Raw genomic sequence first — 129,654 nt, 5'->3', positions numbered from 1 at the left:
GTCCTAGTTGGTCCCTAGATGGGAGACCAGATGCTGTTGGAAGTGGTGTTGGAGGGTCAGTTGGAGTAATTTTTTTACACAGGGACATTGCCATGTGTAAGGTGCTGTCTTTCCGATGGGATGAAAAATGGGTGTCCTGACTCTCTGTGGTCACTAAAGATCCCATGGCACTTATTGTAAGAGTAGGGGTGTTAACCCTGGTGTCCTGGCTAAATACCCAATCTGGCCTTCATACCATCATGTCCCAAATTGTCGCTAGTTTCCAATTGGCTCATTCATCCCCCTTCACTCCCCTATAACTATTCCCAAGGTCGTTGCTGTAAATGAGAATGTGTTCTCAGTCAACTTACCTGGTAAAACAAGGGTAAAAAAATACCCTCACCTCCTGGGGCCGGTCTGTCAAGAAGTCCAGAATCCAGTTGCAGAGGGAGGGGTTCAGTCCCAGGGTCCCTAACTTGGTGATGAGCTTGGAGGGGACTATGGTGTTGAAAGCTGAGCTGTAGTCTATGAACAGCTATCACAGTTATCACAGACTGCCCCTAAAAAGCAACTTCTCGTTTTGAAAACAGCGTCTGTGGCCTCGATTTGATCATCGATTGTCTACACGGCTTTCATCCCCACGCTGGGGTCATCAACACGGCTGATTAGCCATCCTCAGAAGACCACTCTTCCAGAACGAGTACAAGGAAACAGACAACTAAGAGGAAGAACATTGTAACATCAGAGACTTACACCCGAGAATGAAGGAGATGGCCATCTGAAGACCAAGGCCTCACTAAGCGGAACTCTGCCCACAAAGGCTTGGGTCCAACAGAGATACCCAACGAAGACCTAAAACACGTAAATACATGCATTACACTTCTTACCCATAAGAGCGGCAGTTCGGGAAAAGGTATTTGGGCTAAACTAAGAGTAGTTTACAAATGTATCCAAGTATTGTTTTTCTCTCTTGCTCTCGCTCTCTCTATCTCTTTAATTCTTAGGGATAGGCGTCCCGTCAACGGGACAGTTGTAAATCATGCAGCGCCGTGTGTCACGATCGCAGATTTTAGAGAAACAACAAATGTCTTATATTGTCTGAAAGCTTAAATTCTTGTTAATATAACTGCACTGTACAATTTACAGTAGCTATTACTGCGAAAAAATGCCATGCTATTGTTTGAGGAGAGCTCCTAACAACAAAACACTTTTTTAACCGCGATAGGTTTGATAAATTCACCTCTGAAGATGAAATGTGTACTTACATTCTGAAATCTTGCTCTGGTTTATCATCCGAAGGGTCCCAGAGATAACATGAAGTGTCGTTTTGTTAGATAAAATCATTTTTCATATCCTAAAAAGGTCCATATAGCATGCACGATCGATTTTGTATTTCCACTCGTTCAATTTGCAAAGAAAGGAATCTGTGAAAATATAACCCTAAATGTTGTTTCAACCAGTCAAATCACGTTCGTATTTATTCTTCAGAGATCTTAGAACGTAACCCAACCTTACTATTTCATTAGGAGTGTAGTATATCCTATAGGACACCAAATTTGGTCAGAGAGCGACACCTTCATGGCACGCCAATGACACGGGCGGTCTTCACTTGATTGACTGTAACTTTGTCAAATAAGCACCAATCGGGGTCAAACAAAGCTAGCTAGATAGCCAATGGGCTGGGCTTTACGGGAGTAAATGTTGCTGCTAACCTTGTGCAACAGCAAGCCTCTTCCTTTTGGACAAAAATTATAAGAATATGGAGAGTTATGAAGTTATGAAAACTGGGTGTTTTGCAAATGTTGAACATATAATATGGCTACTAATACTTGAAAAGCTAAATCAAAGTCCAAGTATACAGATTTGACAATATTCTTTCAGAAAAATGTAATGTGAATGTAAATGTCTCCTTCACGATTTGCCCTAATGCTCATACTTCAAGTTATCCATCTGAATCTTTGCACATACACTGCTGCCATCTTGTGGACACCATTACAACCAGAATGATTGTAATGATTGTAAACAGAATTACAACCAGAGTGATGGCTGGATTTGGGACCTGTCTGTTGCATTTCAAAGATGGTGGTAGGGGAAAAAACGGTTGTTTTTTTCTTTGTATTTTCTTCTACCAGATCTATTGTGTTACATTCTCATACATTCAATTCACATTTCCACAAACTTCAAAGTGTTTCCTTTCAAATGGTACCAAGAATATGCATATCCTTGCTTCACGGCCTGTGCTACAGGCACTTAGATTTGGTATGTCATTTTAGGCAAAAATTGAAAAAAAGGGGGCTATATTTAAGGACCAGAAAATTGACAGCCGTGCCATATAGATTTCAAAGTAGTTGGGGAGAGATTTTTGATGTACCGGTTCCATGGCACATGGTTTATGAACGGATACTCAAAGCGACGCCAGATTCTAAACGTAGAATTTTTCCATTTTAAATTATACCAAATTCTTGCAACCAATAGAATTGTATTTATATGGGGGATACAACCTTCCCAAATCCGTAGATTTTGCTGCGAAGAGACCGAATCATTAGATCATTTGTTTTGGTACTGTCCATATGTAGCTTGTTTTTTGTCACAGGTCCAGGAATGGCTGTAGAATTGCAATATTTACCTGGAGCTAACCCTGCCAATAGCACTACTGGGTGATCTGAAAAGTCATAGTCAGTTGATCAATAATATAATAATACTTTTAGCAAAAACAAATATTTTCAATTTAGCCTCTGTAGAAACAATGAAAAAAGAAAGGTTCAGAACTTTTGTGAAACATCACAACACAATTGAAAAATATATGGGAATGTAATGATGTGCGCTGAGAGTCGGGAAGCAAGTTCAGGGAGTGAGTGTTTTAATAAATAAACGGAACATAATCCAAACAAGAAACTTGAACAGCACACAGACAAGAAACAGAAACAATGACACCTGTGGAAGGAAACAAAGGGAGTGACATATATAAGGAAGGTAATCAGGGATGTGATGGAGTCCAGGTGAGTCTGATGACGCGCAGGTGCGGGTAACGATGGTGACAGGTGTGCGCTATAACGAGCAGCTTGGTAACCCAGATGCCGGAGAGGTAGCACACGTGACAGGGAAATAGAAATCCAATATGGATTGTGTTAAGAGATAGATGGGAGGGGTTGAATGGAGCTGAAGTTTGGGACTAATAACAAGATAACTAATGTAAAAAATACTTTGTCGTAAAAATGTATATGGGTTTAAGAACTTTTTTGAAAGAGCACAGTTTGAAAGATATGTCAAATAGAAATCAAACCAGATATACATCAGAAATAGATGGGAGAGGTTGAGGGTAGAGGAAGGACAGGAGTAAAAACAAACAAAACAAGGGTGTTTTCTTTTTAATGTATTTTCTACATTGTAGAATAATAGTGAAGACATCAAAACTATGAACACATATGGAATCATGTAGTAACCAAAAAAGTGTTAAACAAATGAAAATATATTGTATATTTGAGATTCTTCAAATAGCCACACTTTGCCCTTTGCTTTGCACACTCTTGGCATTCTATCAACCAACTTCACCTGGAATGTTTTTCAAAAAGTCTTGAAGGAGTTCCCACATATGCTGAGCACTTTTTGGCTGCTTTTGCTTCACTCTGCGGTCCACCTCATCCCAAACCATCTCAATTTGGTTGAGGTCGGGGGATTGTGGAGGCCAGGTCATCTGACGCAGCACTCCATCACTCTACTTCTTGGTGAAATAGGCCTTACACAGCCTGGAGGTGTGTTGGGTCATTGTCCTGTTGAAAAACAAATGATAGTCCCACTAAACCCAAACCAGATGGGATGGCCTATCGCTGCAGAATGCTGTGGTAGCCAAGCTGGTTAAGCGTGAATTGAATTCTAAATAAACCACAGACAGTGTCACCAGCAAAGCACCCCCATACCATAACACCTCCTCCTCCATGCTTTACGGTGGGAAATTCACATGCGGATATCATCCGTTCACCCACACCACGTCTCACAAAGACACAGCAGTTGGAATCAAAAATCTCCAATTTAAACTCCAGACCAAAGGACAAGTTTCCACCGGGTCTAATGTCCATTGCTCGTGGTTTCTTGGTTCAAGCAAGTCTCTTCCTCTTTCTCTTTTTTTCTTTTATATTTTCATTTTTTTAAATTGTTTTATTTTTTTATTATATATATATATATATATATATATATATATATATATAATATATATTATATATAATATATAATATATATATTTTTATTTATTTATTTTATAATATGTTTATTATTTTCCAATACAAAATAGTAAAAAAGCCAGCAATACAAACAATGACATTCATTGTACTGTTGAATGGGATGGCCAATTTGAGGACAAAACAAAAGTTAACTCACACATACACAAAATAAAACAAAATCCTATTAGGTGGTACATGTATAAGAAGACAGCATAGTCTTACAAGCAGTGTAGTTAAGCCAAAATAAATATTGAGTGTAGTACAGCACAGAGTAGCAGCAGATCGTCAGCCCAGTTATGAAGCGGGACTAGACCATTTATCCAGTATCGGCTGCCTATTTTGTAAAACAATGGACTTCTATTGGAGGTGTGTTATCGAATCTTTTCCATATGTATTACATTCCCTAAATCCGTAACCACATTTCAAAGGTAGGTACAGTCTCCAATTTCCAAAATTGCATATGAGCCTTTTGGCTAATAGAGTACAAAGAGAGACAGCTTTCCCTTCCTGGTTATTCCCATCAACTGTACCAAACAGAGCGATCAATGGGGGGGCTAGAACTCTATCAAAGGCCTTAGATAAGTAATCAAAAATGAGAGCCCAGTAAGCATGTAATTTAGGGCATGAGCAGAATAAGTGGGTCAACGTCCCCTCCTGCTTGCACCTCTCACACAGTGGTGAGGTGTCCGGGAATATTTTATGCAGTTTTACTTTTGAGTAGTGTAACCTGTGTATCACCTTAAACTGTACAGGTTGTGTCTGGCATTCACTGAACTGTGGTTTATATTCCTGAGAGCTTCTATCCAGTCCTCATTTGAGATTTCTGAACCAAGTTCTTGTTCCCAAGCCCTTTTAATGGTGTCTGTGGATACCTCTATGGGCCTGTAGCACATCATACAGTCTAGAGACCGACCCTTTTGAATGGGGTTTGACAAGGATCAGCTATCTAATGTAGGACTATTTGGCTTCATGCCATACTGTGGGATATGTGTCCTTAGAAAATTCCTGATTTGGAGGTATCTGAAAAAATGTGTTGTTGGCATGTTGAACTTTGCCTGTAATTGTTGAAATGAAGCTAACTGACCATCTATGTATAGATTACCAATTGTTGTGAGCCCCTTCTCCCTCCACTGTGAAAACACCACATCATCCAATGCAGGGTGGAAAGCATGATTCAGGCTAATCGGGCTGTCTATGTAAACAGTGGGTATGTTAAGAAAATCCCTAATCTGTTTCCAGATCCTAAGCGTATGACAAATGACTGGATTGGAGTCATAAGTGGCTTTTTTCACATATGATGGGCTATTCAAAGTGCAGGGAGTGAGGAACGTTGACAGGAGGCCCGCTCGATCAAAGCCATGAAGGCATTCCTTCTGTCTCATCGCAGGTAAACTTTCCCTTCAGAAAGACACAATGTTCAGATTAGCAGCCAATAATACAGTTTGAAGTGAGGAAGGCCAAAGCCCCCCTCTATCTTGTACTTGCATAAATGCTTCTTTGAAATTCTGGCTGCCTTGTTATCCCATAAAAATGGAGTTACTATTGAATCCAGTTTCTTAAAATAGCTTTGTGGTATGAAATTGGATAGACATTGGAAGAGGTAAAGAAACCTGGGTAGGACAACCATTTTAATAGCATTTATACGACCAACCAAGGAAATAGGCAGAGTTTTCCAAAAATCTAGATTTTGTTTAAGCTGATATATTTTCATGTCCCAATTCGCTTTCAATAGCTGATCAAGGTCTCTTGTCACTACAATGCCAAGGCTTGTGAACTTGTCCCTCACTGTTCTAAACGGGGTAGATTGCAGAAATTGCATATCCACAGGCCGTGATATTGCATCAACTCACTTTTTTGCCAGTTTATCTTGTAGCCAGAGAAGGAGCCGAATGTGTTTATCAAGTTAAGTAAGGGTGGAATAGAAGTTTTAGGCTTGGACAAAACAAAAGAACATCGTCTGCATATAGGGAAATTTTGTGCTGTGTGTCTTTTTTTTAACAGAAGCTATATCGGCACATGCACGAATGCGAGTAGCAAGGGGTTCCATGGCTATAGCGAAGAGAGCAGGCGAAATAGGGCACCTGTCGGCACCCCTTGAACAGGCGGAATGACTGCGACATTTCCTGATTGGTCACCACGGACGCCATTGGGTGTGCATAAATAATTCTAATCCAATTAATAAATTCCTTTCCAAACCCGAAATGCTCCAGAACCGACATCATATACTTCCACTCAATCTGATCAAACGCCTTCTCTGCATCAAGAGCTATTACCACTGCCTCAATTTTATGATCATGATACATTACATTGAAAAGGGTCTCAAATTGTAGTATATATGTCGGCCCGGGATAAAACCTGTCTGGTCAGGGTGTATGATGTCGGAAATATATTTTTTCAATCGGTTTGCCAATATCTTTGTCAACACCTTGTTTTCTATGGGGAGTAACGACACGGGGCGATACGACGACATCTCCATGGAATCTCTATATTTTTTAAGATCAGGGCTATTGTAGCCTCATACGTGTTTGCGGGAGTTTGGCATTTTCTTTGGATTGTTGAAACATTCGCAACATAAGTGGAGATAGACTAGCGTAGTACTTCTTATAGAATTCTATTACATATCCATCGGGCCCAGGGCCTTTCTGTTTGGAAATTGTGCTATCCGCGTGTGTAATTTCATCTAAGGTTATCCCTGCATCGAGTGCGGCAGCGCTGCCCCCTGTCTAGTTTAGGAAGTTCACATTCAGCGAGAAAGCGTTCCATAGTTTGTGGATCAGTGGCATCGCATTTTGATTGGTATAGCTCTGAGTAAAACTGCGCAAAGCATTTATTAATGTCCTGCGGATCTGTTACTATTTTACCCTTCTTGTCTTTTATTTTGTGAATAGCTCTAGATGCCTGTACATGCCTTAGCTGTCTTGCTAATAATTATTATGTGGTTTGTCCCCCAGTTCAAAATAACTTTGTTGCGTTCTAGCAAGTAAAGAGCCCACCCGTTTCGAAAGGATGGTATTGTATTCATACTTTAACTTTGTGATCTTCTCAAGGACTGTATACGAGGATTTGTCCTAAAAACGTTCTCCTGTTCCCCTAACTCTCTTTCAATTTCTCTCAGCCTAGTATTGGCACGTTTCTTCCTCTCTGATGTATAAGAAATAATGTAACCTCTAATCACAGCCTTTAGAGATTCCCAAAGGGTGGAGTCGTCAACATCCCCGTGTCGTTAGTTCTGAGGAAGAAGGCAATCTGCTCCTTCAAATACTGACAAAAAGCCTCATCTTTCAATAGGTATGCGTCTAAGCGCCACGGTCGCCGACCTGTCGACATATTGTCGAGTTTCAGCACCATGGACAGAGGAGAGTGGTCCGTAATTAGAATGGGGTGATAGGTAACCGACTCAGCTGCTGAAATTAGTTTGGAGTCCAACAAAAAATAGTCAATTCTGGAATATGTTTATGAACTGATGAAAAGAAAGAATAATCCCTGTCTGTTGGGTGCGTCAGTCTCCAAATATCGACAATGTTAAGGTTTGTCATCAATGTATTTAGACAGACACTGGCATTTGATTGTTGAAGTGACCTTGATAGCTGTTTATTCTAAAAGAGGATCTAACGTACAGTTAAAGTCACCTCCAACAATAACACTTGTATCCGAGATATTTGGTATGGCCTTAAAAACCCTTTGAAAAAATAATGGATCATCGAAATTGGGTCCATATAAATTGACCAAGGTTATTGGTTTTGAATTCAGTGTACCAGCCACAATAATATACCGACCATTAGGATCTGAAATCGAGGTTGAGTAAACAAAAGGAATGTTTTTCCTTATCAGGATTGCTACCCTCTCGCTTTTGCATCAAAGTTAGACTGGTATATCTGACCGATCCAGCCGACTCGTAGCTTGGCCTGCGCGGAGCGTTTAATATGAGTTTCTTGAAGAAGCACTATGTCAGCACCCAGTGATTTAAGATGAGAAAAACCTTAGCTCGTTTCACGACATGCCCTAATCCATTACAGTTCCAGCTGACTTCTTTATTCCACCTGGTCTACTCTGTGCTCGGTCACTATGTGGCATTTCTTATTTTAAAGCAAATTGCTGCTGTCATACAAAACCCAGAAGAAAAACGTCCCGCCGTGCGGGAGCTTATCATGCCACCTGTATTAATAAACGTGAACATAAAACACAGACCCCATCCCCCCTCCCGTCCCTTTACTGAGTGACTTCCCCAAACGAAGCACTCCTTGGCTAACACACAAACCTTAGGGTGTCTAGACATACAGCTTGAACTAACTCGTCGTCTATAGATGCTCCGCATATAAAACTAATATTAAATAACACTTAACTTAACTCTCACGTTAGGGGGTGAGTGGCGCTAAAACATGACATGCCAAACAATGCTATATTAGCCACAACATCTCACCTATCATATAAGTCCCAATTTCTGATCTTCTGATCGAAAAGACATAGGCCGGAAATTCAATTCAAACACATTCCTGGCCTGTATTTGGCCATTTAGCCGGCTGGCACAGCCGTTCTGTATCCTCAGCCGGGGAGCTTGCTTGTCAAGAACAGATCGGCCTCTTTTGCGTTGTCAAACGTACGTGTTGATCCCTCGACTGTCACCTTAAACCGGGCTGGGAAGAGGAATCCATATCGGATGTTGGCCGCCCTGCATTTGTTGCGTACCTCATCATACTCTTTCCGTTGGTTCCTCACCTCGAAGGTAAGATCTGGGTAGAAAGACACCCTGGCTCCGTTGTAGTTAAGGGGGACTTTTGACTAGCCAGCTTGAGGATGAGATCCCTGGTGTGGGGATAGTGCCGCTTACAATGAATGGCCTTGGTGGCCCGCCCTTGGCCGGCTTCGTTGCCTGTGATCTGTGTGCGCGGTCGATCAGGATGGCCGTTTTGAAGTGTTCACTCCCCAGCAATGCCGGTATCAGCTCCGAGACAAATTCAGTGGGTTTCCCTTTCTCAGTGTCCTCCTGGATCCCACACATTCGGATGTTCTGGCGTCTTGAATGCGACTCGAGCATTTCCAGTCGGGCCTTCAGGGTTTTGTTGTCATTTTTGAACGTTGTGCACTGTTTCTCTATGTCCTGTAGTCTGGCCTCGTGATCGACTGCCGTCTGCTCAACCTCGTGCACCCTTCCCTTAGTTGCCTTCACAGTTTCGGCCAAAGTCCCAATACTCTTTGAGATATCAGCCAACCTTGTGTCCACCTTCTTGCTTAGTGCGTTTATGGCAGCCAGTATGTCACTTTGAGTAGGATCTGTGGGGAACTCTTGGAAGCTAGCCTCTTCAGCTAGCTCCTCGTGGGTCGGCGACGTTGAAATTGGTTCGTTGTCTATCTCTTCCAATTATCTTGTTTAGCGCCCCTTTTTTGGTGCCTTTTCCCTTTGTCATATTTGTTTGAAGTTATAGGTTGTGAGAGGTTAAGATAAATACTAATTTGTTTCAAAATTGAGCGGAGCTCTAGCAAAGCACGTCTACTCCATAGCACGCTCTCTAGCGCCCCCAAGTCTCTTCTTCTATTGGTGTCCTTAGTCGTGGTTTCTTTGCAGCAATTCGACCACAAAGGCCTGATTCACACAGTCTTCACTGAACAGTGGATGTTGAGATGTTTCTGTTACTTGAACTCTGTGAAGCATTTATTTGGGCTGCAATTTCTGAGGCTGGTAACTCTAATGAACTTATACTCTGCAGCAGAGGTAACTCTGGGTCTTCCATTTCTGTGGCGGTCCTCATGAGAGCTAGTTTCATCATAGCGCTTGATTGGTTTTGCGACGCACTTGAAGAAACTTTCAAAGTTCTTGAAATTTTCCGTATTGACTTACCTTCATGTCTTAAAGTAATGATGGACTGTTGTTTCCCTTTACTTATTTGAGCTGTTCTTGCCATAACATGGAATTGGTATTTTACCAAATAGGGTTATCTCTTGTATATAGCCCCCCTACCTTGTCACAACATAACTGCTTGGCTAAAACACATTAAGAAGGAAAGAAACTCCAAAAAAGTCCTTTTAACACAGCACACCTGTTAATTGAAATGCATTATAGGTGACTACCTCATGAAGCTTGTTAACTTCTACTTGGTCACCATCCCGGATCCGAGAGCATCCTCATCAGTAAAAAAGCTGACTAGCATAGCCTAGCATAGCGCCACAAGTAAATACTAGCATATAAATATCATGAAATCACAAGTCCAAGACACCAAATGAAAGATACACATATTGTGAATCCAGCCATCATTTCCGATTTTTTAATGTTTTACAGCGAAAACACAATATGTATTTCTATTAGCTAACCACAATAGCAAAAGACTCAACCGCATATTTTCACCATTTTTTTACCGCATAGGTAGCTATCACAAAACCGACCAAATAGAGATATAATTAGTCACTAACCAAGAAACAACTTCATCAGATGACAGTCTTATAACATGTTATACAATAAATCTATGTTTTGTTCGAAAATGTGCATATTTGAGGTATAAATCATAGTTTTACATTGCAGCTACCATAAAAAATATCACCAAAGCAGCCGGAATAATTACAGAGAGCAACGTGAAATACTAAATACTCATCATAAAAATTTATGAAAAATACATGGTGTACAGCAAATGAAAGATAAACATCTTGTGAATCCAGCCAATATTTCAGATTTTTTAAGTGTTTTACAGCGAAAACACAATATAGCATTATATTAGCTTACCACAATAGCCAACCACACAACCGCATTCATTCACCGCAAAGGTAGCGATCGCAAAAAAACAGCAAAAGATATTAAATATTCACTAACCTTGACAAACTTCATCAGATGACAGTCCTATAACATCATGTTACACAATACATATATGTTTTGTTCGAAAATGTGCATTTTAGCGGTACAAATCGTGGTTTTACAATGTGGCCAAACTGCACAAAATTATCCGGAGTAATTTTGGACAGTCACCTAATCTAATCAAAGAACTCATCATAAACTTTACTAAAAAATACATGTTTACAGCAAATGAAAGATACACTAGTTCTTAATGCAATCGCCGTGTTAGATTTTTAAAAATAACTTTAGTACGACATACAGCTTACGTTATAGCGAGACAGCGCCTGCATGAGGGCGGAAAATAGAACTAAACATTTTCCACAGAAATACGTAATAACATCATAAATGGTTCCTACTTTTGCTGATTCCATCAGAATCTTGTACAAGGAGTCCTTTGACCAGAATAATTCGTTGTTTGGTTTTAGAATGTCCTCTTCGCCTGTCGAATTAGCAACCATAGCTAGCCATGTGGCGCAAACGTGCCCAACTTCACCTCACGCAAAGAAAAGAAAATTCCAAAACTCGCAATTAACGGTCAATAAACTGATACACTCGGTTGAAAAAAAACTACTTTATGATGTTTTTACACATCTATCAAATAAAATCAGAGCCGGAGATATCTAACGTGAATACCGAAAGCTTTTCAGAAGGCAATCTGGGGTTCCTTCTCGCGCCTTCGAAGACAATGACATTTCCAGACACGTCATTCCAAAAGCTCTTGTTCGGCCCAGATCAAGCTAGACACCCCATTCCACCTCTCACTGCCTGTTGACATCTAGTGGAAGGCGTATGAAGTGCATGTATATCCATAGATTTCAGGCAAATTAATAGGAAGGCCCTGGAACAGAGCCTCGATTTCAGATTTTTCACTTCCTTTCAGGAAGTTTTGTTGCAAAATGAGTTCTGTTTTACTCCACAGATATAATTCAAACGGTTTTAAACTTGAGTGTTTTCTATCCAATAGTAATAATAATATGCATATTGTACGAGCAAGAATAGAGTACGAGGCAGTTTAATTTGGGCACGATTTTTTACAAAGTGAAAATAGCGCCCCCATTGACAAAGGTTTAAGAGAATGCCAAGAGTGTGCAAAGCTGTCATCAAGGCAAAGGGTGGCTATTTGAAGTAATAAATATAAAATATATTTGGATTTGTTTAACACTTTTTTGGTTACTACATGATTCTGTATGTGTTATTTCTTAGTTTTGATGTCTTCACTATTATTCACAATATAGAAAATAATAAAAATAAAGAAAACCCTTGAATGGGTAGGTGTTCTAAAACTTTGGACCGGTAGTGTGTATATATATGTGTGTGTGTGGTGTGTACTTGCAAAAAATATATGGGGTATTGGAAGTGATGTAGACAATTACATTGATGGAAACTACAATCTATCTGCATATTAAAGCTGATCTACCCCCCCCCCCCCAAAAAAACAGTAAAAAAGTAATAAACTCAGAGCTGGGTGATATGGACAGAAATCCCTATCGAGATAAATTAACTTTTTTTGCATTAACGATAAATTAGCGATAAATTACGATAAATAGTTGTTTGGGGAGGTGCCAGAGCTGGGCGATATGGACAAAAAGTAATTGTGATAAATGTAACTATTTTGCTCGATAACAATAAATTCAATCATTTATTTTTATGGGCAGTTACTTTAGGCTACATTAGCGGCAGACCCCCAAAAATGTATTGCCAAGTAAATAAAAAACCTGAGATGGTAGCCTGATTCAAAAAGTAAGCTATTTTATCTGACATGTCCCCCCCTAAGGTGTTGTGACATGACTATCATTAATGTGATGACATGCTATTTATCGAATAATTACCTAACATTTAATTATTACCCGATTTGAAATGAATCATGTAACAATTAACTCATTAGGAATCTGGGGCACCACGGAAAAGTTTATTTAATGAGTTACAATTTCCCGAACTAACTTAAGAATATAGATATCATACCAGCCGTCAATTAATCATTTCCTTATATCAGTCTCATTCTGAATGTCGCATAATCCGTAAATCTGCACAAACCCGAATCTCACTGATCATTCTGTACCACACAAATTGATTTGATTATTTATTTACTAACAAGCTAAATGATAACATAAGATACACATACACGTATTGGTTATTGATTAGAATTTTAATACGATGACAACAGGTCCCTAGCGGACCAACACAATATGACACGTGTTACACAAGATGGAGATTTAGATGAAACTGGTATACTTTTTTTATCACAATTTTCTTTAACCAATTACGGTCTTTAATGCAGGGCTGACTGACAAGTTCCTTACTTTTTCCCCCTTCCACTTTTCTCTTCCATTTTTGCGGTAATGATGCAATTAGTTGGTTGTAATTTTGGGTAGAGCAGACATTTCCATATGTTTTTGTTAGCTGCATGTGTGACATAACTCCACCAGCCCTTTAAATGATATAATTTACGAAGATTATACCTTTTTTAAATATTCTTTAAAAATAATGGTATATTATCAATTCGAATATTTGAGTTTAACAACAATATGTTATATTATTTGTTCTGTCTTTTCTGGTGGATTAAATTGAAATTGCAACCAACTTTCTATGGGTTGTTTAAAAATTGAGATATTTGGGAGACGTCTTCCTTTTCAAATAACTGAAAGGGAGCGGATGTAATCTGAACAAAAGGAAAAGGCCATTCTTGAACATGGGATAAGACATTCTTACAAATTTGCTAGAGAACCAGTTCGAATTTAAGTATAACTTTTGCATGACTGAAGCCGTTAGTGAGAGGTCTAATGCTTTAGTATTTCATAATTTCTGCCCTACGAATTCATATTCATTATATATACTTTCTATAAAAATTTATTGGAGTAAGATCATTTATTACTTTCAGCTCAGGTGTTTGTGTGACCGACTGATATAATTCTGTGCAGTGTGCTAAATTAACTCTTGAATCCACGACAGTGAGGATACCATTAAAAAAAAACTGGGGTTAAGGAATACCAAAGATTGTCTATTGTATTGACAAGATCATTAAGTGACCACTCTAACAAAACACATCTCCTCAAAGATGGAAGGCAGGCAGGAGGAGGCGTGATCAGGTGGGACCATTATGGCCAATGAGGGCAGATACGCGTGTAAACAACAGGCCATAGAGATAGAGGACTCATCTTTGTATCTGTGCCTGTTATGCTGGTGAATGAGGACCCAAAAGCGACGTAATAGAAACAGAGTCTTTATTCCAGTATTAAACAAATAATGATTCTCCTGGATATTATCAATGGTAAATCCAAAACAGGAAACTGAAATCCTCTCGTCAATAGAGAGGAACGACTGGAGACGCGACCACAGACTGCAGGTCGCTTRAGGAAGGCACAGGCCGTAGCTGACATAGACACCTGCTCACACGCAGCATCTGAAGAAGGCAAAAAACACGACAGGGCGGAACAAGGACACAGAACAGCAAACATCAAACAAGAATCCGACAAGGACAGAAGCGGAAACAGAGGGAGAAATAGGGACTCTAACAGAGGGCAAAATAGGGGCAGGTGTGAAAGAGTAAATGAGGTCGTTAGGAGAATGAGAAACAGCTGGGAGCAGGAACGGAACGATAGAGAGAGAGAGCGAGAGAGGGAAAGAGGAAGGGGGAGAGAGAGGGATAGAAAGAGGGAAAGAACCTAATAAGACCAGCAGAGGGAAGCACAGGGACAAGACATGATGATCAAAGACAAAACATGACAGTACCCCCCCACTCACCGAGCGCCTCCTGGCGCACTCGGGAGGAACCCTGGCGGCAACGAAGGAAATCATCAATCAACGAACGGTCCAGCACGTCCCGAGATGGAACCCAACTCCTCTCCTCAGGACCGTAACCCTCCCAATCCACTAAGTACTGGTGACCACGTCCCCGAGAACGCATGTCCATGATCTTCCGTACCTTGTAAATAGGTGCGCCCTCGACAAGGACGGGGGAGGGGAGGGAAGACGAACGGGGGCGCGAAGAAAGGCTTGACACAGGAGACATGGAAGACAGGGTGGACGCGACGAAGATGTCGCGGAAGAAGCAGTCGCACAGCGACAGGATTGACGACCTGAGAGACACGGAACGGACCAATGCACGCGGGTCAACTTGCGAGAAGCTGTCGTAAGGGGAGGTTACGAGTGGAAAGCCACACTCTCTGACCGCGACAATACCTAGGACTCTTAATCCTACGTTTATTGGCGGCTCTCACAGTCTGCGCCCTGTAACGGCAAAGTGCAGACCTGACCCTCCTCCAGGTGCGCTCACAACGTTGGACAAAAGCCTGAGCGGAGGGAACCCTGGACTCGGCGAGCTGGGACGAGAAAGAGAGGCTGGTACCCAAGACTACTCTGAAACGGAGATAGCCCGGTAGCAGACGAAGGAAGCGAGTTGTGAGCGTACTCAGCCCAGGGGAGCTGTTCTGCCCAAGACGCAGGGTTTCGAAACGAAAGGCTGCGTAATATGCGACCAATCGACTGATTGGCCCTTTCTGCTTGACCGTTAGACTGGGGATGAAACCCGGAAGAGAGACTGACGGAAGCACCAATCAACCGACAGAACTCCTCCAAAACTGTGACGTGAATTGCGGACCTCTGTCTGAAACGGCGTCTAACGGGAGGCCATGAATTCTGACACATTCTCAATGATGATTGTGCCGTTCCTCTTAGCGGAAGGAAGCTTAGCGAGGGATGAAATGTGCCGCCTTAGAGACCTATCGATAACCGTAAGAATCACAGTCTTCCCCGCAGAGAAGGCAGACCGGTAATAAAGTCTAAGGCGATGTGAGACCATGGTCGAGAAGGAATGGGAAGCGGTCTGAGACGACCGGCAGGAGGAGAGTTACCTGACTTAGTCTGCGCGCAGTCCGAACAAGCAGCCACGAAACGGCGCGTGTCCCGCTCCTGAGTAGGCCACCAAAACCGCTGGCGAATAGAAGCAAGCGTACCCCGAACGCCGGGTGGCCAGCTAACTTGGCAGAGTGAGCCCACTGAAGAACAGCCAGACGAGTAGAGACAGGAACGAACAGAAGGTTACTAGGACAAGCGCGCGCGGACGCAGTGTGAGTGAGTGCTTGCTTTACCTGTCTCTCAATTCCCCAGACAGTCAACCCGACAACACGCCCTTCAGGGAGAATCCCCTCGGGGTCGGTAGAACCACAGAAGAACTAAAGAGACGGGATAAGGCATCAGGCTTGGTGTTCTTATTTCCCGGGCGATAGGAAATCACGAACTCGAAACGAGCGAAAAACAACGCCCAACGAGCTTGACGTGCATTAAGTCGTTTGGCAGAACGGATGTACTCAAGGTTCTTATGGTCAGTCCAAACGACAAAAGGACGGTCGCCCCTCCAACCACTGTCGCCATTGCCTATGGCTAAGCGGATGGCGAGCAGTTCGCGGTTACCACATCATAGTTGCGCTCCGATGGCGACAGGCGATGAGAAAAGTAAGCGCAAGGATGGACCTTATCGTCAGAATGGAAGCGCTGAGACAGAATGGCTCCCACGCCCACCTCTGAAGCGTCAACCTCGACAATGAATTGTTTAGTGACGTCAGGAGTAACAAGGATAGGGGCGGATGTAAAACGCTTCTTGAGGAGATCAAAAGCTCCCTGGGCGGAACCGGACCACTTAAAGCAAGTCTTGACAGAAGTCAGAGCTGTGAGAGGGCAGCCACTTGACCGAAATTACGAATGAAACGCCGATAGAAATTAGCGAAACCGAGAAAGCGCTGCAACTCTGACACGTGACTTAGGAACGGGCCAATCGCTGACAGCCTGGACCTTAGCGGGATCCATCTGAATGCCTTCAGCGGAAATAACAGAACCGAGAAATGTGACAGAGGAGACATGAAAGGCGACCTTCTCAGCCTTCACGTAGAGACAATTCTCTAAAGGGCGCTGGAGTACACGTCGAACGTGCTGAACATGAATCTCGAGTGACGCGTGAAAAAAATCAGGATATCGTCAAGGTAAACGAAAACAAAAATGTCAGCATGTCTCTCAGTACATCATTAAAACTAATGCCTGAAAGACAGCTGGAGCATTAGCGAGACCGAACGGCAGAACCCGGTATTCAAAATGCCCTAACGGAGTGTTAAACGCCGTTTTCCACTCGTCCCCCTCTCTGATGCGTACGAGATGGTAAGCGTTACGAAGGTCCAACTTAGTAAAGAACCTGGCTCCTGCAGAATCTCGAAGGCTGACGACATAAGGGGAAGCGGATAACGATTCTTAACCGTTATTCATTCAGCCTCTCGATAATCCACGCAGGGGCGCAGTAGTGCCGTCCTTCTTCTTAACAAAGAAAAACCCCGCTCGGCGGGAGAGGAAGAAGGCACCACGGTACCGGCGTCGAGAGAAACAGACAGATAATCCTCGAGAGCCCTTACGTTCGGGAGCCGACAGAGAGTATAGTCTACCCCGAGGGGGAGTGGTCCCCGGAAGGAGATCAATACAACAATCATACGACCGGTGAGGAGGAAGGGACTGGCTCTGGACCGACTGAAACCGTGCGCAGATCATGATATTCCTCCGCACTCCTGTCAAATCACCAGGTTCCTCCTGAGTAGAGGGGACAAGAAGAAACAGGAGGGATAGCAGACATTAAACACTTCACATGACAAGAAACGTTCCAGGATAGGATAGAATTACTAGACCAATTAATAGAAGGATTATGACATACTAGCCAGGATGACCCAAAACAACAGGTGTAAAAAGGTGAACGAAAAATCAAAAAGGAAATGGTCTCACTTGTGTTACCACGATACTGTGAGGGTTAAAGGTAGTGTCTCACATCTGATACTGGGGAAGACTACCATTCTAAGGCGAACATGGGCGTGGGCTTCCCTAACTGTCTGAGAGGAATGTCATTTGTTCCGAGCCATGCTTCGTCCATAAAACAACCCTCAGCCCCAGAGTCTATCAAGGCACTGCAGGAAGCAGCCGAACCGGCCAGCGTAGATGGACCGACAAGTAGTTACAGGATCTTGATGGAGAGACCTGAGTAGTAGCGCTCACCAGTAGCCCTCCGCTTACTGATGAGCTCTGGCTTTTACTGGACATGACATGACAAAATGTCCAGCAGAACCGCAATAGAGGCAAAGGCGGTTGGTGATTCTCCGTTCCCTCTCTTAGTCGAGATGCGAATACCTCCCAGCTGCATGGGCTCAGTCTCTGAGCCGGTGGGAGGAGATGGTCGAGATGCGGAGAGGGGATACACCGTTAAACGCGAGCTCTCTTCCACGAGCTCGGTGACGAAGATCTACCCGTCGTTCTATGCGGATGGCGAGTGCAATCAAAGAGTCCACGCTGGAAGGAACCTCCCGGGAGAGAATCTCATCCTTACCTCAGCATGGAGTCCTCCAGAAAACGAGCGAGCAACGCCGGCTCGTTCCAGTCACTGGATGCAGCAAGAGTGCGAAACTCTATAGAGTAATCCGTTATGGATCGATCACCTTGACATAGGGAGCCAGGGCCCTGGAAGCCTCCTTCCCAAAAACTGAACGATCAAAACCCGTATCATCTCCTCTTTAAAGTTCTGATAAACGTTAGAACACTCAGCCCTTGCCTCCCAGATAGCTGTGCCCCACTCCCGAGCCCGACCAGTAAGGAGTGATATGACGTAAGCGATCCGAGCTCTCTCTCTTGAGTATGTGTTGGGCTGGAGAGAGAACACAATATCACACTGGGTGAGAAAGGGAGCGACACTCAGTGGGCTGCCCTGAGTAACATGGTGGGTTATTAACCCTAGGTTCCGGAGACTCGGAAGACCAGGAAGTAGCTGGTGGCACGAGACGAAGACTCTGAAACTGTCCTGAGAGATCGGAGACCGAGCGGACAGGGTCTCAACGGCATGACGAGCAGCAGACAATTCCTGCTCGTGTCTGCCGAGCATTGCTCCCTGGATCTCGACGGCAGTGTTGCGAGAATCCGTAGGTCGCTGGGTCCATTCTTGGTCGGATTCTTCTGTTATGCTGGTGAATGAGGACCCAAAAGCGACGTAATAGAAACAGAGTCTTTATTCCAGTATTAAACAAATAATGATTCTCCTGGATATTATCAATGGTAAATCCAAAAACAGGAAACTGAAATCCTCTCGTCAATAGAGAGGAACGACTGGAGACGCGACCACAGACTGCAGGTCGCTTTAGGAAGGCACAGGCCGTAGCTGACATAGCACCTGCTCACACGCAGCATCTGAAGAAGGCAAAAAACACGACAGGGCGGAACAAGGACACAGAACAGCAAACATCAAAACAAGAATCCGACAAGGACAGAAGCGGAAAAACAGGGGAGAAATAGGGACTCTAATCAGAGGGCAAAATAGGGGACAGGTGTGAAAGAGTAAATGAGGTCGTTAGGAGAATAGAAGTGGAGCAGGAACGGACGAGAGAGAGAGAGAGCGGAGAGGGAAAGAGGAAGGGGGGAGAGAGGGATAGAAAGAGGGAAAGAACCTAATAAGACCAGCAGAGGGACACAGGGACAAGACATGATGATCAAAGACAAAACATGACAGTGCCATTATAGCATTGAGCCAGTCCATTTTTAAAGTAGTCACTTTTCTTCTTTCATTGCGAGATGCTCCCAGCTCATAGGAATCCCCACCCAGTTGACTAGTTTTAAAATGGTGGAAGCACCTTAATGCAATGCCCATGCTAAAATGAGTTTTATCCATGATGTCCCTATCTATCTCTATGACATTAGGCACAACTTCGCTATATATTTTTTTTAGTTGCCAAAATGCCACGTGCATCCACTTATATCAGAGCACCATAACCTAAACATTCCGAAATGTCTATTCTACTAAATAAGCATCACGTAGAAAATTAACAATTACAATATTTTTTGACCAAAATTGACCCTCTCTCATTAACCTCCATTTGAAAATTCCTCACTTCGTTGACAGATTTTCGGCAGAGCAAAACCTCACGCTTCGCCTCTTGCTCTCTGGTAATACCCTGCTAATCCCACAACTCACTCATGTAACAGCCCGCATTTTAGGCAACTTCCTCAGAAGAAGAAATGACCCACCTTTTGCTGATGAGGAATGTTTAAAGCACTATTACAGTTGAAGTCCAAAGTTTACATACACCTTAGCCAAATACATTTAAACTCAGTTTTTCAATTTAATCCAAGTAAAAATTCCCTGTTTTAGGTCAGTTAGGATCACCACTGTTTTATAATGTGAAATGTCAGAATAATAAGTTGAGAGAAATTATTTATTTCAGCTTTTATTTCTTTCATCACATTCCCAGTGGGTCAGAAGTTTACATACCCTCAATTAGTATTTGGTAGCATTGCCCTTAAATTGTTTAACTTGGGTCAAACATTTCAGGTAGCCTTCCACGAGCTTCCCACAATATGTTGGGTGAATTTTGGCCCATTCCTCCTGACAGAGCTGGTGTAACTGAGTCAGGTTTGTAGGCCTCTTGCTCGCATGCACTTTTTCAGTTCTGCCCACAAATGTTCTATAGGTTTGAGGTCAGGGCTTTGTGATGGCCTCTCCAATACCTTCACTTTGATGTCCTTAAGCCATTTTGCCACAACTTTGGAAGTATGCTTGGGGTCCATGTACATTTGGAAGACCCATTTGTGACCAAGCTTTAACTTCCTGACTGATGTCTTGAGATGTTGCTTCAATATATCCACATAATTTTCCTGCCTCATGATGCCATCTATTTTGTGAAGTGCACCAGTCCCTCCTGCAGCAAAGCACCCCCACAACATGATACTGCCACTCCCGTGCTTCACAGTTGGGATGGTGTTCTTCGGCTTGCCAGCCTCACACTTTTTCCTCCAAACATAACAATGGTCATTATGGCCAAACAGTTCTATTTTTGTTTCATCAGACCAGAGGACATTTCTCCAAAAAGTACGATCTTTGTCCCCATGTGCAGTTGCAAACCGTAGTCTGGTTCTTTTATGGCGGTTTTGGAGCAGTGGCTCCAAAATATGTTAATATATGTTAATATAGGACTCGTTTTACTGTGGATATAGATATCTTTGTACCTGTTTCCTCCAGCATCTTCTCAAGGTCGTTTGCTGTTGTTCTGGGATTGATTTTCCCTTTTTGCACCAAAGTACTTTCATCTCTAGGAGACAGAACGTGTCTCCTTCCTGAGCGGTATGACGGCTGCCTGGTCCCATGGTGTTTATACTAGCGTACTATTGTTTGTACAGATGAACGTGGTACTTTCAGGGGTCTGGAAATTGCTCCCAATGATGAACCAGACTTGTGGAGGTTTACAAATGTTTTTCTGAGGTCTTGGTTGATTTCTTTTGATTTTCCCATGATGTCAAGCAAAGAGGCACTGAGTTTGAAGATAGGCCTTGAAATACATCCACAGGTACACCTCCAATTGACTCAAATGATGTCAATTAGCCTATCAGAAACTTCTAAAGCCATGACATAATTTTCTGGAATTTTCCAAGAATTTTCCAAGCTGTTTAAACAGCTGTTTTAAAGCTGTTTAAACTTAGTGTATGTAAACTTGGGACCCACTGGAATTGTGATACAGTGAATTATAAGTGAAATAATCTGTCTGTAAACAATTGTTGGGAAATGACTTGTGTCATGCACAAAGTAGATGTCCTAACCGACTTGCCAAAACTATAGTTTGTTAACAAGAAATGTGTGGAGTGGTTGAAAAACAAGTTTTAATGACTCCAACCTAAGTGTATGTAAACTTCCGACTTCAACTGTATATGATCTGATCAAATATATATTCATGAGCTGACTCATTTACTTATACGAATCTGATAATCTAGTGTTGTACAGTATATGATTTTGATCTGGAAATTTAAGACAAGTTATAAATAGTTCTCTAGGTATGCAAAGACTGACATGACAAGAGGAAAACTGATGATGCACTACCCAATTTCGAAATTGCACAATGTGCATTCTATTACAACTTTGAAGAGTATGTTGAAAGCCGGACTGAGTTCCACAGTTTGGGAACCACTGCTCGAGATAGAAAGGACTGGAAGAACATCTTCACCTCAGTGCAGTTAGGTTATTATGCTCTTGAACTTGCAGACGTGTTGCTGTGCGTTTTGTTGCCAACCTTACTTTGCTAGCTGACAACTTTACGGTTTTTACTTTTTAATTACCGTTTATATTTTTTGTTTTTCCCTCACAACTTTTTTCCCTCATTCAACTTTTTCACTCTGGACTCTTTATCTGGACATGGTTCGTCAGCACCTTCAACAGCCGAACCTAAGTAGTAACATTAACATGATGCCTTCTAATTGCAGTCGCTGTACTCATAATATACAGGAGAACGATCGCCTTATGGCGAGGATAGCTGTGCTGTAAGCCCAGCTTCAGACGCAATCGTTAGGCAAGGGTAATTTCAGTGTAGGAAAGGATGAAACAGCGTCTGTGCCACCAGTAAGTACAGATAGTAGTATAAATCCCCCCCGCACAGTCCCCGCAGCCGGACAACTTTCTCATGGCTTCTGGAGGGAAATGCTGTAGGAATGCTCAACCGGTGTCGCTCATTCAGCCGACAGAAACTTTCAACCGGTTTTCCCCATTAAGTAGCGAGTCGGAGTCTGAGGCCGAATCTTCTCTTGTCTCTACTCCTCCCGTTACGGGGTCAGAGACGCCGAAGCTTCCCACCATTAGCTCTGACAAATTGAAAACCCTAGTCATTGGCGACTCCATTACCCGTAGTATTAGACTTAAAACGAATCATCCAGCGATCATACACTGTTTACCAGGGGGCACAATGAAATAGGGTGCAGGCCAGGCAGCAGGCTGTTAGCCAGCCTGCCAGCTTAGTGGAGTCTGCCACTAGCACAGTCAGTGTAGACAGCTCAGCTATCCCCATTGAGACCGTGTCTGTGCCTCGACCTAGGTTGGGCAAAACTAAACATGGCGGTGTTATTCTCGTTTATTATCGTTTCGTGTTATTCTCGTTTATCATTATTTAGTTTGTTTGTTTAACGTATTCTATTAAAATGGATACTTTTCACGCTGCGCCTTGGTCCTCCTCTCTTCCTCCATACAACGAACGTTACAGAACCACCCACCAAAAAAGGACCAAGCAGCGTGGTAAGGGGCAGCAGCAGCAGCAGCAGCGATCGGAGGACTCCTGGACCTGGGAGGAGATTCTGGACGGCAAGGGACCTTGGACTCAGGTTGGTGAATATCGCCGCCCCAAAGCTGAGCTGGAGGCAGCGAAAGCGGAGAGGCGGTGGTATGAGGAGGCTGGTATGAGGGGCACATGGGGAGTGTGGCTAAGCCAAGTAGGAGACCTGAGCCAACTCCCCGTGCTTACATTGGAGAGAGAGGGACCGGGCAGGCACCATGTTATGCCGTGAGGCGCACGGTGTCCCCGGGGGGCGGGCATCGAGCCAGGTGCCATGAAGCCGGCTCAACGCATCTGGTCTCCAGTGCGTCTCCTCAGGCCGGGGTACATGGCACCGGCCCTACGCATGGTGTCCCCGGTTTGCCAGCACAGCCCAGTGCGGCCTATTCCACCTCGCCGCACTGGCTTGGCTACGGGGAGCATTCAGCCAGGTAGGGTTGGGCAGGTTCGGTGCTCAAGACCTGCAGTGCGCCTCCATGGTCCGGTCTATCCGGTGCCACCTCCACGCACCAGCCGTCCGGTGGCAGCCCCCCGCACCAGGCTGTCTCTCTGTCTCCTCACTACAGGTGCTCCCGTCTGTCAAGCGCCACCTGAGCTGTCCATCTGTCCAGCACCGCCAGGGTCTCCCGTCTGTCCTCCACCTGAGTCGTCCGTCTGTCCGCACCTTGGGGGGGGGGGGGGTACTGTCACGTTCTGACCTTTATTTCCTTTGTTTTTGCCTTTATTTAGTTTGGTCAGGGCGTGAGTTGGGGTGGGCAGTCTATGTTTGTTTATCTATGTTTTTCTATTTCTGTGTGTGGCCTGATATGGTTCTCAATCAGAGGCAAGTGTCTATCATTGTCTCTGATTGAGAACCATACTTAGGTAGCCTTTTCCCACCTGTGTTTTGTGGGTAGTTGTTTTCTGTTTTGTGTCTCACCAGACAGAACTGTTTCGGTTTCGTTCGTTCTCTTTGTTGTTTTTTTTGTTATTCAGTGGTCAGTTTATTATTAATCATGAACACTTACCACGCTGCGCTTTGGTCCACTTCTTCATGCAATGATGACCGCCTTTCTAGTTATCATGCCTTTTATGTCTATGCTTATTTACTTTGATGTATAGAGACACGTTAGTGTGTTATTGGAAGGCGAGAGTCAAAATGTTTAAATGCAGCAGCAGTCAACTCTATTACTATAAGGGCACAAGGCGAGATCCAGATGCAGATACGGGAGGCAGATGATTTGAGTTTTTGATATTTATTAATAATCCAAAAGGAGTAGCTAGAGAATTGTTGTGGACAGGCAAAGGTCAAAACCGGTTCAGAGTCCAGAGGGTACAGTGTGGCAGCACGGCTCGAGGTCAGGGCAGGCAGAATGTCAGGCAGACGGGTATAGAGTCCAAGAAACAAGGCAAGGGTCAAAACCGGGACTAGCGAAGAGAATAGCAAAGGCAGGCACACGGGAAAAAACACGCTGGTTTACTTGAACATACAAGACGAACTGGCACAGACAGACAGAAAACACAGGTAAAGTTGAAGTCGGAAGTTTACATACACTTAGGTTGAGTCATTAAATCTCGTTTTTCAACAACTCCACAAATTTCTTATTAACAAACTATAGTTTAGGGCAAGTCGGTTAGGACATCTACTTTGTGCATGACACAAGTCATTTTTCCAACAATTGTTTACAGATAGATTATTTCACTTATAATTCACTGTTTCACAATTCCAGTGGGTCAGAAGTTTACATACACTAAGTTGATTGTGCCTTTTAAACAGCTTGGAAAATTCCAGAAAATGAGGTCATGGCTTTAGAAGTTTCTCATAGGCTAATTGACATCATTTGAGTCAATTGGAGGTGTAGTTGTGGATGTATTTCAAGGCCTACCTTCAAACRCAGTGCCTCTTTGCTTGACATCATGGGAAAATCAAAAGAAATCAGCCAGCAATTTCCAAARGCCTGAAGGTACCACGTTCATCTGTACAAACAATAGTACGCAAGTATAAACACCATGGGACCACGCAGCCATCATACCGCCCAGGAAGGAGACGCGTTCTATCTCTTAGATATGAACGTACTTTGGTGCGAAAAGTGCAAATCAATCCCAGAACAACAGCAAAGGACCTTGTGAAGATGCTGGAGGAAACGGGTACAACAGTATCTATATCCACAGTAAAACAAGTCCTATATCGACATAACCTGAAAGGCTGCTCAGCAAGGAAGAAGCCACTACTCCAAAACCGCTATAAAAAGCCAGACTACGGTTTGCAACTGCACATGGGGACAAAGATCGTACTTTTTGGAGAAATGTCCTCTGGTCTGATGAAACAAAAATAGAACTGTTTGGCCATAATGACCATCATTATGTTTGGAGGGAAAAGTTTGACTCTTGCAAGCCTAAGAACACCATCCCAACCGTGAAGCACGGGAGTGGCAGCATCATGTTGTGGGGGTGCTTTGCTGCAGGATGGACTGGTGCACGTCACAAAATAGATGGCATCAGGAGGCAGGAAAATTATGTGGATATATTGAAGCAACATCTCAAAACATCAGTCAGGAAGTTAAAGCTTGGTCGCAAATGCGTCTTCCAAATGGACAATGACCCCAAGCAWACTTCCAAAGTTGTGGCAAAATGGCTTAAGGACAACAAAGTCAAGGTATTGGAGTGGCCATCACAAAGCCTTGACCTCAAGCCTATAGAAAATGTGTGGGCAGAACTGAAAAAGCGTGTGCGAGCAAGGAGGCCTACAAACCTGACTCAGTTACACCAGCTCTGTCAGGAGGAATGGGCCAAAATTCACCCAACTTATTGTGGGAAGCTTGTGAAAGGCTACCCGAAACATTTGACCCAAGTTAAACAATTTTAAGGCAATGCTACCAAATACTAATTGAGTGTATGTAAACTTCCGACCCACTCGGAATGTGATGAAAGAAATAAAAGCTGAAATAAATCATTCTCTCTACTATTATTCTGACATTTCACATTCTTAAAATAACGTGGTTATCCTAACTGACCTAAGACAGGGAATTTTTACTAGGATTAAATGTCAGGAATTGTGAAAAACTGAGTTTGAATGTATTTGGCTAAGGTGTATGTAAACTTCTGACTTCAACTGTATAAATACCCAGGGGATAATGGGGAAGATGGGTGACACATGGAGGGGGTGGAGACAAGCACAAGGACAGGTGAAACAGATCAGGGTGTGACAATCACTGCCCCTTCTGCACATATAAGGCTGAACAATGTATAGTCAACAACCACATCAAAGGTCATGCTTCAGTGAAGCACAGAGGTACTATTTCTTACTTTGTTTATTGAATATATTTGACGTTCACGTTTTCCCTATTTTTTCAGTTACATCAGTGTATTTAATTTAATTTTATAACTTGTTACTTTACTGTTATTCCTCTTTTTCAGAGTTCATAATCGTGAAGTGTGGTTTCAGTTGTAGAAATGCGACACACTTTCATTGTTGCTATTGCACGTGTAACAGTATAGCCATTTCACATCGGTTACACTCACCCCCCTTTTGACCTCCTCCTTTTCCGCAGCAACCAGTGATCCGGGTCAACAGCATCAATATAGCTTCCATCCCTCTCCTCGCCCCTACCTGGGCTCGAACCAGGGACCCTCTGCAAACATCGACAACTGCCAGCCTTGAAGCATCGTTACCCATCGCTCCACAAAAGCCGTGGCCCTTGCAGAGCAAGGGGAACAACTACTTCAAGGTCTCAGAGCGAGTGACGTCACCGATTGAAACGCTATTAGCGTGCACCCCGCTAACTAGCTAGCCATTTCACATCGGTTACACACGGCAACAATAATCAACAGAGCACAGTTTCTGAAGCACCTGACATACCATCAGCATCTATTGGCCCCTCAAGAGCACCCAGAGGCCCTTAAACAGTCCCCAGAGGCCCCTCGAGCTTCGCCCCTCAAGATCTTGTCCCCTGGACCTTGGAGGACTTTTGGTGTGGATGATGTTCAGGTTAGATAATTCTTTAAATTATTCCACTGAGCTGTACCATTTGATTGTCATTCCTTTATTGAAAATGGTACTTTGTTCACACCACAGGGCCTACCAAAGCAAGGTTTCTCAACAACTGTGGGGTGTTTGTTTTGATGGTAACATGCTGGCTATTCAGTATATGATGTTAGTCCTATTTTCTGTTGTTATAACATATGAAAAGTGTATTATTTTTCTGTGCTTGCAACATGCAAAGCACACTATTGTTATTGCTCATACATTTTCTTGTTTATTATTCTTGACACTTTTGGGACCTATTTCCTACAATGTTTACACTACATACACAATTCATACATCAAACTCCTGCAGAGCTGGACGCTGATGTGACATGCTGTGACTTCTTGGGGGAGGATGTCTTCTACATCCTGAAATATATTCCTTGGGGGGGGGGTTATTATTATTTACTATTATCATTATTATTGTTGTTATCATAACTATCAAACTTAACAACCTACTCTTTCTTATCTTACAGTACGCTCTGTACATTGCAATGGAAGCACAGTGTGATTTCACTGAGGTATGTATAAATTATTAACTTCTCATCACCAGTGGATATAAGGTTTTTTGGGATACTCATCCGATCGTGTGATTTTCTTTTCCAAAGGAAAACATGCAGCAAATTAGGCGATGGTGGTGCCTAGTTCTCCTGCAGAACTTTCCAATGCCGTAAGTCTTGAACAATATAAAAACTTTTCATTTGCATCCTTAAAATCACTTGTTTCACCCTAGCCAGACTGACCTGAATATATTTTCATATTGAATGTATGTACAGTATGTCGTTCCCTCACTAAGGTCTGAAGAAGAGAGATTGAAAGATCGAACAATGCGGCGAAAACAAAACACACTACAGGTAGGAGGTGTCATATGATGAGTGGTAAAATCTTAAACCTATGTTTAAAGACTTAACCCCCCCCCTCACCTTCCTCTCCAATATATTTCAGGATGATGTAGAAGACGTCCCCCCAAGAAGTCACAGCATGTCACATCAGCATCCATCTCTGCAGGATCAAGTATTATATAGGCTATTAGCTAAAGTAAGGTGCATTCTTGTACACACATCCCTAGAGGTTCCCTTACATTACTTAATGACCACAATCTGTTTTCTTTCTAGACGATACTGAAAACAAAATGAACTGCGAACTGGGATCTGTGAACTGGGTATGTAGTCTACTGTGTGTAATGCTGAAGGCTTGTTGCATGGCAAGATATAATAGTTGTGATGACTTGTTGAGCAGTTATAGATATCACTGAAAACCCCTATAGTGGCTTTTGTTTGCATGGTGGTATTGTGAAAGTGGGGTGTAAATTGTCTTGATCACCCACTACTCTTAATATTTATTCTTCCTTTTTCTTCAAGGATGCAGACGTTCTTCTAAGGGACACCCCAGAGGCAGCAAGGTGGTGCGAACGCCAAACATTTAAAGGCACCATTTCCCTCTTTAGTGTAATTGGGATGTACGGGGAAGACCATATTACAACCCTTAAAGAACTACGGTTGTATGATGGCCTGGATGAAGAGGAAAATATTATCCTCAAGGAACCATTCATGTTCTCGTTCCAGTTACAAGGAGAGATGTTCTATGTGGAGGCAGTTGACAACAAGAAAATGACTGTCTTTGCCTCTTTTGAGGAGCAAGAGTGAAGCCATTTTTTGAGGAGTGGTCAAACCTTGTTTTTGTCTGCTGTGTTAATTGTTTCAATTGTTAATTGTGTTATTTTGTTTAGTAAAGATGACGTAGAAGTCACCCGAGTCTCTGATCTCTTTACTGGAGCTGGTATAGCTGAACACATTCAGCTTGTCAGTATGTCTATATGGTATAGTCTGTCTCCATTCTCATGAGGAAAGTAAATAGCATTATAAATCAGGATAGGTAGTAACTGTATATAGGCTCAATGAAATAATAATTACAAACTTATAACATTTATCAACAAAATTTTAACAGTACATGACATACATAACAAGTCTGTTGTTCACTGCAACAATATCATTAGCTTGTCTCAAATATAGCATGAAGCAAAAAGTGTTACAACACATGTGCTGGTACCACTTTATATAATATTTTTTACGATCTTCAAAAATGAAATACGTTTGTATTCAATGTGTGCCTTGCGCAAACGTGTGTGTTTGTATTCAGTGTGACTGTCAAACCACAGATGGACAAAAAACACCGGTGGAACGTGGGTGGAGACAAAGACTCCACCCACATTGATACCGGCCCCGAACTGCAGTCAGGGGTACGTGAACGTTGCCACGAGAAGTCTGAAATGTTTTTCTTGTATTAGTTCAATGTCGATGACCAGATGTGCTCGGAAGGTGTAAATTGTAGGGAGTTATTGAGACCAGACAACTGCTAGCACCACATTCCAACATAGTTTGCTATGGTCTGTCACACACATAGAAGGAAAACAAGCGTTCACATGTTACTAGTCGGAACTAGAAAACTCAGACATTTCTGTGTTGTTGACTTATTGGAAGCAGCACGTGTATAACTACTACCAACTAGCAAGTCGGACATTTCAGAGTTTCCTAGTTTCTACTAGCGCATGAATGCGGCAGAAGTTGCACCAGAGATATTTTTGAGGAGACGGGAAACTCCATTGGAATCGTATTAACGCACACTGAATGTTGCCCATTCATCGTCAATGTGCACGGTGCATTCTGGGTGAATCAGGGCGTGAATGGTTAAATTGGCGCTGCTTCAAAACCCAACATTAGAATGGATTTGGTCAACAAGAAGTACATTGCAATTATTTTCCGAGATGTGAGATAATTAACTTGTTCTCTGTAATATCGTATAAGCTTTGGAATCGTGACATTACATAGTATCGACGAAAATAGCAGGTTCTCGACTCCTACCCTGACTTTAAATTAAGAAGTGATTTCATGACGATAGTTTAGCAAATTTGTGACGCATATTTGACAACGTGAACGCGATTGGTCGACAGTCTGCTTGGGGAGGCGTTATACGTTCCTCCATTCATTGCCCAATGGGATTGTCTCTGATATATTCTCCTTTCTGTAATATCTCTCTTTGCGCCTTGACACTGATCCATTAGACTGATCTAAGGTCCGTTTTGTGTTTCCCTCCTAACAATAACCTATTTAGGACATTGAGGACAAACTGAGGATATTACATCTGTGCAGAATACTGTATCAACTTCTACCCCAAGCACTGAGTGGTATGGTGATGAAAGGTGTAGGCACAGACTACACAGTCAAAATAATAAAAACTAAATAGACAATTAAACCTGCACATAATCATTTAAATATGATTTAATGTAGTCTAAATGTAATGTTTTTAATGTCGTTTTAATGTAAGCTACATTCCTCTCCCTGATTTGAGATTAAATGTGTGCATTTTAAATAGAAAATTGATCATTACAAAGCAATTAATTAGGGGTTTGGTTCAGTTGCACCTGAGACTTTATGGTTTTATAAGAATTCCTTGAGTAACTGCATACTTGGTTTTATAACGTTTCCAATGGGTCATTATATACATGGGTGTGCAGATTTTCCACAAAATAACATTAGCCTAACCTTGTGCACACATTGTTTCTAGGTGTAGCCTATTCAAAAAAATCAATAGCTATGTTGAGTGTGTCATTAAATAACCCTGATTCAATCAGTTGACGTTTATTTACGTGATAGCCCAGCTCACTACGCATAACTAGAGCCTTTTGTGGTTTAACAATACCTAATAAATGCGGTTAAACCTGTATTACTGGTTATTTGTAGGAGTTTCACACTGCGAGAGTAGTCTGTTAAAGCGTAGGAGCAGGAAACTTCACTTCATTTAAGATAAGACCTCACACACCTCACAGGAAGGATATACAGAGAGAGACACATGTTGTACATATTAGGGGTAAGTTCAAACTCTTTACTCAAAAAACAAGGACCTTTTATTTGAGCTTCCTATTGTAGTTCATACTAGGTATTACCTATACTTTATTCTGGATTTGGTAAGCAGTGCTAGACTATTGTGCAACCTGTATTTTTTCTTTAAGATCCTTCATCATAACAAGGCTTAGGCCCTTATGTGGGGAAAATAAAATGTTGACCTAATGTTTCTTTTCCATTAAACCTTTACAGATTACCATTGGCCTCATTTGCATCATTATATGCTTTTCAAATGGCCTAAAAGAGGTGAGTACTCTTTATTTCCTACATCACAGGTTTCACTACCAATACCAAAACTAGTGATATTGTATTTAAAACTGCTGTTAATGCCCTCCCAAAATAATTCATTCTCAAAGTATAATTTTCCCTACTTGTTTCTTGAAACCTCCGGGGTATGCAAATGAAATGTTTCCTAAGAAGGAAGTGTAAACCAGAAGAGGATTCCTTATCAACCTCATCTTAACTCTAGGTTTTCAGATTACACATTTTCAGTGTCTTCCAATTTTACTGTTAAGCCTTAACATTTTTATCTTTACATTTTTCTCCTGTAATCATTGGGGGCTTAATTGACACATCTGTAAATCATGTGTTGTGCATTGCCATTTACCTTTATAATTCCTTGACTTAACACTGACTGAAAGTGCCCTGGTGTTTTTTTTTAATCGTCAGATTATGCAACACTTGGATGTATTGTGTCAGCTTGCTCAAATGTTTGGAAATGGTTCCCTGTTTTGACAACAAAGAGATTCATATTTTGATAAATGACAGACAGAGCCATTTATGGCCCATAGCATGAGTGTGACCTCATTTTGAAATTAGTATAGCTTTGTAAAATTATTATTGTTGTCCTAATCACTGTTCACTAGTCTTCATTCTAAAAGTCCATGTAACCTTTTTTTCACAGAGAAATGCTTTGATGCGCAGAAATAAAGGTGGAAATCCTCAAAATCCTGAACACAAGGAAGCCAACAAGAAAAAGGTGCGGAGATGATGCAGGCCACGTATATTCTGATAACACACTTTAGATGATAAAACTGGTTCATATATCCTTTAATATCATCAATTGACATTAGTTTCTTCTGCAGTTAACTGAACAAGACTATCACTTGTTGGCCAAAATCCTGTCGGTTGGATTGGTAGACGCAGACCCCAATTATCTTCAACACCTCAGGGACTACAGGGACCTGCGTGGTAGCAATTCCTGAAGGATCCACACACCAGGAAATGCACCAGGAAATGTACGGCACAGTTATTTCTGGAGCCAATCACATTTGGTACCATGGAAAATATTTATTTCTACGCAAGTTCAAGCTATCCACCAATATCAAAAAACATTAACAGACAATGTGAGAATGAAGAAGGATCCACTCATGGGCCCACAGTTGTCATTGGAGTGATGTGCTGCCCTTTTATTTTGTTCGTTAATTATTGAATAATGAAATGATTAGTTGTAAAACTGCATATATTAGTCTTTGCCCCATGGCAAAATGGGTAGAATTGTAGGAACTGTGGTTCGCAGCTGCATGGCGTTGGAGACTATAATAGCTCACATACTGTTCATGATTTCCACTTAACAGATATGTACGATATAAAAGTGTTTATACAGCTTCTGGAAACATAATGATATTCCAATCTCAAGACAAAAAGTTAAAACAATTGGTAAGATATTTTATCACCTCGTGTATACTTATATTCTCATTTGGTCAAGTTGTATCCAGAGAATTAGAAAGTGGAAAATTATTGTTTTGAAACTTCCTGGTAGAAAAGGACTAAACCGATCAACTGAGTTCTATTTTTCCATTGTGATATGCTGATTACATTTATTTTAAAAATAACAACTCTATCTTCATGAAACACAAACATCATAAGTTGAAGTAATTTCAATCTCTTTAAATACTTTTGGTAGAGTATCATATCACTGTTTTCCCACAATATCTTAGAGGCAGATTTGTTAGTTAGAAACTGTTGTCAGAGGACAGTACATATCCCAAGACCCTGTGTGCAATATCTATTCATACACATACAGTATTTCTTGAGGTATGTTGGGGAAATCGGAGTGACAACAATGTATCAGGCCCCGGTGGTTTGAAAGAGGAACATGGGCTGAATTCACAAAAGGTTGGTGGCACCTTAATTGGGGAAGACGGGCTCGTGGTAATGGCTGGAGCGGAATAATTGGAATGGTATCAAACACATGGTTTGATGCCATTCCATTTACACCATTTCATACATGATTATGAGTCGTTCTCCCCTCAGCAGCCTCCACTGGAGTTTCATTTCCTTTTAGTAACCGTCTTGCCATTTCCCAAAGTAATAAGAGAGGTTTTTACAACATTAGCACGGCATTTCTACTTCTGACTTCATGGCTCTAGCCTGCTGAGGTCACTCCCCAGATGCAGTTGTTCAGGGTCTGTCTCAGAAGGTCAACATTTTCACTACCGTTATGTTGAAGAGGAATAACCCCAACACACCAGAGGTGCTAAGGAGCCTGAGGAGAGGATACACCCAAAGACCTTCCGCCAAGTAGATAAATATCACCCTACAGAACAAGAGAGATGGAGAATGGAGGTGCATCAGCGAAACAACATACAGAACAATGCAAGACTCTTATTGTCAATATATCGTAGGTGTAGTGGGTCAGCATGCATTTTCAAATCAGAATTATAACCCAATGATCAAATTACTTTGGAATGGGGATTAAAACTTCAATCACATGATCAACAACATTTCTTCTTCTTCGTTCAGGTTTTATGGCGGTGAAGGAGGATGTGATCTGTAGTTTCTGCTGCTGGACAGTTAGGCCTTGAACCTGTGTTGTGTTTTCCTATCTTTTGGACAGAGTGATTGAGGCCATTGTGTTCTATTTGCAGACTGGTGATTATGGTTTCTGATTGTCTTGAGAGTCTTTTGTGGTTATTGTAGATTGAGTGAATGGAGTATAGATGCCCTCCTTTTTCCCCTTCTGTCCATTCCTTTTTGCCATTTGTCTGTGATTTTGATTCTAATGAGTGACTTTATTTCAGATTTTGACATTGGAACTATGATGTCGTCATGTAGTGCTCCTTATGCCGCTGTCATTCCCAGGCACCCCCATGTGAGCCGGGACCTAAAGAAAGTTGACTGTAATGGCTTGGTGGAAACACGCTGTAGTAGTACCCTACACCGGGAAAAGACCCATCATCTGCAACTGCTTACCGGCCAATATCTCTCACCTCAAACACATGTAAAACTAATTTAACGTATGGTCACAGACAGACTGTCCAATGTCCTGGAGAGCAGAAATCTGTTACGAGGCAGTCAAAGTGGATTCTGAAAAGGTCGGCCCACTCTAGATGGAATAATGTGCCTAGAAACGTATACAGTATCCGTAAAGCACAGGCCAACTGTCTTCTTTGACAACAACAAAAAAGCTTATGACTTATTGTGGCGAGAAGAACTTCTAATGAAGTTACATTTACTAGGTATAGGAGGGAAATTGAATAACTGATCGGTTCAACTCCATCAACCAGTCATGAGGTGGAGAATGGGACCGCCCAGGAAAGTGTGATCAGTACAGCCCTTTTAATAACATTATGTTTAATTATATTTTTGACTCTATCGGACCTAGAATTAAGACATCACTGTATGCTGACGGAGCAATACGGATGAGAAGCCGCAATGTCTCCTTTGTGGCACAAAAAATACAGGAAGATCACAGGAGTGGAAGAATGGTCTCTCTTTTTCACCGGGAAGAGCATTCCAGCAAACGTGACCAGCAAATGGGTTCCAGTAATTACATTTTTAGGGATGTGGTTTTGACAGCACACTAACATGGAAACACCACATAGAACAAATACTATTATAGTAAAAAGAAAGCTCTAAATGCAATGAGATGTCTAACCGGGTACTCGTAGGGGTACCCACTTATGAATGTATATTTCACTCTCATCAGATCTAAATTTAATCTGAGAACCATTTGTATGGAATTGTCTGATAGGTGTAGGAACATTTCATAGCATATTCGGTCTGGTCCCAGGCTTGAGCAGCCAGCTGCTTTCTTCACCTTCATCTCAGCTAAAGAAAATTCTGCGTCCAACAGGTTGGTGTTAATGGCCCTCCTCTGATGTGTTGTTGAGTTTGTCTCCAGCATGATCTCCCTGCTTCTTAGGTGTTCTGGGCGTAGAGATGCAGCAGTGTTGTCGATACCCGCAAAGGCCTGCACTAACATTTCTGCTTTCTCCTCATCTGTGCATGCAGTTTTCTCGTCAGATGTTAGTGTCGGGATGGTCCGTCTTCTATTGATGCCGTTCATTTTCCTGATCATTCCCCACATGTCCCTTATGTTTGTCTCCCGGCCAATGCTGTCACATTACTTTCTCCAATAAGTCACCATTGCCACCTGTATGATTCTTCTTGCTATTGCTCTTTTTCTTTGATACTCTATTAGTTTTGTGAACCTACAGTATGTGAGTTTTTTAAGGCTTTAAAAGCTCAGTTTCTGTCCTTGACAGCCGTATGGCACTCACTTTGGGATGGATTCTTCAGCCGCTCTCATTAAACTGGGTACTAGAGTTTCATTATATTGATCAGAGTTGCCTCGTTTAGGGAAAGAGCTAAGTTCTTCATTGGCCTTGTTTTGGAGCTCTTCCCATTTGGCTCTATGGAAGCACCACCATGTTGTTACCAACCCCTTGTTTCACACTACCTAATAGTGCATGATATAGGAAAATGGTCACTACCTACCATGGATTTAGCTAGGACTTCCCATCTACATATTCCCACTAACCTACTTGATACCAGTGTAAGATCTATACAAGACATTGTTGAGGTGGCTACATTAATTTGGGTGCCTGAGCATAGGCGGAAATCCCAGGGGGGACGGGGGGGACACGACCCCCCCATCCTGGGGAAAATATGATTTGTCCCCCCCAATATATCACTGTAAACATAACTATGTAATTTCAATAATATTAATAATACGCAATSAAAGCACTTGTGCTGATTATAGACACTTAATAGCGCGTTTTTAAATTTCACAAGATTGCGACCCCCCCGCCCTTTGCCTCACAATGGTTTGATCCACTGCCAGTTCTTTAGCTGGCAAGGTAATAGAGGGCTCGTATCTACTGTCAGAAAGGCACTCAGTGTACGTAACTGACGTGAGGTTAATCCAGTCAATCGCGCCATAGCAATGTATATATTTTTTTAATGTTGCAGGGTTCACACACTAGCTGAATTTGCAGAGCTAGCGCGCAAACTAAAGCAAACATTAACTATCAAGCTAGCTAGTACCTATTCCATTTATGTGGCGTCGTCAAAYATGGAATATTTGCTATCGTSAGTTTATTCCAAGATTAGCATGCAGCTGTAGTGCTTCAAAGTCCCTGTGATAAGGTTAGCGATAAACTGAAGTCCAAACTGAYCAGAACTACACTCTCTTATACCATTGTCTTAAATATATTWAATGGTCTCGTTGCAAAAGCAAAATTGTCGCTAGTGAATTTTTTATTTTTTTTCACCTTTAACCAGGTAGCAAAGATTATAGCAAACACCACAGAAACGGAATTGGTGCTCGCTAGCTTTGCAAATTCAGCTATTGTTGGAAGCCTGCCAATATGAAACAAACTATGTTAAAATTTCAAAACGTTGCAGCATGTGTTGTGTAAATGTGTGTGTGCAGCTAGACCGGTCAGCCAGCCAGGTAGAAAAATGTCAGAAAAAAGTAAAAAGACGGACATCAGAGTATTTTTCAGTACACCAAAACGCAAAGTAAGAACTCTAGTAGCCTAATATCTCAAAGACCAGTTGATAAAATGTTCATAAGAAAGAAGTGAAATGCTAATGGAAATGTTTCACAATGATGTCATTAGGCAGAGCAGGCAACAGATGGCACACAGACAGCAGAGCTGGGGACAGATATGCAGGGACAGACTGGCAGGGACAGGGAGTCTCAGGTAAGTTTGTTGAGTCTTTGTTTGGCAACATTATGAAAGGTTCTCAATTTTTTTGACTTGTAAAATAGGGACATAATTGGAAAATGCCATGGATACCCCCACTCTCAACTTAAACTGGTGACTAAACTAAGATTTGTTTACGGCAATGGTATTGCTGTTGTGATTAATTGTGTAGTTTTGGGTACCGGTAGTTAGGAGTACAGCAAACACCTTATTTATTTTCTAGGAGACAGACTGAGTCAGTTAGGGTGGTGAAAGGGAAAGAGCCAGGGAGAGAGACTTCAGAGGACAGTGTCACAGCCACGGCAGGACCAAGTGTCACCCTTGTTAGGGGACAGTGGCACAGCATTGTCCAGTTACCACAGTGATGGCACAAAACCATATCAGCCACACCCACAATTTATAGAACCGCAAACTCTTGCCAACAGAGTGTTGACGTTTCAAGAGAGATGGTTTCGCGATTTCCCCTGGCTACATTATAATCCATCAGTAAAAGGAGTGTTGTGTTTTCACTGGAGCCAAGGGTTTTCAAGCCAGCCATCTTTTGGCCAAAGAGCTGATGCTGCCTTCATTAGTGCAGGATTTAGGAACTGGAGAAAAGCCATTGAAAAATTCACAGCACATCAAAATTGCCAAACCCACCGCCACTTTGTAATTGTAACAGCACACCAGCTAAATCCAATCAGTGTCCAGTTATGTCCAGCGCGTGGAGTAAACAGCAGGATGACGCAAGGCATTGCTTGATGAAAATTGTTAGTTCGGTGCGGCATGTAGTAAGACAGGGACAAGCCTTTAGAGGCCACACGGATGACAGTGGGAATTTATACCAGATTTTGAAACTTAGGGCAGAAGAGGATGATCCCATTTTACTGAAGTGGTTAACAGAGCGTACCACAATGTACACAGGCCCCAAAGCACAGAATGAAATTCTGAACATCATGGCCAATAGTCATTCGAGGCATTGCAGCTGAGATTAGGTCTCTTCCGATTGTACAATTTTCATTAATTGTTGATGGTACTCAAGATGTCTCTGGTGCTGAACAGGAGAATGTCTGTCTGCGTTATGTTGACCATGACCATGTCCCTCACAAGGAGTTATTGGGCTATACAGGGTGTCGGAGACAACAGGCGAGGGCATTGCGAAAGTGCCAACTGATGTGTTGTTGAGGAAACCCGCAAACATATGCTCGGTTCTTTTGTTCAGTAGTGTGTATAGCAGTGGTTCTCAACCTTTTTGGGGTACTGGAACCCCTGCATATTTTGAGGCAAGGCAGGCAAGGTTTTGAGCGGTCCTCAGGGACCTCCACCCCTCTATATTATATGTAAACTTACTGGAAACCTTGTGGTACTGACTACATTCATTACACTTTTTTATTTCACGGACCCCTTGCAATTAGTCCATGGACCCCTGTTTGAGAACCCATGGTGTAATTGATAGTTGTTCTTTTGTTTAGTAGTTTTCAGTACACTTACAAATGATTTATTTCATGTTATTTTATTTAAAATTGCATACTTTGTGCGACATACTTGTCCATAGCTGCTGTTTGAAGAGTTGAGACACTGACTGAAGGATATTTTGTTTGATTTATTTGGGTTTTTCATTGAAGTAGTTATTTTGCTTTTAGAACTGTACTTATTGTAAGCTTTTTGTTCTTGCAAAGATATTGTAGACTCAGGCCAGGTGCACATATTTAATGACTATATAAATGTATCAGAAAAAGTCAAATTAAAAGGTCAATTCAATACGGAGACCAACTTTGTGATGGTTCTCAATGGAGATTCTTTTAGATGTGATCACACCATGTTCATTGTATTTATGAAAACTACACCCATACAGTGTACAGTACCATTGTCACCTACTGACCTTTCTTGATATTGCTGGTTGTAAGTACGAATACCTGCATACATACTGGACTGGTAAGGAGCACTGCTATAACTATTATTAGTAGTAGTATTATAATGATTTAAACATTTGAACAAGTTGGGAAAACCCTTCAGTTAACTACTGTACCTATCAATTATCCAGTTGTAGGAATTATGGTTCCTCAATATACATTTAACAACGTATGCTATGTGTTACAGCACTACTTTTGGTGTCCCCCTCAGGAATTGCTCTTGAGAAAATTTAATGTAATTGTCCCCTCCAAGGTTGATCTCAGATTTTCGCCCCTGTGCCTGAGCCGTCATTTAGGTAGACTAAGTCACAGGACTCCATGACATCCTCTACCACCCGACCATTACCATCTGTTGCCAAACTTCCCCACAGAATGTCATGTGCGTTAAAATCACCACACCACAATATTATATTGTGACTGGTGCCCACCACCACCACCCTCTATAGTTCTTCCTGTGAAAGATTCATACATGGGTTGTAAAAGTTTACCAGCACCAAAGCACCTACATTTATCCATACCTCCACTACTATACATTCCAGGGGAGTGACAGTGGGGATCTCTTTGTATGCAAGGCCATCGCTTAAAAAGGTAGCACATCCTCCGCTATGACCATTCTGTCTGTCTTTTTCCATTCTGACATAAGCAGAAATGTTGTAGTCAAGGTGGGAGGAAGCCATGTTTCTTGGATACGTATTACATCTGGTTTAATGTTCTGGTTCTCTATGGATTTTTAAAAATTCTTGTCCATTGGAAATGAGACTCCTGGCATTGGACTGCAGGACCCGTAGGCCCATTTATCCTGGATGTGTTAAGTGTGCTCCTGTGCATGAAGGCCTATATTCTTCTACGATCTGTTTGATTAACTCATGGGTGAGTTCTGGCATGTCTAGATACCTCCTGGCATTTGAGACTGTAAGTTGGGTCTTCTCGGTCCTGGTCTCAACAAAGCTAGTGCATGTTATTATTTCTGTTAGAAGGCTTACAAAGGTCAGTTTATCTATGGTCAGGAGAGAGTCGTCCTGCATGACTGGCAAATTACTTGAGACACTTTCAGTAACTCTGTAATGCTGTATTACTTTTGCTTTCTTCATGGCGAGGCAGCCGCCATATGCCACACTATGATTTCCACCACAACTGCAGCATTTCGGTTCAGTCCCTTCTACACATTGATTGTACTCATGGCTCCCACCACACCTAGGGCTCCAGACTTTTTCTTTGCAGTAGGTGGCAACGTGCCCAAACCTTTGCCACGTGTAGCAACGCATAGTGGGTGGGATGTAGGGTCTCACACTGAAGCTCATGAATCCTAAATGTACACAATCGGGCAGCAGATCATCTTCAAATCCAATCATTACAGTGTTGCTTGGCACCTGGTCTTCACCACAGCCATTTTGGAATCTCTTTACTTTAACTACAGTCCCACCAACAAGGTTACATTTCAACTCTTCATCATTGACCTCGGTAGCAACTCCATTGCCTATATAACTCCTTTACTCCACTTCTGGTCACCATATTTGGTACACTACGGTTTGTTTGGACACACGTGAGGGTTAAGACCTTACTGCGTTGTTCTTCGGAAGCACATGTGAGAAGGACATTGCCATCCGGAAATACTTGGGCATTTATTTCCCCGAGTTGAGATTTTAATGCTGCTGACAGTCTGAGGGTTGATCTTCCCATCGTATCCACCTGAAAACCACATATAGACTTTAAAGTCGGGCTCTGTAGCCCTACTCACCACTGTAGTCTTGGGGCTCAAAGCAAGTTTCCTTTGCTTTGCTTCTTGTCCTTGCTCATTTTCATAGCTACTGCGCTGGCTGCACTTGCTCAACGGCAATTTTAGCATGTAAATCTAGGTGGGGCAAACTAAAATAAAACATGTTTTTATGCATGCCAGCAAAGCCACTAGACAACAAATACAATAATTGCACTATAACTAATAAACAGTGCACACAAAATGTTAGGGCCTACATAAAGCTGTCCCAACAGCAGAGCTCTCTTTTCAGCACCAGGTAGCCTAGTGGTTAGAGCGTTGGACTAGTAACCGAAAGGTTGCTAGATCGAATCCCCGAGCCGACAAGGTAAAAATCTGTCATTCTGCCCTGAACAAGGCAGTTAACCCACTGTTCCTTGGCTGTCATTGAAGATAAGAATTTGTTCTTAACTGACTTGTGTTGTGGAAATTCAGTACTGAGAGAGACTTGGTCATTTTTTCAAACAATCAGCTTTATTTAATATCAATTAATTATTGCAATAATGAGACCGTCAGGCCACCAGTCTTGATTGACTGTTAGGCTGCGAGCCTTTACAGATGCAGTTTTTATATAGCTGATACCAAGATTGCTTAGTCAGTCACTTCTAACCTTCCCATAAGCCACCTTGGTTATCTACACAGGATGGTCTTTTACTTATCTTCCTGGTATCTGGTAAACTGAGAATGTTCTCAACTCTTCCAGGCTCTCTCTATCTGGAGTCACACACACCACATGTCTATAGAATGCTAGCTTTTTATCACCAACACTGTCACATGAGTTGACGCTGGAGAGACGAAGCAGGTACGGGGAGTAACATTTAATAAATGACGAACATATAAGACAAGCACAGTGTCAGCAAACAGAAACTAAGACAAAAAACAATCAATGCATCAGCGGGGAACAGAGCTGGGGAACTGTCAAATATAGGGGAGGAAATAAAACAGGAGGTAAGTGAGTCCAATAACACTGATGCGCGTGACGAGGGAAGGCAGGAGTGCGTGATGCAGGGTAATCTGGCACCCTCAAGCGTGACAGAACCCCTCCCTCTCGTGAAGACACCCGACGTCCCACCTGGGCGAACCGGCCGAGACATGGGCGCTGGGCAAGCCGGTTGGGGCGTGAAAACCCGACAAACCGGCAGGAGCGTGAGAGCCTGGCGAGCCGGCTGAGGCAAGACGCCTGTCGATCCCGCAGTAGAAGGGGAGCCCGATGATCCAGTGGAGTGTGACGTGGGATGGGAAGCCGCCGACCCGGAAAACTGCGAGCCAGCCAGGGCATTAAAGCCCGATGGGCTGGTTTAGGCACCCCCGGTTCCATCGGCGGCGGGATCCTTCCCGACGTCACCAACAAAACAAGACAAAACCTCCTGGACCAGCTGGGCGAACAAGAACTGACGATCCAGCTGAGGCCCGACGTGGGATGGGCCCTCCGAGCCAACCGGGGCAAGGAAACCTCTCGAGACAGCTAGGGCGTGAAAGCCTGATGAGCTGGCTAGACTTCCCCGGATCCATCGGTGGCGACCCAGAGCTTCTGCCACCATTCCAACCGGAACGCCAGTACTCCCCGATGCTTCGTATGTGGCTGCTGCATTCTGTCACATGTATTGACGCTGGAGACGAAGCAGGTACGGGGAATAACATTTAATAAATGACGAACATATAAGTCAAGCACAGTGTCAGCAAACAGAAACTAAGACAAAAGACAATCAATGCAGCAGCCGGGAACAGAGTTGGGGAACTGTCAAATATAGGGGAGGAAATAAACAGGAGATAAGTGAGTCCAGGTGAGACCAATAACGCTGATGCGCGTGACAAGGGAAGGCAGGTGTGCGTGGTGGATGGCAGGAGTGCGTGATGCAGGGTAATCTGGCGCCCTCAAGCGCCAGGGGAAGGGAAGAGCAGGAGCAGACGTGACAAACACTAGTCAATTGTCAGCTTCAAGCCATCTCTAGTAGAACCCATGTCCTCAACACCCAGACAGGGTGCTAGAGTGGAGACCATAAAACACAGCATTAGCAGGACAGAAATATCTTACTGTTCGTTAAGTAAATCATTGTTACATAGCCAACAAATGAGGTGAATACATAATTTTCCCTCACACTTACCTAGTTAAATAAAAGGTAAAAAATATTTATTTTTAAAATCCTTACCACCGAGTCTTGTCTGGCGGCAAAACAATTAGTTCAGCCTCATTTGCTGCCTTTAAAAAAAAAAAAAAACATAGCTAAGATGGCTGACTTGCTTAATCAAATGTGGTTTCTACTGACAATTGAGACGTACAAACGATGGCATAAAAGGAACGATGAGCGGATAAGAGGCAATCCGTAATTTCAATTAAGACATTGTCTATTTGTTCAGCACTTTTGAAATGTACAACGACAGAATTCAGAATATGGGCCGTTCTTACAGTGTTCTCCCTGTACACCAAGTCAGAACTGTAGCATAAGTAAAAGGGGGCATTTAAGCAGACAATGAAAGCTCTTACAATATTACAATTATGACATTTCTCTAAAACAGGCTATAGGCTACATGTGCACCACCAAGTCAGAACGGTAGGCTAAGTTATGAGGGGGAAAGGTACCAGATTAGGGTGAGGCACATTGTCTACTAACAGTTTACTACACAACATTTACTTATTACTTTCTTAGCTACAGTATACATATCTCCATTACATACTACATCATTTATGCAGCAGCATACAATACATTTATGACTCAACATTGTGCTGTGCTCACTTGAACAGCAAGGTGGCGCAGCAGTCCTTCTGGCAGGAAAATTGTCATGAAACGTCAACAACATCTGGGGTTCTCTGGATTTATGGTGCTGTCAAGACAACTGGGAACTACTAAAAAAAACTAGGTCGTCAGTCCTTTTAAGCCTGGAAAAGAGACCCTTAAACCCAGACTTGGAGCACACCCTCTCCACCAAATAGCAGGCAAGGGAAGCAAAATAGTGATTGCTTTGCAGGTAGCCACGTATTCCTTCCAAACCACTCCTTGTTGAAGTTGTGATTTCCAACTTGTGTAATGTTTATGTTCAATGGCCGATGAGCACCGATACATTATGTATAATTTCTCTTCATATGACGAGGATTGAAAAGGATTTACCAGTAGATTGTTGACGCGATTCATGATGATGACTGCTTGTCTAGCTTGCTAAGATTTAGAAAGTACGATGTCCAATCAAAGCTACGGTAGATATGTGATTTGATCTGTTGCCAATGACCTTGAGCCTTCTTGGATGGGCACTTCTAATGTAATTCCATGGCACCACACAAGGGGGCTTGAACTTTCTAGCTCTTCCTGTAGATTTTGCGATGACGTAGTGTCCCCATGAGTGACAGAACAATCACAGCACAACTAGAGAAGATGACCAACCCCTACGCTCTCTATTTTCCTCTGGCTGCCCCTCCACCTCAGAAAGCACTGAGCTAGGCTGAAACACCTGCATTTTGGAGCTGCCTTAAGAAAGCAAAAAAAGAGACCATGTTCATATGTGGCTTTATTAATTCACCTTTTTTTTTTTTTACATTGTTTGCAAACTGATATTTGACACATTAATGCCAAAATAAAATGCAAAACATGCACTTTTATTTTGCTAAAAATGTGGGGCTCACCCTGAATGACGTGTTGCCACTTAACAGTACTGTGGTTCCCACAACTACTCCTGGACCACTCGTATTGCTATGTCCTGACATATTTAACGAGGTTCTCCACAGTCCTCAAACTCCTCGCTTTCATCCCCCTGCTCCATCATGTCTCCACCATTCACAGCCCGGTCATTGCACAGCCACCTTCAGCCTTGAATTTGTGAATAAAGACATCTGCAGATCAGTTGGCTAATCCACAAGTTTGAAACACACCGCCGTCCCAAATCCAGCCTCCTCCAGGCTAAAATCAACAATACATACGTTTGTATCTGATTAATAAATTACCTTACTTACCAGACCAAGTAAGCCAAGCCCAAGACTCCTAAAGGCCGCTATATACTTCGCGCAAACAGAGCGACCTCGTATACCATCCGTTCCAAAATTTGAGCCACACAAATGCATGTAGAACTAAGTGTGACAACTACACTCTGCTTCGACCTCATGGCTTGGTTTTTGCTCTGACTTACACTGTCAACTGTGGGACCTTATATAGACAGGTGTGTGCCTTTCTAAATCATGTCCAATCAATTTAATTTACCACAGGTGGACTCCAATCAAGTTGTAGAAACATCTCAAGGATGATCAATGGAAATAGGATGCACCTGAGCTCAATTTTGCGTCTCATAGAAAAGTCTGAATACTTACAGTATGTAAATAAGGTATTTCTGTTTAAAAAAAAGTATCATTTGCTTTGTCATTATGGGGTATTGTGTGTAGATTGATGAGGAAAACCATTAATTTAATACATTTTAGAATAAGGCTGTAACATAACAAAATGTGGAAAAAGTGAAGGGGTCTGAATAATTTCTGAATGCACTGTATATGAGACAAAAGCAATGATTTTTGAAACGTCTATTTGAGTTATAGGTTTGGGGGGGTTTTGAAAAAAAAATGCTCCAATTTATGCTTTGGCCACAAATACGAGTATAGGATAAGTCAACAACATTATTTAGGAATGAGTTAACAGAATATGAACTTTTAAAAGTGATATTTTCACTGGACAGTTACTTTATTGTTCAGATCAAATCACAACCCGTACAGTATAACCAATTTCATCCAACTATCTCAAATCAATCAAATTCACAATAAAATTTGGTCATTAATGTTGTTGATTTTTAATCACCTTTCAATCCATTAGACTCCAACTCCCAATTGTAATCAAAATGCCAAGTAAGCTCACCAGGTTGAGGAAAGTAAGGTAGTTCCAGGTTCCACCACACTGAAACATCCCAGGTGGTAACTTCTCCCGATCCTAAGCAACCATGAACTTAATAATGACAAAGGCATACCAGCTGAAAGCTGTGATATGGTAAACTATTGTCACTTTTGCAATCATGATGAACTATGATAGATTGACACTAGATTGATACTATTCTATAACAGAAATACTAGCAAACACTAAGAGAAATAAACAAAACAAACACTGAATGTGGCATTGGCACAAACTGTACCAGAAAACTGAAGGTGCTGCTTTCCCATCTGATGTAGTATACAATGTTGCTAGAAAGAAAGAAGGGGTTTTGGCAGAGAAAAGCTCTTTATTTCAAGATTATGATTCAGCATCGGCTTGTTCAGACAATTGGCAGTAAAAGGGTTACAAAAGCACATTCCTAGACAAGCAGCCCACTATTGCTGGTGACATTTGGGGGTTTTCTTCTTTCATAATCAGTCCAACCTGGCATGTGATTGGACGGTGAGTTCACACACACTGATTTGGTTTAGTGATGTCAAAGGATGAATAATTAGCATAAAAAGTAGCATGAGTAATGGAAACATAATGTGTTATTATTATGTCTCTGGTATTTGCTAAGATACATAATGGGTTTAGAACACCTTGTTAGTATGTCTCATGTAATAGCCTACATTACAATTGTTTAAAAAAATTATTTCGCCTTTCTTTAACGAGGCAAGTCCGTTAAGAAAAAATACACAGCACATGTCTCTAATTAGTACAGAAATAGAAGATTCGCTCAGTGCTGTAGCTAATCAATTTGTTTCACTCTAGCAGTTTTTTATAGGAAATAAATCATCTGTTTCTAAGAATTCAAAGAGATTTTCTGTAGCTTTTTTTGTTGACCCAAAGAAACTTTTCGGTTAGAGTGCTCGTGGATTTAGCTGACCATGTACATTGCAAATTCTTAGTTATTTATCAACAGTAGGCCTGCTACAATTCACAGTTCATAGATCCCAAAGGAACTCCAAAGGGAAACCTTTCATCCCCTCCTTGTAGATGGTGTCAAACCTTTCATCCCCTCCTTTCATCCCCTCATTGGTTTTTACTCTGACATGCACTGTCAACTGTGGGACCTTATGTAGACAGGTGTGTGCCTTTCCAAATCATGTCCAATCAATTGAATTTACCACAGATGGACTTCAATCTTGTTGTAGAAACATCTCAAGGATGATCAATGGAAATAGGATGCACCAGAGCTCAATTTCATGTCTCATAGCAAAGGGTCTGAATACTTATGAAAATAAGGTTTTTCTGTTTTTTATTTTGAATACATTTACAAAAATGTTTAAAAACCTGTTTTCACTTTGTCATTATGGGGTACTGTGTGTAGATTGATGAGGAAAGAAACACATTTTATAAATTTTAGAATAAGGCTCCAACATAACAAAATGTGGAAAAAGTCAAGGGGTCTGAAAACCTTCCAAATGCACTGTATATTTACACTACATGGCCAAAAGTATGTGGACACCCCTTCAAATGAGTGGATTCGGCAATTTCAGCCACAGCTGTTGCTGACTGGTGTATAAAATCAAGCACACTGCCATGCAATCTCCATAGACAAACATTGGAAGTGGAATGGCCTGTACTGAAGAGCTCAATGACTTTCAACGTGGCACCGTCATAGGATGCCACCTTTCCAACAAATCAGTTCTTCAAATTTCTTCCCTGCTAGAGCTGCCCTGGTCAACCGTCAGTGCTGTTATTGTTAAGTGGAAACGTCTAGAAGCAACAACGGCTCACCCACGAAGTGGTAGGACACACAAGCTCACAGAAAGGGACCGCCAAGTGGTGAAGCGTGTAAAAATCTTCACTCACTACAGAGTTCCAAACTGCCTCTGGAAGCAATGTCAGCATAAGAACTGTTCGTCGGGAGATTCATGAAATGGGTTTCTATTGCTGAGCAGCCGCACACAAGCCTAAGATCACCATGTGCAAAGCCAAGCGTCAGCTGGAGTGGTGTAAAACTCGCCGCCAATTGGACGCCGGAGCAGTGGAAAAGCGTTCTCTGGAGTGATGAGTCACGCTTCACCATGTGGCAGTCAGACGGACAAATCTGGGTTTGTCAGATGCCAGGAGAATGCTACCTGCCAAATGCATAATGCCAACTGTTAAGTTTGGTGGATGAGGAATAATGGTCTGGGGCTGTTTTTCATGGTTCGGTCTAGGCCCCTTAGTTCCAATGAGGGGAAATCTTAACGCTACAGAATACAATGGCATTCTAGACAGTTCTGTGCTTCCAACTTTGTGGCAACAGTTTCGGGAAGACCCTTTCCTGTTTCAGCATGACAATGCCTCCTTTCACAAAGCGAAATCCATACAGAAATGGTTTGTCGAGATTGGTGTGGAAGAACTTGACTGGCCTGCACAGAGCCCTGACCTCAACCCCATCGAACACCTTTGGGATGAAGTGGAACGCCGACTGAGAGCCAGGTCTAATCGCCCAACATCAGTGCCTGACCTCACTAATGCTCTTGTGGCTGAATAGAAGCAAGTCCCCACAGCAAGTGGATAGCCTTCCCAGAAGAGTGGAGGCTGTTATTACAGCAAAGGGGGGGACCAACTCCATTCTATTTCCCATGATTTTGGAATGAGATTTTCGACCAGCAGGTGTCCACATACTTTCGAAAGCCCAAACTGGAGATAGCAATATCCCATGGCATTAACATTTTAGTGCAAATACACATGATTATTCATGCATACACAGGTAACTGCCAAAAATAAAAATAACACCAACATAATGTTTCTTAATAGGGTGTTGGGCCACCATGAACAGCTTCAATGCACCTTGGCATAGATTCTGCAAGTGTCTGGAACTCTATTGGAGGGATGCAACACCATTCTTCCACGAGAAATTCCATAATTTGTGTTTTGTTGATGGTGGTGTAAAACGCTGTCTCAGGCGCCACTCCAGAATCTCCCAGAAGTGTTCAATTGGGTTGAGATCTGGTGACTGAGACAAACATGGCATATGGTTTGTCTCAATGGATGAATATGTATGAACTTTCCAATTTGTAAGTCGCTCTGGATAAGAGCGTCTGCTAAATGACTTAAATGTAAATGTAATGGTTTACATCGTTTTCATGCTCATCAAACCATTCAGTAACCACTTGTGCCCTGCGGATGGGGGCATTGTCATCCTATGGAGGTATAACAATAGTATCCAAAATAATGGCCGCCCCAGCATTTTTATGCATGACCCAAAGCATGATGTTAATTGCTTAATTAATTCAGGAACCACACCTGTATGGAAGCACATGCCTTCAATATAATTTGTATCCCTCATTTACATATGTGTTTACATTATTTTGGCAGTTACCTGCATTTGGTTTATCTAGCACATTGTCATCCTGATTTGTTACACCTACTAACCTACTGAAATGAAGAAAGTGGTCCATTAACTAATTGAAAGCTATACTTGCACTGTTTATGATGATTACATTTTCTATAATGATTAATGGTGATTCTAATTTTAGTATTTTGAAATGTCTGTTAGTATATAAAAACAGATCCTCAAACAGATAATAATTAAACAACCATGAGAGTAACAGATATTACATTGCACTTGACCAATACAGTCAACAATGACACAATGTGTCCGGTGTGTCTATGAACACAATAGTTTTCAAATATATTGCACATTTAGTTGTGTATTTATCTGATGAGATTTCATGTTTCATTCCCACCTTGTAGATAGCAGTAGTCCATTGTCCACACTGTAGAGTCTCTGTTTACTTATACAGTAGTCCATGTTGGTAAACTTAGTCAACTTTGTCAAGTTTCTGTTCATGTTCCCATAAACCTTAATCATTTACATGCAGATAGTCCATTCGGAGGAACACTCTAATATAGAAACCTGAGAATAATAGCTCTCTGTTGGTTAGCTAGCTGTGCCTCTCCGACCTGTGGTTTTAGACTTTTGGGGAATGGAGATAGTTAAATGACAAGTTTTAGAGGAGAATTAGCTATGGTCTTTCCCCATACTCACTCATCCTTCCGATCCCTGGTTAAGGCGCCATCTATCAAAATACAGAATAATAAACAGAAAACATGAGCTCACATGAAGGAAAGCAGGTGTGAGTGAAAACACAATACAGTGGGAACCTTGGGTACAATAGGTACCTTAAAATTGTATTTTGTAAATTGCTACTGGCCTATTGATACAGTATGGTACTTTACCTCAAAGCGGCTGTATATTTTCCTCTCCTTCCGCATGCTCTCGATTCTCTGAAGTAGCTTCTCCCGCTCCTGAGAAGTTCTAGTCGGGCCTCTGCTCTGTCCTTGGGCTGATGCTTCCTCCTTACCACTAACACCCCGGTCAGCCTCATCCTGTTTGGCATCATCAGTGACAGCGGATTCTGTAGTGAGTTCTGTCCGGCTTTGGCTGTTAGCAGAAATCTGCCCTAAAAGGAGCTTTGTGTCATCTCTTAGGTTGCTGCTTGAGAGTACATTGGCAGTAGATGAATGGTAGTGGGACTGGCTTACTTTAGCTTGCTTCACTGGGGGTGATATGGGATTAGTTTGATCTGTAGGGCTCTCTGGTTTCATAGTGCTATCATTCTCTTTGGTTTCATTAGGACTCTGAGGTCCATGGGAGCCAGATTCTCCAGGAGCAGTTTTGCTCATTGTCTCAGCGTCAACTGCTTTCTTGTCACCTTTAGCGGCAGGAGAACTTCCAGCTTTTTGCTCCTTGATAAGGTTACTTAGTTTGCCCTTCTTACTGTTATCCACAATGACGGATGGAGCTGGGACAGTGTCATGAGAGGCAGTGGAATGAGTTGGGTTTGAGTTACTTGATGGGTTGGATTCTATAAGGACAGGGTTGAATGGTGAGGTAGACTCAGTTGGGGTATGATTAGGAGAGGAGCAATATTCGGTTGGGGTGAGGTTTGGAGAAGTGATAGATTTTGTTTGGCCAGACATGGGGCACAAAACTGATCCACCTGACGCAGACATAGGGGAGGAATGTGATTTTGTTTGGGTAGGGTTAGAAGATGCACTTGAATCTGTTGGGGTGGGGTCAGGAGATGCACCTGGTTCCGTTGGGGTGTTGTTAGGATAAGGGTTGGGTTCTCTTGTTGTTTGATTGGAAGAAGAACTAGATTGTGTTGGTGTTAGGATGGGAGATTTGTTGGTTTGTTCCGTGACATGCTTTGGCGATGGAAGTGAGGAGTTGGGAGAGTCATTAAACTCTGCTGTGGTGGGCTTTGGAGAGGAGTTGGATGCTGTTTTGGAGGGTTTGGGGGATAAAACAAACTCATCTTGGCCAGGACTAGGAGAGGAGTAGGATTTTATTGGGTTGGTCTTTGGAGAGGGTGACTTCAACTCAGTTGTGGCAATTGTAAACAATGACTCCTTTGTGGAGGGATTGGGAGAGATGTTAGAGTCTATTGGTGTTGATGAAGTGGACCCAACTAAGGTGGATGTAGGTAAGGAACTGGATTTTGTTTGGGTAGAGCTTGGCAGAAGGCTAAGTTCTGTTGCAGGGGCAGGGATTGAGGACGAGCAAGATTGGATTGGGGTAAGGCTAAGAGATTCCTTGGAATCAGTTTTGTCAGGCTTGGGAGACACAACTGGCTCAACTGGACCAGGAATAATGGGGGGACTTGATTGCAATGGGATGGTATGAGCGGAGGTGCTGGATTTTGATGGAATGGGATGAGAAGAGACACTTGATGCGGATTGGGTGGGGCTCAGAGGTTTGTTGGACTCTACTGTGACTGGTTTAGAGGATAGTAATTGCTGCTTTGACGGGGGGTTAGATGAACTGGACTCATTAAGGGTGGGGGTAAGGGCTGAGCTCAAATCTTTTGCTGCATGTTTAAATGAAGTGAGATGAGTTAAACTGAAACTCGTTGATGTCGGAGATAACGACGAGCTAACTTCTTTTAGGGTGAGTGGAAGAGATGGGCTCAGCTCCTTTGAAGCAGGATTTGAAGAATTTGGTTCCTTTGGTGATTGTTTATATAAACTAAACTCCTTTGGGGCGATGTTAAAGCTATGCTCTTTTGAGGTGTGCTCAAGAAATGCACTTGTATCTCTAGGGTTAACTTCAGACACACTTTGGTTCTGACTGTTCTTCAGCTCAATCTTCTCAGCATCCGTAGCGACTCTAAGTAGCCCATCGTCACAAGACAATCTACACCTGAGGAATGTTTTGGAGTCACTTTTGGGAAGATTAAGTTCTTCCTGTTCTTTATCTTTAGAAGCCTTGTCTTTGACATCAAGATGTAATGAGCCATGTGTTGCCATGGATGTTTTATTCTCCTGTGAGACTGGTGAGGTTTCCAGTGTTTCCGAAGAGGCCTGTGTTGATGTAGCTGTCTTTTTGGTGGAAGTATCTGCTGGATTAGGTGGGGTCTCTGTTGATGTTGCTGTCTTTTTGTTTGATGCATCTTCTGGTTTAAGAGGTCCCTCTGTTGATGTAGRTGTCTTTTTGGTGGAAGTATCTGCTGGATTAGGTGGGGTCTCTGTTGATGTTGCTGTCTTTTTGTTTGATGCATCTTCTGGTTTAAGAGGTCCCTCTGTTGATGTAGATGGCTTTTTGGTGGAAGTATCTGCTGGATTTAGTGGAGCCACTGGAAGAGTAGGTTCTACACTTGTGACTTCGTCCTTTGTTGTCAAGTCAAATGGAGTCACTGGATTTAGAGGAGCTTTTTCAGCGCTGCTCTCAGACTCTGAAGTCTTTGCAGCTTTTCGTTTGGCAGCCAACTCTTTAAAAAACTTGAACCTACTGTCTGGATCATTCATATCTATATATAATGTATTGCTCAATGAAGATGGCAGGTATGCTGTTTGTATGGTTTTGGGTTGCTCAATTTGAGCAGATTTGGATGGATGTGCACATTGTACCATTTTGCTTTCTTCTTCATGGTCAGGTTTAGGTTGTTTCTTTGAAGAAGCCATGTCGGTGCCCACAGGAGGATTATTTTGCAATTCCTTATCACCGGCATCAGTAGTGATGTCCTCAGATTTCAAAGACTCTATGGTTGAATTATCAACTGTTGCTGGCTTATTACATCTCCATTCAAAAGGTTCTCTTGTTATGGATCTTCGTTTTCCCAAAATCTGAGCGGTCAAGGATAATCTAGATTGGTCATCTTCCTCGTTGGCAGTTTCCTCGCAATGTTGGCCTGAGGTAAGGTTCAGTTCGTGAGAGATATGCTGTTCTAGTTGTGAGCTGAAGATTAGTGAGGATCTTAGCCTTGAGGTCCTTTGGATAGCAGGGTTGAACCTCCTACGGAATGACTCTTCTCTTTTGGGCTCTTTTACATCCATGTTCTCTGATTTGTCGCCTTCATCTGTTGCCATGCTAACAATAATAGCTGGTGTTCTTGAATGTTCTGGGCGTGTGGTCTTTAACCTGAGCCCTGCAATCTTGGGTAACTCTTTGGCATTAAACTTGGGATCTGATACCAGTGGAGCAAATATTATTCCTTGTGAAGGATTAAGGGGCTCTTCAAAGGGGTCATTTCCAAAAGGCTGTGAAATGTCTTCTTCTCCGGCATCATCATATGCACTGAGGTATGAGCTGATCCTCCAATCTCGCATTCCCTGCTTTGCACTGGGATCCTGTGTTTTACGGTCCGAACCAGACCCAACAAAAAACTGCTTCTGTTCAGACAGGTTTTGTTGTGTTGGGGAGGTCTGACAGGCATAAGGATGGCCCACGCTCAGTCTTTTTGCGTTTGAATGACAAAAGGGACCCTCTCCTGGATGTGATAATTTGTCTGAGCCATGTCCCATCTCCACAGCAAGTTTCGAGGATGATAAATAATTCACTACAGGGTCATAGTTGTCTGGTGGCTCTATCTCTATTCCATGTGGGTAACCAGACTCAGAATACTGATCCATCGGAGGGTACCCTTGGTCACTGAATTGATCGTAGCTACCAAAACCAGGCTCTGGCCCTGTTCTCTGGTAGTGATGCTGTTCCCTATGTATCTTCCTGCTCTGGGTTGCCATACCCTCCTCAAAGTTGTGCATGGCTTGGTGCTGCATGAATTGAGGGGAGGAGTGTCTGGCATAAGTGCCCTCTGCATAACTGTGCCTTTTAGAGCCAGCAAAATCCATTGTGTTTGACTGCATCATAGGGTGACCTTGCTCCATAAAATACTGCTGCTCTATTCTAAATTGCTGTGAGGAGTACTTGTTTCTGTACATATCAAGTGAACCCTGATCTAGTGACCTGTGGATGTGCTCGTGCCTTCCAGGGGGCATTCTTTTCTGATCATCAAAGGAATGTCTAGCCCATTCTTTAGGACGAGAGCTCTCGATGGGCAGGAACTTTCTGGGATCTCTGAACAATGGTGTCCTATCAGTGCTGTATTGGCTGTCAGATAAACTGCTGTAGTCTGGCACTGGAACAAGAACATTTTCAGGTACCAAAGGTTGGGACTGTGCAAACAGGATCCGGAACTCCTCATCAAAAGTAGCCACAAGCTGTCCAAGAAAGAGGTGAGCCATGCAACGGTGAATCTTCTCAAAAGACCACATGAAGCTGTGGGCAGAGAGATTCATGGAATTTCATTACACAGCATAATGTAGCAAAATATACATATTACAATGGAATAAGGAACTCTTACTCCATTACTATGCAAATGCAAAGAAATTGCTAAATTACAATGCAACAATAATGTTACTACACAGGTGTAAGAGAAACTTAATGTACAGTTTCTTAAATCCACATTACTAATGTCAGGTCTGCTTGAGAAATCATGCAACATTTGTACAATTTTAAAACACTTTGTACCACATTCTTCATTTTCATGTACCACATTCTTCATGAACCCTCACCTATAGTTTCCACTCAGGACAGCCCTGCAGTCTGTCAGCAAGAAGCGATCCAGCATCTGACCCTTGAAGGACTTTCCAGAGCGACAGCGATAGGTGATGCCTGACACAGTTCTGACACGCATGAACTGCAAGATAAAAACATGATGTTCTCATTAGATGTTCTCCAAAAAGAACTGAATTGGTTCCACATGAATAATGATTGAAATTGAGTAGTTGTTGTTCATTGAATGGGAACAAATGAGGGAGGAGGCAGTGGGTCTTCATGTTCACGGTTGAGAGGAAGAGCTATTCATATCCCAAGCCTACAGGTTTCCTTTATTGGTCTTCACGGATCCACAAGTATCCGAATACCCAAGACACAATCTGGGACCCGAGCGGGTCCAGATCCAGAATTATAAATAATGTCACGGGTCTGAGTCGGATCTGATATGATTGCCACGGGTCTCAGGTATGTGCAATTTTAACTGACTTGTCTGGAAGGGCCCGCACAGCTCCGAATGCGACAGCTGCAGTTGAGAGAGAGATTTATTTTTTTATCACTCATACTGCTGCTATTGCTTTTCAAGAGAGTGGAGCATGGTGCATGGCGCTTGTTGTTGGCCAATCGTAAGTCATCAAAGCGGCAATATGCCACAGTCGTAGAGTCTCCATGTTTCGCAAAAGTTAGGAGATATCTAATCAATGGAAGATGGAATTAAAATTACGGAATTAAAAGTTAAAGAAGAATAGGCTACAATGACCAAGAGCCAACAGGTAGGCTGCTACTTAATATTCTGAATGGAATTGTTGTTATTTGTAACTGTAGGATGAGAAAGCACATGCACTGCAGGCTCAATTAGCCTAGCTAGCTAACGTTAGCTAGCTTCTCCGGATTTGATGCAGTCAAGACAGGTACTATGTAATCATATTTGATGATAAATAACCCAGCTATTGAAGCTATTAATCTACTATAGCACAAGTCGACTTGGTTGGTTGCTGTCTCTTGTCTCTCCCTGCTTCCAGTGTCACTCGCTCACAGTACAGCCCCTCCCCTGCACCTCTCTCCCTCTTCTCATGCTTTATCAGCTCTGGATAATAAAGGAGCTTAAAAACGTCTTAGGGCTTGGGGGCAGTATCCTGAATTTCCGCCTGTCTGACGTGCCCAAGGTAAACTGCCTGTTACTCAGGCCCAGAAGCTAGGATATGCATATAATTGGTAGAATTAGATTTAAAAAACACTCTGAAGTTTCTAAAACTGTTGAAATAATGTATGTGAGTATAACAGAACTGATATGGCAGGTGAAAACCCGAGGAAAATCCATCCGTACATTTCTTTTCACAGGCCTTTTCAATGGAAGCCTATGGGATATACAAATAAATAGCTCCCAGATTGCAGTACCTATGGCTTCCACTAGATGTCAACAGTCTTTATACAAGGTTTCAGGCTTGTGTAGCTGGGACCCTTGGGATTGCAAACAGAGGAAGATCTTCAAAGGTAAGTGATTTATTTTATCGCTATTTGTGATTTTTTTTTACGCCTGTGCTGGTTTGAAAAATATGTTGATGTGGGGCGCTGTCCTCAGATAATCGAATGCTATGCTTTCACCGTAAAGCCTATTGTAAATCGGACAACGCATTTCGATTACCAAGAATCTAAGCTTTTGAATGATGTAAGACACTTGTATTTCCATGAATGTTTAATATTACGATTTTTTATTTTGAATTTGGCGCTCTGCAATTACAACGGATGTTGTCGAATATGAACCCTCTAGCGGGATCCGATCCCTAAGAGCTTTAAAAAAGGACTTTTCTGCTGCTTTACTGCTGATCAGACCGGGTCTGGATTCAACCAGGTCTATACGGAACGGGTCTAGCTGTTCTCGGGTCCGTTCAGAATGGGTATCTATATTTAAAAAATGTATTTATGCATATCGGGTCCGGGTGGGACAGCCCCAGGTCCTTTTTGGTACGAGTCCAACTTTTTGACCTCTAGTTTCCTTTCCGTTAAAGTTCCTTACTGAATATGAACTTCCAGAGGAAAGCCTTATAAGGGAAAATGCCCGAAAATCCATCAAGTATCAAAGACAAAATTATAAACTTGTCTTAATTGAAAAACTCCAGCACATATATTCAAGATATTGCACCACTTCATAGACTCACTTGAATGCTCTCCAGATTGACCCGGCAGTTGGATGCCATGGTAGTAAAGTGGTGTGCGTTCTGTTCATCCAGAATGATATACACGGCAACATTTCGCATGGCAGCATCCAGAATATCAGCGAAGATGTCCACATCTGTAAAGGTGTCCATTACCACAGCAATCACCTGGAGGGGACAACAGAGCACACTATGATTAGGCCTACATTCGTTTCAAATGTTAAAGCATGCAATAGTGAGGCATTATACACACATAACATGCTGTGCAATTATTCTACACATAGGCGTAGTCGGCATATACACTACCGTGAAAAAGTATTTGCCCCCTTTCTGACTTATTTCTCTATTTTTGCATAGTTTATTATACTGAATGTTATCAGATCTTCAACCAAAACCTAATATTAGATAAAGGGAACCTGAGATTACAAATAACAAAAATATATATTTATTATCAAATAAATATTTATTTAATTAACTTATTTATAATTTATTTAATTAAGTTATACAACACCCCAAAAAAATTTAATAATAATTGCCCTCTTACACACAATAACTGGCTGTGCCACCTTTAGCTACAATGACAATAACCATTTGCTTCCTGTAGTTGTTGATCAGTCTCTCACATTGCTGTTTGGTTTTCGCCAGAAATAATGGGACCCATCTCGTCCAAAACGTTGACTCAAGTGTGCTAAAAAAAAAAAAAAATCGCCTGGATGATCATTAAGACTCTTGGAAGAATGTTCTATGGACAGATGAGTCAAAAGTATCACTTTTTGGATGACATGGGTCCCATTATGCCTGGTGAAAACCAAACACTGCATTCCACACGAAGAACCTTATACCAGGCTTCCTGAGTGGCGCAGCGGTCTAAGGCACTGCATTGCTAGAGGCGTCACTACAGATCCAGGTTCAATCCCGGGCTGTGTCGCAGCCGGCCGCAACTGGGAGGTTGCGCACAATTGAGGTTGCGCACAATTGGCCCAGTGTCGTCCGGGTTTGGGGAGGGTTGAGCCGGCCGGGATGTCCTTGTTCCATCTCGCTCTAGCGACTCCTGTGGAGAGCTGGGTGCATGCACGCAAACACGGTCGCCAGTTGGACTGTGTTTCCTCTGACACATTGGTGTGGCTGGCGTCCGGGTTAACCGAGCAGTGTGTCAAGAAACAGTGCGGCTTTGCAGGGTCGTGTTTCAGAGGACACATGGCTCTCAACCTCCGCCTCTCCCAAGTCTGTATGTGAGTTGCAGTGATGGGACAAGATTGTAACAACCAATTGGGGTAAAAAGTGTTTTAAAAATAAAAAATAAAATAACCTTATACCAATGGTCGAGCTTGGGGATGTTTTTCTGCCTCTGGACCTGGACGACCAGGCCATCCATCTGTGAGCTGAAGCTGAAGCGCAGCTGAGTCATGCAGCAAGACAATAATTAAAAACTCACAATCAAGTCTACATGAAAATGGCTAAAAAGCAACACATTTGAAGTTTTGGAATGGCCTAGTCCAGGTATTCCCAAACTTTGGTACGCACAATGCCGTCGCGGGTATGCCAAATAAAAATGTGATTCAATTTTTTTTTAACATTATAACAAATATGATAAGAACTACATTGATTTGGGGTTCACTTACACTACCGTTCAAAATATTGGGGTCACTTAGAAACGTCCTTGTTTTTGAAAGAAAAGCACATTTTTTGTCCATTAAAATAACATAAAATTGATCAAAAATCTGTATTTAATATTGTATTAAAAATCTACACTGTTGTAGACATTATTAATGTGGTAAATGACTATTGCAGCTGGAAATGGCAGATTTTTTATGGAATATCTACATACTGTAGGTGTACAGAGGCCCATTATCAGCAACCATCACTGTCTACACTGTATTTCTGATCAATTTTATGTTATTTTAATGGACCAAAAATTAGCTTTTCTTTCAAAAACAAGGGCATTTCTAAGTGGCGCCAAACTTTTGAATGGTAGTCTATGTGCAAAAGTACTATCTCACAACTCGATGAAACCTTCCCTTTTTCACAGACATAAACATTTTATTAAACAAAAATAAGCCACAGGAGTTTTTGGAGCGACAATTAAGACGACTTTTGAGTAGTAAGACATATGTAAAAGCAACAGATACCATTAATAAGAAAGGGCTAGAAGCGTCTTATATGGCGAGCTACCGAGTAGCTAGGACAGGCAAGCCCCATACTATTGTGGAGGACTTAATTCTTCCTGCTGCCGTGGATATGGCTGGGACAATGCTGGGGGAAAAGGCCCAAAAAACTATACAGACACTGCCTTCATCAAACAACACTGTTTCACAAAGCATCAGTGACATGGCAGGAGATGTTTTGAAACAGATACTGCTTCGCATACAAGCTAGTGAATTCTATGTGTTACAGCTGTATGAGTCAAAAGATGTGGCGGGCCTGGCACAGCTCCTGGTATATGTCCGTTACATTTATAGGGGGTCAATTAAGGAAGACATCCTCTTCTGCAAATCACTGGAAACCAGGACAACAGGAGAGGATATTTTTAAAGTACTGGACAGCTTTGTGACATCAAATGGACTTTGGTGGTCAAGATGTGTTGGTATCTGTACTGATGGCGCAAAAGCCATGACAGGGAGACATAGTGGAGTTGTAACGCACGTGCAAGCAGTTGCTCCCGACGCCACTTGGGTACACTGCAGCATCCACGAAAGGCTCTTGCTGCCAAGGGAATGCCTGACAGATTGAAAGACGTTTTGGACACTACAGTGAAAATTGTTAACTTTCTTAAAGCAAGGCCCCTGAACTCTTGTGTATTTTCTGCACTATGCAATGATATGGGCAGCGACCATGTAACGTTTTCACAACATACAGAAGTGCGCTGGTTAGCAAAGTATTGACACGCATGTTTTTATTGAGAGACAAGCTTAAAGTTTTCTTTACTGACCATAATTTTCACTTGTCTGATCGCTTGCATGGTGACGAGTTTCTCACGACTGGCCTATCTGGGTGATGTTTTTTCTCGCCTGAATGATCTGAATCTAAGATTTCAGGGACTCTCGACAAATATATTCAATGTGTGGGACAAAATTGAGGCTATGATTAAGAAGTTGGAGCTCTTCTCTGTCTGCATAACAAGGACAACACACAGGTCTTCCCATCATTGTGTGATTTCTTTGTGTGCAAATTAACTCAAGCTTATGGACAATGTCAAAGGTGATATAGCGATGCACCTGAGTGAGTTGGGTGCGCAATTACGCAGGTACTTTCCCGAAACGGATGACACATACAACTGGATTCGTTATCTCTTTCATGCCCTGCCTCCAGTTCACTTACCGATATCTGAACAAGAGATTCTGTGAAAATGTAATTGAATCAGAAGCCACTGCCAGATTTCTGGATTGGGCTGCGCTCAGAGTATCCTGCCTTGGCAAATTGCTGTTACTGATGCCCTTTGCAACCACGTACCTATATGAGAGTAGATTCTCGGCCCTCACTAGCATGAAAACGAAATACAGGCACAGACTGTGTGTGGAAAATTATTTAAGACTGAGACTCTCTCCAATACAACCCAACATTGCAGAGTTATGTGCATCCTTTCAAAAACACCCTTCTCATTAACCTGTGGTGAGTTATTCACCATTTTTAATTAACACATTTTATATGTAAGATGTTTAAATAAAGAGCAAAATTATTGATTATTATGTGATGTGAGAGACTGAGAGGGCTGCCTCGCTTCTAGTTATTAGGAAACTTCACAGTATTTTGTTTTTTATGTATTATTTCTTACATTGTTAGCCCAGAAAATGTTGTGTGTTATTACATACAGCCGGGAAGAACTATTGGATATCAGAGCGGTGGTAACTCACCAACACTACCAGCATTACAACCAGGAATATGACTTTCCCGAAGTGGATCCTTTGTTTGCACCACCCAGGGCAAATTAACTGATTCCAGAGGCCGACCCAAAACAACGCCGGTGGAGAAGAAGAATTCGGAACGGTCTTCTAGTCAGACTTAGGAGGTGCGCACACCACCCACCGCTAATGTTCAGTCCCTGGATAACAAAGTTGACGAGATCAGGGCAAGGGTTTCTTTCCAGAGAGACATCAGGGATTGTAACACACTCTGTTTCACGGAAACATGTCTCTCTAGGGATATACTGTCGGAGTCGGGCCAGCCATCTGGTTTCTCAGTTCATTGCACTGACAGGAATAAACATCTCTCTGGGAAGAGGAAGGGCGGGGGTGTATGTGTCATGACTAACGACTCATGGTGTAATTGTAATAATATACAGGAACTCAAGTCCTTTTGTTCACCCGACCTAGAATACCTTGTAACAAAATGCCGACCCTGTTATCTCCCATGAGAATTCTCTTCGGTTATTGTCACAGCCGTGCATATCCCCCCTCTAGCCGATACCACGACAGCCCTCAAGAACTTCACTGAACTTTATGCAAACTGGAAATCTTTTGACAATGGCGCCGAAGGAGATGGCCGCCGTTTTACGATCCCGTAACCAATTTTTCTATTGTGTATGTTTTTTCGCGTTATTTGTAAGTTATTTTGTACATAATGTTTCTGCCACTGTGTCTTATGACCGAAAAGAGCTTTTAGATAACAGGACAGCGATTACTCACCCCATACTGGAAGAATACTTTTTCTTCAATGAGTAGGGGGGGAAGGATTTACTTCAGGCGCCCGACAAGGCCCTCATCCCCGTCATTCACAGGAGAAAGAGACAGAGGTATCGTGGACGAAGATCTGGGTGCCTTGTTAGGATCCGTCGCCAAAAGGGTAATATACCGTTACCATCGGTCCTATTAGCCAACGTACAATCAATCGATAATAAAATAGACAAACTACGATCACGTATATCCTACCAATGAGACATTAACTGATTTCTGCTCTCGTAAAAGCCTGGGTTTTCTGCACGTTAACACCATAAGCTTATTACCTAAAAATAATAAATTGAAAGTGTGGGTTCACAGCTCAAATCCAGATGTGTTGGTCATTAGTGAGACATGGTTAAGGAAGAGTATTATAAATACTGATGTTAACCTTTCTGGTTATAACCTTTTTCAGCAAGACAGATCTTCCAAAGGTGGGGGAGTGGCAATCTTTACCAAGGATCACCTTCAGTGCTCGGTTGTCTCCACCAAGTCTGTCCCCAAACAATTTGATTGGCTGGTTTTAAGCATTAAACTTTCAAATAGCTCTTTGTTGACTGTTGCTGGGTGCTACCGTCCTCCATCAGCACCAGCCTGTACCCTACCTGCCTTAAGCTCTCTCCTGGCCCCTTACACTAAGTATGAATTTGTCCTGCTAGGTGACCTAAACTGGGACATGCTTAACCCACCTGACCAAGTCCTAAAGCAATGGGACTCCCTAAATCTTCCTCAGATTATTGCCAATCCGACAAGGTATGACTCCAACCACCCAGAAAAGGCTACTCTCCTTGATGTTATCCTCACAAATAATCCTGGTAGGTATCAGTCTGGCGGTTTCTGTAATGACCTCAGTGATCACTGTTTTACAGCCTGTGTTCGTAATGGCTGCTCAGTGAAACAACTTGTCCTGATTTGTTATAGACGCTTGCAAAAAACTTTAATGAGCAAGCCTTCCTTCATGATCTGGTCTCTGTAAAATGGTATAGAATCAGCTTGATCCCCTCTTTTTTGATATTTTCAGTGGTATTGTTAACGGTGATTTTGCAGAGTTACTCCACCTCAAGAATTGCATTTGGCGAAAGGCTCGGCACATGCATACTCAGGCTGACTGGCTCTTGTTCAGGCAAATGAGAAATAAGTGCACTAAGGCTATTCGGAAGGCCAAAGTTAGTTACTTTAAGGAGCAGTTCTCTCTCTGTGGGTCTAACCCCTAATCTCTCTGTGGGTCTAACCGTTTCTGGAAAACGGTTAAAGACCTGGAGAATAAACCCTCCTCCTCACAGCTGCCCATGTCCCTTAATGTTGATGATGTGGTTATAACTGACAAGAAGCACATGGCTAAGCTCTTTAATCACCAGTTCATTAAGTCAGGATTCCTATTTGACTAAGCCATGCCTCCTTGCCCGTCGAACATTTCCTCATCTCCCACCCCTTCTAATGCGACTATCCCCGATGCTTCTCCCTCTTTTCCCCTGCTCCGCTACAAAGTTTCTCCCTGCAGGCAGTCACTGAGTCCGAGGTGCTAAAGGAGCTCCTGAAACTTGACCCCAAAAAACCATCTGCTTTCTTCTTTAAGGTTGCTGCCCCTATCATCGCCAAGCCTTTCTCCGACCTTTTTAACCTGTCTCTCCATTCTGGGGAGGTTGCCATTGCTTGGAAGGCAGCTACGGTTCGTCTTTTATTTAAAGGGGGAGATCAAGTTGATCCTAACTGTTTATAGGCCTATTTCTATTTTGCCCATATTATCAAAAGTGTTGGAAAAACTTGTCAATAATCAACAGTTTGGCTTTCTTGATGTCTATAGTATTCTCTCTGGTATGCAATCTGGTGTCCGCTCAGGTTATGGATGCGTCACTGCCACCTTAAAGGTCCTCAATGATGTCACTATTGCCCTTGATTCTAAGCAATGTTGTGCTGCTGTTTTTATTGACTTGGCCAAAGCTTTTGATACGGTAGACCATTCCATTTTTGTAGGCCGGCTAAGGAGTATTGGTGTCTATGAGGGGCCTTTGACCTGGTTTGCTAACTACCTCTCTCAAAGAGTGTAGTGTATAAAGTCAGAAAATCTGCTGTCTCAGTCACTGCCTTTCACCAGGGAGTAACCCAAGGCTCAATCCTAGGCCCCACGCTCTTCTCAATTTACATCAACAACATAGCTCAGGTAGTAGGAAGCACTCTCATCCATTTATATACAGATGATACAGTCTTTTACACAGCTGGCCGCTCCCCGGATCTTCCCAATGCTCTACAACAAAGCTTTCTTAGTGTCCAACAAGCTTTCTTTACCCTTAACCTTGTTCTGAGCATCTCCAAAACAAAGGTCATGTGGTTTGGTAAGAAGGAGGCCCCTCTCCCCACAGGTGTGATTACTACCTTTGAGGGTTTAGAGCTTGAGGTAGTCACCTTATACAAGTACTTGGGAGTATGGCTAAACGGTACACTGTCCTTCTCTCAGCACATACAGTTGAAGTCGGAAGTTTACATACACCTTAGCCAAATACATTTAAACTCAGTTTTTCACAATTGCTGACATTTATTCCTAGTAAAAATTCCCTGTCTTAGGTCAGTTAGGATCACCACTTTATTTTAAGAATGTGAAATGTCAAAATAATAGTAGAGAGAATTATTTATTTCAGCTTTTATTTCTTTCATCACATTCCCAGTGGGTCAGAAGTTTACATACACTCAATTAGTATTTGGTAGCATTGGCTTTAAATTGTTTAACTTGGGTCAAATGTTGTGGGTAGCCTTCCACAAGCTTCCCACAATAAGTTGGGTGAATTTTGGCACATTCCTCCTGACAGAGCTGATGTAACTGAGTAAGGTTTGTAGGCCTCCTTGCTCGCACACGCTTTTTCAGTTCTGCCCACAAATGTACTATAGGCTGGAGGTCAGTGCTTTGTGGTGGCCACTCCAATACTTTGACTTTGTTGTCCTTCAGCCATTTTGCCACAACTTTGGAAGTATGCTTGGGGTCATTGTCCATATGGAAGACCCATTTGCGACCAAGCTTTAACTTCCTGACTGATGTCTTGAGATTTTGCTTCAATATATCCACATAATTTTCCTACCTCATGATGCCATCTATTTTGTGAAGTGCACCAGTCCCTCCTGCAGCAAAGCACCCCCACAACATGATGCTGCCACTCCCGTGCTTCACGGTTGGGATGTTGTTCTTCGGCTTGCCAGCATCCCCCTTTTTCCTCCAAACATAACGATGGTCATTATGGCCAAACAGTTCTATTTTTGTTTCAGCAGACCAGGGGACATTTCTCCAAAAAGTATGATCTTTGTACCCATGTGCAGTTGCAAACCGTAGTCTGGCTTATTTATGGCTGTTTTGGAGCAGTGGCTTCTTCCTTGCTGAGCGGCCTTTCAGGTTATGACGATATAGGACTCGTTTTACTGTGGATATAGATAATTTTGTACCTGTTTCCTCCAGCATCTTCACAAGGTCGTTTGCTGTTGTTCTGGGATTGATTTGCACTTTTCACACCAAAGTACGTTCATCTCCAGGAAACAGAATGAGTCTCCTTCCTGAGCGGTATGACGGCTGCCTGGTCCCATGGTGTTTATACTTACGTACTATTGTTTGTACAGATGAACGTAGTACCTTCAGGTGTTTGGAAATTGCTACCAAGGATGAACCAGACTTGTGGTTTACAATTTTTTTCTGAGGTCTTGGCTGATTTCTTTTGATTTTTCCATGATGTCAAGCAAAGAAGCACTGAGTTTGAAGGTAGGCCTTGAAATACACTCACAGGTACACCTCCAATTGACTCAAATTTTGTCAATTAGCCTATCAGAAGCTTCTAAAGCCATGACATCATTTTCTGGAATTTTCCAAGCTGTTTAAAGGCACAATCAACTTAGTGTATGTAAACTTCTGACCCACTGGAATTGTGATACAGTGAATTATAAGTGAAATAATCTGTCTGTAAACAATTGTTGGAAGAATGACTTGTGTCATGCACAAAGTAGATGTCCTAACCTACTTGCTTAACAAGAAATTTGTGGAGTGGTTGAAAAACGAGTTTTAATGACTCCAACCTAAGTGTATGTAAACTTCCGACTTCAACTGTATCAAAGCTGCAGGCTAAAGTTAATTCTAGACTTGGTTTCCTCTATCGTAATCGCTCTTCTTTCACCCCAGCTGCCAAACTAACCCTGATTCAGATGAACATCCTATCCATGCTAGATTACAGAGATGTAATTTAGTGATCGGCAGGTAAGGATGCTCTCGAATGGCTAGATGTTCTTTACCAATCGGCCATCAGATTTGCCACCACTGCTCCTTCTATGGCACATCACTGCACTCTATACTCCTCTGTAAACTGGTCATCTCTGTATACCCGTCGCAAGACCCACTGGTTTATGCTTATTTATAAAACCTTCTAAGGCCTCACTCCCCCTGAGATACAGTATGTACTGCAGCCCTCATCCTCCACATGCAACACCCATTCTGCCAGTCACATTCTGTTAAATGTCCCCAAAGCACACACATCCCTGGGTCGCTCCTCTTTTCAGTTCGCCACAGCTAGCGACTGGAACAAGCTGCAACAAACACTCAAACTGGACAGTTTTATCTCAATCTTCAAAGACTCAATCATGGACACTCTTACTGAGAGTTGTGGCGGCTTTGTGGGATGTATTGTTGTCTCCACCTTCTTGTCCTTTGTGCTGTTGTCTGTGCCTAATAATTTTTTGTGCGGCTACCATGTTGTTGTCATGTTGTGTTGTTACCATGCTGTGTTTTCATTGGTTGCTGCCTTGCTATGTTGTTGTCTTAGGTCTCTATTTATGTAGTGTTGTGTTGTCTCTCTTGTCGTGATGTGTGTTTTGTCCTATATTCATATGTTATTTATTTGTTTTATTTTTAATCCCAGCCCCCGTCACTGCAGGAAGACTTTTGCCTTTTGGTAGGCCATCATTGTAAATAAGTTTGTTCTTAACTGACTTGCCTAGTTAAATGAAGGTTAAATAAATGTTTTTTACATTTTTTATTAACAACTGTAATATCTTATGTTTCACAGAGTCATGGCTGAACGACGACATCTCCTGAGTGCAAGAGGCGTCACTACAGTCCCTGGTTCGAATCCAGGCTGTATCACATCCGGCCGTGATTGGGAGTCTCATAGGGCGGCGCACAATTGGCCCAGCCCCGTCCGGGTTTGGCTGGGGTAGGCCGTCATTGTAAATAAGAATGTGTTCTTAACTGTCTTGCCTAGTTAAATTAAACAAAAACAAACAAATCTGATGAAAAGCTGTAGACCACACTATTTACACGAGAGAGTTTTCATCTATATTTTTTGTAGCTGTCTACATACCACCACAAACCGATGCTGGCACTAAGACCGCACTCAATGCGCTGTATTCGGCTATAATTTCCTGCATTAAAGGGATTTATTTGAGAAAAACTAAAATCCGTTTCATCTAATTTCTACCAGCATGTTAAATGTGCAACCAGAGGGGAAAAAAACTCTAGACCACCTTTACTCCACACACAGAGATGCATACAAAGCTCTCCCTCGCCCTCCATTTGTCAAATCTGACCATAATTCTATCCTCCTGATTCCTGCTTACACGCAAAAACTAAAGCAGGAAGCACCAGTGACTCGGTCAATAAGAAAGTGGTCAGATGAAGCAGATGCTAAGCTACAGGACTGTTTTGCTAGCACAGACTGGAATATGTTCTGGGATTCTTCCGATGGCATTTTCATTTTCATTTAATTGTACAACACATCAGTCACTGGCTTCATCAATAAGTGCATCGATGATGTCATCCCCACAGTGACCATACATACATACTCCAACCAGAAGCCATGGATTACAGGCAACATCCACACTGAGCTAAAGGGTAGAGGTGTTGCTTTCAAGGAGCGGGACTCTAACCCGGAAGCTTATAAGATATCACGCTATTCCCTCCGATGAACCATCAAACAGGCAAAGCGTCAATGCAGGACTAAGATTGAATCGTACTACACCGGCTCCGACGTTCGTCGGATGTGGCAGGGCTTGCAAACTATTACAGACTACAAAGGGAAGCACAGTTATGAGCTGCCCAATGACACGAGCCTACCAGATGAGCTAAATTACTTCTATGCTCGCTTCGAGGCAAGTAACACTGAAGCAGTCTGCTGTCCCCACTTGCTTCAAGATGGCCACCATTGTTCCTGTACCCAAGAATGCAAAGGTAACTGAACTAAATGACTATCACCCCGTAGCACTCACTTCTGTCATCATGAAGTGCTTTGAGAGACTAGTCAAGGATCATATCACCTCCACCTTACCTGTCACCCTAGACCCACTTCAATTTGCTTACCGCCCCAATAGGTCCACAGACGATGCAATCGCCATCACATTGCATCCATCTGGACAAGAGGAATACCCATGTAAGAATGCTGTTCATTGACTATAGCTCAGCATTCAACACCATAGTACCCTCCATGCTCATCATTAAGCTTGAGGCCCTGGGTCTGAACTCCGCCCTGTGCAATTAGGTTCTAGACTTCCTGACGTGTCACCCCCAGGTGGTGAAGGTAGGAAACAACATCTCCACTTCGCTGATCCTCAACACTGGGGCCACACAAGGGTGCGTGCTCAGCCCCCTCCTATACTCCCTGTTCACCCATGCACGCCTCCAACTCAATCATCAAGTTTGCAGACGACACAACAGTAGTAGGCTTGATTACCAACAACGACGAGACAGCCCACAGGGAGGAGGTGAGGGGTCTGGGAGTGTGGTGTCAGAAAAATAACCTCACGCTCAACATCAACAAAACAAAGGATATGATCGTGGACTTCCAAAAACAGTAGAGGGTGCACCCCCCTATCCACATTGACGGGACAGCAGTGGAGAAGGTTGAAAGTTTTAAGTTCCTTGGCGTACATATCACTGACAAACTGAAATGGTACATCCACACAGACAGTTTGGTGAAGGAAGCGCAACAGCGCCTCTTCAACCTCAGGAGGCTGAAGAAATTTGGCTTGTCACCCAAAACCCTCACAAACTTTTACAGATGCACAATTGAGAGCATCCTGTCGGGCTGCATCACCATCTGGTACGGCAACTGCACCGCCCACAACTGCAAGGCTCTCCAGAGGGTGGTGCGGTCTGCACAACGCATCACCGGGGGCATCACCTGCCCTCCAGAACACCTACAGCACCAGATGTCACAGGAAGGCCAAAAAGATCATCAAGGACAACAACCACTCGAGCCACTGCCTCCAGAAGGTGAGGTCAGTACAGGTGCATCAAATCTGGGACCGAGAGACTGAAAAACAGCTTCTATCTCAAGGTCATCAGACTGTTAAATAGCCATCACTAGCACAGAGAGGCTGCTGCCTACATACACATACTTGAAATCATTGCCCACTTTAATAATGTTTACATATCTTGCACTACTCATCTCATATGTATATACTGTATTCTATACTATCTACTGTATCTTAGTCTATGCTGCTCTGACATTACTCAACCATATAATTATATATTCTTAATTCCATTCCTTTACTTAGATTTGTGTGTATTAGGTGTTGGTTGTGAAGTTGTTAGATATTACTTGTTAGATATTGTTGCACTAGAAGGAACTAGAAGCACAAGCATTTCGCTACACACGCAATAACATCTGCTAAACACGTGTATGTGACCAATACAATTTGATTTGACTCGATCAACAACTACAGGAAGCATTTGGTTGCAGTCATTGCAGCTAAAGGTGGCACAACCAGTTATTGAGTGTAAGGGGGCAATACATTTTTCACACAAGGGGAATTGGGTGTTGCATAACTTTGTTAATTCAATAAATGAAATAAGTATATAGTAAGTAAGATCTGATAACATTCAGCAGAAAAATATGCACAAAAAAAATGTAATCAGAAAGGGGGAAAATACTTTTTAGCTCTAACTTTTAGAGCTATAAGCTATTATGACCCCATCACTGAAAGTTACAACTCACAGGAACACATGTATTCCGTTTCCTTCTACGATGCTCATAAGCCTTGCACGTCTCATTAGAAGGGACAGTGACATAACCGCAATTGAAAGCAATGCAGATCTTATTTTCTAGACACACAATTCCTACCTGATGATCTTCCCTGATGTTTTCGTGAACTTTGCAAAACATTTTGAATGCATTTTAGTCACTTTGTGATGCAAGTAAAAAATGTAATCAAATTATTTCACATATTTTCTTATTAGCCTTATGAACATACATTTGTTACAGTTTCTATCTGTGCTATAAAAAAAATAGTAGTATATCGGTATCGGCTTGCAATATCCACATTGGTGCATCTCTTATTGAATGTCTAAAACCAGATAAAAAGATAATATTTTGAATTAACTGCCTTGGCCTTGTGGTTAAAAAGTCCACCCTGAGATTGAAAGGTTGGGGGTTCGATGCCCAGTTGAGAATTGGACCTGATGCCCCTCTGCTTGACACTCAGCATTAAGGAGTTGAATTAGGGGTAAGGCCCTGCAACAGACTACTGTCCTGGCCAGGGGGGTACTTGTATATCAAGCTGCTTCACGCTACAGAAGCAGAAGATAGGCTCTTGGCCTTTCTGTCTCAGACAAGACTTACCAAGGCTCGTTTTACGCCTGGGCCTTGTTATGGATAAAACCAGTACAGACAGATTGGTACAAGGTATCTGCCCCAAAAATATTTGTACATGTTGAGAATATTCACCAACAGAGGATATTTGAATAGTAATCTTCATGTGCACCTCAAAAAACAAACAAGTTTTTTTTATGTTTGAATATTTTCTGTATATAAAGTGGCAAGCCAACCATTATATTTCCTACATTGTTCTTAAAACTCCACTAAATGTTTTATTTCCTTTCTTTTACTATGTTTTCTACAAACCTTCCAGAGAAGCCATGAGTAATGGCAAACCTTGTTAAAGGCCCAGTGCAGCCAAAACTCTGTATCATATCAAATTTTGTATCATATTGTATAACAGCTTGTCATTTCAACTGTTATTTCCTGATAGTTGCTGGTTGAAATTAAAATTAACACAGGATGTTTTAATTCAGCATGTTTTGCGTTGGTGGAGGTTATAGGTTATTTTTCCCTCCCATTAGACCCTTCTGCTCTGGTGGATTGATTTACACTGTGGTTAATGCACCACTTTGATCCCCCCCCCCCACTCAGACCACTGACCAGACTGTCCTAGTCATTCTTGCTTGAGAAATAGTTTTTTGCAACAAAACATTATTTTCTTTTTGACCACTTTAATGGAAAACTATTACAGTAAGGCACTTAATTGTTAACCAGAAATTATTTGATATTGAGAAGAAAAACAGCTGCATTGGGCCTTTACAATGCAGGAAAATTATTTTACATTTGCTAAAAAAATCTAGGGGAGGACCCCCACACCCCGCCTAAATTGGTCCCCCCCTCATGTTCAAAAACCGACTATGCCCCTAATTCTACATTTACTATTATACTATTGCATATCCTTTCTGTTACACAACATATTGCCCAACAGAATCAGTTAGTATAGTTAGTATAATATGGAGCTGATCGACATACTTGTTGAGCATTCTTGATAAGTCGACGAGCCTGCGCCTTGATACTGGGCATATCTGGCTCAGAGGGGTTAACCAGCGTGGTGACCTCGGTGGGGCCTATGAAGTGATGCTGTTGGGGCCAGCCAAGGTCAAGACCAGGTGCATCCAAGTCAGAGTGCACAGGCCAGTATGTGTCTGAAGAGCCATCTCCCTCAGACTCTACATACGGGAGCTCTGGCTGAGTGCTCTGGTACGGAATTTGCACTGTGCACCTAATGTGCTCAATTTCCTGTCTGGAGAGGAAGTCCACCACATCCGCACTCTGGAGGAATTGATAATAGCCCTCCAAGTCATCCTCCACAAGTGCGTCAATGGCCAGCCGGTACTCCTCGCGGAAGTGGGAAGGCAGGCATTTGGGGTCCAGGGGGTTATCCCCGGCTGAGGAACACTGAGAGTGGTGCGCCATACTGATTCCTGAGAGAGAACCTGAGAGGGTACACACAATATGAGAACTTGGTAGTGAGGAGGGATGGAAACAAAGTTATATGGTGGCAGATGTGTAGGCTATGATTAATTCTGCTTATTTATGGGTGATTTTGCAAATGCGGGCCTTTTTGTGTCTCAGGGTTAGATTTGTAAAATAAAATGTTAATTTCAAACAACAAAAAAATCACATTCATTAAGTACAGACTAAAATAATCTTAAACTTTTTTTCCAACTTTCAATGTTTTTTGTTTGTTTTATTTTCTAAAGCCTTTCATGTCTGGATTTCACTGTTTTGCACAGGTTTGTCCTGTCTTACACCCAGACTTTTGACATTCTACTATGTATTACACTTACAAAAGTCTTGATAATTAGAAAATATTTAATGCACCTGTTTTTAAAAAGAGGCAAATAAATGGACACAATATAAATATTAGATGTGCATAAGCCATTTGTTTGTTTGTTTTTTACACAAAATACAGGCGTCTCTACGTGTTGTGTTATTGCCACCACGACAAGCAAATTACATGATAATAACGTTGTCACGCCCTGACCTTAGAGATCCTTTTTATGTCTCTATTTTGGTTTGGTCAGGGCGTGAGTTGGGGTGGGCATTCTATGTTTTGTGTTTCTATGATTTTCTATTTCTATGTTTTGGCCGGGTATGGTTCTCAATCAGGGACAGCTGTCTATCGTTGTCTCTGATTGGGAACCATATGCAGGCCTTGGTTCCCAATCAGAGAAAAAAGGTAGCTTTTTCCCCCACCGTTCTTTGTGGGAAGTTGACTTTGTTTAGGGCACATAGCCTTTGAGCTTCACGGTTTGTTTTTGTAATGTTTATTGTTTTGTTCGGGGTCATTTTGATTTAAATAAAGAAACTGTATGCTCACCACGCTACACCTTGGTCCTCTCCTTTAAACGGCCGTGACAAATGTTTTTTTTTAAAGTTTGTGTACTTGTTACCATGGATATGAATAGTGACAGTGGAGCACATGGATGATGTCATGGAGGGAGGTTCAAATTTTGATGCCGGGAAATTATAGAAAAATAAAGGTAAATATGACTTGAGAAGATAATATTGTACGTCATTACCAAATAGGCTATAATGTCATCAAATTATGTTAGATTTAAAAAAAATTGTTTTAATTATGTGTATTTAGGATACATTATATGCTAGCTGTTCAACTGGATTTAGCATACTAGAATCCCTGCAATTTATGACCAAATACTGTAAAAATGTCATGGAAGAGTAACATTCTCATCCTGAGTAAAGGAGAGTGCTGACCCAGACATGACTGTCCATTGTCTCAGCGACCCCACCAGGCTCCCTCAACATTACTTTAAACCATTTCCTGTTGCCTTGTCAAAACACTGACATCTATTCTATTGTCTACACGTTATTACCACCACATAATGAACTGTGATGCAAAGGACAGAATGTGGTGGTAATGACAAAATGTATTAGTTCATACATTTTTACTTACCTTAAGACCTGAAAAGAAACATAAATTACATATGATCATGGTTAAGTTGAAATTGAACACTTATTTGCTAAATAAGACCATTACATTTTGTATTATGTTAGAATGATTGCGTGATTTTCATGTCTATTTATGTGATTTTCTATGGTTATTACTGACTTTAATTATTATTATTTTTACTTTAATATAAGATACCCCCTTAAATCGACCAAGGAGAGGACAATGACATGTATTAACAAAATCAAACAAGATCCTATAAGATACCAAGAGTATCATAAGAAACAAAAAGATACCTCAAGAGAAAAGAAAGTGGTGAACTGAAACCCATCTCACAACTTTCCCAGTGAGAAAAAAAGGGGGGGGGGGGGGGCAATGGAAAATAAACCAAAGAAACAGAAGATCAACTATCCAGAAATGAGTGGTTATGGAGTCATACATGTCAAGGAACACACCACATCACTCACCTGAAGTCTTACAGCTACAGAATGATGACCTACCTGCCCCTCAAATGGCACCCGATTCCCCCTCCTATTAAAACTCGGAAACCCCAAGACAGAGAGGCCGTATGAAGGTGGGAAAAAAAGAGATCCAAAGTCTACAGAGATCTATGTATGGCAAATATGAAGTTGGAGGCCACGGGAAAGAAAAATGAGAAAGTATTACAAGAAATATATGAAAGATTGTCAGAGAAGATCCGTATTTAGGATTCTCTCAGCACAAAAACAAAACACCAAATGCGGTCGAAGCCACAGAATCTGAGAAGAATAACATAACACCATCATATCAGAGCTGCGAGATAAATATCAGAAGCAACAGAGTGCAAAAGACCAACAAGTGATATCCAAGGTTTTGGCTGGGAAATTACTAAAAAGTATTCCATGGTCAAAATGGCCCACAGAGAATTTGGATTCTCTGCGAAGACAACGTGTGGAAACAACAAACGGCCAGCCTGTCTGCAGTACTCAAGAAAGAAACATTTGAATGCAATTAGCCCAGCAATAGAAGGTGAAATAAAAATGCTCTTTGAATGTGATGATAACAATCGAGCATCAACAGGAAAAAGGGAAAGATTGACAAGACACAAGAATAAAATGCAGAAGCGATAACTGAACGACACACTGGCAAAACTCCATCAGAAGTTAGAATTATCAGAGGTCAAGCTGTCATACACAGAGTTCACCAAAAGATGTCCCTTTTGGATTGTCAATCCATCAGTGAAAGACAGGGAGACATGCCGGTGTAAGACACATGCTAACCTTCAGCTCATGGCAGACAAGTTGTTATATCACAGAGTGGTTAAAAGCAGCAACATTTAAGAATTGGTTGGGTCTTTGTGTTGCGAGAAGATGACCAAATAGTGCATGTATCGAGAGTGCCCTCTTTGCAAAGAGAAAGAGCTGCAGACTTCCGCTTTTGATGGTGGACGACAAACATGGTGGTTTGAGTAGAATGCAAGGCAGAATAGTGAGAGAAAAAAACAAAAGATGGAACAAGAGAGAAGTTTAATGTCCATTTTGACTGTAAAGGAGAAGGTGTACGGTACCCTTCAAACTCTACTGGAAGACTTCACATGCAATTTGAAGAACAAACTTGGGAAACATACAATACAATTAAACATGCACAACTGTGACATTAAAATGTATTTTTCATCAGTTGTTTTATATGAAATGTAATTTGTGATTACCGCAATGCTAAGTCATTACCATCACGGAACATATTTTTGAGGAAACGGTGAATTAAATTACAATTGATATTGATGATTTTTCCAATAGGTGAACCTTATGCTTGTTCTTAAGATAATACGATTTTGATGTGGTAAATACATGTTTCTGAGTATCATCAATGCATATATGGACATTTAGACATGACAATGATGAATACATATAATTAAAAAAACTTTTTTTTTTAATCATGAGAAATGTTTTATAAAATACCTTAAATACCTTAAGCACAATTTCTGTGATTTTCTTTTCAACTAAGATAGCACATTTTATAACGTGGTGGTAATGACATTTCCCCTCGGGTATTTGGGGAAACTGATAAAATTCGGAAATGTAGTATGGTCTCAGCCACTATTAGATCTTGTTTCCAGACAGAGTGATGAAAATATTCAGATAGATAAAAAGCAGTTTCAAGAGTTTTCATTTTCTAAAATATTTAACATCCAAAAGCGCCCGTATTTGCAAAATCAGCCTTAAACAAAATATGTCACCATTTACATATTCATATTCTCTTGTGCATGTCCCTGTGTAACCCAACACTAAAACAAAGTGGAAAGGGGGATATATGCCACAGGGTAAAAAGGCTTATGGAGTGGCTCCTCCCCCTGGAACAGTCAATTCTTACTCCATTTGCAAGTTCATATTTAGGCAGGCTGACATGAAAAGACAGAAATACCAAAGACTATACAGTGTGAAGAAGATAGGCTAAAACTGCTTCTCCAATAGAAATCCCTGATCACGCTTGTAGGCGATGTCATGGCGACATTGGCTAGCAAAGCTCATGCGTAGAAACACGTCTTCGGATCTAAAAGTCGTCTCGCGCCAAACTGCGCATGTGCAGGCCGTCAAAGGCACTCATTCCATATAGGTAACTTTCAGGTTTGAATAACAACATGTTCAACTACTTAAGAATCTAGGTTGTGCCTTTAGATTACGACAAAATTAACAACTAAGGAATAATTTTTCACTTCTCAAACACCGTCCTGTTCTGTTTGGTCTGTTTCGCAAGCGTTCCCGGTGTTGCGCCTCTGGGTTTAGAAACTCTGTGGAAATACAGTACTCAAAAGCCCAACATAATGCAAAAATGCTGAGGATAATGAGACTATTAACAAACATACACTTAACATAATAGTTTTTCTAGGAAATATCTATAACTTCGGGGACAATTATGTTTCTCAGCTCATCAAAATAACCTTGCTATTTTGGTGTTTGAATAAAGTAGGTATAAATCCCCAAAACAAATCCCACGAACAAATCTATATGTTGATTTAAAAAAGAGTAGAGCCTAAATATCAACCAAGAGAGAAATGTTACACATTATCTTCCCATATGTTTACTGAAACAATTTGAGAACTCACTTTATGGCTCAACTGAGATTCTTCGTGAATTGAATACGTCCATGGTTTCAGTTTAGGCTGTTTGTTACTATTTAGTCCTTCTCTCGAAACTTATTCTCCAATGAGACTGTATCGCATTCCTAGTCCGTGCTGGACTCGTCAAAAAGAGCGTGCTGCTTGGCTTTATCACCTACTCCGACAGAACCTGTTTATTTTCATGCTTGCTTGAAGCATGTTAGGGAGAACGGAAGAGTTGCATAAATGAGAAAAACGCCCGTCTCACATATTGCTGACGACTTCTGCCCCGCCTCAACTTTATAGATTGCAACTGCAAATGTTCAACAAAAAAAATACTGTTATTTTGTAGCACGGATATATCAGCCCTCAGCCTTCCACACTCGGATATAATAGGAAAGTGGTGTACATTGAACTCTGTCTAGTGTCGTTCCCTGCAGAACAGTCATCTGGTGATAGGACTGTATAAATATTGGTCATTGTCTTGGTAGTCTTTGTCAACTGTTAACGATAATCATGGCCGGCGCCAGAACAGATGGATGGGCATTTGATTTCCATAGGGGGACACATTTTTGTTTAAAAGAGGCACGTTTTTTCATGCGAATTTGTTTAATGGGTGTTATAGTAAAGACCAGTGAGTTTCAAGTTTGGGGAAGCTTACAATTTATCCTACCATTTCTACCAATCTGCGTGCCAGCTCTGATTTGCATATGCGCATTTTTTTGTGGAAGTTTAATTTCAATAATAATGTTTTCGTTTTTCTAAATCATTGTCACCTGGTTAATCATACAAATCTGAATAAACATGATACAAATCTATTTTTTTTTATTCAAGTAATGCAGGAGCACCATACACACTGATACATTTTGATCCATTTGCCACTAAAGACATGAGCGCATGAAACTTAGATATAGCCAATGCAGCAGTAGGCCTATCTCATCAACTAAGTAAAATATTTAGGCCAAAAGCCAACAAGTAAAAACAGAAGAAAATATCCTGATGAAAAAAACTGGTTATTTCAGTTGTATTCATTTCTCCACTCCGCCTGTCTGCTTCACTTTCTATTTGTCTTGACTTGAGGTATCACTAGTAAAGTGCAACATTGTATCAAATTAATAAACTGTGTCCAGCATGAAGTTGTCGCTAGCGAACTTGTAACATTGTATCAACTAGCCTATTGAGCTTGGGACCGACAGCTGTTTTTGTGCAGGGGAAAATTTTTCACGTCTTTTATGACGTTTCCACTGGATGTATGGGATCGGTATATCACCGAGGTAAAGAAGGTTTTCTATTAGACATTCAGCAGACATTCTCCATTAAATCTCTTGTTCACAATGACTTTTGCATTGACTGCCGTAGAAACATCAAAACAAGTGCTAATTACTCTAAAAAGGTCTGGCCTACTTTTACAATCTTTGAATTGCATAACAAGTCAAGTGTTGATTTGATAAAATAATGATATCATATAGAAATGGATTTAAATCTTTTGTTCACACTAACATCTGCATTGATTGTCATAGAAACATCGAAAAAAATGTGCTAATTATTCTACAAAGCCCTGGCCTACTTTTACAACCTTTGGTTTCATAAAAAGTCACGCTTTGATTTGATAGAAATAATAAAATCATATAAAAATGCATTTAAGTCTCTTTTTCTACATTTTTCATTGATTGTCATTTTTCTGGCTGCATCACTGCTTGGTATGGCAACTGCTCGGTATCCGACCGCAAGGCGCTACAGAGAGTAATGCGTACGGCCCAGTACATCACTGGGGTCAAACTCCCTGCCATCCAGGACCTCTATACCAGGTGGGCCCTAAAAATGGTCAGACTACAGCCACCCAAGTCATAGACTGTTCTCTCTACTACGGCAAATGGAACCAGAGCGCTAAGTCTGGGAGCAAAAGGCTTATGAACAGCTTCTACCCCCAACCCATAAGACTGCTAAATAGTTAACCAAATAGCTACTAGAACTATCTGCATTGACTCGTTTACTCTTTTTGACTCTATACACACACACACTGGACTTTACCCCCCCCCACACACACACACACACACACACACACACACTGCTGCTACTGTCTATTATACAGTTGAAGTCGGAAGTTTACACACACCTTAGCCAAATACATTTAAACTCAGTTTCACAATTTGTGATATTTAATCCTAGTAAAAATTCCCTGTCTTAGGTCAGTTAGGATCACCACTTTATTTTAAGAATGTGAAATGTCAGAATAATAGTACAGAGAATGATTTATTAAATGTTTTATTTCTTTAATCACATTCCCAGTGGGTCAGAAGTTTACATACACTCAATTAGTATTTGGTAGCATTGCCTTTAAACTGTTTAACTTGGGTCAAACGTTTCGGGTAGTCTTCCACAAGCTTCCCACAATAAGTTGGGTGAATTTTGGCCCATTTCTCCTGACAGAGCTGGTGTAACTGAGTCAGATTTGTAGGCCTCCTTACTCGCACACGCTTTTTCAGTTCTGCCCACACATTTTCTATAGGTTTGAGGTCAGGGCTTTGTGATGGCCACTCCAATACCTTGACTTTGTTGTCCTTTAGCCATTTTGCCACAACTTTGGAAGTATGCTTGGGGTCATTGTCCATTTGGAAGACCCATTTGCGACCAACCTTTAACTTCCTGACTGATGTCTTGAGATGTTGCTTCAATATATCCACATAATTTTCCTGCCTCATGATGCCATCTATTTTGTGAAGTGCACCTCCTGCAGCAAAGCACCCCCACAACATGATGCTGCCACCCCTATGCTTCACGGTTGGGATGTTGTTCTTCGGCTTGCAAGCCTCCTCCTTTTTCCTCCAAACATAACGATTATCATTATGGCCAAACATTTCTATTTTTGTTTCAGCAGACCAGAGGACATTTCTCCAAAAAGTACGATCATTGTCCCCATGTGCAGTTGCAAACCGTAGTCTGGCTTTTTTATGGCTGTTTTGGAGCAGTGGCTTCTTCCTTGATGAGTGGCCTTTCAGGTTATGTTGATATAGGACTCGTTTTACTGTGGATATACATACTTTTGTACCTGTTTCCTCCAGCATCTTCACAAGGTCGTTTGCTGTTGTTCTGGGATTGATTTGCACTTTTCGCACCAAAGTGCATTCATCTCCAGGAGACAGAACGCGTCTCCTTCCTGAGCGGTATGACAGCTGCCTGGTCCCATGGTGTTTATACTTGCGTACTATTGTTTGTACAGATGAACGTGGTACCTTCAGGCATTTGGAAATTGCTCCCAAGGATGAACCAGACTTGTGGAGGTCTACACATTTTTTTATGAGTTCTTGACTGATTTCTTTTGATTTTCCCATGATGTCAAGCAAAGAAGCACTGAGTTTGAAGGTAGGCCTTGAAATATATCCACAGGTACACCTCCAATTGACTCAAATGTTGTCAATTAGCCTATCAGAAGCTTCTAAAGCCATGACATAATTTTCTGGAATTTTCCAAGCTGTTTAAAGGCACAGTCAACTTAGTGTATGTAAACTTCTGACCCACTGGAATTGTGATAAAGTAAATTATAAGTGAAATAATCTGTAAACAATTGTTGGAAAAATTACTTGTGTCATGCACAAAGTAGATGTCCTAACCGACTTGCCAAAACTATAGTTTGTTAACAAGAAATTTGAGGAGTGGTTGAAAAACAAGTTTTAATGACTCCAACCTAAGTGTATGTAAACTTCCAACTGCAACTGTATATCCTGCTGCCTAGTCACTTTATCCCTACCTACAGTGGGGAGAACAAGTATTTGATACACTGACCATTTTGCAGGTTTTCCTACTTACAAAGCATGTAGAGGTCTGTAATTTTTATCATAVGTACACTTCAACTGTGAGAGAAGGAATCTAAAACAAAAATCCAGAAAATCACATTGTATGATTTTTAAGTAATTAATTTGCATTTTATTGCATGACATAAGTATTTGATACATCAGAAAAGCAGAACTGAATATTTGGTACAGAAACCTTAGTTTGCAATTACAGAGATCATACGTTTCCTGTAGTTCTTGACCAGGTTTGCACACACTGCAGCAGGGATTTTGGCCCACTCCTCCATTACAGACCTTCTCCAGATCCTTCAGGTTTCGGGGCTGTCGCTGGGCAATACGGAATTTCGGCTCCCTCCAAAGATTTTCTATTGGGTTCAGGTCTGGAGACTGGCTAGGCCACTCCAGGACCTTGAGATGCTTCTTACGAGCCACTCCTTAGTTGCCCTGGCTGTGTGTTTCGGGTCGTTGTCATGCTGGAAGACCCAGCCACGACCCATCTTCAATGCTCTTACTGAGGGAAAGGAGGTTGTTGGTCAAGATCTCGCGATACATGGCCCCATCCATCCTCCCTTCAATACGGTGCAGTCGTCCTGTCCCCTTTGCAGAAAAGCATCCCCAAAGAATGATGTTTCCACCTCCATGCTTCACGGTTGGGATGGTGTTCTTGGGGTTGTACTCATCCTTCTATTCCTCCAAACACGGCGAGTGGAGTTTAGAGCAAAAAGCTCTATTTTTGTCTCATCAGACCACATGACCTTCTCCCATTCCTCCTCTGGATCATCCAGATGGTCATTGGCAAACTTCAGACGGGCCTGGACATGCGCTGGCTTGAGCAGGGGGACCTTGCGTGCGCTGCAGGATTTTAATCCATGACGGCGTAGTGTGTTACTAATGGTTTTCTTTGAGACTGTGGTCCCAGCCTCTTCAGGTCATTGACCAGGTCCTGCCGTGTAGTTCTGGGCTGATCCTCACATTCCTCATGATCATTGATGCCCCACGAGGTGAGATCTTGCATGGAGCCCCAGACCGAGGGTGATTGACCGTCATCTTGAACTTCTTCCATTTTCTAATAATTGTGCCAACAGTGTTGCCTTCTCACCAAGCTGCTTGGCTATTGTCCTGTAGCCCATCCCAGCCTTGTACAGGTCTACAATTTATCCCTGATGTCCTTACACAGCTCTCTGGTCTTGGCCATTGTGGAGAGGTTGGAGTCTGTTTGATTGAGTGTGTGGACAGGTGTCTTTTATACAGGTAACGAGCTCAAACAGGTGCAGTTAATACAGGTAATGAGTGGAGAACAGGAGGGCTTCTTAAAGAAAAACTAACAGGTCTGTGAGAGCCGGAATTCTTACTGGTTGGTAGGTGATCAAATACTTATGTCATGCAATAAAATGCAAATTAATTACTTAAAAATCATACAATGTGATTTTCTGGATTTTTTGTTTTAGATTCCGTCTCTCACAGTTGAAGTGTACCTATGATAAAAATGACAGACCTCTACATGCTTTGTAAGTAGGAAAACCTGCAAAATCGGCAGTGTATCAAATACTTGTTCTCCCCACTGTATATGTTCATATTTACCTGAATTTCTTCGTACCCCTGCACATGGACTCAGGTATATAGCCAAGCTATCATTGCTCATTGTGTATTTATTCCTCATGTTGCTGTTATTACTATGTACTTTCAAAATGTTTATTGTATTCCGCATTGTTGGGAAGGGCTTGTAAATAAGCATTTCACTGTTAGTTTACACCTGTTGTTTACGAAGCATGTGACAATTACAATTTGATTTTGATGATCATATGAAATTGTATTTCGTACTTATCCATATGTAACATAATATGTAGTGAAATATGTCTATACTAGATATTGGTGGAACCAGATGTTTGTGCTGGTTAAACACTGACTTGAACTATAGACTGAAAGGAACATGAGACGGATTTCCAGTTTAATAGTGTTTATCAGTCATTCGTTGCATTACGTCAGTTGGCAGGGGTTACAAAGATACAGCAGTTGGCAAATATCACAGAAATACACAAGGGAAAACAACAAGATCATAGTTTATAGACTCATGGCAAACATAGGAGTTAACAGTTGCAAAGTTGTCATGCACTAACGTGTTTTATTACTCTTTGTTATAGGGCAGGAATATGACCCTTGATTTGAAAAGATAAATGTCTCCTCTTCCATAGTCCACAGAGAGAAATTGACAATTATTTTTACAGCATCAGAACCTCAAAGTAACAAATTAATTCAGTAGTTTAACATCTTCCAAGAACAGCTATTCATATACAGTATGTAGCAGAAAAGTAATTAATGAGAACACTAATTCATAAACTGTAAAAGTCCCACAAATCCTCTATTATGAAATGGGCCCCTGCCCACAAGCGAGTAGCAACATACTGGGCCATGACAGACGGAAAGGGGACAGGGGAGACTTGATCGCATACCGGCGTGGATGAAACCATGACATACCCAGTACTTACAGTACAGTATCTATATATAGCTGGGCTCAGGGTTTGCATTTAGACCATCATTTTGGCACTGGGTTTCCGTTGCATGACTTAACAGATTTCATGTTCCAAGCAGCACATCAGAATCATTAGTACAGCAAACATCATTAACAGTCCTCACATCAACCAAACCCCATTACAGATACCCTGGTCCAGTGCAACTTGTAGCATGTGGGATACAGCAATTTCAACTTATCCAAATTAATCTTGACTTCTGCAGCTTGTTCTGAGTGAGCTTCAACGTGGCAGCCAGGTGGAGGTCTTCAGGGTTGTGGTGTTATGTTGGCAGGAACAGGTAACTCACTCAGTGTTGTCTCCATAAGTACTATGGAACAAAACAGTGGTCAGGGTACTGGACAGACGAGGGGACCTATACATCATGTAATTATGTACATCAATAATTGCACACCATTGTGCTCAGTAATTACACACCATTTGAAAGAACGACCTGGCTCTCCGTATTTTGCCAGTCTGTGACCCGCTAGCACCACCCTTTGATCAGAGGAGATGGGGAATGGTTCAACCTCAGAGTTACACACAGGGATACTTTATTGACATACATGGAAAGTAGAATGGTAGTGGTTCTGTAGCAGGAGAAAATAGAGGCAATGAATATTCACATACCAAATGAATACACCAGGGCAAGAATGCACAGATACAGAACCTTACAGGATAGAGCAGAAACAAATGGTAAGGAACTGAATAAAACTAAAAGCTAATATTGAACTGAACAACCAGCAGTAATATACACATATACAATTTTCCTCCCTCTACTTACTTTATACACCAACACCATCCCAGTTGTGTTGGGCAGGGAAGATGTGTAGGAGCTTGATGCTCTCGCTGAAGCTGCTTGAAAAAGACAGAGGGGGTGGCAGATATTGGAGATCTGGAACCCAAGATGACTGCCTGTGATTGGCTGACCCCACGGTGTGATAAGACACCTGGCAACCTGGTCTCTAGCAACCAATCGGTTTGGTTAGGGCCAGACGTGGGAAGGGCTGTGAGATGGTGTGCTAAGAGTCACCAGCAGGTAATTCTGTAACACCATTTGTAAAGCCGAAATTGGTATGGCGGTGATGGCTAGCGTCAGTTTGTTTAAATAATTTGGATTTAGAAACGTTAAACTATGATAATCCATGAAAAATGGATTGAGAATAAAGGATTTTAATGCATTTATATACGATTTGATTATTGCTATCAAATCAACACATACATTTTTATACAAATCAAATGTTGTAAAAGTAAGCCAGACCTTTTTAGAATAATTTGTACTGGTTTTGATGTTTCTATTACAACCAATTAAAAAGTTATTGTGAACAAAAGATGAAAATGCTTTTTTATATGATTTCATAATTTTTACCAAATCAAAAGGTTATAAAAGTAGGCCAGACCTTTTTAGAATAACTAGCACTTGTTAGCCAAAGTTATTGCGAACAAGAGATTTAACAGCGAATGGCTGTTGAATGTCTGATATAAAACCTACTTTACCTCGGTCATCAGATCATATTTTGCTCTTTCAGGCTTGGTGATTATCAAGGCCGGAAGAGTGTTGGAAATATTTTTTAAATACTGTGAGGAACTATTAGCCTATTATTCGCAATGGACGTTAAAAAAAAACATTGTTGATTTACTTGGTGAGGTGAAGAAAAATGTCTGAGAAGCTTATTAGGGGTGGTTGTGGTGAGATATCAGACATTAACGGGCACTTTCCTACATTTGCGCGTAGCAGGCCAGGTACTTCTATGCGTGCTCAGACGTGCGAGCTACATGATCAGTACAGAGAAACCAGACAGACACATACATGCTCACTGCTCACATGTAGACCTCCAAACAAAAGACAATAAAAAAAATTGATCACTTGTAAATGATGGTTATGAAATAAACCAAAACCACAAGTGTAGAAGGCTGTGAACTCTGCAAACAACGTTTCCACTCTGAGATTGAGAACAGTAAATGACTGTAATTAATATATGCATTAACAGAAATTAATTTAACCAAATGACAAGGACTAACGGTACATTTGGCTACTACTGGTGACACACACTGAATGTAGAAAATATTAGGAATACCTGCTCTTTCGTGACATACCTGACCAGGTGAATCCAGGTGAAAGATGTGATCCCTTATTGATGTCACTTGGTAAATCCACTTCAATCAGTGTAGATGAAGTGTAGAAGACAGGTTAAAGAAGGATTTTAAACCTTGAGACAATTGAGACATGGATTGCATGTGTGCCATTTAGAGGTTGAATGGGCAAGACAAAAGATTTAAGCATCTTGGAACAGTGAATGCTAGTAGGTGCCAGGCGCACCGGTTTGAGTGTGTCGAGAACTGCAACACTGCTGGGTTTTTCAACCTCAACAGATTCCTGTGTGTATCAAGAATGGTCCACCACCCAAAGGACATCCAGCCAACTTGACACAACTGTGGGAAGCATTGGAATCATCATCGGCCAGCATCCCTGTGGAATGCTTTCAACACCTTGTAGTCCATGCTCTGACGAGGCTGTTCTGAAGGCAAAATGGGTGCAACTCAATATTAGGAAGGTGTTCCTAATGTTTTGTAGACTCAGTGTATGTGTTATGTTCATCTCGTGAAACCAATAGTTGCGGTAAAGTGCCTTGGAAACGCATGGGGAAAGATACCAAATCTCCACATTGCCCCCCAGAAAAATGGGCCTATTAGGGGCTATTGTTAATATGTGTATTTCATACTATGTTAAGGTACAAATCTGAGTATAATGTCAACCCCAATACATGCAGTGGTGGAAAAAGTACCCAAAGTAAAAGTGAAAGTCACCCAGTAAAATACTACTTGAGTAAAAGTCTAAAAGTATTTGGTTTTAAATATTCTTAAGTATCAAAAGTAAAAGTACAATTATGAATCATTTCAAATTCCTTATATTAAGCAAACCAGACAGCACCATTTTCTGGATTCTTTTATTTACATCTAGCCTGAGGCACACTCCAACACTCAGACATCATTTACAAACTAAGCATGTGTGTTAAGTGAATCCACCAGATCAAAGGCAGTAGGGATGACCAGCGATGTTCTCTTGATAAGTGTGTCAATTTGACAATTTTCCTGTCCTTTCTAAGCATTCAAAATGTAACTTTTGTGTGTCAGGGAAACTGTACAGTGCATTCAGAAAGTATTCAGACCCCTTTCCACATTTTGTTACGTTACAGCCTTATTCTAAAATCTATTAAATAGTTTCCCCCCCCCTCTTCAATCTACACACATAATGACAAAGCAAAAACAGGTTTTTGGACATTTTTGCAAATGTATTAAAACTTCAAAACTGAAACATCTAATTTACATAAGTATTCAGACCCTTTACTCAGTACTTTGTTGAAGCACCTTTGGCAGTGATTACAACCTAGAGTCCTCTTGGGTATGACGCTACAAGCTTAGCACACCTTCATTTGGGGAGTTTCTCCCATTCTTCTCTGCAGATCCTCTCAAGCTTTTGTCAGGTTGGAAGGGGAGAGCCGCTGCACAGCTCTTTTCAGGTCTCTCCAGAGATGTTTGATCGGGTTAAAGTCCAGGCTCTGGCTTGGCCACTCAAGGACATTCCAGAGACTTGCCCGGAAGCCACTCTTGCGTTGTCTTAGCGTGTGCTTAGGGTAGTTGCCCCTGTTGGAAGGTGAACCTTCACCCCAGTCTGAGGTCCTGAGCGCTGGTTGTCATCAAGGATCTCTTTGTACTTCACTCCGTTCATCTTTCCCCTGATCCTGACTAGTCTCCAAGTCCCTGCCGCTGATAAACATCCCCACAGCATGATGCTGCCACCACCATGCTTCACCGTAGGGATGGTGCCAGGTTTTCTAGACAGGCCCCCTTGGCTAAAAATGGACCAGCCCATCTGGCAGCCCAAAACGCCAGATGGCCAGTCCGCCCCTGGATAATTGTACTGCAGTTATGGGCTCCTAGATTGGTTCCTCTAGCTATTATTTTGACAAGATACCAGTTCACGCGGTACTAAACGCCCAGGGAAAACTGGCACAGTCAAAGGGAGCAGTCCAATCATCAAAGGCAGGTATGCAAGACATGCATGGCATGGGAGGATTAAAGAAGTCAGCCGTTGTCGATCTGTTTCTGAATGTCACAATTTAGGCCTTAGCAAAAGAATTGTGGTCTGAAGTGAAGATGCAAAACAATTACAGACTACATCATTTAGTTACCAATATTCCAGCCCATTTTGAACACAAACAGGCCTGTTTTTTGGTTTAAGTCACCATTCCATTAAATGTGATAGCCTAGCCTTCTGTACGCCGTGATGTGTTGTGCTGATCTTTCTTTTGATGTGTAGTGTAACTTACACTCTTTGTTTGTGTTCTGGAAGGTGTATCCCCACAGCGCAGACAGAACGCCGGGTGACCAGTCCACAGGAAATGCTGCTGCCAAGGCATAAAAAAACACCCCCTCTGCCAGTGCCAAGACTGTGCAACCACCAAGGAAAAGTACTGCTCTGTATTACTCATTCTTACAATCGAAATTAGTCAAATGGGCAATTTACCTTTGTCTTACTTCCATTGCAACAATGTAAAGAAGATCTGATTTGAATGTCCTCATACACCTAGGCCCTAATCCTAAATTGAGATCTGTGTGCATAATGCTTGTGTAGTAGAAGTGAAACTCGCAGGTTGGCTGAGGTACATTGGTGACGTCATACCTTCCCTAAGATCTTAAAAGCTACTGTCGCTCAAGGCGTGATAGCCAAAAGAGCAATAGAATATAGTCTATCACGGTTGCATTATGTGTTGTTATGCAGAAGATTGGTGGCTTGTGTCCCGCCTGTGGCAGAACAGAATGCACTCTATTTATTAAACATGATTTATGAGAAAGCCAGTGGACACATTAACTTGGGCCTAAATTACACAATTGTCTCTTCGTAAACCCAAGGGAGTCTGATGTGGTCAAAGGAAGTGATGAAACTCACTCAAGTGGAAGCTTGAAAACAATCCCTCATTGTTTTCTGCAGGCACCACCCAAGGCACACTCGCGACATACCATAGAGCAGGATTCATAGTTTTGACAACTGTTGCCATACTACTTTAGTTAACAAATTAACAATTATTTCTGGAGCCCTCTGATGATATTCATGAAGTTATATGAAACACATACCTTGTATGTATTCTAAATTTCAATTCAATACCACTTAATACTTTAAAAAAATAAAAATGTAACAAATCAACTTCTAAACATTTCCAAACCATATATAAACAGAAGGCCTATGTGAGATATTATGATAACAGAAAGGTCAAGGTCACCTTATTGAACAGCACAAAGGAACCGAATACTCCAGGTAAAATAAATATTTGGGCTGTACAGCTAGGATTAGGCTGTAAAGTCGACTGTACAATCTTATGTATACTGTGGTCATGCTCTATTGTCTGCACGGGTGTTGTTGTGTTAGTTTATGGCTTTGCGGTTTTGCTCTTGTTATTGTAACAGACTATGTGTTCTCAACAATGTACCTGGTTACAAAGGCAATGCAGAAATACATCTTGACATACAAAGAAAATACAATAAGCCTGCACTGAGGCTAAACTATACTGTACACACTATTTCATATTTATATATTTGAATAATAAAGACTTGTTTTTCCTAACTGTATGCATGTTTATTGTTGATATAGAGACGACTCTAGAGGAGCCACTCAAGGCCTGCTGGCCAGGTGAGAGTGGGGCCGGAGACAGAAGGGAAAACAGAACTACGAAGACCTTATGGATCATTTACATTTTAGCAGACACTCTTAGCCAGAGAAACTTACAGGAGCAATTAGGGTTAAGTGCCACATCAACAGATTTTTCACTTCGCTGGCACGGGATTCAAACCAGCAACCATTCGGTTACTGGCCCAAATCTTTATCTGCTAGGCAACCAACCTACCTTCTCACATTCAGAAAGAGGCTTTAGCTAATTAGCTATGATAATGGTGTTAGGTTTGGATTTATAGAGCATATTAACATTTTAAAATGTTAAATTCTGAGTCATAGAACTCTTGGCATTTACACGTTGACGCAGATCTCTTCTTTTGTTCTTCTTTTAAATAGCATCCGTGTGTGCCTATGAGTGTGTTGTAGCGTACAATCAATGTGACGCCATTGTTTCTGAAAATTAGAAGTATGTGTGCCCTGATAAGTGTGTTTTGATTGGCCTGCAGTCTTTTATGGCACTACTACAAAGAGAACAGGAGTAGGCAGAGTGTGAAAGGAAAAAGGAGGAGGAGGACAAGAGGAAGAAGGAAGAGCAATTTCTACGAACCCGACTTCTGGAAGCAGTGTTTGATGGAGAGGCAGAGGAAGTGTTAGCAATTCCAAAGGTGGTGTAACTGATATCTGTAAGATCTGTGGGGACATGTAATGAAAATGAGTAATTGACAACAAAAAAATTATAGATGCACATGGGCCACATACTAAAGTGAAAAAGCTGTTGTGAAAAATGTTTATGTGGCAAGTGACAATGATTTACTAAAAATGTTTTTCTTTGTCTTTATTATTGTGGCATCAATATAATCCACAATAGTATACACGGAGTGTACAAAACATTAGGAACACCTTCCTAATATTAAGTTGCACCCCCTTTTGCCCTTAGAACAGCCTAAATTCTTTGAGGCATGGACTCAACAAGGTGTCGAAAGCATTCCATAGGGATGCTGGCCCATTTTGACTCCAATGCCTCTCCCAGTTGTGTCAAGTTGGCTGGATGTCGTTTGGGTGGTGGCCCATTCTTGATAAATAAGGGAAACTGTTGAGCATGAAAAACCCAGTAGCATTGTAGTTCTTGACACACTCAAACCGGTGCACCCGGAGTGTGCTGAGAGTCTGGAAGCATGTTCAGGGAGTGAGTGTTTCTTTTAATAAATAAAAGAAACAATGAACACAAACAACTCACCGACATGAACACAGAATCAATAACACCTGAGGAAGGAACCAAGAGGAGTGACAGATAAAGGGAAGATAATCAAGGAGGTGATGGTCCAGGTGAGTATCATGAGGCGCAGGTGCGCGAGACGATGGTGACAGGTGTGCGGGATAATCAGCAGCCTGATGACCTAGAGGGAGGATACGTGACACCTACTGTACTACCATACCCGGTTCTTGCCCATTCACCCTCTTGTGTAAGTGTGCCATTCAATGTCTCAATTGTCTGAAGGCTTAAACATCCTTCTTTAACCTGTCTCCTCCCCTTCATCTACACTGATTGAAGTGGATTTAACAAGTGACATCAATAAGGGATCATATCTTTCATCTGGATTTACCTGCTCAGTCTGTCATGGAAAGAGCAAGTGTTCTTAATGTTATGTACACTCAGTGTACATTTACAGGACATTTCTAACATAATTGTGCTTTGGTACTTATCTAGGTCTATGACAGAGACACAAAACACGCCAGTGGCTACTAAACCAACTTTGCATGATCAACATCACAGATGCCACCAGCAACAAATCGGTGTCAGAAGCAGAAGGTGGGTGTCAGCCGGAGGTTATCACCCTATCGGTGGAGAGAACACACTGGTGAGATAATACAGCGCTAACAGAAATATTAGCTCTTGGTTAGGTGAGATTGAGTGTTCCCCCACCAATTCCCATTGACGCATACAAACTATTGATAGGCAAACAAGCATGACTTGACTTAATCCCTTTCTTTGGGGAGCATAGGTCATACACAAACTTCCTCCAGCAGGCAAACAACTTCTGACTATTGGAGTTAGGTGTCCATGCCTAAGGCCTTAGCAATTGCAGAAGTATGTCAGGTAGTTTTTTTTTTTAATAGGGTGTGTTTGGATGGCAGCCAATCTACAGAGCTCCTTTTTGAGGGCCATCTTGGAGCAGTTTAGCTGGGGGCAGACGCGAGGACCCACGCAGATGATGTCAGCACTCCAGAGCAGGCATGCAATAATCAGGGTGCTATATCTGTGTGTGTGTGTGTGTGTGTGTGTGTGTGTGTGTGTGTGTGTGTGTGTGTGTGTGTGTGTGTGTGTGTGTGTGTGTGTGTGTGTGTGTGTGTGTGTGTGTGTGTGTGTGTTTGAGAAAGAGACAGAGGGTGTCTGTGTACTTGTGTTTTACAAGCCTTATTTGGGCTTATGTTTTTGTTGGCATGTTCCAGGTGGCTTCTTGGGATGGCTGTGATTGACTCCATGCTGAGGAAGATGAAGGCGGAGCAACAGAGTATGACAGAGGAGGAGCTAAAGCAGAAAGAGGCTGAAACTGACCGGTAATGCCAAACTGTTCAACCCCACCCACTCAAGAGACATTTCATAGAGTTTGATACTATCAAAACATACAGTGCATTCAGAAAGTATTCCAACGCGTTCACTTTTTCCACATTTTGTACATTACAGCCTTATTCTAAAGTTGATTAAATAAAAATCCTCAGCAATCTACACACAATACCCCATAATGACAAAACGAAAAGTTTTTATTTATTTTAGCAAATGTATAAAAATACAAAAAACAGATATACCTTATTTACATAAGTATTCAGACGCTTTGCTATGAGACTCAAAATTGAGCTCAGATGCATCCTGTTTCCATTGATCATCCTTGAGATGTTTCTACAACTTGATTGTAGTTCACCTGTGGTAAATTCAATTGATTGGACATGATTTGGAAAGGCAAACACCTGTCTATATAAAAGGTCCCACAGTTGACAGTGCATGTCAGCGCAAAAACCAAGCCATGAGGTCGAAGGAATTGGCCGTAGAGCTCCGATACAGGATTGTGTCGAGGCACAGATCTGGGGAAGGGTGCCAAAACATTTCTGCGGCATTGAAGGTCCCCAAGAACACAGTGGCCTCCATCATTCTTAAATGGAAGAAGTTTGCAACCACCAAGGCTCTTCCTAGAGCTGGCCGCCTGGCCAAACTGAGCAATCGTGGGAGAAGGGCCTTGGTCAGGGAGGTGACCAAGAACCCAATGGTCACTCTGACAGAGCTCTAGAGTTCCTCTGTGGAGATGGGAAAACCTTCCAAAAGGACAACCATCTCTGCAGCACTCCACCAATCAGGCCTTTATGGTAGATTGGCCAGATGAAAGCCAGTTCTTACTAAAAAAGGTACATGACAGCCCGCTAGGAGTCAAACCCTGAGAAACAAGATTATCTGGTCTGATAAAACCAAGATTGAACACTTTGGCCTGAATGCCAAGTATGGAAGAAACCTTGGACCATCCCTATGTTTTTGAAATTTGTAATAAATTTGCTAAAATGTTTTTGCTTTGTCATTTTGGGGTATTGTGTGTAGATTGATGAGGGGAAAATACTTTCCGAAGGCACTGTACATGCTCCCAAACAATCTAATTAGGTCATGTTTCATGTGTACAGCATAAAGAACACAGTAGGATACAAAATCTATCCAGAACACTAAGAGAAACTGAATAGCTTATCCGGAAATCAGATGTCGTATAACTATTCGTATAACTATTTGTAATATCTATTTCCCCTCCCCCTTAACCAAACTATCGAGCTCACAAAGCAGCTTGTTGATCCTGTTAAGTCACATCTCCATGATTTCCCCACACATTGTTCACTGATAGTCGGGAAACAGTGCAAACATAACATTACGCAACTTTCACTGGGGCTGGCGGGGGGACGACATGTCACCCCCACATTCTGAAATTACATTTGCTCCCCCAGTTTTTTCATTGGAATGTGATACAATACGAGGCAACGGTGTGCTTTAGGACCATGCAGACGCCTCCGAGCGGTCGGGTAGGCTGTTTGGAGTGTTTATCCAACTGGACACTTAAAAAAAAAAAAATGCCCCCTCCCCCCCCCACTTCTAAAACCAAAGTTGCGCCCCTGGTTTTCCCTCAGCCTGAATGTGGAGGTAGAGCAGCTCCAGAAAGAGCATGAGCGATGCCAGAGAGAGGTAAGACACATCTGGAATCAATAGTTCAAAGATTAAAAGGAAACATTTTCTCTGTGTGTGTTTATATAGCAGCAGAAGGCCTTCGTTGAGCTGAATAAAGCCCCGTTTCCACTGGCACTTAAAATTAGGGCCTAATTCGAGCTGGCTGGAATGGAGTTCTCAAAATCGAGCTCAGTCAGGGGGAAACCCAGGCCAGCGCAGCCCATTTTCAAAACTTGTGCTAGCTCGATTAGAATGCTGATCACTGCTGGATGCTGACACCATGTTTTGCTAGCTCGTCTGGGCCTGTTGCTGTTAGCTAGCAGATGGACAAGCAGTACTGCAGTAGTCAGACATGATACCAATTACCCCCATAGCTGGATCCTTCATTCATTTTTGCACTACAAAATAAACTTTTATGAGAACAGTCAGTCCTAATCAGAGTTGAAAAAAAGATTGCTAGCTAAAGTTAGCTAGCAGGAATTTTAGCTGGCCATGTCTTATTGAAAGCTAGCTAGCTACATCATATCAAACATGTTGTCTGGTATGCTTGGTTAGATGGCTAGCTAATAGCCAGTCAAAAAATCCCTGTTAGGGGTATCATCTCATGCAAGCCCAAGGGAGTAACGTAAACTCATCCCATTCCGTACAAATGTGCGCAACCGCAACATTCAAACGAGGCTACAAAGAAAACTAATGGGACTGTAGCGACTGTGTTGACTAGAGGTTGACCGATTATGATTTTTCAGCGCCGATACCGATTATTGGGGGACCAAAAAAGCCGATACCGATTAAATCGGCCGATTTTTTTTCCAAAATGTATTTGTAATAATGACAATTACAACAATACTGAATGAACACTTAATACATCAATAAAATAATTTAGCCTCAAATAAATAATGAAACATGTTCAATTTGGATTAAATAATGCAAAAACAAAGTGTTGGAGAAGAAAGTAAAAGTGCAATATGTGCCATGTAAGAAAGCTAACGTTTAAGTTCCTTGCTCAGAACATGAGAACATATGAAACCTGGTGGTTCCTTTTAACATGAGTCTTCAATATTCCCAGGTAAGAAGTTTTAGGTTGTAGTTATTATAGGAATTATAGGATTATTTCTCTATACGATTTGTATTTCATATACCTTTGACTATTCTTAGGCACTTTAGTATTGCCAGTGTAACAGTATAGCTTCCGTCCCTCTCCTCGCTCCTACCTGGGATCGAACCAGGAACACATCGACGACAGCCACCCTCGAAGCAGCGTTACCCATGCAGAGCAAGGGGAACAACTACTCCAAGTCTCAGAGCGAGTGATGTTTGAAACGCTATTAGCGCGCACCCCGCTAACTAGCTAGCCATTTCACATCGGTTACACCAGCCTAATCTCGGGAGTTGATAGGCTTGAAGTCATAAACAGCGCAATGCTTGAAGCACAGCGACGAGCTGCTGGCAAAACGCACGAAAGTGCTGTTTGAATGAATGCTTACGAGCCTGCTGGTGCCTACCATCGCTCAGACTGCTCTATCAAATCATAGACTTAATTATAACATAATAACACAGAAATACGAGCCTTAGGTCATTAATATGGTAGAATCCAGGAACTATCATCTTGAAAACAAAACGTTTATTCTTTCAGTTTATCTAACGGGTGGCATCCATAAGTCTAAATATTCCTGTTACATTGCACAACCTTCAATGTTATGTCATAGTTACGTAAAATTCTGGCAAATTAGTTCGCAATGAGCCAGGCGGCCCAAACTGTTGCATATACTCTGACTCTGCGTGCAATGAATGCAAGTAGAAGTGACACAATTTCACCTGGTTAATATTGCCTGCTAACCTGGATTTCTTTTAGCTAAATATGCAGGTTTAAAAATATATACTTCTGTGTATTGATTTTAAGAAAGGCATTGATGTTTATGGTTAGGTACAGTCATGCAACGATTGTGCTTTTTTCGCAAATGCGCTTTTGTTAAATCATCCCCCGTTTGGCGAAGTTGGCTGTCTTTGTTAGGAAGAAATAGTCTTCACACAGTTTGCAATGAGCTAGGCGGCCCAGACTGCTGCATATACCCTGACTCTGTTGTGTGAAGTGACACCATTTTTCCTAGTTAAAAGAAAGTCATGTTAGCAGGCAATATTAACTAAATATGCAGGTTTAAAAATATATACTTGTCTATTGATTTTAAGAAAGGCATTGATGTTTATGGTTAGGTACACGTTGGAGCAACAACAGTCCTTTTTCACGATTGCCACCACATCGATTATATGCAACGCAGGACACGCTAGATAAACTAGTAATATCATCAACCATGTTTAGTTAACTAGTGATTATGATTGTTTTTTTATAAGAAAAGTTTAATGCTAGCTAGCAACTTACCTTGGCTTCTTACTGCATTCGCGTAACAGGCAGGCTCCTCGTGGAGTGCAATGTAATCAGGTGGTTAGAGCATTGGACTAGTTAACCGTAAGGTTGCTAGATTGAATCATCGACCTGACAAGGTAAAAATCTGTCGTTCTGCCCCTGAACAAGGCAGTTAACCCACCATTCCTAGGCTGTCATTGAAAATAAGAATGTGTTCTTAACTGACTTGCCTAGTTAAATGAAGGTGTTTAAAAAAAAGTTTTAAAAATAAAATAAATCGGTATCCAAAAATACCGATTTCCGATTGTTATGAAAACTTGAAAATCTGCCCTAATTAAATCGGCCATTCCGAGTAATCGGTCGACCTCTAGTGTTGACTTCAAAATCGGGGGTGTGAACTAGGTTTCTACTCAAGAGTTGATCGACATTGTCACGTTCCTGACCTATTTCTGTTAGTTTGTTTTATGTGTTAGTTGGTCAGGACGTGAGTTTGGGTGGGCATTCTATGTTTTCTGTTTCTATGTTGGTTTAGGGTTGCCTGGTATGGCTCTCAATTAGAGGCAGGTGTTTGCGTTTCCTCTAATTGAGAGTCATATTTAGGTAGGTTGTTTCACAGTGTTCGTTGTGGGTGGTTGTCTCCTGTGTCAGTGTTTGTCGCACCATACGGGACTGTCTCGGTTTTTGTAGTCTGTTCCTGTTCGTGAGTTCTTCGTGTTTATTGTAAGTTCCATGTCCAGGTCTGTCTACTCCGTTTTGTTATTTTGTTAATTATTCAAGTGTATTTCGTTTTCGTGTTTTTCCGTCTTTACTTTAATAAATCAGTATGTCTTCACAATCCGCTGCATTTTGGTTCAATCCCTGCTCCTCCTCTTCGGATGAAGAGGAGGAGGAAAACCGTTACAGACATGGTAATGGCTCTATAGTATTGGGAAAATGACGTGTCATGCCGTAACGTACAGCACGCATAAAGCAACTATTTCTGTCTTACAATCTCTGTCCACCAGGTGTAGCACTTCTCTCATCCTTTAAAAACAAGAAATGGACAGTGACGGGGCTAAGGGTGGGATACCTAGTCATTTTTTGCGTCATCATTGCATGCGATCATCATTCTCAAAGCCGCTGTTTACTTCTAAGAACACTTTAGCACCGCCCTAAAAACCCGATTCAAAGTCGACACAAACCTTCAAATAGGTATGTAATGACACATTATATAAACTCTTTATAGTGTTTTATTTATATTTTAGAGGCGATAATGGGATAAGTTGGACAGATCGAGTGAAAAGAAAATTAAATTTCCCCACACAACATCTCTCCTTCTCACTATGACGCATTAGTTTCGCTTCCCCACCCGCCATTTTTAAAAAGACCCGACGGGGCTCATTGCCTTCTTGAATCATGCAGAAACGGGCAGCGTGGGGGTCATGTAACTGATTATGTTGGAAAGGGGAGAATTGTGCTTTACAATGGTATTGACATTACAGTTGATCTGGAAGTATTACATTTTTGGGGCGCTAAAATAAGGTCAATTGTATGGACCAAGGCGATGTACAAAAGTGAGTGAGTTTATGTTAATCTATCTCATCACCTGTTCATGTGGGAAAGCCTATGTAGGACAAACAAAAATACAATTAAAACAATGCATAGCTGAACACCGCAGCTCAATCAGGTGTAAGAACATTGACTATCCAGTAGCAGCTCACTTTGTTGAAGCGAACCATCCTCTCTCTTCTCAAATACACAGGCATTGAGCATGTTGCTCTACCAAGGAGAGGTGGTAACACCGAGATCCTACTACTACAAAGGGAGGCGTACTGGATATCATAACTAAAAACATTGACCCCTAGTGATCTGAATATTGACTTTGACCTCAGGCCCTTCTTATGAACAATTCTCTTTTATTAACAAGTCTTATAAATGGATACACCCAATATGTTTTCCCCTTTTGATGATGCTTATTATGCATTATGGTTGAACCAAAAGATTATATGTAACAAAACAATGTAATGAAATAGGTAACAATTACATATATACAGTATGTTAAATTGAATTAAACAATAATGTATGTTGATGCTAATATTATGTACAATATGATAATAGCCTAATATATTCAATATGCTATAAACTATTGTTTAACAGTTTCACTCAATTCATTCTAATTAACTTTAATTATGACACAACCCTCACTATTGTCATTGGTTGCACTAATTGCACTGTTTGTCTACATAACCTGGTTCAAGCATTCATGACATTACACTGAAGGCACAGTGATGCCAAGAAGTTGGTGATTTACCCAATAAATTACTGGGAGTTTATATATGTATAGTGTGCGAATCGCTTTACTTTTACAGCTAATATCCAATGCCAGGGCAAGCAAGGTAGGAATTAAGCTAGCTAACTTGTTATCCTAGCAACGACACTAACCATTTAGCTAGCTAGATAACGTTAGAAAGTAGAAACCCAATTCGAGCTTGCCCACTAAGGCCAGCCCAACCCGGGTTGACTTCAAAGTGGCAATGGAAATGAGGCTTTAGAGGATCATAGAACATGACAAATGTGTGAGGAAGAGTATTGAGGCCAGCTGACTTGCCTAGTTAAATAAAGGTTAAATAAAAAAATTATAAAAAGAGGAGCAGGCTAGTCAACTTGCAACTGTACCCTTTTAGCACACTGCTGAAGTTGTATTTTCTCAGTACTGATGGACTAATGTATTATTTTGAGATTAAACATCAATGAACAAAACAGGTATAACAAGCACAGTCAACACCACACAACGTCATACAAGTAGCTCCAGTCCATGATAAATCACAAAAGAGAAATACAATTGAATGTACAGATTTGGTCAAGCCTCCCAACCATCTCCCACCAACAGCCCGTAGCCATCTTCTCATATAGCAAAGACAATCCAAAAGAAACACAAAAGGGGGAGAGAAGTAGGTCGTTCTACCAGTTGGTCCCTTATGACAGAGGACATCCCTGAATTAAATTTAGATTTTGTGTCACCTGATCTACACACAATAACCCATAATGTCTCCTGAGTGGCGCAGCGGTCTAAGGCACTGCATCTCAGTGCTAGTGGCGTCACTACAGACACCCTGGTTCAAATCCAGGCTGTATCACAACTGGCCGTGATTGGGAGTTCCAGAGGGTGTGTAACGAACGTCTACTTCGTCCTCCTCCTCAGACGAGGAGAGGCGAGAAGGATCAGATGACCAATATGCAGCGTGGTAATTTGACATAACGATGTTTATTAAAGAATAAAGACGAACACGAAAAACACTTGAGAATTTACAAAATAATAAACAGAGTCAACAGACCTGAACAAACGAACTTACATAACACGAAGAACGCACGAACAGGAAAATAGACTACACAAAAACCGAACGAACAAACGAAACAGTCCCGTGTGGTGCAAACAGACACAGACACGGAAGACAACCACCCACAACACACAATGTGAAACAACCTACCTTAATATGGTTCTCAATCAGAGGAAACGTAAACCACCTGCCTCTAATTGAGAACCATATCAGGTAACCCATTAACCAACATAGATACACATAACATAGAATGCCCACCCCAACTCACGCCCTGACCGACTAAACACATACAAAACAACAGAAAACAGGTCAGGAACGTGACATAACCCCCCCCTCAAGGTGCGAACTCCGGACGCACCAGCATAAAGTCTAGGGGAGGGTCTGGGTGAGCATCTGTCCGCGGGTGGCGGCTCAGGCTCTGGGCGTGGTCCCCACCCCACCATAGTCAATTCCCACTTTGTAGCCCCCTCCCAATGACCACCCTCCAATTTAACCCACCTAATTTAAGGGCAACATCGGGATAAGGGCCAGCACCGGGATAAGGGGCAGCATCGGGATAAGGGCAGCAACCGGGATAAGGGGCAGCTCCCGACTGAGGGACGCAGCTCCGGACTGAGGGCAGCTCCGGACTGAAGGACTGCAGCGCCGGACTGAAGGACGGCAGCTCCGGACTGAAGGACGGCAGCTCCGACTGAAGGACGGCAGCTCCGGACTGAAGGACGGCAGCTCCGGACTGGCTGACGGCTCTGGCTGCTCATGGCTCGCTGACGGCTCTGGCTGCTCATGGCTCGCTGACGGCTCTGCTGTCATGGCTCGCTGACGGCTCTGGCTGCTCATGGCTCGCTGACGGCTCTGGCTGCTCATGGCTGACGGCGGCTCTGGCAGATCCTGGCTGACTGGCGGCTCTGGCAGATCCTGGCTGACTGGCGGCTCTGGCAGATCCTGGCTGACTGCGGCTCTGCAGATCCTGCGACTGGCGGCTCTGGCAGATCCTGCTGGTTGGCGGCTCTGGCAGATCCTGTCTGGTTGGCGGCTCTGGCAGATCCTGTTCTGGTTGGCGGCTCTGGCAGATCCTGACTGACGAATGGCTCTAGCGGCTCCTGACTGACGAACGGCTCTGACGGCTCGGGACAGAAGGGCGGCTCTAATGGCTCGGGACAGACGGACGGCTCAGACGGTGCTGGGCGACGGATGGCTGATGGCACTGGGCAGACGGATGGCTCAGATGGCACTGGGCAGACGGATGGCTCAGATGCACTGGGCAGACGGATGGCTCAGATGGCACTGGTCAGCGAATGCTCAGATGGCGCTTGGCAGATGGGCAGCTCTGCGCGGATGAGGCGCACTGTAGGCCTGGTGCGTTGGTACCGGAACTGGAGGTACCGGGCTAAAGACATGCACCTTCAAGCTAGGGGAGCAGGAACAGGGCACACTGACTTCTCGAAGCGCACTATAGGCCTGGTGCGTATGGTGCCGGAACTGGTGGTACCGGACTGAGAGACACGCCACCTCAGGGCGATGCGGGAGAAAGGAACAGTGCGTACAGGCTCTGGAGACGCACAGGAGGCTTGGTCGCTTGGTTGCCGGAACTGGTGTACCGGGCTGGAGACACGCACCAAGGGCCTAGTGCGTGAGAGGAACATGGCTCTGGAGCGCACAGGAGGCTTGGTGCGTGGTCCGGAACTGGTTACCGGCTGGAGACACGCACCATAGGGCTAGTGCGTGGAGGAGGAACATGGCTCTGGAGACGCACTGGAAGCCTGGTTGCTGGTGTAGGCACTGGTGGTACTGACTGGGCGGGAAGGTGGCGCCGGATATCCGGACCGTGCAGGCGCGTACTGGCTTCCTTGAGCACTGAGCCTGCCCAACCTTACCTGGTTGTATGCTCCCCGTCGCCTGACCAGTGCGGGGGTGGAATAACCCGCACCGGGCTATGTAGGCGAACGGGACACCATGCGTAAGCTGGTGCCATGTAATGCCGGCCCGAGGAGACGCACTGGAGACCAGACGCGTTGAGCCGGCTTCATGGCACCTGGCTCAATGCCCAATCTAGCCCTGCCAGTGCGGGGAGGTGGAAATAACCCGCACCGGGCTATGAACACGTACAGGCACCGTGCGCGTCCACTGCGTAACACGGTGTCTGCCCGTACTCCCGCTCTCCCCGGTAAGCCTGGGAAGTGGGCGCAGGTCTCCTACCTGCCTCGCCACACTACCCTTTATCCCCCCCAATAATTTTGGGGTTTCTTCACGGCTTCCAGCCACGTCTCCGTGCTGCCTCCTCATACCACCGATCTGGGCTCTCGCTGCCTCCATTCTCCTCACGAGCGGCGGCATATTCCCCAATGTGAGCCCAGATGTCCTTTTCCCTCCATTATTTCTCCCATGTCCAGGATTCCTGTGTAGTGGGCCACTGCTCGTACTCACGCTGCTTGGTCCGGGTTTGGTGGGTGGTTCTGTAACGCTCGTCTAATTCCTGGACCAAAGCGCAGCGTGAAGGTAGACATAATATTTATTCAAATGAAAATGACGAAACACCAATAACACTTGAATAATATACTACAAAACAATATAACGATGTAGACAGACCTGAACAAACGAACTTACTAACACGAAGAACTTCCGGCGCCGAAAAGAGATGGCCGCCTCGCTTCGTGTTCCTTGGAAATATGCAGTATTTAGTTTTTTTACGTGTTATTTCTTACATCGGTACCCCGGGTAATCTTAGGTTTCATTACATACAGTCGGGAGAACTACTGAATATACGATAACGTCAACTCATCATCGTCCTACCAGGAATATGACTTTCCCGAAACGGATCCAGTGTTCTGCCTTCCACCCAATACAATGGATCTGATCCCAGCCGGCGACCCTGTGCGACGCCGAAAAGGGGAAAACGTGGCGGTCTCGTGGTCAGGCTTCGGAGACGGGCACATCGCGCTCCACTCCCTAGATATCTACTCGCCAATGTCCAGTCTCTGAACAATAAGGTTGATGAAATCCGAGCACGGTAGCATCAGAGAGACATCAGGGATTGCAACGTGCTCTGCTTCACGGAAACATGGCTAACTCAAGGGACGCTAACGGAGTCGGTGCAGCCAGCTGGTTTCTTCATGCATCGCGCGACAGAAACAAACATCTTTCCGGTAAGAAGAGGGGCGGGGATGCCTTATATAACGAGAAGTGGTGTGATCATCATAACAACACACAAGAACTCAAGTCGTCTGTTCACCTGATCTAGAACTCCTCACAATCAAATGTCGACCGCATTATCTACCAAGGGAATTCTCGTCAATCATAATCACCAGCCGATACATTCCCCCCAAGCAGCACACATCGATGGCCCTGAAGAACTTTATCTGACTCTTTGTAAACTGGAAACCACACCACCTGAGGCTGCATTCATCGTATGGGATTTTAACAAGGCTAATCTAAAAACAAAACTCCCTAAATTCTCAGCATATCGATTGTGCTACCAGGGCTGGAAAAACACCTAGACCATGTTATACTAATTTCCGCGACGCTTATAAGGCCCCCCCGCCCCCCTGTCGAGAAAAGCTGACACGACTCCATTTTGTTTTGTTCCAGCCTACAAACAGAACTCAAACAACAAGCTCCCGCGCTCAGGTCTGTTCAACGCTGGTCCGACCAATCTGAATCCCGCTTCAAAGACTGCTTCGATCACGCGGATTGAATATGTTCCGCATCGCGTCCAACAACAATATTGACGAATATGCTGATTTCGGTGAGCGAGTTCATTAGAAGTGCATTGACGATGTCGTACCCACAGCAACGATAAAACATTCCCAAACCAGAAAAACGTGGATTGACGGCCAAGCATTCGCGTGAAACTGAAAGCGCGAACCACTGCTTTTAACCAGGCAAGGTGACGGAAGCATGACCGAATACAAACAGTGTAGCTATTCTCTCCGCAAGGCAATCAAACAGGCTAAGTCTCAGTACAGAGAACAAAATCGAGTCGAAATTCAACAGCTCAGACACAGAGGTATGTGCAGGGTCTACAGTCAATCACGGATTACAAAAAGAAAACCAGCCCGTCGAGGACCAGGATGTCTTGCTCCCAGACAGGCTAAACAACTTTTTGCCGCTTTGAGGACAATACAGTGCCACTGACACGGCCCCCTACCAAAACCTGCGGGCTCTCTTCACTGCAGCCGAGGTGAGTAACATTTAAACGTGTTAACCCTCGCAAGGCTGCAGGCCCAGACGGCATTCCCACCGCGCCTCAGGCATGCGCAGACCAGCTGGCTGGTGTGTTACGGACATATTCAATCAATCCTTATCCCAGTCTGCTGTTCCACATGCTTCAAGAGGGCCACCATTGTTCCTGTTCCCAAGAAAGCTAAGGTAACTGAGCTAAACGACTACCGCCCCGTAGCACTCACTTCCGTCATCATGAAGTGCTTTGAGAGACTAGTCAAGGACCATATCACCTCCACCCTACCGGACACCCTAGACCCACTCCAATTTGCTTACCGACCCAATAGGTCCACAGACGACGCAATCGCAACCACACTGCACACTGCCCTAACCATCTGGACAAGAGGAATACCCATGTAGAATGCTGTTCATCGATTACAGCTCAGCATTAACACCATAGTACCTCAAACTCGTCATCAAGCTCGAGACCCTGGGTCTCGACCCCGCCCTGTGCAACTGGTCCTGGACTTCCTGACGGGCCGCCCCCAGGTGGTGAGGGTAGGTAACAACATCTCCACCCCGCTGATCCCACACTGGGGCCCCACAAGGTGCGTTCTGAGCCCTCTCCTGTACTCCCTGTTCACCCACGACTGCGTGGCCATGCACGCCTCCAACTCAATCATCAAGTTGCGGATGACACTACAGTGGTAGGCGGATTACCAACAACGACGAGACGCCTACAGGGAGGAGGTGAGGCCCTCGGAGTTGGTGTCAGGAAAAATAACCTCACCTCAACGTCAACAAAACAAAGGAGATGATTGTGACTTCAGGAAACAGCAGAGGGAGCACCCCCCTATCCACATCGACGGGTCAGTAGTGGAGAAGGTGGGAAGTTTTAAGTTCCTCGGTGTACACATCACGGACAAACTGAATTGGTCCACCCACACAGACAGCGTTGTGAAGAAGGCGCGCAGCGCCTCTTCAACCTCAGGAGCTGAAAAATTCGGCTTGTCACCAAAAGCACTCACAACTTCTACAGATGCACAATCGAGAGCATCCTGTCGGGCTGTATCACGCCTGGTACGGCAACTGCTCCGCCCACAACCGTAAGGCTCTCCAGAGGGTGTGAGGTCTGCTGAACGCATCACCGGAGGGCAAACTACCTGCCCTCCAGGACACCTACACCACCCGATGTCACAGGAAGGCCATAAAGATCATCAAGGACAACAACCACCAACCACTGCCTGTTCACCCCGCTATCATCCAGAAGGCGAGGTCAGTACAGGTGCATCAAAGCAGGACCGAGAGACTGAAAAACAGCTTCTATCTCAAGGCCATCAGACTGTTAAACAGCCACCACTAACATTTAGCGGCCGCTGCCAACATACTGACTCAACTCCAGCCACTTTAAAAATGGGAATTGATGGAAATTATGTAAAAATGTACCACTAGGCACTTTAAACAATGCCACTTAATATAATGTTTACATACCCTACATACCCATCTCATATGTATATACTGTACTCTATATCATCTACTGCAATCTTGCCATCTTTAGTTAATACATGTACCACTAGCCACTTTAAACTATGCACTTATGTTTACATCCCTACAGTACTCATCTCATATGTATATACCGTACTCTATACCATCTACTGCATCTTGCCATGCCGTTCTGTACCACCACTCATTCATATATCTTTATGTACATATTCTTTATCCCTTTACATCTGTGTGTGTTGTATAAGGTAGTAGTTGTGGAATTGTTAGGTTTAGATTACTTGCTTGGTTATTACTGCATTGTCGGAACTAGAAGCACAAGCATTTCGCTACACTCGCATTAACATCTGCTAACCATGTGTATGTGACTAATAAAATTTGATTTGATTTGATTTGATTTGCATTCGGAAAGTATTCAGACCTCTTGACTTTTTCCACATTCAGTTACAGCCGTATAAAAAAAAAACTAAGTGCTAAAAAACTTTTTTTTACTCCATAATAACTAATCAAAAACAGTTTTTTAGATTTTGAAAACTGAAATATGACATTTACATAAGTTTTCAGACCCTTTACTCAGTACTTTGTTGAAGCATCTTTGGCCGCGATTACAGCCTCAAATTTTCTTGGGTATGACACTACAAGCTTGGCTCACCTGTATTTGGAGAGTTTCTCCCATTCTTATCTGCAGATCCTCTCAAGCTCTGTCAGGTTGGATGAGGAGCGTCGCTGCACAGCTATTTTCAGGTCTCTCCAGAGATATGTGATCCGGTTCAAGTCTGTGTTCTGGCTGGGCCAATCAAGGACATTGAGACTTGTCCTTAATCCATTCCTGCGTTGTCTTGGCTGTGTGCGAAGAGTCGTTGTTCTGTTGGAAGGTGAACATTCCCCGCAGTCTGATGTCCTGAGCAGGTTTTCATCAAGGATCTTTCTGTACTTTGCTCCATTCATCTTTCCCTCAATCCTGACTAGTCTCCCAGTCCCTGCAAAACATCCTCACAGCAGGATGCTGCCACTACCATGCTTCACCGTACAGATGGTGCCAGGTTTCCTCCAGACGTGAAGCTTTGCATTCAGCGAAAGAGTTGGTTAAATAAGACCAGAGAATCTTATTTCTCATGGTCAGAGTCCTTTAGGTGCCTTTTGGCAAACTCCAAGTGGGCTGTCATGTGCCTTTTACTGAGGAGTGGCTTCCGTCTGGCCACTCTACTATAAAGGCCTGATTGGCGGAGTGCTGCAGAGATGGTTGTACTTCTGGAAGGTTCACCCATCTTCACAGAGGAACTTTGGAGCTCTGTCAGAGTGACCCTCGGGTTCTTAGTCACCTCCCTGACTGAGGCCCTTCTCCCCCAATTACTCAGTTTGGCGAGGAGGCCAGCTCTAGGAAGAGTCTTGGTGGTTGCAAACCGCTTCCATTTAAGGGACCCTCAATGCTGCAGAAATGTTTTGGTACCCTTCCCCAGATCTGTGCCTCAACACAATATGTCTCGGAGCTCTATAGACAATTCCTTCGACCTCATGGCTTGGTTTTTGCTCTGACATGCACTGTCAACTGTGGGACCATATAGAGACAGGCGTTTGCCTTCCCAAATCATGTCCAATCAATTGAATTTACCACAGGTGGACTCCAATCAAGGATGATCCATGGAAACAGGATGTACCCAAGCTACATTTCAAGTCTCATAGCAAAGAGTCTGAATACTTATGTAAATAAGGTATTTCAGTTTTTTATGTTTAATACATTTGCAAACATTTCTAAAAACCTGCTTTGTCATTATGGGTTATTGTGTGTAGATTGACAAACAAAATGTAATGCATTTTAGAATAAGGCTGTAATGTAACAAAATGTGGAAAAAGTCAAGGGGTCTGAATACTTTCCAAATGCACTGTATAACAAAAAATACTTTAATAAACGAAATAATACATTAAAGTATGTGGACACCCGTTTCTGACAGGTGTATAAAATCGTTCACACAGCCTTGCAATCTCCATAGACAAACTTCGGCAGTAGAATGGCCTTAATTTAGAGCGCAGTGACTTAACGTGGCACCGTCATAGGATGCTACCTTTCCAACAAGTCAGTTCGTCAAATGTCTGCCCTTCTAGAGCTGCCCCAGTCAACTGTAAGTGCTGTTATTGTGAAGTGGAAACATCTAGGAGTCACAACGGCTCAGCCATGAAGTGGTAGGCCACACAAGCTCACAGAACGGGACCGCTGAGTGCTGAATCACGTAAAACTCGTCTGTCCTCGGTTGCAACACTCACTACAGAGTTCCAAACTGCATCTGGAAGCAATGTCAACACAAAAACTGTTTGTCGGGAGCTTCATGAAATGTGTTTCCATGGCAGAGCAGCCGCACATAAGCCTAAGATCACAATGCCAAGCATCGGCTGGAGTGCTGTAAAGCTCGCCACCATTGAAGCAGTGGAAATGCATTCTCTGGAGTGATGAATCACACTTCACCATCTTGCAGTCCAACGGACAAGTCTGGGTTTGGCGGATGCTGGGAGAACATTACCTGCCCCAATGCATATTGCCAGCTGTAAAGTTTGGTGGAGGAGGAATAATGGTCTAGGGCTGTTTTCATGGTTTGGGCTAAGCCCCTTAGTTCCATTGAAGGGAAATATTAATGCTACAGCATACAATGACATTTGAGACGATTCTGTGCTTTCAACTGTTATGTTCCCACAAGACAAACTCAAAATGTTGGTTACAACAAAGGGGACTGACAAAGAAAATCACTTTAACAACCAAACAATACAGAAAGGGGTTCAAAACGGGTTCTGAAAGGCACCCACTGAAAGTTGGCAAAGCCCCTAGTAATGGGTTCTAAAAGACAACCACCATGGATGCCCACTAGGTTTGCCTCTGCATAGACAAACTAAAATAAATACCCACAACAACTTAGGATAGAGAGCAAAAAGACTATGAAGCAAAACAAGCAGGGGTTAACACCAAAACTCAGGCTTCTTTCAAACTTAAATAAGTAGAGCTCAAAATCACACCATAGCTGAAGTGGTTACCATAGCAGTGTAACAGTTATAACTTTAGACCGTCCCCTCGCCCCGACACGGGCGCGAACCAGGGACCTTCTGCACACATCAACAACAGTCACCACGAAGCGTCGTTACCCATCGCTCCACAAAAGCCACGGCCCTTGCAGAGCAAGGTGCAACACTACTTCTATGTTCAGAGCAAGTGACGTAACTGATTGAAACGCTACTAGCGCGTACCCGCTAACTAGCTAGCCATTTCACATCCGTTACCATCACCCCCCTTTCAACCTCCTCCTTTTCCGCAGCAACCAGTGATCCGGGTCACGGCACCAATGTAACAGTATAATTTAGACCGTCCCTCGCCCGACACGGGCGCGAACCAGGGACCTTCTGCACACATCAACAACAGTCACCCACGAAGCGTCGTTACCCATCGCTCCACAAAAGCCGCGGCCCTTGCAGAGCAAGGTGCAACACTACTTCTAGGTTTCAGAGCAAGTGACGTAACTGATTGAAACGCTTACTAGCGCGTACCCGCTAACTAGCTAGCCATTTCACATCCGTTACAGCAGCACCCACCCGTAGCACGCGCTCCAGCAGGTATATTGCACTGGTCATCCCCAAAGCAAACACTTCCTTTGGCCGCCTTTCCTTCCAGTTCTCTGCTGTCAACGACTGGAACGAATTGCAAAAATATCTGAAGCTGGAGTCTTATATCTCCCTCTCTAACTTTAAGCATCAGCTGTCAGAGCAGTTTACCGATCACTGTACCTGTACACAGCCCATCTGTAAATAGCACAGCCAACTACCTCATCCCCATATTATTACTTACTCTCTTGCTCTTATGCACCCCAGTATCTCTACTTGCACATCATCATCTGCACATCTATCACTCCAGTATTAATGCTAAATTGTAATTATTTCGCCTCTATGGCCTATTTATTGCCTACCTCCCTACTCTTCTACATTTGCACACACTGTACATAAATRTTTCTATTTTTCTTTTCTATTGTGTTATTGACTGTAGGTTTGTTTATCCCATGTGTAACTCTGTGTTGTTTTTGTCACACTGCTTTGCTTTATCTTGGCCAGGTCGCAGTTGTAAATGAGAACTTGTTCTCAACTGGTCAACCTGGTTAAATAAAAGGTGAAATAAAAATATTTAAATAAAAAATTAAAGTGTAGCTCTCCCCAACATCTCTCAAGCTCCACTGGAGCACTGGGCTAGCCACTCCTAATTAGCACCTGGGCCAACACAGGTGAAACACCTTCCCACTAACGAGATGGCAACCAACAGAGGTGTTACACATACTGACTGACGAGGTGACACCAATCGATGCACCCTACGTGCTAAAGTCCAACTTCATAACATAAATGGAAAAACCAAAGCCTATATTTTTGTTGGACAAGTTTGCTCACCACCAACAGAAAACAACTTCTATCGCACAACATAATCAACTTAAATGCATCGCTACTTATGCATCGCCTTCTCCAAAATAAAGTGGCTGTCAATCATTAAATACAAGACAAAAACAGCCACTTAAGATAAATAAATATTATATATATATATATTTTATATAGCTGCCGAAAACATAGACGTTTTGAAAAACGTACATACATTTCTACAACTCTCATCCCCCTGGAACGAGGGCAACCAAAACAATATTCATATCTAAAACAGCAAAATGTACAGTCAAAATAAATGGTGAGCCAGGGCTACACACTGGCTAAAGACAACACAAAACTTATGAACTGACCATCCTTGAAAGACAATCAACAACCAAGTTGTCCTTACCACAGACTTGTCTGATTTCAAGGGGAAACTCCTACAATATTCTTAGTAACTTTCCTCTCTTTAAAGGGTTCACTCGATAGGCATGTTGTTGGATCGGGGCAGAGTCCCCAACGTCAATGTCATGCTTGAGTACATTTGTTTGGGTTGGCACGTCTGAGAATAAACCCTAGTATTCTAAAAGCAGTGCAACAATGTTGCCTTTTTCCTCCGGAGACAAGTATGCCAAAAATAGATCAAGGTTTTCCAAAATCTCTGAGTTACTAAACCGTCCAACTGGCACAGGGTGTATTGGGCTTTCCTCATACTATTGAGAAGACTTTAGTCAACGGTGACAGCAATGGCCACAGGCAGAACATGATTACTGGTTTCCACCAACTTTGTCACCGATCGTAGTGGGTGAAGTGTGGTTTCAACATGTTGACATGAGTTTCTCCTGTGCTCTGGTGTGGCAATGATGTAATCCAGTTTACAATTTTTTTTCATTATGAGGTAAGGGCCTGAAAAGCGAACCTGCAACGGTGACCCCAGAACGGGCAACAAAACCAGGACTTGGTTACCCACATTGAAAGTGCGTTTTCGGGCCTTTCGATCATACCAAACTTTCACTTCTGTTTGCGCCTTCTCCAGATTCTCACTGGCAAACTCACAGACATGGTGTAATCTGTATTGAAAAGTGCTAACATGCTCTGACAAATTTGTTTAAGGGGTCGCCCTGCAACAACCTTTCTCTCAGCAAACTCAAAGGAAGAGTTCATTCGGACTAAAACCGAGAGATTCCTGAACAACCTCACCTGCTGCAAATAGCACAAGAGGGACCCCCTCATCTGAGTCTTTCTCCAACCTAAAGCATTAAGCTCTCAACATAGATTTCAAAGTCTGATGAAGTCTCTCAAGAGCACCTTGAGTCTCAGGGTGGTAGGCACACCAAAACTCAGGCTTCTTTCAAACTTCAATTGGTTGTGCTCGAAATCGCACCACAACTGAAGTAAAGTGTAGCTCTCCCCAACATCTCTCATCAGCACTAGGCCAGCCACTCCTAAATAGCACCTGGGTCAACACAGGTGCAACACCTTCCCGCTAACAACATGACAACCAGCACAGGTGTAACACATACTGACTGACGAGGTGACACCAATCGGTGCGCCCAACATAGTGGCGACCCATCATTCAGGGCTTGTTTTGCATGTTATCTTGGCATTAATAAGTGTCACACATCAGTCTGCAAACAATGTAAAAAATAATCATTGAGTTAATAAAGCCGCATACAACAGGTGTAGATATTACTGTGAAATGTTTACTTACAAGGCCTTAACCAACAACTCAATTAAATACATAGTTAAGAAAATATTTACCAAATGAACAAAAGTTTTTTTTAAATAATCAAAAAGTAACAAGAAAATTACATAATAACGAGGCTATATACAGGGGTTACCGGTATCCAGTCAATGTGCGGGGGTACAGGTTAGTCGAGGTAATTTGTAAATTGACTAAAGGGGGGGGGGGGTGTCAATGTATATAGTCTGGGTGGCCGTTTCATTAACTGTTCAGCAGTCTTATTGCTTGGGTGTAGAAGCTGTTAAGGAGCCTTTTGTTCCTAGCAGAGAGAACAGTCTATGATTTGGGTGACTGGAGTCTTTGACAATTATTTGGGCCTTCCTCTGACACTGCCTAGTATATAGGTCCTGGATGTCAGGAAGCTTGGCCCCAGTGATGTACTGGGCCGTACGCACTATCCTCTGTAGCGCCATACGGTCAGATGCCGAGCATTTGCCATACCAGGTGGTGATGCCACCAGTCAGGATGCTCTCGATGGTGCAGCTGTAGAACTTTTTGAGGATCTGGGGACTCATGCAAAATCTTTTCAGTCCCCTAAGGTGGAAAAGGTGTTGTCGTGCCCTCTTCACAACTGTCTTGATGTGTTTGGACCATGATAGTTCGCTGGTGATGTGGACACCAAGGAACTTGAAAATCTCAACCCGCTCCATTTCATTAAGATTTACCCATTGAGTAAAATCTTCTGAGAAAACGTCAAAACGGAGCTTGAGGGCATGTTCATATGTCCTAGAAGAATGGACCCATGGCTATTTGTACTGGGTGTCGTCGGGAACAGGCCCTCACTTACTTTAGCACAGCTCAATCTTCTTTAAAAAGTATTATTTGTGGCCTGCAAATGCATTCTCTTTAACTGGATAAAAGATCAGCCACTAACAATAAATCAGTGTATTGTGAGGTCTTCAAAGTGTTACCACTGGAGAAAATTTGTGCTATATTTAGGAACAAAGGAGATTTCAATACAATATGGGACCCCTTTTTGCTATCTCTTCCCCCTAATCTTGCAGATACCCTGAGAAGTGTCAATATAAAAATTTGATTAATTTATGGGTCAACCAGACCTTGGTCACTTTCTTGTATAAAATAAATATCTTGTTGTGTAGGTATTTTACACACTAAAGGCCACATGTTTTGCGAGTCAAATTATTAAAGGTATGTAAGGAAGAAAAACAAAGTGTTAATGAAATGTAAAAATAAAAAATACAATTAAAAGCAGAGAACTGAAAGGGAATGTGTAATTATTGTTTTGGTGTTTGTTGGTTATGTTTTATGTTACCGTTTTGGAATTCAAATATATGTACATACTGTATGTACAATTTGTTGATGTTGACCTGAAACAAGGAAAATGATATAACAATAATAAAAAATATCCAACAATTTGTTCATGATTGATGGAAAAATGTAACAAACAAAGGGCAGTATAAATCTGATATAGAGTTTATTCATAGAGTATTTCAATGCAGTAGGTGCCCCAGTCACAATCACTGTGTGGTCCTGAGACTTGAAACTGCTTGGCTTTCAGAGCAGTGAACAAGGTTTGAGGAGAAAGTGGTATGTAGTGCCGTCTTCTGTTGATGTTACTTGCCTTTCTTTTTTTTAGCTCAAAGAACCTTGAATCATCACTCCTCTTCTAAAGGGAATTCAATGTGCCATACCCCATGCAAAAAGAAAAAAGAATCCACCTTATATATACACACAGTTCTGTCATTTGCACATTTATTTTCAAGAAATCTTTTTAAATATATATATTTTTTACATTCTCAATGAAATCTCAAAACAATTGGTTCTATATATTTCATCAAATCATGACTGCACCTTTAAATACATTATTTTGTACAAGTTATTATATTTGTTGATAATGTAAAACCCTCAGTCTCTAGGTGTGAGAAGGCACTTCACTGTGTGAGGGATTATAGATAGGTGCAGGCCAGAGAGAGCAGCCTTAAGGGTTTAACAGTTCAAAACAGTCATAATACTCATTCATGCAACTTATCAAAAAATACAAAACAAAGAAATAGCCAAGCACCCAGCCAGAGAGAAATAAACTTTGTGAATAACATGTAGTCCAAAGCATTGAAAAATAAAGTAATGAGTAGCGAATTTCTTAGATTCATCATCTTCCCCTAATAACTATGGTTTAATAGGTTTTTGAGTCTCCCTTCAAAAGACACTGGCACACAAAAAAGACAAACCAATGCCTATATTTTATTTAAAAAATACTTTTGCCTCTCTGCTACCAGTGTTGCTTTTTTCTGTAAGTGTTTTTGGTTTTGCTACACAACAAGTGTTACTGAGGAAGAATGGAAACGTGCTCCAGACGCAATATGGCAGTCAAAGGTATGAGTTTAACGGCTTCTGTGGCAATCCAGCGGCCTTCACTGCTGAGACAGAAGGGCGTTCCGATTGGCCTTCGTCTTCTCAAGGCGCTTTACTAGGTGGTTGTTGGTCATCTCCATCTCCTCAATCTTATCTAGTGCAATCCGCAGCTGTGGGAAAAATAGGGGAATGGTTAGAAATGAAAGGTTAAGACTATGTTTTATGTCAAATCAAACATCGGCCACTGACATTTATCATCTATTTTTTTGTTCCTTACCTCTCTTTGAAGTTTCCTTTTTTCAATTTTCAGTTCATCTTCTATTTTCTCTGAGTTATCCGCTGACGCCTTGTATCTGGACACTTGTCCTTCCAGTCTGTTGATCTAGATATGAGGATAATGAAACAAAAACAAATTAAACACAACCTCCACATTTGAAGCTGACATTTATTTTCATTTTCTCATTCAAACAGTAAAATGTATGTATATTAATGCGTCTGGTTCAGCAGTTTGCATTGGTCAGCTAGGGTACATATGGAAAGTATGTCAGTGTTTCCACGTGACTTACGTTTTGTTCCATTGTGCCCATTTCCTGTTCTGCCTTCGAGAGCTTGAACTTGTATTCACTTATCTGTCTGTTGGCATCTCCTGCAGAGAGTAAAACATTAGAACATTTGAGTTAGTACATTTACATTACAAGGGAATTAAGATGTGAGCCTTGCTGTTAGTTTCTTTTTGGCAGTGTATGTTTAATGTAAAGAGAAAGCCTTTTAGTGAGTGTGCATAGGCTTTGTATCAATGGTGACCCAGCCACATATGCCTTTCTATGTTTTGTGTGAATGGTAGTGTGAACTTTTGTAGGTTTGGGCAGGAACGGGACTTACTTTGCATCTCAATGAAGTGCAGGTCAGTGCCGTTCTCCATCCTCTCTCCATCTGTGAAGGCATTCTCCATCTTAGAGTGCTTCTGCCTCTCATCCTCCAGTTGCATTTTCAACTTCCTGATCTAAGGGACACCACACAGAATGGACAGCATGACTTATTATAGCTGGACAGACAGTTAAAAAAGACATGAGAAAATAGTCAAGAGGAAACTAGTATACTGGGGTCAAACATCACTGGGGTCAAAGAGGAAAATTATACATGTACCTGGGCTAAGAGTTCGTCCTTTTCATCCGCAAGCTTTTGTATCCTAACATCTGCAAAGGAGAAAAAATATGATAATTATAAAAAAGGTGCCTTGCAACTATGACCGCAGCACCATTGTGCTAAAATAACAATGAAGTGCGCCCCCTGGTGTATTATTGATTGAATAACACATGTACATCACAGATATTAATTCATTTATTTCTCCCACCGCTCCCTTTAGGAGAACCTGTTCTGTCCCCTCCACTCACCCAGAGACCCTTCTCCTGCTGACTCCAGCACCTGGGCAGCCTCCTGTGTGACCACGGTGATCCCTGTGGCTGGGTCGTTATGGTTGATGTCCCCGTTAGGCATTCCCTCTGGGATGATGGCCAGGCCGTGTTTCTAAGGAGTTAAAGGGACACAGGGTTAAAAGAGGATCTCAACACAGAGGCTAGGTCCCAATATCCACACTAGCATAGCACTCAGTGTGAATTTGACCATGATAGTATGGTCATTGAAACTTGGCTAGAGTGAGGCAGCATAGGAGGGTTTACAACTTAATGTATTTCACGGTTTGAAATGCAATAAGCCACAGAGCTGTATGAAGTAACGGTTTACTGAGGTTTCCATTGCTTGTACACAGACTGACAGACACACAGCATACACTTAGTATACAAAACATTAAGAACACCTGCTCTTTCCATGACAGACTGAACAGGTGAAAGCTATGATTCCTTATTGATGTCACTTGTTAAATCCACTTCGCTCAGTGTAAATTCAGGGGAGACGACAGATTAAATAAGGATTTTAAGCCTTGAGACATGGATTGTGTATGTGTGCCATTCAGAGGGTGAAGGGACAAGACAAAATATTTTATTGTCTTTGAATTGGGTATAGCAGTAAGTGCTAGGCACACCAGTTTGTGTCAAGAACTGCAACACTGCTGGGTTTTTCACGCTCAACAGTTTCCCGTGTGTATCAAGAATGGTCCAGCACCCAAAGGACATCTAGCCAACTTAACACAACTGTGGGGAGCATTGGAGTCAACGTGCGTCTGTGTAATGCTTTTGACACCCTGTAGAGTCCATGCCCTGACGAATTTAGGCTGTTCTGAGGGCAAAGGGGGGTGCAACTCAATATTACGAAGGTGTTCCTAATGTTTGGTATACTCCGTGTAGTTCAACACATCTGTGGAAGAAACAACCGAGTAGGAAAAAAGACAAAACAAACTTAGGTACACAAGAAGACATACATAGCTACATACCACAAGTTGCTTTATCATCACTGTTGTTTCTAGCAGGCTTATTCCTGGAACCTACTTCGTCTATTCAATGGGGATATAGACTATTCCCAGCCCTTTGGTGGTGAGACCTACCTCTCCTGTTTTGGCCTTCGCCTTGATGTCAGCCGGCTCATCCCTCTCATTCCTAATGCAATCAAATAACTATTTCTGCCTTTCTAGGGCTTGGTGGCCACACGCAGGAGGGAGAAGACAAAAGGAAAGAGAAAGGAGAGAAAAGAAGTGGAGGAACGGTTGGAAAGACTGATATACGTACAGTATATGGATGCACACTACAATGATCTTTGTGCATGCACATATGTCTGTATAGACATGCAAACGGTACACCAAAATGGTAAGGTTGAGTTGGAAAGGCAAAGTGACAGATGTTGAAACAACCACCACAAGCTCACAAATATAACACCACATGACAAAACAGTTATGTAAGGGAGAGCTAAAGGCCAAATAAAAAGATCTGTAACGGTTTTCTTCCGTTGGTGAAGGAGAGGACCAAAATGCAGCGCGGCTAGTGTTCAACATGTTTAATAAACAAAAAGACGATAACGTGAACACTATACAAAATAACAAACGTGAAAACCGAGACAGTCCTATCTGGTGCAGAACACAAAGACAGAAGACAACCACCCACAAACCCCAACACAAAACAAGCCACCTAAATATGATTCCCAATCAGAGACAACACAAAACACCTGCCTCTGATTGAGAACCATATTAGGCCAAACATAGAAACAGACAAACTAGACACACAACATAGAATGCCCACCCAGCTCACGTCCTGACCAACACTAAAACAAGTAAAACACACAAGAACTATGGTCAGAACGTGACAATATCAATCTGACACTAGACAGGCAGAGCTTTAAGTCTAGGCCTACAGAACTTAAATGGATTTCATGCTGTCATTTCAGGGTAAATAAAATATGAGTTTTAAAGGGGAGAAATTTCTCTTTTTCCCCCCGATACGCATCAAATGCTAGCAGGTTCACAGTTTCCCTTGCACTGACTAAACTTTACGGATTGCACACAAAACCTACATCTTAACCTAAAATGACCACAGCATCCAAAGTTTATTACATTAGTGAGCCCACAATCATCATATCACATGCAAATTTAGGGAAACTCCAAACTGTGAATTAGAATTGGTCCAACAACTACTGGCTATTATCCAGAGTCCCTGTCATGCAACTATGAGAGGCAATAAACTGTTTAAGACCAGTCGATTACCTGATACAGATTTCATTGATCGGTGAATCAGCACCAAGTTTCTTTCAGGCAACTCTACAGGTTTATATGGGTGGTCCGATTATTTAGCCTTCTGCTGAATTGTACACTCATAAATTTAAAAGGAATTGGACTGATGTAAGGAATATGGTGGAAACTCCCTCCAGCCATGCTTGCACCAACCCAATGCTTTTAAATACACAAGAAGGGAGTGAACGACTGTATACTTCTGGGTGAAGGGTATTGAATTTCACACAAACCTTACATATCCATTTGGTCAGAGAGAAACATACAAACCAAAACAACACAAGCTGTCTGTGCACATCTATTGCCTCTCGCAATCCTTCAGAGTCCCCCCAAGCGTGACCTCCTACCCCAATGTTTTTGTCCTTCCAGTTTATCGTTTCCTGCAGGGCAAACACCTCTCTGGTGAGGGTATCTAATTTAGTCTGGATTTGCTGGTTCTCCTTTAGTGGTATTGCGTACAGAGAGTGAGATACGGGATACAGGGTAAAATAGAATGAAAAACAGAATAAAATAGATGAAAAGGATGGAAAGAGAAAATACAGGATGAAACTTAAAAAATGTAGATAGCCTTGAATAGATATTGAGTGATAAAGTGAGAGTGATAGAGTGATGAAAAGTAAGGGACCAGAAAAAAAGACAGGTGGCCAGAAAATGATCTGGAGTAGAGATCATTTCAGTATAGAGAGACGAGGCAAAGAAAAGTGACAAAGACCAGACAGAGAAAACGATGAAACAGGAGAGGAGACACTGGGATGAGTGAGAGACTATGAGAGAGAGAAGTATAGTCTCACACTATGGATCTTCATCAAGCTACTGCAGTACACAGACTACAGGACTGTAAAGAATGGAAGTGTAGTAAGAGGTGTAGGTGTGAAATGATGGCCACCAAATGTTGGTTTTCTTAGTGCAGCCATACCTCTATGTGCTCATCTCTTCGGCGGATTCCCTCCTTTAACTCCACTTGTTTGTGCTGCAGGACTGTGCATGTGTGCTTTTGTCTTTCTAGTTGCTGGAATGAAAGAGGGCCGTTGTAAGAGTCACAATCAATCAGAAAGTGCAACCATTCTTCATTACACAAGTTAAAAAGCTCAAAACCACCCAAAAAAAGGAGTGCAGTCATGGGCAGTGAGCAAGATTCCATTGACGTTTACACTTATAGCATTTAAGTCTAGCCAGGTAATTGGATCAGGGAGCATTTTGATTTGGCCTTGTTTCGTCTGGAATTATATAGTTACACTCATTGTCAGCAAAGAGCAGTGGATCACATGGTCAAACAGACAATGGTACAGTTGGACTTGGCCGCTTTGCTGATTATAAGACCTGCACACATGAATGAGTTCAAGTATATGAAGAAGTTGATAGAGCGGTTGGAGACTTTGCTGCAATTTGCATATGCTCACCTCTGTCCGAGTCTGCATATGTTAACAGTAGATGATAAAGGTTATCTACTATGCTGTGTATGTGTGAGAGAGAGTGTAACACTTCACCTTAGACTTGTCCTCAGTTTCCCTACGCATCTCGGCCATCTGCTCTTCCATCTCCTCGATGACATCTTTGAGTGTGTCCACGTTGTAGATGAGGTTGGCTTTGTCGTTGTCCAGCTGTGCGTTCGACACCATGGCTTTCTTATACTTCTCCTCCACCTCCGACAGCGACTCCTACCAGACACACACACACACACACACACCTCTTTACAGAATGAACCATGAGGGAGATACCACAGAACAATAATTACTATTATTACTACAGTAATTACAGTAATAATAGTACAGCTCTGCACAACCACACTAGGGTTGGGCGATAGTGTCATCTGTCGACGATGATTGACAGCCATCATCGATGGTGACAACATCGTGATGTGACAGACGACGATGGTTTAGCCTATTTGAACTTGACTGGCGCCGAGCAGTAAAAAAAACAGTCTCGCAGTGCACAGCAGGGCAACACACAAGTGACATTCTGAGTAATTTGCCTATTCCTTTTTGCTATAGCCTATTTCAATAAATATTCTATATAGCCTACAGAATGCAAGAGAGGAATGTAGGCCAGACAGAGAGGAGAATTCCACCAAAGCAGCGCAAAATGTCCATTCAGACAATATTATTTATCTCTCTCTTCCATGCATGGGCATTAGGCTATAGCCTAAACCTATTTATATATATTTTTTATTATAAAAAGACACTAGTGAGATCGACAAGTGATAAAACTGATCCACTTGATATCGATTGATATCGATAGTGCATCGATTCAGTCAGCGGAATGATTCAAGCCACTGATAAAAACCCTCGATTCCAAAGAACAAAAATATATCACAACTGGAGCGAGTTCGGCTATTGTGTTTCAGTTCTACCAAAGTGTAGGACCTGCCAGGAATCAGGTGTGTTAGTAAACTACCCTTCTAAACACAAATAGATTCAGAGAACAGTGAGCTTTTAGAGTGACTACAGAAAAGAAACCAGGAGTTCCTCAGAGCTGTGTGAATGAAAGCTAATTATAGATTTTAGCGTAGGACTACAAACCTGGAAACCCAACAGACAGAAGATTGTTGAAAGACAAGCAATTCATGGTCTTGTTCTTACTCCCCAAGCACTGCTTGAGTTCAAACAAGGCTTTCAATCCATGCCATAAACAGTGCGTTTCAAACCGAGCAGGAAAGGTCATGCAGGGAACATGCCATCAGACTGAGTGTTTTTGGTGTTACAGTTAGCGGTTATAGTCAGTGTGGCCCTAGATGAGATGTAGGTACAGCGGGGTTAGTGATGCCATAAGGCTACCAGGGGACAAGAGAAGGCACACCGTGAGCTCAGGTCCCTCTACCTTCAGCTCTTTAAGTCCCTGCATGTACCGCCCCTCTACATCCTGAATCTGGTCCTTTAGATCATAGATATCCTGTAGAGCAGATGGGAAGAAAGGGTTCACGGGTTGGGGTGAATTGGGGGAAACCAGGAAGAATTAAGGACAGATTTCAAACAAAGCACCCATACTGTTGGCATCTCCAGACAGTAATTTACCCAACGGTAGGCCCAGACATACAGCTTTATAGGAAGTTTAAAAAAACATGTCACATACAATCTTCCCGTGCATACATGAAGTCCACATGTTAAATGAGGTGCTGAGTAGCAACGCACATGCCCCGCCCACCTGAGGATCTGTCTTTATCAGCCATCTATTTCCTGTGTTTGAGGGGTGCAAAATCCACTTGTCACTTAAATCCCGCTGGATTGATTGCTTTCATTTTACTCCAGCGACTCTTTCATACTCTTGCTTGTGCCTGTTGTTTTTCCCCGTTAAAGTTACGAACGCGGAAGTGTTTATAATGACCTGTCAAACATCAAAATGAAAACTTGGATAATAGTGATGTCTGATCTCACAATGTAAAGTATGTTTAGATAGGTGTAATATGTAGACTTTTGATCCGAGGGTATCTTGCTATTGACACGCTTGTTGAATTATGCAACAGAACGTGACAACAGTAATTAAAGGAGGAAATCTAGACAGTGCAGGTGAGTGCAGGTAGGCCTAGAGAAAGGAAGTTTGTGGTTCCAGCCCTGTTCCACCCCTTTATGTTAATGTATTCATACCCCTTGACTTATTCCACATTTTGCTATGTTACAGCCTGAATTCAAAATGTATCATTTATATATATTTTTTTACCAATCTACACACAATATACCCCATAATGACAAAGTGAAAACATGTTAAGAATATTTGCAAATTGATTGAAAATTAAATACAGAAATATCTAATTTACATAAGTATTCACTCCCTTGAGTCAATACTTTGTAGAATCACCCTTGGCATCGATTACAGCTGAGAGCCTTTCTGGGTAAGTCTAAGAGCTTTCAACAACAGGATAGTGCAACATTTGCCCATTATTCATTTTTAAATTCTTTAAATTCTGTCAAATTGGTTGCTGATCATTGCTGGACAACCATTTTCCGGTCTTGCCATAGATTTATAAGTAGATTTAAGTCATAACTCTAACTCGGCCACTCAGGAACATTCTCTGCCTTCTTGGTAAGCAACTAAAGTGTAGATTTTGGGCTTGTGTTTCCTGCTGAAAGGTGAATGGTCTGGTGAAAAGCAGACAACCAGGCTTTCCTCTAGGATTTTGCCTGTGCTTAGCTCCATACCGTAGATTTTTTATTCTGAAAAACTCTACAATCCGTAACGATTACAAGCATACCCATTACATGATGCAGCCACCACTATGCTTGAAAATATGGAGAGTGGTACTCAGTAATTTTCTCCAAACATAACACTTTGTTATTCAGGTCAAAAGGTGAATTGCTTTGCCATATTTTTTTCAGTATTCAGTAGTGCCCTGTTGCAAACAGGATGCATGTTTTGTAATATTTTTTATTCTGTACAGGCTTCCTTCTTTTCACTTTGTCAATTAGGTTAGTATTGTGGAGTAACTACAATGTTGTTGATCCTTCCTCAGTTTTCTCCCATCACAGCCATTAAACTCTGTAACTGTTTTAAAGTCACCATTGGCCTCATGGGGAAATACCTAAAGCGGTTTCCTTCCTTTCCGGCAACTGAGTTAGAAAGGACGCCTGTATCTTTGTAGTGACTGGGTCTATTGACACACCACCCAAAGTGCAATCAATGCCTGCTTTTTATTTATTTTTACACAACTACCAATAGGTGCCCTTCTTTGCGAGGCATTGGAAAACCTCCCTGGTCTTTGTGGTTTGAAATTCACTGCTCAACTGAGGGACCTTTCAGATAATTGTATGTGTGGGGTACAGAGATGAGGTAGTCATACATTTGTTTAATGTTAAACACTATTATTGCACACAGAGTGAGTCCATGGAACTTGTGACTTTACTCCTGAACTTATTTAGGCTTGTCATAACAAAGGGGTTGAATACTTATAGACTCAAAACATTTTAGCTTTCATTTAAAAAAACCCATAGTTCAGTTCCACTTTGACATTATTGGGTATTGTGTGAAATTGTCAATTTAATGCATTTTAAATTCAGGCTATAACACAAAATGTGGAAAAAGTCGAGGGGTGTGAATACTTTCTGAAGGCACTGGACATCCAGTATATTTATGCAAATAAGGCAAATCTAATTGTCTTTATTTTAACACAAAATAAATACCTGATACCATTAGAAAATGTATATGAGTGAATTCTAAGAAAAAGAACCTGTGAAATTTGACTAAATTAATACCTGAATTCCCACCAGAATCCCTGAACTCCATTCTTAGTCCGTGCCAGTAAAATGTTTTAATGCGCTATAATTCAGTCAATACCAGATGCATACCAGTTTGGAGTATCTTCATCATTGTCCAACTGTTGCATTTATTAGAATTGTTTAAAACATTAACAATTTTGATAACCGTTGCAACGGAAAGCAGAGAGAAGTGTGGATGTTTCAGATATTATTCTCTGACCTCAAATAAAACAGTAGTGCGGAAAAGAGTAAACTACAACACAAATGGTTCACTGTAAAAAGTAAATGGATTGACATTTAAATATGAGTGTTTATTAGAAAACATTGGTATTGTTACTGGTACTGACACAAGTGGAGGTGGAGGTGTGTGCAAGTGGAGGTGTGTGTTGGTGCGCAGGCATCTTACCCTAAATTCACTCAGGCTGGTGTCAGGGTCGACAATGCTGCCCGTGTCTGCACTGTCCCGTCTCGAGGAGGTCCCCCCCAGGGAGGCCAAGTTGGCCGCAGAGAGACAGGGAGTCGTGCAGCGTGAAGATGGCTGGAAAACAACATAAAACAAAGCACCTTAGTTAGAGCTCAAGTCAACACAGCAAATAAAACAGTCAACACACCCCAGGACTGTCATTCAACACCAACACTGCCATCTGACACCACTGGGCCCTGGCTTCACTTATTCTCCCACTAAGCTTGAGCAGTATACAGTATATACCCTGTATACTGGGGTATTCTGAAATACCAACTATTTTGGGGGGGGGGTTGGTGGCCACTGTGCTTATTATAAATTAACTATCTAAGATGTGCCAAATAAATGATCGCTCAGGGCTCAAGCTATGCCCCCTTCCATAGACCTACATGGTAACTATGACGAGTTCCGGAGGACATCCTCTAACCAATCAAAGCTTTTGCCGTATGAACTGATATGTTGTCCATCCAATTAGAGGATCAGAGAATGAACCTAGTACTACGCATGTGATTTAGAAGCTTGGTGAAATGGTGACATTGTTGGATAGATTGAGACAGTTAAGCATTTTTTGTATATTATTCAATTCAAATTAGTTTCTTCAATCTACAGGAGATGGAGGAGGTAGATTATATATTGTTTTCTTAGTTTTAGAACTTTATTTTCATGTCAAATCGCATCGATTCGTTCCTCTAATCAAACCGAATCGTTTTAAACTAAAACGTATTGTTCCTGTATCGTAACCCATGTATCTAGATACACATCGAATTGTCTTGAAAGGAAAAGATGCACATCCCTACTGGTTAATGTCTAAAAACAAGTTTGTGGGTGTCCTAGCAAGCTAAACAGCCAATTAGCTAGCTTGTCAGTGACCGTAAAAGTTGGTAAAAGCTTTTTCCCCCCGCATGGCTGAAACCACAGACATCAAATGTCGCTCGCAGTTGTAAGTTATAGCCAGTTATGTGGATGATCAGGGCTTTATTCAAGAACGTTTCTTGGGCTGCATTGATGTGTCAAGTGGGCGAGATGCGCAGTCTGTGTTTGACTTTAGGAATTCTGAGATGTCAGAGTTTAACTTCATGGAGAAATGTGTTGCCCTAACCTATGATCGTGCTGCTGTAATGGACTGTACCCTCCTGTTCCCCGATTTAAGAGGTGATGACCACTCAACTACAAGGCCGGCCCACCTACTTGGCAGCCAGGCCCACCCACTGGGAGGCCAGGCTCAGCCAATCAGAATGAGTATTTCCCCACAAAAGGCCCTTTTTACAGACAGAAATACCTCCTTTTTTTCTTAACCTCGCCCCCCTTCTTAGATATTATGCACACTGATAGCAAATGTCCTTGCCATTTGATTCATCATAGCAGCAGGCTAACAAGAGGCAGCAGCAGTCTGAATGATCAGACTGAAACAGAAGTGAAAGTGATCGGGTGGAATTATGACACGAGTGGACAGAGAAATACAGCTTCACTATCTAATCAGAGCAGCAGGACCAAGGTACACCCCGCCCTTCTCTTTACAGACAGGCAAACTAGTCAGTTGAGTTATTTAGACCACGTAGAGCCTCACTTGACTGACTGACATGAGAAAGATATGTGCTGGCACCAGAATATAATTTTTTCACTCCGATCACGTATAATTACTAAATATATTTAGATCGTAATCATATTCAGAAAATTGCCCATATCCGTTACGATATTAATTTTGTCCGACTACAAGTCCTCTACTTCTTAGCAAAGAGTAAAAACTCAAACAAGAATTTTGCAAGGACCATCTGGGAGTGGTCTGAGTGGGGAGGGGGAAACTGAAAATGAGCTGTTATTGGCAGAGGTTTGGAACTCTTTCCTATTGGTCTATTAACTAATTTACCACCTGGGGATGTCACCAGGCATGCCAAAACAGGCTGAAATTTAAGGCAGCCTTTTCAAACAGCTCTTACACAAAGGGCATTATCATTTTCACAATATTATTCCAACCTCATAGTGCGGAAATAAAATGAACAAAAATATGAACGCAACATGTAGTGTTGGTCCCATGTTTCATGAGCTGAAATAAAAAAAATCTCAGAAATGTTCCATATGTACAAAAGCTAATTTCTCACATTGTGCACACTTTTTTTTACCTGCCTGTTAATAAGCATTTCTACTTTGTCAAGATAATCAATCCACCTGACAGGTGTGGCATATCAAGAAGCTGATTAAACAGCATGATCATTACACAGGTGCAACCTTGTGCTGGGGACAATAAAAGGCCACTCTAAAATGTGCAGTTTTGCCACACAACACAATGCCACAGGTGTCTCAAGTTGAGGGAGCGTCCAATTGATATGCTGATTAGGAATGTCCACCAGAGCTGTTGCCAGATAATTTAATGTTAATTCTCTACCATAAGCCTCCGTTGTTTTAGAGAATTTGGCATTACATCCAACCGGCCTCACAACCGCAGACTAAGTGTAACCACACCAACCCAGGACCTCCACATCCGGTTTCTACGCCTGCATTTTATCGATGGCAATTTGAATGCAAAGAGATACCGTGACGAGATCCTGAGGCCCATTGTTGTGCCATTCATCCACCGCCATCACCTCATGTTTCAGCATGATAATGCACGGCCCCATGTTGCAAGGACAGGGCTCTACAGTGAAAGTATTTCACTTGCATTTGCCCCTAAAAATAGATATGTGGGAGTAAAGATTACAACCTACCGTGATATATTTTTCCCCCGCTGCTAATTGTTTAAAAACTACAAGTCCTACATTCCACAAGCGGCATGCGCCAATCACAGTAGAGTTTTATGTGATGACGCAGTCCAGTCAGAGTGAGAGAAAGGTGAACAACACTGGAAAAAAGTATCGGTATAGGCTATAAATGAATTTGCATACATCTCTAAAAATGAAGCCCATTACATTTTATTTTAAGCGAAAAAGAGACGAGGAGAAAGAGGAATCCGGCGAGGGGGATTCGCAAGGTTCATCTAATGAAGCCCTTTCACAAGGTTTACCTGAGGTGGCTAACGTTAGGGATGCTGAGAACAACTTGAGCGAAGCTGCTGAGAACAATGTTAGCGAAACTACCGTGATCCCCGCTGTCACTTCAACGTCCACTGTAGCCGGCGGAGGGAGAACATATAGATTCAATGCGAATTGGCTCAAAATGTTCCCATGGCTAGAGTTCGAAAACAACGTCATGTTCTGCAAATATTGTAGAGGGCAGAAACAGGCTCGTCCTTCGTGTCAGGAAACCCACATCTGAAAAGAGAGAACATCTCGCGGCGGCATATCCAGTGCAGAGATCTTTACCTGTTGAGACGGTGTCCGCAGCATTGAGGAGGCAAGTGCTGCTGTCTGAGGAGAAGATGCGGCACCTGAAATTGAAGATAAACATAGCATATTCATTGTGAAGAAAGAAACTTTAGTCAAATTTGAGCCGCTTATCAGACTCCACCACAAAAACGGAGTTGACATTAATACCACATACGACAATGAGATAAAATGTGCGGAGATGATCGGTCAAATTGTTGACATAATGAGAGAGAGCCTGTCAGCAAAGCTGAGAGCCGCAAGGTATCTTGCCGTTCTAATAGACAGAGACACTGATATATCCAACACCAAATGCAAGATTTTCTACTTGCGCTTGTTGGAGGATGGGAAGCCAGTCAATCTCCTGGTCGGCACAACAGACCCTTGAGCACTCCCATGCCATTGGTAAATTGTTTCTCTTAATAGGCGTTATTCTTGTGTCAAGTTTAATCATTATTTGTAATGGAGATAGAATTTAGTTTGTCGGAAATACTTTTGTATAATCGTTTTTTTGTGTTGTCATTCAAGGTGTTTTGGATGCCACCAAGGCTACATTTCGTGCTGTTTGTCCAGAGGAGGATGGAGGGTCATGGATGAAGAAGTGCATCTCCTTCGGGGCAGATGGTGCCTCCGTGAACATGGGCCAACGTGGGGGAGTGATTGCCCACCTGCAGAGAGAGGCAAGGGGGCATATATTCCCAATCCACTGTATAGGTTTGTAACTAATAAATTCTCTATGATTTAGTTTTATTTGCTTGCAGAGAATGTTAAACAATACTGTGTGTGTGTGTGTGTGCGTGTGTGCGCACGCTAAGTGCTGGAATAGTAAATACCACAGAATTATTGTTTTCTGTTGGCACAAGAGACAGGGGGGAAGGAGACGGTGAAATGTTTGGAAGATTCTGTTCTGACTTTCACAGGCTAGAGCTGGCAATACTGACCATTCAAAAGAAAGAGACAAAGGTGTCTGTCGTGTACGACCTTCTGAATCTGATATGGAAGATGTATCACTTCAGCGGAAGATCCAAACGAGAGTTCTATGTTCTCGGGCAAGAGCTCGGTGTGGATATTTGCACACCGTCTAACGTCAAGGGAACTCACTGGATCCCCCATGTCCACAGAACCCTCAAAGTGTTCCTGCGGCATGGACAAGACAAGGACCTTGCCGATGAAGGCCAGTACTCCGTTGTTCTGCAGGACCTGGCCGTAGTATCAACAGCGGAAGTTCAAGGGCGGGCAAAGAAGTTCAGTTTTACACAGGAAATGTAATACCACACTATTTTTTTAAAAAATAGGTTCAAGACTCAAATGAACTTTCAGAATCAAGTAATTGACAGGTGACAGTTTATTTACTCACTACTTAACAGATAAAGCGGGAAATGGAGAATGCACTCGTGTATTCTGCCATTTTCTCTCAGACATATTTGAGGAGCTATCCTCACTTAGCCTCACCATGCAAAGAAATGACCTGATCCTCCCCCAAGCCACATCAGAGTTAGGAAGACAGTGACCAGACTGGAAGCACTAAAGCTTAGGGCAAAGGCAGGAGGCATGCTGGAGAAGATCCAGACCATGCTTGCTCAGCAGCAGGGTGATGAGGAGAGTCCAGGTGGTTTAGGATGAGAGCTTGTTAGGATGTAAGAGAAATCGATGATTAAGACAGATTATCAGTGTGAGAATAAATGTACGTTGCCCAATAGCATGATTTGAGGATAAGGAGGGAAATGCAGTGAAGTCTTTAAAAAATGTTTTATGGAAGACAGACAAATGGCCAGACATTTTATTGTGTGTTGGTGTGTGTGTCTCTGTGTGTGTGTTATTTCTGTTTAAGGGAATAACACTGAAGGGGAATCTGAAAGGCTTCATGGACCTCACCAATCCCCAGCTGAAGCAGCATATGGAGCCGGCCAGCAACATCGGCGTGGATGATCTCAAAGCCAGGATTGGTGGTTTCCAGACCCCAGTGGAGTCTTTCAAAGTGCTAAACCCTGACACATGGCCAGAAGACCAGGCCAGCCTTCTCACCTTTGGCGATGATGGTGTGGCAGACTTGATGAGGCATTTCAAGGAGCCCTAGAGAGGTAAGAATTTATTTCACACTGCATTGCCATATGAGACAATGTTATGTTTGCATATTTGCAAACTCACTTGCTCTGTTCAATCCTGCAGATCGGGGTGCAACATGGCTGCAATCCAGGATGAGTGGCAGGGGCTGAAAATCCCGGTCAGCCACAATTTCAAGGACAAGTCCTACAGTGGCCTGTGGGAGACCATGTTGACAAAGGACCCCTACAGGCACGATTACAAGGTAGGCTAACAGTCCTGAGTGGTTATGAATGGTATCCTTCTATGGTTGGTTTTGAGTTAATGGTAAGAATTTAAATGAAATTGAAAGATATAATCTTTTCCCTAGAACATACTGGAGTTGGTGCAGCTTATGCTGGCGCTGCCCATTTCAGCCGCCCAGTGTGAGCGAGGCTTCTCTGCACAGAACCGGATAAAGAATTTGACAAGAAGCTGCCTTGGGGCCTCCACCACCGAAGACCTGATGAGGATCAGCCTGGATTGGCCTTCTGTCGAGGAGTTCGATCCCACTCCTGCCGTGGACCGCTGGCTGACCTCTAAGCATGCCAGACGGCCAACATACAAAAGCAGCTGGACAACTGATATCCTTTGTGTCTAGTAAGCATGGGTCAATGTGTGATTTGTGGTATGTGCTGTTGCACAGATGTGTGTCCCTCAGTACACGCACACACACGCAGTATAAATATGTATGTAATGAATAAGTTTGTTAATAAACTTATTTTTTTAAATGTCACTGCTCCTAAATGTCTTTGTGTGCTCCTACATTTGTTCATTTAGGAGCACATGTACTCCTTGGGGGAAAAGTTTGCGTAGAGCCCTGAAGGATCTTGTACACAATTCCCGGATGCTGAAAATGCTCACCAGACAGACATGTCACCCATTGAGAATGTTTGGGATGCTCTGGATCGACGTGTATGACAACGGTGTTCCAGTTCCTGCCAATGTCCAGCAACTTCGCAAAGCCATTGAAGAGGAGTGGGACAACATTCCACAGACCACAATCAACTCTATGCAAAGGAGATGTGTCGCTCTGCATGAGGCAAATGGTGGTCACACCAGATACTGACTGATTTTTCTGAACCACGCCCCTACTTTTTTTTTTTAAAGGTATCTGTAACCAAGAGATGCATATCTGTATTCCCAGTCATGTGAAATCCATAGATTAGGGCGTAATGAATTTATTTCAATTGAAAGATTTCCTTAAATGAACTGTAACTCAGTAAAATCTTTGAAATTGTTGCATGTTGCATTTATATTTTTTTAAATGTATACAGTTGAGTTCTAAACTTGAAATATTGTTAATCAAGTATCCTATTGGAATATAGAGTGCCATAGTCTAGTTGTTACACCAGAAGTTAATGGTTATCTGTAGGGGGAATGTATTGAGTAAAGGAGGGAAAATCACGTGGCAGGCACTGATAAGGGTGGAGAGATGTGTTTTAGCGAGGAAGAGGGTCGAGGTCAGGTGACCAATTAATAGGCACAAATTCCATAACTATTCTCTGGGGAAATGGGTAGCGCCAGCTTGGAAAATTGTTAAAGGTGTGTATTAGAGCAGGGAGTGAAGATCTAAACACTTGACACCATCAGGAGGTTTGAACTATTGAAATGGTGACGGACAGCCCCGATTCTCCATGTAAAGTGAGGGTAGAAGAAGAGAAGTTTAGAGGTGCTGAAAGAGGCACACGAGCATTCTACCAATTTAGCTCGAATATGGATTTTTTTTTGCAAACTGGATAAAATTGGTCAGCATTTCTCTGCTAACGGAAAATGTCAATCTAATAGAGAATTCAAGGATGCAATTGTGACTTGGCACACTGACAAAAGAAGAATCAAAAGCTCAATACACCAGCGTTTTGATGTCAGCTTTCTATCAACAAAAAAGACAAACTGATAAACCAGATATTTGTGAGACCATGTGTGTGGAGTGAGCATGGAGAGAAATAACATCCAAACTTCTCTCTTGCTGCTGGTGTACTGGTGGGAAAAATGGACCAGACAGAATGACTCAGATGAGACTTGTGTACTTGGGAAAAACGTTTTAATTTCTTTGGATATTGAAATTGGGACATTAACAAGAGCCATCAACTGTGACAGGCATGAGTTACATATGTGCCGTTGGGAAGATGAACTGTAACACTATCTGAAGAAGAACCAATGAAGACACACTAGAAGGATGAGTGCCGGGAGAAGGGGGGGGGGGGTGTTTAACCGTGCCCGTAATTGTTTAGTTGGGGTGTCAGGTTTATTGAGGAGGTCTGCACACTCCAAAATGTATAGTAATTTAGACTAAGAATGCATTGAGATACCGATCTGTTATTACCATGCCACTCACGACAGTAAAACAGGGACAAATGGTGGCTGTAATGAGAAGAGTTATTACCGGTAATATATGGTCCCGTTTATAAATGTACATTCTAACCGTGATGCTGTGTGCTAGGTTGAGGGGCTTGATTTTGAGTGATAGACTCAAAGTAAAGCACTAAGGACTGTCATTCTAAATTTGGGTTAGATTATTCATCAAATGTTTTAATTATGAATCGGAAAGGATAAAGAGAGAGAGCGCTGTTCTCAAACTGTGAGAGGTGGGTGCACTGTTCAAATTTATTGGGTCTAGGGAGGGTTGTTCTCCCTAGAAACCTTATCCGAGAGGGAGGTTATTAGAGAACCCACTAAATGATAGCTTGAGTCAACCATGAAGGGGTTTTTGTTTTACCATGTCATCAGAATTTTAATGTTAAGGTGCATCAATACATATGGATTGCTGGATGATACGGTAAAATTAATTACATACAAGGCTCATAGTCTGTGTCTTGCGTTAACACCCAAGGATGAAAATGAAGGCGATGGGCATGGGGACCCATGGGCATAGAACAGAGCGGACAGAGTTTTTCCCCCCCCAGTCTTAGTCGCGTCAAGGGTGGTATGAAATTATTGAACATGTATTTTCTCTCTTCCCTGTTCAAGTCAATATGTTTTTAGGTGTCGTGGAACATAAGACATAAGAGTGATCATTGTTTCAGAGGAGGGATTGGTGTATATTGACTAATTGATTTGAGAATGTTTTAGTATGGCTATAACCATAGTAGTGACTAATGTGTTACGGGCTAGATGGAATGATTTATGTGCAAATGTATTTGCAGCAGGAGGAGAGGTACACACAGGGCCTGTGTTTGAGACAGAATGTTTGCATAAGGCTGTTAATTACAGTCTGGGCTCATAAATTAAGGAAGTGGCTAATTGAGTCTCTGGAGATACCACTCCTCTATGTATATTGTTACATGAGATAGCTCGTAGGAGAGGAACGACAGCTAATTGTGCACAATATAGAGACTAATATGAAGTTAAATTGAACGTTACACATACCCAGATCATGGTAAGAGTAGCAGAGATAGTGTTGTC

General features: G+C 42.3%; 3 protein-coding genes and 3 long non-coding RNA genes across 8 annotated transcripts; 3 read left to right on the top strand and 3 right to left on the bottom strand.

Moving 5' to 3' along the window:
* The first annotated feature begins 27,558 nt into the window (after window positions 1-27,558).
* LOC139029233 (uncharacterized) lies at window positions 27,559-28,273 on the top strand. The gene is made up of 3 exons (XR_011481519.1): window positions 27,559-27,637; window positions 27,725-27,786; window positions 27,913-28,273. It is a non-coding gene; the product is annotated as an uncharacterized lncRNA (long non-coding RNA).
* Window positions 28,274-30,895: 2,622 nt separating this feature from the next.
* Window positions 30,896-32,628, top strand: LOC111978734 (uncharacterized). The gene is made up of 4 exons (XR_002879211.3): window positions 30,896-30,983; window positions 31,211-31,264; window positions 31,923-31,997; window positions 32,104-32,628. It is a non-coding gene; the product is annotated as an uncharacterized lncRNA (long non-coding RNA).
* A 13,138-nt stretch (window positions 32,629-45,766) lies between these two features.
* On the bottom strand, window positions 45,767-76,094 carry LOC111977800 (protein FAM83H). 2 transcript variants are annotated; one of them, XR_011481429.1, is made up of 7 exons: window positions 75,618-76,094; window positions 70,597-71,060; window positions 56,415-56,579; window positions 54,276-54,400; window positions 49,659-53,979; window positions 48,554-49,498; window positions 45,767-48,459 (listed from the first exon to the last, which is right to left on the bottom strand). XR_011481429.1 is itself a non-coding variant. In XM_024007476.2 (6 exons), exons 2-6 carry the CDS (start codon window positions 71,038-71,040, stop codon window positions 49,487-49,489), a joined length of 5,067 nt encoding a protein of 1,688 aa, XP_023863244.1. In that variant the 5' UTR covers window positions 71,041-71,060; window positions 75,618-76,094; the 3' UTR covers window positions 48,468-49,486. The 2 variants fall into 2 exon arrangements, 1 of the variants encoding a protein (XP_023863244.1); XM_024007476.2 differs by lacking the exon at window positions 45,767-48,459 and having other exon boundaries at window positions 48,468-49,498.
* A 5,228-nt stretch (window positions 76,095-81,322) lies between these two features.
* LOC111978234 (uncharacterized) lies at window positions 81,323-82,779 on the bottom strand. 2 transcript variants are annotated; one of them, XR_002879121.2, is made up of 4 exons: window positions 82,694-82,779; window positions 82,540-82,579; window positions 82,348-82,407; window positions 81,323-82,240 (listed from the first exon to the last, which is right to left on the bottom strand). It is a non-coding gene; the product is annotated as an uncharacterized lncRNA (long non-coding RNA). The 2 variants fall into 2 exon arrangements; XR_011481518.1 differs by lacking the exon at window positions 82,540-82,579 and having other exon boundaries at window positions 82,348-82,499; window positions 82,694-82,776.
* A 28,247-nt stretch (window positions 82,780-111,026) lies between these two features.
* On the bottom strand, window positions 111,027-124,352 carry LOC111977513 (leucine-rich repeat flightless-interacting protein 2-like). The gene is made up of 11 exons (XM_070448403.1): window positions 124,168-124,352; window positions 120,815-120,946; window positions 118,040-118,111; window positions 116,710-116,880; window positions 116,139-116,231; window positions 112,944-113,076; window positions 112,696-112,745; window positions 112,432-112,552; window positions 112,116-112,195; window positions 111,827-111,931; window positions 111,027-111,719 (listed from the first exon to the last, which is right to left on the bottom strand). Exons 1-11 carry the CDS (start codon window positions 124,330-124,332, stop codon window positions 111,609-111,611), a joined length of 1,233 nt encoding a protein of 410 aa, XP_070304504.1. The 5' UTR covers window positions 124,333-124,352; the 3' UTR covers window positions 111,027-111,608.
* LOC111977514 (zinc finger protein 862-like) lies at window positions 124,311-126,885 on the top strand. The gene is made up of 5 exons (XM_070448404.1): window positions 124,311-124,572; window positions 124,696-124,881; window positions 125,999-126,248; window positions 126,337-126,475; window positions 126,581-126,885. Exons 4-5 carry the CDS (start codon window positions 126,350-126,352, stop codon window positions 126,848-126,850), a joined length of 396 nt encoding a protein of 131 aa, XP_070304505.1. The 5' UTR covers window positions 124,311-124,572; window positions 124,696-124,881; window positions 125,999-126,248; window positions 126,337-126,349; the 3' UTR covers window positions 126,851-126,885.
* Window positions 126,886-129,654: the final 2,769 nt, after the last annotated feature.

The sequence above is a fragment of the Salvelinus sp. IW2-2015 genome, linkage group LG18 (assembly GCF_002910315.2).
Source record: "Salvelinus sp. IW2-2015 linkage group LG18, ASM291031v2, whole genome shotgun sequence".
NCBI lineage: Eukaryota > Metazoa > Chordata > Actinopteri > Salmoniformes > Salmonidae > Salvelinus > Salvelinus sp. IW2-2015.
Note: the sequence above shows the minus strand (reverse complement) of the source record. Positions and strands in the feature narration are given on the sequence as shown.

Bases quoted from the DNA above. Each gene is read 5' to 3' on its own strand.
- LOC111977514 (XM_070448404.1), top strand. From the start codon at position 126,350: ATGGCTGCAATCCAGGATGAGTGGCAGGGGCTGAAAATCCCGGTCAGC. The intron at 126,476-126,580 runs GTAGGCTAACAG...TCTTTTCCCTAG, and splicing joins CCTACAGGCACGATTACAAG to AACATACTGGAGTTGGTGCA.
- LOC111977513 (XM_070448403.1), bottom strand. From the start codon at position 124,332: ATGTCAACTCCGTTTTTGTGGTGGAGTCTGATAAGCGGCTCAAATTTG. The intron at 118,112-120,814 runs GTAAGATGCCTG...TCTGCTCTACAG, and splicing joins CCAGCCTGAGTGAATTTAGG to GATATCTATGATCTAAAGGA. The intron at 113,077-116,138 runs GTATGGCTGCAC...TTAACTCCTTAG, and splicing joins GAAGAGATGAGCACATAGAG to AAACACGGCCTGGCCATCAT.